General features: G+C 42.9%; 1 protein-coding gene across 4 annotated transcripts; it reads right to left on the reverse strand.

Annotated features, from left to right (window-relative positions):
* Window positions 1–22,958: 22,958 nt before the first annotated feature.
* On the reverse strand, window positions 22,959–91,871 carry LOC147638684 (uncharacterized). Of its 4 annotated transcripts, none has more exons than XM_086798648.1 (11): window positions 91,599–91,841; window positions 90,598–91,293; window positions 74,565–74,788; window positions 74,408–74,466; window positions 74,251–74,325; window positions 73,818–74,167; window positions 71,622–71,696; window positions 68,514–71,509; window positions 68,357–68,434; window positions 23,606–23,720; window positions 22,959–23,402 (listed from the first exon to the last, which is right to left on the reverse strand). In XM_086798648.1, exons 2-11 carry the CDS (start codon window positions 90,934–90,936, stop codon window positions 23,301–23,303), a joined length of 4,413 nt encoding a protein of 1,470 aa, XP_086654774.1. In that variant the 5' UTR covers window positions 90,937–91,293; window positions 91,599–91,841; the 3' UTR covers window positions 22,959–23,300. The 4 variants fall into 4 exon arrangements, with proteins under 4 accessions (XP_086654774.1, XP_086654772.1, XP_086654773.1 ...); XM_086798646.1 differs by having other exon boundaries at window positions 23,606–23,735; XM_086798647.1 differs by having other exon boundaries at window positions 90,598–91,871.
* Window positions 91,872–144,179: the final 52,308 nt, after the last annotated feature.

Genomic DNA, 144,179 nt, shown 5'->3' on the forward strand with positions numbered 1-144,179 from the left:
CCTCTTGAGTAGCAACACGAAGACTAGGAATGACAAATTCCCACGGCATGACTGCTTCTTGGCCATATACCATTTTGAATGGTGTGCAATTAATAGCCACTTGTACACAGTACGATAGGCCCATAAAGCTGTTGTAAGCTTTAGATCCCAATCCGTGCGATGAGCTTCAACTGTCTTTGTCAAAACAGAGATTAAGGTCTTGTTGGTACTCTTAGCTTAGCCATTCGCTTGCGGATAGTAAGGAGTAGATTTATGATGGAATATCATGAAATTTGTTGTGAGCTCCTTAATCACTTCATTTATAAAATGCGTCCCATTGTCGCTCACAAGTTCAAAAGGACAACCAAAGCATGTGATTATATTTTCAAAGAGGAACTTGACTGTTGTCCTTGCATCTGCCTTACGTGTCGCCTTCGCTTCAACCCATTTGGTCATATAGTCAGTGGCCACAATAATATAGCGAGATTGTGTGTTTCGGGCCGCTAGGCTAATTGGACCTATAAAGTCTAAACCCCACTTTTCAAATGGTTGGTTTACTTTGATCGGATGTAGGGGCATCTGATCTTTCCGCTGGGGTTTCTTGTATCGTTGGCATTCATCACAACCCTTCACAAAGAGTGATGCATCTTGGAACATAGTGGGCCACCAATACCCCGATTGTAAGATCTTTCGCGCAGTTAAGTCTCCTGAGAAGTGACCATCGGCTATGCCCATATGCGTCTCTTGCAAAATATATAGATACTCATCCTCTCGGGCACAACGCCTAAGAACGTCATCCTTTCCTCTTTTATAAAGAGTCTTGGCTATCAGGCAATAGGGTTCGCATTCTTTGATCAGCTTTCGAGCTAGATCTTTACGAAGCTCCTTGGGTGGAAAGCCATTAACCAAAACGTTAACAATCTTCTCACTCCATTCAGGCATTGTCTCCACCATGAACAGGGAAGTGTCAGGTAAGTCATCGTCAACCCCCGTAGGAGCCTCACCATTAGGTATGCGAGACAAATGATCAGCCATAACATGTTTTTTGCCAGGTCTCACAACAACAGTGAAATCAAACTCAAGAAGAATCAATAGCCATCGTGTGATTCTTCCTGTGGAGCATGGTTTGTTTACCAGATACAACAATGCTTGATGATCCACATAGAAAACAAACTTGGTGGCAAGGAGGTAATAACGAAATTTCCTTACTGCATATATCATTGCCAACCCTTCTCGCTCCGTAGTGGTGTAGTTCATCTCAGCATCATTCAACTGGCGACTGGCAAAGCTAATGGGGTAGTTTAGCTTGTGTTCTCCAGGTTGAGTTAACACACACCCAATAGCAAAGTTTGATGCATCAATATGCACATGGAAGATTAAATCCCAGTTAGGCATTCGCAAGATTGGAGCACTCGCCAAGGCCTTTTTTAATAGCTCATAGGCACGGTCACATTCTTCGGTCCAAATAAACTCGATGAGAAGCTTATACAATGGTCGAGCTATCTCGGCGAAGAATAGAATAAATCTTCGATAATAACCAACGTGGCCCATAAAGCGTTGGACTCCCTTATAGTTGGTGGGTGGGGGTAATTCCAGAATGACCTTGATTTTACTCTCGTCAGTGGAAATCCCATTTTTGGACACTATATGCCCTAAGATAACTTCGTGTTTAACCCAGAATTGGCATTTGAAAGGATTCAATGAGATGCGATATAATCTACACCTTTCAAATATTTTTCGTAAACACATCAAATGCTCGTCCCAAGAGGAATGAACACAAAGATCATCTAAGAAAGCTTCACAGAAGTCCCTTAGATATTCCTTAAAGGCTGTGTTTATCAATCGTTGGAATGTTGCAGGTGCATTGGTCAAGCCAAAGGCCATGACGCGAAAGGCAAACACTCCAAACTCCGTGATAAATGATGTTTTAGCTTGGTCCTCGACTGCAATTGTGATTTGATTGTAACCCGAGTACCCATCTAAAAAGCTATATGCTTCCTTGCCTGCCACTCTTTCAAGCACATGTTCAGAATATGGCAAGGGGTAATGATCCCTTCTGGTGGCTGCATTAACCTTTTTGAGATCAACGCACACTCTGAGTTTCCCATTCTTCTTTGGTACGATGACTATCGGAGAAACCCATTCTGAGTGCTCAATAGGGTATATGAATCCACATTTTACAAGCTTTTCAATTTCCTCTTGTACAATCTTTGCGTACTTAGGATTCATTGGGTAGGGACGTTGCTGGACTGGTTTAGCAGTGCTAATCATTGGAATCGTGTGTTGCACCACCGAGGGTGGAACACCCTTCATATCATGATATGTCCAAGCAAATATGTCCTTGAATTCTTTAAGAAGCTTCGTAAATGCAGCTTCTTCCACCTTGGTGAGGTCTTGAGCAATAAAAACTGGTTTAGACTCCTCACCCGGATCTGCTAAGTCTATCTCCTTAACTACCGCAGGGCCATCGTAGACACCGCTACTCCCTTTACGTTCCCCTGTGGTGAATGATTTGAAATGCTCGGGTGCGGGGTGTAAGTCTACTGGTTCTTGTTGTGCCAGGCTTTTTTCTTTCAATTCTGCTTCCTTTTGTTGCTGAGCCAACTCTTGGTTTTGCCGCCTCCTTGTAGTACGACTTAGTTTCGGCTTCTCTTCGATTTCTAATTGGGCGACGTCATGAAGTTGCGGAATACACCACATGACACTTTGGAGGTATTGTCCCCAATTATCTGCTAACTTCTGATGAGCGTCAATAGCTCCTACATAACTAAGCCATTCTGCGGTGGATCTCTCCTTGTTTATTGCAGTGCGTACATTGGCTTGATAGCATTGACGCTTATGTCTTGTTTTCTTCTTACCAAGTTTTTGATTTTTGTTTCTATCAGATTCGGACTCACTTGGTCGATCTTCACTTTCGGATGAGCTACAGGTCACTGTCCTAGGCCTTGAGCACCCTGCTTCCACATTTGGGGAAGAGCATCGGAATGTGGTAGCTCAGTAGGGCCCTCATTAAACGAAGTGGGTAGAATATCCACATGGACACTCTTTGGGAGGGTAGGGTCTACAGGAGATGTGAATGGCGAATCCACTACCCCACCTTCTTCATTTACTTCGCTTGTCGCATGTTCAGAGCGCGTAGCTCTACTAAAGGTCTCTATTAGACGACTAAACATGCTAGATCCGGGTTGTGGGGCCCACACTGGCATGTTTTGGCTTGTCTCCTCAGGGTTCTTGGTAGGGTGTCCTTCCATGGCTTCTGAGGTCAGAGGACGAGTCACTGTCCACTATTCGTGGATCTTGGGTTGCACTCCCTTGGGTTCTAGCCGAAGGCCAGGATGCTAACGTGGAGGGATGGTGTGAGCCTGCGTAGACTGAAACGCTTTCTAGTGGCTCAGGCTCTAGCACCCGACCAGAACGTAGATGCATGTGACGTGGGTACCCTAAGTGCGTTGGTAACTACCCTTGAAACTCACACAAGTGGTTTCTTAGGTGTTTCGCACCCCGTTTTTACTTGTTTTTAGATTGTTTTTAACTCATTTTTGACCCCCTTACTTACGGTCGAACTTGGACTAGGACGTGTGATAGCTTGAAACGAGCGTATCGTTTAAAGGGTCCTAGCGTTCTTTACAGCACCGTGTTTGCCTATCCAGAGCTCTTGTGGTCCTCAAAACAGTCCGTTTCCCTATGGGGGAAGGGGCAAAAGCCTATTTGCTTGTGGAGGAAAGGGTGAGGGCTTTATCCCACATGCTCACTTTACTCCTTGGGGAGTGGGCTACATATAGGGCACAACTTCCCATAAGCTCTCACTTGAAAGAAAGCTATGGAGGCTCACTCTCCTATATCTATATATATATCAAAAGACCGAGACCGACGCCGCCGGGGTCGGGGTCGTGGGTCAATTGGGGTTTTTTCTTTTCAAAAAATTTTTCTCCAATTAAAAAATCTTTCCTCTCCACACATTTGGTTTTTTCTTTAGAAATAAAATTTAATTTTTATTTTTTTTTATTTTTCGAAATTAAATTTTTTTTGAGATGAGTTTTCTGCGGTTTCTTTCTAGGGTTTAGCTTTGGCCGCGGCGCAGTTCGCACACAGCACAGGTCTGGGGATTCAGAAATCCCCCCACACGCAGAAAGCCAGATAACCGAACGCACGTCCACACGCGGAGCGGAAAAATAACAAAAGAAACAGAAATGTAGAAGACAAATTGCAGAATCAGATTGCAAAACACGGAAACACCTCAACAACAAACACACAGTCGCTTTCCTACAGTGTAAATTAAACTTCACGCAGCAGCTCGAGCTGCAAACTGGAGCCTTGTGCAGGGCAACTCCCCGGCAGCGGTGCCAAAAATGTGCGCTTTTGCCGCACAGGTCGTAGCTGGGGACTTGCCGGACACCGTATGCGAGCCACGAATGGCTACAAGCATACAACCAGGGAAGGAAGCTCAAACAGAATGCAAAGGGTGTGTCACTTATCGCTCAACCGCCGCCTTGAAGGATTCCCGCGTCGCAGAGTGAAGAAGGAGCCGCTGTCGCCGCTCTACCGCCTCTCCGCCGCCATGCCGCTACACAGTGCTCGATCGCTCTCTCACTCTCTCTCTCTCTCTCTCTCTCACACACGCAGGAGAAGGAAACCAAGGAGATAAGGCAAGAGCACTCTTGTAATCACAACACATGAGAATGAGGATTTTAGGGTTACATTTGACTCTTATAGATGACTTGGCCATTCACACTTGGGCGCCCATACATGGCCGGCCGACCCTAACCCTTATCCTACTGATATTCAAGGTGCGCCTCTCATCAGCGATCACCCAATCCCTTCATCCTTAACATATGGTGCCGACAAGCCCGGCCCATGACTCAGAATATTTAAATTAATGACGTAAAACATAGCACGTCTCAATGTCCGTCTCATAGGTTAACACGAGAGTAGTGAACAATTAATCTAATAGGATAATGTAGGCATGGATACTCAAAAACTAGCAATTTCTTATTAGGCCAATGCCTCGATTTATAGGTTTTACATCCACAAGATGCCAAGCATCTAATCCCACTGATTTCTCCTTGATTTGTGCCACCTCCCCTACAACTGGGGCACCTTTTCTTAGAATCTTTCCACACCCCTATATTCACTCATGCTCCCCTTGATTCTCTCATCAGTAGATTTCTCTCACCTTTTCACTGCTACCCACTTAATTATAGACTCCCCTTTACAGTCTCTTGCTAAGGGCTTGTTCCCGCACACACCCATTCACTTGCATATTTCAACAATGGGTCCCCTAACTACTGCTCTATGAAGCTCTCCTCTAAGGACGCCATGCCTTTGAAACAAGGTTGGATCAAAACGTACGTACGGATCCAATCCGTACCGTACATCCGTACCGTACGGGGATCCATACGTACGGATCGATCCGTTTTTTTTTTTTTTTTGCTTTGCTTTGCTTTGCTTGCCTACAATAAACGTTTCGCCTACGATAAACATTTTTTTTTGGGTTTCGCCTGCGATAGCGTCTGGACTCTGTACGGTGCACACCTTCCGGTAAGGGCCTCTACAGTTGCATTCTCCCCCACCCTGTTTTCCCCACCCACCCTTGCTCAGGCCCCCAAGGCAGCAACATAACTCTCTCTCTCTCTCTCAGAGCCTTAGCCCACCCTCTGTGGACCGTGCATAGAGCTCTCAGCCTCTCTCTCCTTCAAGTCTCTCTCTCTCTCTCTCTCTCTCTCTCTCTCTCTCTCTCTCTCTCAGCTGAGCTGCCCACTAAATATTATGCATTGCATGATTGCTGAATCCTGATTGAAATTGTATGGCATTGTGCATTGAATTTGTCAGGGCAATCATGCATTGACTTGTGATTCTAATTTCTCACTTTTGAATTAGTAGGTTTTTGACCTTGTTGTGTCTCTATTTCGAAAGTTTTATATGTCAATGTGGACATGGACTGAAATTTTATGTAGGTGGCTGAAATTTCTGAGATTTTATGTATTTTTACCAATGGTACGTATTTTTACGTACCTTAATTTTTTTTCCGTACCAAACAACGTACAGTACGTACGGATCCGTACAGTACATAACGTTTGGAACCACCTTGCTTTGAAAGCACTAAGACCCCCCCAAACCCTAAATGTTCCATGAGGCAATGCACATATCTAATCTTTGTGGGAAAGCAAAACTTTTAAAACTACTCTCCACTTGAAGAGTCTTAGGTGTGGGTTTCAACGGGGAGTAATCACATTTAGTCATTGGATGAAGATGCGCTATGTGGACACCAATCATGTTCTCTATGTGATGCCACTTTATCCGATCTCGAGAATAAGACTGGGCTCCACCCATTGCAATGCAAGTATCTGTATAGGAGGGGGGAAGGGGTAATGTTATTGAGATATGAAGGAACACAAAGAGAAGCACCTCCAAGCTAGAGGAAACCACCTCCCCATCTCGATCTCTATGGCATGAGCCTCCTAGCTCCATCTAAGCCAAGAGCCAAAGATGGGTGAGCATGTTGGTGATGCACAGATCGTGTAGATGATGAGAGATCTCAAAGACTGCTTGCCCCTAGATGGTAGGAAAATATTGACTCCGTGTTCCATTTCGTCCCCCGAGGCTGCACTCAAGGAAAGGAGAAGATAATTGCACCACTCTCTGGCGTGGAGGGCTTGGAGTGATGAAACACCACAAAAATCTAAATGGAAGCCTTCTCCTAAAAAATACCAGTTCCTTCAATAGGGAGACGTTGGAAGAAACTATAATCCATTGGCTACCCCAAAACCCTGGGGGCCCACCTACTAGAGCGACTCTAGCGGGAGAGCCCTCACCAGGGAGGTGACGATGGTCATCTCCAACCGGCTTCGAGAAACGATGAATCAAGTAGCAAACTGAACTCGTCGATTGTCTCCGCTCTGGGTCTAGTGCGGCCGGAGGGCAGCATAAATGATCAAGAGAGGTGGAGGAGGGGGGAGAGTGGGCTCCATAGGAGAGGGTTAGGGGGAGCTACTATGGGGAGAGCCAAAGATGAAGGTTGGAGAGGAGGGAAGGGAAGGAGGCGAGGGGATGGGGAAGCTGTGTGGATGGAGAAGGAAGAGGAAGGGAGGAATCCTCCTAAGAGCAAGTAAGGGTCCCTAGAGGCTTGATAGGGCGAGATGGCCTCACTAGAATTTGGGAGCCTGGAGAGGAATCTCGACAAGGTAATGACCTCCCAAAGGAGGGGCTAGAGGTGGGTTCCTTGAGGTAACTAGGGGCCCATTACAGTTAGGTGGCTACTAAGAGAAGTGCTCAAAATGATTCTTTGACAAAAATCGTATCCTCCTGTGCTTTGCTAGCCTAGTGTGCTCAGCTCTGGAAGTCGGCTGTTGGTAGCTTTATCTCAAGGCAATGGTTTGCCACTCTTCGGCATCAATGTCTATTAGTGCTCTTTTGCCTGAGGGCTAGCTTCCCTCCCACCCCCCAAAGAGGATCTGAGCTAGGGCCCGCGGGGACCACTAGGGCAATCTCTTGGACTGACAACAAGGACAAGCTCTACTGAGATTCCCCCTTTACATGCATATGAAGCATTGGCCTGGGAGGCCACAATACTCTACTCTCTGCAAAACTCTGGGGGGGGAAGCAAGGAAGAGATTGGCATTGTCTCTCGAGAGGCTATTCAGATACGTAGGGATGGAATCCACACTGCCCTCTGGTGAGGTTCCCTCTCTTGTGGTTTTGGCTTGTCATCCACCTTAAAAATTTACCTTGGAAAAAATTTCACACCAAACCATATCTCTCCATGGAAATAATTGTGGGTGTCTAGATTGAGGAACAAGGACTGGGGTTGGTCTTAAGGTTACCTTTGGGGCTAGCCTTTCCCACTACTAGCCTAAATGGTTGAGTACATTTTGTACCAACTCGTCCATGCTAATCTCCTTGAATAGGAATCTTGCTAGTGTTGGTTGGCACCCTTAGCTATTGAGGCTTTGGATGATGCATTCTCTATCTCTTGGTTTGGGTGGACTACTTCTACATCGCTATCTTGCATATTTTCTATGAGATCTATTTCCTCATGGTAACACACTCATCAAAGAGGTGTTTAGACCTATGGAGATGGTCATTAAAGATGTAGAGTTTGTAGAGTCTTTAGTTTCTAGACCTATAGAGATGGTCATCAAAGATGTAGTGTGTATACCTATAGAGATGGTCATGCAGCCTCTTCCTCTCTTGAGACCAATCATAAACAAATCAATGAGCAATAATTTATCTAGCCTTTTTATAGGGGATTACATCTCATATGGAGATACTTGCTTATTAGTAATGAATTCATGTCTATCATTCCTCTAGTTTAAGGTTATAAATTTGTGCAATGGGGCTCCATCTAGCTCCACTAGCATGCCTTGCATCATTTAAGGAAAAGTGTGAATGAACATATCTTAGTGGGATTGTCGATCCTTCCTAAGGCCTCGCAAACTTAATCAAACTTCTGTGGGTATTGAATGGAATTTCTAGTTCTATCAAATTTGGTTATCATGCTTGAGATGTGGATTGGCTATATTTTGCTTAATTTTGGGCCTCTAGGTGTTATGTTTGTGGCAAAGCCCCTTCACATTTCAAACTACATCCTTAGCATGTCTTTTGCATATTCACATGGTAGTTGAACGTAGGGGAATGCGTGTGCAAAACCTTTTATCTTAGGGTTTGGTGTATCTTGCCTCATGTTGGGTTGGCCTATATATGGGGTTTCCAATGGCACTTGTTCTATGCTGGCTTGGCTTGTAGGCTTGCAGCAAATGAGAACACATCATATGATTTCTCTTGTGGAACCCATGGGTTTGAGGTAGTTCCCTTCCCTGTGTTCCTTGTTCCTCATTTGAAAAGAGAGGAACTTGAACTTGGTTCTGTGTGGTGAAGAAGCTTCTATAATGGGATCCTATAGAAAGTCAGACTCTTGTGAGACTCTTGCTAGCATTGTGCATGCATGATGTTGGGTATTTTGTGGAATGTCCATCTCAAATGGTACAACAAAAGAGACATGTCTTGAATGGTACAATAAAAGAGACATGTCCCGATTATTGCCATAACTATGGTTGTTGGGTTACTTGGCCATGGTCATCTTGGGACATACTCAACTTAGGATCTACATCAATACGGTGCACTAACATGGTTTGTACACTTCTTGAGTCTTGAGGTCCTGGTCCTATTCTTGATCCTTCACAATGTGGTGAACCTTGAAACAATGTGGCATTCAAAATGGTTTATACACTTGAGGGAGAAAACCTTGAAGTTATTGGTATGCTCACTAAAGTTTTGCCCAAAATAGGACCATTTAATGCCCTTTTCACAAAGTTGATAAAGTTGTTTACATAGCCAATGTGTGTGATGTGCTCTCATGGTATGCTAAGTATGGTTTTATGTACGTGAGCAAGAGAGGGATTTTGATCTTTCTTACCTTAGCCTTGTCAGCTTTGTCACACTTGAATGCTCCTTTTCTAAGGGGGTGAAGGTAGGGATTCCTTTTCTTAGATGGAGGCAAGAAGGAGATATCCTTTGTGGTGGTTCTCTCTCACAAAAAGTGAGTGGAGAAGAAGCTAATGAGAGGGAGAAACCTACAAAAAAACCTATCTAGTTTCCATCCTTCAAGCATATAATATTTAATAGAGCTCAAGCAAGAGGGTTGTGAGGAAAAGGAGAGCTCACAAGTACTCTATTTTGTAAGGTAATGAGAGTGTATTACTCAATGTTAAAAATGACATTTAAATGACTGGCTTTCACACTAGGCCAAACAAAAATTAAAAATAGCTCCATTACACCACCAGTTCTAGTCAAAAGCATATATGTATATTAAGTTAGTGACTTCCCTATCTAGTACTAAGCTTATGGTAAGCCTTCTTTAAAAGTTCTAGCATCGTCTTATAAAAAAAAGATGCCGGTTTGAGCAGGTAAGATAGCAATGCAACTCTTAGAGTAGGTCGGGCAAGTGAAACCATGTTAACTTACAAAGTGGTGATAGATTTCTTGTGCATGATGCTTTTGTGGTCGATGCTTCTCCTATCCTTATCTATCATAAGAAAGTAGTTAACAGATAGCAAAGTGCCTCTTATAGTAGAAGGTTGGGCAGGTGAAACCATGTTAACTTACAAAGTGATTAATAAACATGCTTGTGTGGTACAATGATTCTCCTACCCTTATCTATCATGAAAGTGTGTGTGTGAGGTTAGCAATATTGTGTGATTTTTAGCATTCACATAGACTGCTTTCCAAGAATTTTTCCATACTCGATGGATTACCAACTATGATGGTATGACAACAGAGTGGATATATAAGCACCAGTAGCTTCCACTTAGATATTTCCCCTCATAACCCTTCATCAACAAGGCTAAGCACACACCCATCCTTGAAGACACACTCAAATATTACAAGAGGGCATTATGATATTGAAAACCATGGCAAGCAAAGTCTTATTAGCCAAGTTTTAGTGGGCAACCCTTTTTGGTAATATGCCCATGTTTGTGTACTCCCAATTTTGTGTAGTGGTGTGATGAGTGTGCAAAACAAAAAATTATCCACGGTCCCCTTGAATGTGCTTAAACACTTTCAAGGCAAGGCATGAGAAACAGTTAAGAAGAATGCAAAAGAACACACTTCGAAATGGGTAGAGGAACATGTTTTAAAACAGAATCCAAAAGAGCATGCAAAACCTCCTAAACCCAAGAAAAACAAGGGCCAATAAACTATAGAAACAAAGGTAGAAATAAAGGACAGGGAAAAGGAGCCTATGGAGGACCTAACCCCAAAAGAGCCAAAAGCTACACATGATGCTAATGCATCCACCTCAAAGGCTACCTCTTGAACCGCAGAACCCACATGTGCGACTCATGATACAAAAGCCCGAAAAAAAATTCATTTTCATCGAATGGGCAAATATAATTAAAGCATGACGATCCAAAGGAAGTTAGAAGATGAAACAAGTTCTAGTACGTCACTTAGTGAGGATGAAACAAGTTCTGACTCGTCACTTACTGCACCTCACAAACCAATCAAGAAACTAGAACCCGCCCAACCACCCCAAACTGAAAATCATGATCACATGACATGCGTAACGCAAAAAGCAAGCTCAGGAGAGCATGCTAAGCATTGTTGAGTTTCATACAGGATCACCAGTTGTGATTGAATCTCATAATGTCAAACCTGAAAAACGCAACCAAAATACAAACACCAGAGGAGTATCGCTTTCCCTTTCAAGAGGAAGACGTACTCTCTACATACATGAACTCATCAAACCAAAGAGAGCCATCCAAAGAAGATTGCACGACAGAATAGGTTGAAAAAGCATGTGAAAAATTCGATGCATCCCTTACAAAATTGAAGTAATCTCTCAAATCCTCATTTAAAGACTAGCATCGCTTCAGTCCTTGCACCTTTAAAGGCTAACCATGAGTTATACTAAGATATCTAGAGATACATAGAACATGATTGTAAGGATTCACAAGTTTCCAAACAGACCTCCATTAAAGTTGTCAAAGGACCTAGTGTGCCATTGTACACATTGGGCACCCTTGAAAAAGATGACAGCCAAGAAGAGGATGAAAGTGAATGAGAAAATGAAACCAAAATGGGAATTAAAATTGAATCGGATACGGAAACATCCATAGTTCCACTTGAAGATTCTATCATGGTATGGTTAGATTTCCCTAGGGCAATGATGCTAAGTGCAAACATGCATTGATTAGCCCTCAAGCTAGTCATAACATCATGACAATAGACACTTGGATGTCATTAGGACGACCTAGAATCATCCCTACAGACAATGGTATTGCAAGAGGTGCCAATGGATAAAATCATCCCTAAAGACAATGGTATTGCAAGAGGTGCAATGGATAAAACATTGAAGTTCTAGGTTGCTTTAGCTATGCTACTCAAACAATTAGTGGTGGAAATGTGGAATTTAGATTCCATGTTACCCCAAATCCCCTTAAGTATGATGTCATCTTGGGTAGAACTTGGGTACGTGACTCGTTGTATTCAATTGATGAATCCATGCAAGCAGTCACCATGAACACTCCTACAAACATTGTGAAATTGCTCTTACAGGAGGAAGAGACCTTGGAGAAGCTGGAACTTCCAACATATCTTACATAGAATATTCTGAGAGTTATGATTGGATTGGAACTTTCTAATAAAATCATCACAATCCAAGCATAGCTTTATTTGCAATGAGGGCACAATCTCATGACCCTCGAGTTATGGGATTTGTTAGGCCAACCAACACACTGCTCATCTTGAAAGAATTGTATTCACACAAGACTTAAACATGCCATATTTGGGGTACTTTGAACATACAATGTATATTGAAACTAACCCCCTTACTTGCAAGTTTTTTGTGATTGAGTATGTGTTGGAAGCAGATGTGATCTTGGGACATAAATGGACTATTACTGCCTAAGCACCACTATGCTTCGCTAGTGATAGCGTCATCTCATGATGGTCAACGAAACAAAGAGGAACCAACTCTAATGGATTTCTATGATGCTCAACGCAGAAAGCTACAAGCCTCTTCATTGGAAGCACCTCTACACAAAGACATACCATCTACATAAATGACTAACTCCGATAAAGCATCTTCTCCTCTGACTCCATCTTCACCAACAACCGAAAAAGAGCTTCTATGTCCAATGTCAAAATCTCTCCATCGACATCTATCCTTAAAGAAGTCCCCTAAGCGCAACCGTCTATCTCTAAAAAGAAACTCAAGGGAAAAGCCTCGGAGCCAATGTCTCTTCATTAACCAGCCTCACCAAAAGAGTGGCCTACATGCTCAAAAGCCTCAACATCAGTAGCCACCTCTCCACAAGAGACTCAAGCCTCATCCCACCAACAATGCCCATGAGTCTCAAAACCGCAATCTCAGAGCCAACCACTGTGAAGGGAGGTCCCCAAACCTTCCACTTCAACCAAAAGAAAACCCCACCACGACAACCAAGGTCATGATATTTTAATGGTATCAAAATGTGGTGGATTGTAGCTCAAGGGTACTACTACGAAGGTGCCAATATAATTTGGGTGCCTTGACAATCAAAGCCTCTTCCTCAACACAAAACTCAAAGGCTAAAGAGAATAAAAGTGCTCCACAATATCTTCCACAAAAGCCTATGCGAGTTCCACAAAGAACTCCAACAACTCAACAAGTGTGGGTTCCAAAAAGATTACTGCAAGCACAAGGGTACTACCAAGGTAATACCAATGCGCTTGGATTCCCAAGCGCATCGAGAAGTACCCCAAGCCTGCTCAAAGAAAGAAGCCTCAAAGGCATCAACCGTTAGCTCCTAATGTTCATCAAATATGGGTGCCTATAATCATCCTTTAACAAGGGTATTATCATGGTAATCCCATCATATGGTTGCCAAGATCGAACAACGGGAAGAATGCTTCACCAACACCTTCAACCCCAACATATTCACCTAAAGTTCAACAAGAATGGAGGCCCAACCAATACCAAGCACGCTACTCCATCGCTATTGTGTGGAGAAAACACATACACACAAGAGCTTGCGTGTTCGGTCACCACAAATGGCAACCACCCAAAAGTTGTACCTACCGCCTCAACAACACTTGAGCCAAACATTCAAGAATCAATCCCCACGTTTGCAATGGAGAATTATGAGCGCATCAAGGACAAAATCACAATGCTCTTTTCACCCTTTGGATGAAAAGCACAAGTGCAAAAGCTCTGCACGACAGCCATAAGAACCTATTCTCTCAAAAAGGAGAGTAGCCACAAGTAACTGTTGCTTGCAAGACGGTAACAAAAACAAAACAAATAAGAAAAAAGAGAAAAGATAAAAACAAAAGGCCTACCTAAAAATGGCAGAATTTCACAAGAAACTCCCAATGATCTTCAATAGCCAATACATTTTTGCTAAGCTTATAGCTTACTATTCTTTTTAGCTAAGACAAGAACATTACCTGGTCAATGGTACCACCCATCACCTGGAAATTTCCTTCAAATTGCAAACCTCTCATCAAAACAAAAGCTTAAATCTTCACAACAAATTGATATCTAATCCTTAGTGAAAATATCTATATCAGCCTCATAAGTCAACGTAATTCTTTCATGCCTCAACAACCAGTGGCTACTTCAACAAGCAACAGCTTAATAAGAGTCTATTTGACTCTTTAATGTACTTCATGATTATCTGCTTCATAGAGTACTTAAATATACATAAAAGCATAAAAAGCATATGGGAAGAAGCATGTAGAAACATGTCCTACTTAACAACATTTGACAAGAATCCTGCCACAAAAGGGACATCATCGAAAGCCAAATTCTTCAAGGGATGAATGTCGCTTCAATGAATCAAATGAAGAATAGAGATGATAATCTCGTTAGTGAGCAAAAATATAACCCACATAAAAACATGCTCACAAAAATATAAAAATGCAACCACTCACAAAACCCCCACCACTCCCACCCCATTAGGAATTCCCGCTAATCTGTAACCTTTTCATTTACTAACTAGCCTTTCTTATTCCTTCCAGAGGAACAAGGACCATTAAACGTCACTCAAAATCAAAAGCCATCAACAAAGCTTGTTAATTCTTCCCACACAAAAGTCTTCAACGCAATCACGAGGGCGTGATCGACATCAAGAAGGGGGGAATGTTAACCAATTCCTAGGGTTAACAAGAGCTAGCACCATTATCTTCAATCAAGGAGTCAAGTTAGATGCACCAAAAGGTTATATATTCAAAATATGAAGCAATAGTGTGCAAATCTACAACTTGGACGGGCGCCCATAATGGTCCGACGAAATACTTATGGCGATTTCTGCTTCAAGAGTGTGTAGTAGTAAGTTAGGATGAAGTCCCAAGTGATGTACGTCATGGATATATTATGAGAGTAGTCATTATAATAGCATTAGGCCTCTTATGATCCTAAAGTTCCCGACGAGACTGACCACAATTTAAGTGAGTATGAACACTTACGGCCATGTATATAAGTGAATATCTCTCATAATACAAAGGACTCTCCCATTGTGCAATAGAGTCTTGCTCTTGCTAATCCTCTTTCTAATCTCTCTCTAATTCATGTTACTGAGTGTGTGTGTGTGAGTAAAGTGAGGTGAGAGGAGGGATGAGTACACGTAGTGCAACGCGGCGGTGTGACAATACACAAGAGGCATGGTGGAATTTATTCTCAAGGAGTTGTAGAGCTTAGAGACCTCAAGGGTTGTGAGCTCGTCCATTGGAAAGATCCTCATGACAGTTGCGGTTCACTAGGTAATCTTCTTGTTGGATATGTTCCAAGGGAGGTTGGGGTGAGTGACAAGGTTATAATATCTATACTTCTATTAATCAAGGGAGTTACCAATGAGCACACATTTTTTAGCCTTTGGAAACATAATAGCTTTCACCTCAGGCATGCTTACATCCAAAGTAGACATTTTGTCTACTCTTTTTCCCACCCAAACAACTTTTATTGTTAAAGTCCTCAACATAGCATCCCTCAGGGTTAATGCACACCTACAAACCATGCTTAATTTTCTACCCAATAGAAACCAAATACTTTGTTATGTAGGCACATAAAGTACATCATCCAAGTACCTCATCTTGCCGTCCTACATATTCAATGGCACATTCCCAATGTGAGTAATAAGATGAGCCGTGTCATCCTCCCCCCCTCCGGCGGGTCTCTACATAACCTGGTTTTTCTAGATTTTTGACATCTCTAAACCACTCAACATGATGGTCATGTGATTAAAGGCTCACAAATCCACATACCATACATCATCACCATTTGAGGATACATAGCAGCAATCACTAAATTCAACATTTGCTGCATAATAAACAAATACTCACATCTATCTTTAGCTTACTTGCTTGAAGATACATAATTATTTTGCAGCAACTTGCTCCTTTTTATGTCACTCTGCTTCTTGCGACAATTTGCTACAAAGTGGCATGGTTTACCATAGTAAAGGCAATCCTTTAAATCTGATCCCGATTGTTGTCTTTGCTAATTGTCTCAGCCTCTCTAGCCACCCCTACCTTGAGATTGTCTCTTCTACCTTTGTGTGTTTGCTGCCTGTTGTTTTGCGAATCATTAGACTATTGTTGTCCATAATTCTGATTTCCAAATTGGCAACACCTTGGCCTCAATTGTAACCTCTACCTCTACCTCTATCTAAATTTTAGTAGAAAGCATGTTTTGAAGTGTTTTTGCTTTGGAGGGAAGAGTCTTCTCCCAAAGACTTCTCTTCTACAATTACATAGACACCAAATCCTACAAGTTGAAAACATTCTCTTTTACAACAACAATAATAAAGGTCTTAAATGGCTTGTATTCTTTGTGAAGCCCATTCAAGCAGACGCTCACCAAATCATCATCTTCTTCCACTGAGACATTAATAGATCCAAGGGATTCATTAATACCCTTGATCTTCAATGCGCATACTCATTGATGCACGTGTTCTTCTTCTCCACTATATATAGAGCTTCTGTTTTAGCTACTGCAACTTTCTTGCCTTTGTATTTGTTTGGAACGTCTTCACCAAGTTTTGCCATGCATTTGTTGGAGTGTTAGGTTCTTGTATATGCCTTATCATAGTGTTTGTCACACTGATTGGATGCCTTTGTCTCTGTTAGAGTAGCATTCTCTTTAGGCAATTCTGGAGGCTTCTTATTGTCTCCTTCAACATAGTCCCAAAATCTTCTTTCCATCAGGAAATTGGTCATTATGAACTTCCACATATGGAAGTTGTTCTTGTCAAGCTTCTCACTAAAAATTTGGTTGATGTTATCAGACATCTTTGCTTATAACAACTAGAAATCTACAAACAAATTCAAATGTCCAAAAACAAAGTAGCTTAATTTTTGTTGCTTGGTTTTAGGTCTCGCTCAAATTTTTTTGCTCGATTTAGGTCTCGCTCGATTTTGGTTGCTCGGTGTTCTGACTACCTCCAAGTGACACACCCTTGTCATATGGGATCTACACTTTTACATTTGCCATTTATAATCATCAATGCTCTTTAACCTTTGACCATCAATGCTCTTTAACCTTTGACCATCTAACCTTTGATTCAATTTCTCTTTAAGGTGCACACTCTCCTCCTTGCTCTAACATGACTACGTTCAGCCTAACTGTGAGCTAGAAAAAAAAAGATGCAAGCTAGAATGGTGTGTCGTGTTGATAGCATCACCTTGTAGTAGGCAGTGCAGTAGGCCTATATAGCAGAGTGCAACTTATGCTCGCTTCTCGATGCCTCTACCATCTTGATGGTGTACAATGACTTGTTTGTGCTCTCGGCTATTCTCTTGGTGTCAAATTTTTGTACACCACAAGGAATTCTTTGAGCAAGAACTCCACCACTTCGGTTATAAAATACACCAAGTAATCGTTCACTATTTCTAGTGGTCAAACAAAACGAGTAATCACATTTTCAAGAGGAACTTGGCAAAAGATCTTGTGATGCTATCTTTGGCCTCAACCCACTTGGTAAATTAGTTGATGCAACTTTGATGAAGCACGTGTGGGTTCCCTTAGACAACTCGGCTAATGGGACCCAATAATTCTAAGTCTTATCTTTCCAATGGTTGTTCCACAATTATAAGGTCAGGGGCATATGATCCTTCTCTTGGACCATGGCAAACCTTTGGTATTCATTGCAATGTTTTAACAAATCCAGTTGCATCTCTAAAGAGTATAGACCAACATAGTATCGTATGGAGAACCTTGCGAGCTATTGTGCCCTCTGTCTATGTCAGAATGGGATTTCCTTAATAATACTGATAAAGTCACCTTTATGAATGCATGTCCTCAATGATTTTGTCTTGAACCTTCTCGTAAAAAAGCATTCCCACTATCAATTGATAGGGGACCACCTTCCTTATATGGGGCATGTGGCACTCTCGTTCTTAATTGGACAGTGAATCTAGAATCCATTAGCCAAGAAGTGACTGATATCTTCACTCCATTCCGGTAAGTATCAATGTGGAACAATGGAGCATTGGGAAGATTATCTTCCACCTTCTCGAGGAGATTCTCAAGGAGGCATGTACATACATGGCTTCGTTTCTCATGGTGACAGTGAAATCAGATTTCAATAGAACCATCTAGTGATGCATCCATGCTATCGATGGTGCAAGGCTTATTGACCAAATAAAAGTAGTGCTTAATGATTGAGAAAAAACAAACTTGGTAGTTAGGAGATAATGTGACTGTGCTTTCTTACAAAGTACACCATGGCTAAACTCTCTCTCTCTCTCTCTCTCTCTCTCTCTCTCTCTCTCTCTCGCTCTCTCTCTCTCTCTCTCTCTCTCTCTCTCTCTCTCTCTGGTTGTATAATTACATTCAACATCATTAAGTTGATAGCTAGCAAAGATCACAGAGGGAAGTCCATGTTGTTCTCTCTCGGCTATGGACTAACATGCATCCCAATAGCAAATATTAAAGCATCAATATGCACATGAAAAATTAGATCCCAGATCCCAAGATGGGTGTGCTTGCTATTCACTTCTTTATATACAATTGGCATATAAAGAGATAGGTAGACCTTTGTATATAAAGGTCTAGCCTATACAAAGATCTAGCTACCTCTTTCCAAAAAGATACCTCTTTATATGCCAATAGGCATATAAAGAGGTGAACAAGGCAATAGCAAGCACACCCATCTTGAGACCTCCCACTCAAAGATAATCCGTAGCTTATACAAAGGTCTAGTATATACACCATAACAAGAAGATGGATTTTAATAATACCCTATGTGCCCCATTCAAGGATAAGCTACCTCTTTATATACCAATAGGCATATGAAGAGGTGAATAAGGCAATAACAAGCATACACCCATCTTCTTGGTATGATGTATATGCTAGACCTTTGTATAAGCTATCTCTTTATATGCCAGTGGGCATATAAAGAGGTGAAGGAGGAAATGACTTCATCTATCCATTCAAAGATAATAGGTAGTTTATACAAAGGGCTAATATATGGCATACCAAGAAGATGGATTTTAAATAATACCCTATGTGCTCCATGAATTTTTGCACCCCCTTGTAGTTGATGGCGATTCCGAGATTGTGCGGATCTTAGGAGGTGCCATTCTTGGAGATCATGTGTCCAAGGATAACATTGTGCTTAATCTAAAATTGGCATTTGAGTGGGTGCAATGACATACGATAGACTCAGTATCTCTCAAAAACATTCCTAAGATGAGCAAGATACTCCTTCCACTTCATGTGTATGCAAAAAGGTGTAAGATACTCCTTCCACTTTGACACAAAAAGATCATCAAAGAATATCAAAAGGATCTTCCAAAAGGACATCCTTTTGAAAAACAAGCCTAAGATGAGCAAGATAGTCCTTCCACTTCGAGTGCACGCAAAAAGGTCAAAAATGAATATCTCTAGGATCTTCTGAAGAAGAAGATTCTGGAGATCCTCGAAGGCTAAGCATTAGAAGGTGGTGGGGGCATGGGTTAAGCCAACAAATGAATGGCATGATGCCATAAGCATATGTCCCCCCCTCGTAGAAATGTTATCTTGTATTGATCAGTTGGATCGATCATCACTTGGTAGTTGGAGCTTGAGAAGCCATCCAGCAAGTTGTAAGCCTTTGATATCCATTGACTCTTTCCAACATGTGGTCCGCATAAGGCAGGGGATATTGATTTTAGGTAAATGCACACTTTAAGCTTTCCATTCTTTTTGGGAATGATCACCAAACACAAATCTTGGATAAGCTTGTCTACCTCTTCTTTGACCATTCATGTAGTAGGCTCTCTATTGTGATGGTTTTGCACCTTCATGGAGAGGGATGGTGTGTTTCACCACTTTCAAAGGAATTCCCTTCATATTAGTGTACTTTAAATCAAAAACATTTTAAAATTCTTTGAGCAAGGCTACAAATCTCCTTCTTGAGGTCCTTGCTGATAAATAATGGCTAAGGTTCTTCACTAGGGCCAACGAGATTTACTTTTTTGACCTCCACATATGAGACTATTATAATAGGCATGAGGTTCTTCATTTGTGCTTCTTTGAGGCTTCTCGCCCTATACCACTTTGTCCCCAATGTTGTAGGACTAGAAGTATTTCGACACTTGCCTTAGACCTTCCTCCTGAGGCTTGCCAAGCTCTTTGAGTTCGCCTTTGTTCTCTACCACAACCTTAATTTTGTTGAGTGTCGGGTGGCTTGGTAGAGCTTGTCTTGTTCGGAGCTCGTGGGCTCCTTGTTACCTTTATTGGTCACTATCTTGATGAAGGATGGTCTTCTTAGGTTAGCTTCTCACTCTAGTGTAGGTCTCATCATATGAATCCATGTTCTTAACATAGCAAAGCCAATGAAGATCTGTCTCCATGGAGAGAAGATAGTTCTTAGGCTTTCTATGTGGTTTTCTCCTTCTTGGCGCCCAGGTGACTGTGGGCAATGTGGAAGTTACTCCTTGCATGAAGGAGTCATCACTTGATGACTCTTGCTACCCTGGTTCAGAGTTACTGTAAGCTTTCAAAAGGGATGCTGCACTAAGCATGAACAAGGAGTTTATCTATGTCCCTTCCAACATTGCAAGTATTATTCCAAGTCTCTATGGAAGAGTATCCATGGTTACTAACACATGAATCTAGTGCTCAGAGTTATCATGCTACTTTGGTAGAGGCTCATAGTCTTGGTTCTCATCTTCACTATCCAACTTGTTGTAGCATTTATACAAGTTTATCGAAGTGGTTCAGACAATCCCATTAGTTAGAATGCCTCGAGCAATGGGATGATACTTTCCTGTTTTCAAATCTGTTTTCATGGACTCGTTACCCTTGTCTATGTTAATGTGATTGGTTTCCCAATCATGAGCTAGCCTTGCAACGCTCACATATAAGGTCTTCCGAGGATCATAGTGTATGATCCTCTTCTCTAGAAATCCATCACCATGAATTAGTGGTGAGTCGAAGAGACCGAAACCTCGCCTTGTACAAGGTAGAGTGTAAGCTATATTCTTTGAAGCTCATGAAGGAGAGAGGCATGTGACTCTTCTTCTCATTTGCAGTGCTATGATTGTCGGCTCATTGCAGGCGGCTATGCCATGGGTTCTTGGCCATGTCGGGCGCTATGATTGTCGGCTCATTGCAGGCGGCTATGCCATGGGTGCCACTTGAGTCTTTGCTTATTGGAGACTAGGCCATTGGTTCTCAAGCCTTGTGGTCGATCCCTTAGCTATTGCACTTGGAAGAAAATACAGCTTCTGTGATATGTCCACAAGACAAAGAACTTGATGTGACAAGCAAGTGGAGAAAAATATTTACTGTTGTAAACCAAAGTTATAAACTAAGGATGTCACCACCGATGCCCTCCAACAAGGAGCTTTGATGGTTGGCATGTGAGATTTTCACAAAGTCGATGTGGCGACGACTTGGCTCATTGATTTTTCTTGTAAAGAATTTGGGCTAGTAGATTGTGAAGAGGATTGTATACAAGCATGTTTTGGAGTTGTTTCGAAGGGTTTATTCTACAGATTTCTATGTTTTGGGGATTTCCTTTACATGATAAAGGAGGCTTGCATATGTGTATGTGTGCCTAATGGGTTAAGTGCAAGCATGGGTGCCTAAGTGGGTGTGTGCTACCTTCTTCCAGTGTCATTGCTCACTGTTTCAAGCGTCGTTAAGGTGCTAAGTATGTGTAAACGTTTGTACAAAGACCATCACACGCGCGGGCGTGTGTGTTTGCGCGCGTAAGGTATTACACGCCTTTATGGCATCCAAGGGTACCAAGAGCAAAACTTTGCCTGCTATTGTTAAGGCCCAAGAGGTCTCTGGACAATGGACACTCAAAGGATAGCTTGTAGAGCGTATTCTCATGCTACACATGATCATCTCTGAACAAGCTAACCAACAAGTGTAGTTTCATACTACCCTATGATCAAGAGTGACTCATAAACTCTGTAAGAAGTTGATTATCTAATGGCTTGAAAGGGATTATAATGTTTGAAGATATTTGCAACGATCGCCATGTGTGCACATATTGCTGCAAGCTATTTCTTGAGCATAAGATTAAGTTAACTTCAAAGGTGGCCCCCATAGTCTCCATCCAAGCACTCAACAACAAGAATTCATGGGTCCGACTAAGGGTTAATGTTGTCGTCATCAATAGGCTTCAGAATGGAATTTGCAATTGGAAGCTTGTGTCCAAATCTTGCACTCATTCCCCACTTGAATCCAAGTATACCTTAATGATTGCTTTTCTTGCCACATAAACGGAAGAACATTAGATCGTAATAAGAGGTGATGAGATTTCCCCACTTAACTGTTGATATTTTAACCAAGAACAAGAGCACAAGGCACTCCCATTCCCACCACCTACTCCCATCCAGACGCTAGTTAGAGGTGCAAATCAAACACTTCACAAAATACATACTATGTCCACATCATGTGGCAAAGTTCTCCAACAGCATTATGTGGTAAAGTAATCCACCACTGCTGAAACCATCCCTAATTTAGACATGTCATATTGATGGCCTCCATGATCTAGTGCTACTGTAGTGATGCCACCTGAGGTCCCTATGGATGGGGGCACTTGGCTCTCCCAAGATTCCGTGATTTGTCTATATGCTTAGCTCTTTGATGTGTTGGTAACATAATGCACATGACAGCGGGCAGAGAGAAAGATTTTATCAACATCTACTAAATACCCAATGTGTCTATGAAAGTTATATAGGTTTCATGTGTAAATTGAAGATCATAAACATGGAAACAAAGGTGTCAAAAGAAAGTAGGACCGCATATACTACGTGGGTCATAGATGTACAATTGAATAGGGAGGCTGGTGTAGAGAGAGAGAGAGAGAGAGAGAGAGAGAGATGGCGGTCCAAACAAACTCTGGTTGAGTAGCACACACAATCAATGTTATCATCTGAGAAAATGGCTTCAGTTTTGAGACAACATTGACATACACAAACCATCATCGCGAAACAAAATCTTCCGACGGCTTTGTATGTACAAATTTTGCTGAATGGGATTGCACAAAGAAAAGACCCCATGACGTCAAAATTGGCTCTTTACAATACAGGAAATGAGGTTACAACAGACTTTTTGAACTAAACACACTGTTACAAGTGCCTCATACTGCACCGGTCTTGTTTGCCTTGATTTTACCTGTAACCATATTTTGGGTGGAAAAGAATGTGGGACACTTTACACTCAAATGGCCAAATTAGTTAGGCATGTGGCACACTCCCCTCCCCGCTGCAAAGAGAAAACCAAGGAGAGAAGAAATTTCGACACTGCAGGCCACTTTGCGAGCCCACCACCTAATGACAAAATGCTGAATGCTGCTTCAAAGTGCAGAATATACAAGGGGTGTATACTGCTAAGTCCAATCTTATCCTTGTCCCACCACTTCTGCATATTCCTTGCATCTATTCTTGATAGTCTTCAGTTCCTCATGTAGAATTCGAAACGTATGGCCCATGCGCTTGCATCTCTGCATTTAGAGCTCAGAAAACATCCAGTCAGCAATAAGCTACAGGTGATTTTTCAACTCGTTTGTAAAGGGTCGCACCCAAATGAACTGTCAAATTCAAAACCACCAGAGACAGCTACACACTAATTTTGTGATTGCAAACTTAACACTTTTGAAGTGACACCTGGGTTTGTAGTGCAGAACTGTCATCATCGTTACCATACCTTGCGATGTAGGATGTATCGCTTCTTGACTTTCCCATATGTGTGTGCAAGCTTCTTTTCATCATCCTTGCACTTGGCCTGTTGTATGTCCTTCCCAAGGAACTCAAAATCCTTCCTGCAAAGTGATCGCCTTTTAAATGAGCAATTTTCAGCATTAGCACCAGTTTCACAACATTGACACAATATATGACACTAAAAAGGAAAGTAATCACATCATCATCTTAACGTTTTATTTTCTATTCATTCAGTGTTTTTAATTGCTATATTAAAAATAATAAATTAGAAAGCTAGAAATAAAAAGAAGAACATTTCACACTGGGTTACAAGAAGCAGGAGCTGCCGAAGTGCTGTGCACAGCCCCCCTTCCCTTCTATGCAGCTGTGGGCCTCTCCCCACCCTCTGCACGCCTCCAGTTTTTCCCGTTCTCCTCCACTGCCCATTTCCCCTCTTCTGCCCCCTTTTCCACCTGTTTTCCCCCGTTTTCCCTTTCTGCCCCAGTTTCTACCCGTGCCTGTTCTGCCTCCTTTCTCTTTGCACCCCCGTTCTCCCCTTCCGCACCCATTTCCCTCCCTTTTTTGTCCCCGTTTCCCCTTCTGTCCCCGTTTCTGTCATCTGCCTGATCCAGTGTTTTCAATGCCCCCCCCCCCCCCCCCCCCCCCCCCCCCCCCCCCCTCTACCCTTCCCCATGGACCCCTCCCTCTTGCCGCTGCCTTGGTTCGCATGCACGTTTTAAGTGGTAGCTGGTGTATTTCTGGTTTTTCCCCTCGAAGACTACATGGCAGTCACTTCCTCTTCCCCGATCAAGGCTGCCCTCAACTGCCAAATTTCTAAAGTGGACCTTCAACTCCTTTCCTCTTCGGTGGCCTCCTTGAAGGCTACAACCTTGGTTTATTAGTTCTTCATTAGCAGCAGACCCGTCCCTGGCCAGATCGCTGCAAGCTACTCTCATTGCAACTAGGGATGTACCATGGACATCCAATTCCTCAGCAACAAATACATCTGGAGCAAGCTTGACTCGGTCTGCCTCGTCAAGAAGACCACCATGGCGGTGTACTTCCGTAGGTGGAGATGGCTTCTCTCCGAACTTCCACCCATTGGCAACTTCCTGGTCACAGTCTGCTTCCTGTGTCACAAATGTTACTCTGTTCCAGCTTAGTGCAGATGACCTTTCTCTCTCCGCCTTCCATGTGTTTTCCTCCTTCCTGTCCGTTGCACACCAGGGCTGCCAGAAGTCCATGCTGCAGAGATGTCAGAGAAGAGAGATGCCTTTCTGCCTGCCTCGCCCTGGTTTATATACGCGCCGTACAGGGCGGGTCGGCTGGTTGCCAGAATGTACGACTTCATACATGTTTCACATTCTTTTCTTTTAGTAAAACTGCTACCCAACCTCAGTTTCATAGCCACCGGAGGGGGTTTTGCTCATCAGGAGTTGCAGAGAGCCATGGCCAGAGGCTAAGTGGATATTCTTTTCCTTTCAGCAGGACGGACCCATATATGCAGGAAATTCCTACCTGGATGGAGTCCCACTGCACCTTTTGGTCGCCCGCTTTTGGTCCAAAGGGGAACCAGGGGGGGCTTGCATATCAGTCAGTAAGCAATTACTCCCCTCCATTTTGGGATTCAGGCTCCATTGTCCAGGCAGAGCCCAGTGGGTTGTCATCAGGATTGGGAAAGTCCGTGCAGGTTTCCTCAACATTTATGCCCCCAACAGGGTCCCCGCTGGGGGGGGGGGGGGGGTGGGGGGGGGGGGGTGGGGGGGGTGGAGAGGAGAAGTTTTGATACAAGTGCAGCAGGCGCTCCCTCAGGCAGATTTCAGGTGATTGGGAGGGGACTTCAACATGTGAGAGGACCCAGATGATAGGCAAGGAGGGAAAGGGCCAAGTACTCCACCTGGGAGAAGTTGGTTTTCAACCACAAGAGGGCAGGATTCCTGGCACCTCCAGAAGTTCGATCGCACCCAGGGGAGCCTCCGTTTCTCTACATCCAACAGGACGACGCACGGACTGAACCTCTCCCGCATTTACATATTCTAAGTGGATGAGTGGGCTTGCAATCACGGAGGCATGATTGGCATTATTGCAAGCACCACTCTCAGACCATGCCCCAGTTCCCCTTCACCTAGAGGACCATTGGCATCCAGAGAGGCAGCATAGTGTCCGCATTCCCGAGAATATAGTTCAGGATCCCAAGATTGTTTGATGGATTGATAGATTGTTTGATGGATTGATAGATCTGGGGAGATCTATTTCAAGCCGGGCTCAGCTGCAGTGGATCTCGATTTTGGTCTTGGGGACATCAACTCTTTCCTACAGAGGGTAGCTCAGGACCGGCTCATCTCATTCCGGGAGCAGGAGCGGAGCCTTCACAAGTGCCTTGCCTCCCTTCAGCGCCTCTAGGAGCAGTCCCCAGATAACAGTGTCCCAGAGGTGTGCTTGTTGGGCATGCACGTGACATCCTGCATACCTTTAGCTTCGCCTGATGATCGCGAACACAAACCGGAGTAGTGACCATTCCTACTCCTAAAGTGCTCTTTGCCTTTCTCAAGGAACTCCCCCGGCAGATTGCGATCCCTCGGCTGGATGGCTCCCATTTCTTGCATCAGATCCAATTTTGCACTTTACCAAGGGCACTATTATCTGCTGACAAATGGGCCGCATTGCACGCTAATGAGCCCGCCGTTGCTCCAACACGCGGCAGTCGGCATGCGACCCCCAAGCGTCATCCCCAAAGTTCTGGCACTGCACCAATCAGCCCCTATCACCACCTTGATCCCCCGTAGGCTTCCCCCAACAAATGTAGGAGCAGCACCACACACCCCCGAGCACAATTGGCCATCTCACAAACGCAGCCCACAACGGAAACGGGCTAGACAAAGGTAGCACAACTTACTGACCCCCACCATGAACCGACAATTGCCGGCACGTGATCCCCAAGCGTCATCCCCAGAGTTCTGGCACCTCACCAATCGGCCCCTATCACCACCTCAACCCCCCACAGGCTGGAAGCATCTTCCCCCAACAAATGCAGGAGCGGCACCACACACCCCCAAGCACAAGTGGCCAACCAGCCCGCAACGGAAAGGGGCTAGAGAGGTAGCACAACTTACTGGTCCCCACCATGAACTGATGATCGCAGAGGATGTAGTGGGCCAAGTGGCTGCTCCTACTACCTCCGAGGGGTCCCATACGAAGGCCCACTGCACGTCCCCCGTCCCACATGAGGAGGGTCACCAAACCGAGGGGTCTCCTCAATTAACTGTTGAGGGCCATGTGGGTGACCATGCCTGACATGTCTTGGACTTGGGCTCACAATGAGGTCACAACATACGACAAATATTTCTAAAAAGGTTAATCCTAATGTATGAATGTTGCACTAACGTAGAGCTAGTGTGTCACATAGCACTCCAGTGTAGGTGCATGTGACATGTGGGTTGCAACCATCTGGGCCTCAATCCACGGGCTATCTAGGGTACTCTCCTAAAGCCACTGCAGGGAGACAAGGCTCCACTAGATGCTCCTCTCCTGCTCTGTGAAGCCAGCCAGTCTGCTTTGTTTGGCCTCCAACAAACTGATGATCTCTCCATGGTCTACGTGCAAAGCCCTGCGAATGAGCCAGTGTGGAAATCCAGACGCTCCTGAATCTCCTCAACCTTGCTACAAATCTCGAAAATCCTGAATGAGGCAGTCTCGAATTTAGGTGCTCAAATGTCTATCTTACACCCATGGGTCCTCCAGTGAGAGAATGACGGGTGTCTGATCAAAGAAAGTAGCGCCTGCCAGAATACCAACCATGCCACCTCGTCCATAGGCCCACTCATCCACATAAAACCAATCAAATCTGGAAAGGTTGGTGTACCCCTCCTGCTGGATCTCGAGAAGCACAAACTCCCAGGGCTGCATTCGAACTCTGATAAATGCCAAGGGTTGTGTCCCCTCAAAGCAAGAATCAACTCCTCCTTGGCCGAGTACTCTGTTCCTGAAATTGTGACCGTGCCACCTCCATTGTCTCAAACATGTTGAAATCACCACCCATGCACCAAAAATTGGCTTGCAAGAGAGACTAACGGAATATGCTCCAAAAAACGACTCTGCTTGCCTCGGTGTTTGGTGCATAGAGGTTCAAGAAGCTCAATCTGTCCTCGCCAATCCTAATGATCACCTACTGAGCTCTTCGAGTGACAATGGTGCCTGAATCGATCACTGCGCTCGCTGACAAAAATGCATACCCTACCTTGGATCCCGGAGGGGCGAAAAGCATGGGACCAAAAGGTGTGACTCCTGCCCTAAAGAATCTTCCTGACATGTACGACCCTCGGATAGATGATGCTCCTAGAGGAAGAGAATGTCAATGGGTCCGCCAACTACAGCTCTCCGTGAAGCTCCTCTCTGAGGATTCCGTGCCTTTGCTAACATTGGGGTCCTCCTGAACTCTGAATGTTCCATGACACAATCTGCATAACTAAGAGCGGTGGGAGGAAGAATTGTCAAAATTTCCCTCCACTCAAAGAGTCATCGGTGGGTTTGCATCGAGAGTAATCATTTGTCTTGGGGAAAAGCCTCACCAGGTGAGCACGAATCATGCCCTCCATGTGAAGCCACTCTTGTTGGCCAGGAGGGGAGCTGCAGGAACTGGATTAGCATTTGGCACAACAGCGCGCACACGCACACACAGAGAAGCAAGTACACACAAGATGATGAGACATGCAAAGAATAGATTGCATTGGAATGTGTGGAGCTAGAAGGTCAGCTCCATAATATGATAATACAACTAAAGTAGAAGGTGTCCTTTCACACTAGATCTCCAAGGGGAAAAACCCAAAGGGAAAAAGCGCCCTTGGTTAGCCCATGTTCACATGTGGCACTACACATATCATATATGCCAATCATAGTCACCAGAAATGAGAAACGGGAAACAGAAACGTTTGAGGAATGGAAACGGGGAAACGAGTTTTTAGGGGTGGTAACGGTCGTTTCCTGTGACAATATCACTTGGGAAACGAGAAACTGCCATGGAAACGGATTGAGTCCTGAAACGGAGAAATGTGTTTCTAGGGACTGAAACGGCTGTTTCCTGTGACAATAAATCCCCCCCCCCCCCCTAGTGGTAATGTGAACCTATACGAGGTGAGTAGCAGATCATTCACTGTAGGAGAGTAAGCCCAAAACTTTATGGAAAGTTTCAAACTTCTCACGAGGCAATGCCTTCGTGAACAGATCTTCAACATTGTCCTGTGTAGAGCAGTAAGATAATGCAATCTCCCCTGCATGTATCCTCTTTCTCACATAATAATAATGAATCTCAATGTGCTTAGTAAGTGCATGAAACACTGGGTTTCATGCCACGGCTATAGCACTCTGACTATCAGTGAGTATGGTAGTGGGTGTTTGTTGACACTCACGAAGATTAGCCATCAATCTCCTCAGCCATACACAATCTATTGTGGCTGTAAAGGTTGCCTTGTACTCAGCCTCACAAGTAGTTGTGGCAACAGTGGGTTGCTTTCTGCTCAACCATGATATGCATGAATGCTCCAAAAAGAAACAGTTCCCGCTGGTGGATTGCCATGTATCATAGTCACCAGCCTAATCTGAATCACTATAAGCATGTAACTGTAAGCTACCTCCCCCCTTACCACCCACCACCTCCCCCCCTCCCCCCGATATACCAAAGCAAGATCCAGGGAGCCATGAAGATAGCAAAAGATCCGCTTCACTGCTTGCCAATGCTTTATCCCTGGGCTATGCATAAATTTTCTACACTGGGAAACCCCAAACTGAATATCCCCACATGTATTACATAAGTATATGAGGCAGCCCGCTACTTGGCTGTAAACAAAAGGCTTTCCAACATCATACATGCTCAATTTGAGCCCTAGCTTCTTCAGATTAGAGATGGGCTTACAATCTTGAAACCCAAATTTGTGCAACAACTTTTGATTGTACTTTAATTGCTGTACATAAATCCCAACATCGGTCTACACAAGTTGTATCACCAAATAATAATGCAACAATCCCAAATCTGTCATCTCAAATGTGGTTTGCAATTCAGCTTTGAACGCTAAAATTTTATCCTTATCATTCCAAGTTAGCAACATGTCATCCATGTAAAGAATGAGCATAATCAAAGTGCCATGATCCTCTTTCACATAGAGGATTCTCTCTATTGGACTATGCTAAAACCTTGGCTGGTCAAATAAGTATGTATCTTCTCATACCAAGCTCGGGGAGCTTGCTTGAGACCATAAAGTGCTTTTCGAAGGTTGCATACTTTGCTTTCATCACCATGCATCACAAAACCAATGGGCTGATTTACATAAACTTCTTCTTGCAAATCCACTGAAACCGGCCTCTGGTAGAAACCAAAGTGCGGTAGACTAGCAGTCACCCAAACCAATTATAGTCCAGCAAATAAAACAAATATATGGGAGCTAGAGTGCTCCAATACGAAAAGAAAAACGACACATGTTGGGCCCAAAGCTTGGTGCCTCTTTCGGTATTTCTTTATTTAAATTCAATGGAAAAGTTTAAATGAGTACGACATGGCCATTCATGGCTTGTATGTCTGCATGTCCAATCTGCCAATCCTCTGTACCTCTTAGCATAGAGGTTACACACAGCTTTGTGTCCCAAAAACACCACAATGTTATCTCCTCTAATCTTCTAAGACAGTGCATCCATGAGGCCTTGAATATGCATCTAACTGGCCCATGCACATAGCCACAAACTCAGCCATGAAACAGTCCATAAACTCTTCCGAATCAGTCCACAAACTTGCCCTCTTTCCACCCTCTGAACTGCCAAACACTTCCTCTCACAAAGGGCCAGAGAAACGACTCCGAAACAATCACGAGCCAGTGAAAAGAGAGACTCAGTGTGACACCTCCTGCAGTCCCACCTGGCACCTGCTCACAAGTAGAGCATGGGTTGAGAATTGATGTCTTCATTCTCAGTCATCATTTGTATTGACTCATGTGTGTGCTATGCGTGTTTGATTCCGTTGCTATCTTCTCTATCTCTACTCTCAATCCTAGCACATAGACATGCATGTTCTACAGTTGGTAACAAAGCCTAGGGAATTGCCAATGTTTTTTTCTTTTCATCACCCATGTGCGTTGGCTGCTTGGTTAGGGTAGAGCTCTAGTTTTTGGGAGTGCATAAGTTAGGGTTGGGAAAAGTCACTATCTCATTAGCCAGTTAGGGAGGCATCCAGTTTCAGCCCTCTTCTGGGAGTCCATCACCAGAAGAGTCCATCACGCATCTCCAATGAGTGTATAGTGCTGATTTACAGCCCGCAGATAGTCCTCCACATTCAGCAATATATGGAAATACATCTTCACGGTGGGGGACCTTTAGAGGGTACTAAACTGTAACATGCGGAAGCTTCGGGGTAGATCGGTAACTTCAATGCTTAGAAAAACAATAATCATTCATGACGAGAATAATGCACAAAATTGAAAATAGATGTGCAGAAAATAGAGAGAGAGAGAGAGAGAGAGAGAGAGAGAGAGAGATAAGAGGACACAGTATTGAGTGATGAATACCCTCTGTAGGCCCCCACCACGAATGGTGTATTTGCTTCTATTAGAATGATGCAAATCAGAAAAATAAAAGACTAAACCTGGACCTTCTTGACTCAGGTAAACCTCTGTCCTTGACCTTCAGCCTTCACCCTTGCGTTAGCTTCTCCTTGGAGAGAGAGAAACTTACAGTCTGTGTCGCTTTTCACAAGAGAAAGGAGGCGTGAGAAAAAGCCTTGTTCTGTCCTACCCTCTTGTTTTGCAGCCGCCTGCAGTCCAGTGCAAGATCGAACGCGTGAGAGAGAGAGAGAGAGAGAGAGAGAGAGAGAGACCACTTGTGGATGAACCTGCTGTCCAACCCTGCACTCCCTCCCAAAAGTCCACGCCTGTGTCCAGTTCTGCCTGTATGTACAGCAGCACAGCCAGCCAGTCTCTGGCCAAAAGCACAAGAGAAAAGGATATTTAGTAGGCGCCTGTATACACTGTAGCGCAGCAGCCAGCCAGCCCTCCAAAAGCCAAGAAGAGAGAGATTTAACAAGCACCTGTGTATACTGTTCTGTAGTACAGCAGCCAACTAGCCTCTCTCTCCAAAAAGCAAACCAGAGCGTGGTATTCAGCAGTGCCTGTATGTTCTCTACTGTAGTATTGCAACCAGCCAGCCTTCTCTCTCCAAAAGCAGGCGTATGAATGATATTCAGCTGCGCCTCTGCATAATCCAGAGCAGCCCGCCAGCCGCCTTCCAAAAAGTAAGAGAGAGAGGAAGAGAGGAAGCGTGCTAGTCCAACTCTCCAAAAAAGGTGTAGGCCCCCAAATTACCCTAGGGGCCACGATGCATTAAAAAAGGTTATAAACCTTTAAACTCTTGTTCCTTTTTGTCCCCTCCACACTTGGGGTTGTCCACAAGGTTATAAACCTTAAACATATATCTTGCTCTCCGACCACCATGCTCACACTTCGAGGAACAAATTCACAGGGTCGTGACATAACCCCCCTCTTGAAAAATGGCAAGCGTCCCGATTGCATTTTGGTGATACAACAAGATATCCAAAGCAGAATCACACTAATAACGAAGGCTGCCCAATACAGTAAGATATCAACCATGTGATCCAACTAAAAGAGAAAAGTGCAATATGGCAAGATCAGCGTCCCAATCTCTCTAAGCCATGCATATGTAACAACATTCACTGCAAACCAATGGTGTAGTAATAGTCCAAGTTGTATACCACTGTGAACCATACACAACCACAACATCCAATGTGACTAGTACACATATATCATAGAAGTCCTATAAGCAGATGTACTGTCAGCTATCAGTACCTTCGGGTGAGACAAAAGCTGCACCAAGCGACCTCTAGATGACATCTGAGCCTATCTGTATCAAGGGAGCGGAGGTGCTACCCCCCTCTTGAGCATCAGGCAATGCTCTAGACCTATGCTCTGCTGAACCTAAATGAGCCGTAGCAAGAGTCGGCTCCAATTCAAAGGCATCAAGATAAAGCTGCAATACTTGAGGTGAATCTGCTAAGTCACCCCCCTCCATCCACTTCGCATCCATCGGTGAAAATTTCTTGAACTTCACAAGATAGCAACGGGAAACTTTACCTCGTACCTTTCTTTCCTTATGTGCCAGTATCTGCTCAGGAATAAGAACCTCATCAAGTTCCTCCACTTCCAGCTGAGCATCATCTGATACATCCTCAAGCACATCCCCACGGAAAGGCCTAAGTAGACTCACGTGAAATGCATTGTGAATCCTCCGATGATCTGGTAGCTTCAAATGAAAGACCACCTCACCGATCTTTTCAAATACCTGAAAAGGTCCATAATAGCGCATGCTCAACTTAGGGAATAAGCGCTCTTTACCCTTCATCTTTTTGAGCCTAGCTTTCTCAAATCGCAAAAGAACCCAGTCACCCAATGCAAACTCTAATGCACGCCTGTGACACTCTGCTGCCTTCTTTTGCTTTTGCTGAGTTTTTTGGAGTGCCAACTTAACTCTCCTATAAGCTTTATCCATGTTCTCCACATACTGGTCAGCCTGAAGGATCTTATCCTTTGTGTGCAAAATGGATGGTACCTTCTTCCCTCCTTCCACAATCTCAAAAGGCGCCTTGCCCGTCGAGGTATGGATGGTGTTGTTATAAGCGAACTCCACCAAATGAAAATACTTTTCCCATTAATGCTTGTGCTTTGACACATAGCACTTGAGAAGATCCAACACTATGGAATTAGCCTCTTCCGACTGCCCATCTGTCTGTGGATGAAACGATGATGAAAACTTGAGAGTTGTACCCATGTTGTCAAACAACCCGTCATCCGTGGATCACGGTCACTAATGATGGACAAAGGCATGCCATGATACTTGAAGATGTTCGCCATGAACAACTTCACCATGTGATCAACTTTGATCTTCTTACGCACGGGAATGAAATGAGCCTGCTTACTGAACCTGCATATGATAGTCCAAATGCCATCGTTCCCGTTTGTGTCCTTAGAAGATCAAATATAAAATCCATGGCAATACTCTCCCATGGTCTATCTGGAATAGGTAAAGGCTGAAGTAACCCTGGTGCCTTCTGATCGTCAAACTTCACCTTCTGATATACGATGCATTGCCTAACAAAAGCATCAACATCACTTCTCAAGGTCGGCCAATAAAAGAAAGCCTCAACTGCCTTTACCGTGGCGTCAATGCCTCTATGACTTGCATACGGTGGAGCATGACTTTCAATCATAACCTTGAGTCGTAATGTCACAAACCCCTATATTCTAGGGACATGCGGATGCGTGTCAGGCCTAGAAACATGCAGATGCATGTATGTATTATACCTAGGCATGTGTATGGATCATATGAGTGGATGCATATGAGTCCAAGGACATGGCAGGACATTTGTGGACTTTCGGGCGGTGCCCGTGTGGATTCCGGCCATGCACACATGGTGTGTTATGATGGCAGGCGGAATATTTTCAAGTACAAGAATGATGATAGGAGACTGATTTGTCTCGCCCATTTATCTTGGGACATGATTATGATATCTGGACTTATGGGACTGATTTGCCTCGCCCATTTATCTTGGGACATGATTATGATATCTGGACTTATGGGACTGTTTTTGCTCGCCCATTTATCTTGGGACATGATTTTGATATTGGTATTATGGAGACTTATTTGGTCTCGCCCATTTCTTTGGGACATGGATTCTTTAGTTATATTGGATTTTGAGACTGTCTCATCTCGCCCAATCGATGGGACATGATTATATCTTGAATATATGGCTTGAAGCTTAAAGTTGCAGACAACTTTTAAGAAGTTGGGGAGGATGTCACCAGCCTGGACATTTCCCAGTCTGAAAGGGGTCTGGTGGACTCCAGGATGTTTAAATGTTTTAATATGCATTGATGGTATCAACAAGTGTGTCAAAGGCCCTAGTTCCCCGGGCACTCCCGCCGCGAGTTACATTGGTATCAGAGCATAGGCTTTCTTGGAAGCAAAGGCTTCTTTCTATCAATAAGGAAGAGAAAAGATCTCAAGTGGGGACCACACTTACCATCATTGCTATTAAGCATGGCCAGCCACTTCAGAGCCTATGAAGCAAGAGCATGAGCAATAGACAGCTTGGTCTAAGGATTTATGAATGCACAAAATTTATCTTAGAAGTATGGAGTTGGCTTTGTGTGCACACATTTAGCACTCTTTCCATATGGATATTGTGAATTATATTATCAAGCTTACAGCCAAGCTATATGGAGATATATCTCAAGATATGTTAAGGATATGGTGACGAGATATTTTTTTTGGCTTCATGACCAACCTGGCAAAGAAAAGCTAAGTATACTTTGAGTTTGCAAAGTTGGTGCTTTTGTTATTTACTATGAAGTGTTTTTGATGTACACTAACCCTTGTATAGCTATGCAAGGAGAAAGGTGTTGTTGATTGCCTTGAGATGGTTTCAGGGAAACATTGTTTATGGCTCCCTTTAATGGGATGAATTCTTTTCATGGCTCCCTTTATTGGGATGGATTATATCTATGGAGATTTCTTTCTTGGACGAGATTTATATAGAATTGGGGCCTACTTCGAGGATTACCCAGATCTTTTGAAGACCTATCTGGAGGCTTTTCACTTGCGGTCAACTCTGATTAGAAGCCAGGGGGAATGTCACAAACCCCTATATTGTAGGGACATGCGGATGCATGTCAGGCCTAGAAACATGCGGATGCATGTATGTATTATACATGGGCATGTGTATGGATCATATGAGTGGATGCATATGAGTCCAAGGACATGGTAGGACATTTGTGGACTTTCGGGCGGTGCCCGTGTGGATTCCGGCCATGCACCCATGGTGTGTTATGATAGCAGGCGGAATATTTTCAAGTACAAGAATGATGATAGGAGACTGATTTGTCTCGCCCATTTATCTTGGGACATGATTATGATATCTGGACCTATGGGACTGATTTGTCTCGCCCATTTATCTTGGGACATGATTATGATATCTGGACTTATGGGACTGTTTTTGCTCGCCCATTTATCTTGAGACATGATTTTGATATTGGTATTATGGAGACTTATTTGGTCTCGCCCATTTCTTTGGGACATGGATTCTTCAGTTATATTGGATTTTGAGACTGTCTCATCTCGCCCAATCGATGGGACATGATTATATCTTGAATATATGGCTTGAAGCTTAAAGTTGCGGACAACTTTTAAGAAGTTGGGGAGGATGTCACCAGCCTGGACATTTCCCAGTCTGAAAGGGGTCTGGTGGACTCCAGGATGTTTAAATGTTTTAATATGCATTGATGGTATCAACAAGTGTGTCAAAGGCCCTAGTCCCCCGGGCACTCCCGCCACGAGTTACACGTAACTGCCTGCTAACACACAGTCTACCATGAGTCAACAAGAAGCCATCCCTGAGAGTATAATGATCATGCTGCTGACCCTCATACATTTGATCATAGACCCTGTCAAAATCCTCATCCTGGGCATACTGCTCTTTCATCTCATCAAGCTCATGATAATAAACAAGTGAAACTATTGAGACCTGTGGCTTGCATGACAAAGCATCCACAACATTCTTTTTGCCTTCCACATGTACAATCTGAAAGTGGAACATAGACAAAAAGTTGGCCCATCTCATATGCTTCTTAGAAAGTTTAGTTTGCGTGAGGAAATAATGCAAGGTCTGATGATCTCTCTACACATTGAAATCAACCCCAAGCAAATAGTGTTTCCATGTAGAAAGAGCATGAATTACAACCAACATCTCTTTCTCATAGACCTGCAAATGCTTCTCGGCATTCTGTAATATACGACTCTCATAGGCTATCACATGTCCTTCTTGAATAAGAACTGCCCCAATGTTGTTCCCACATGCATCACACTGGACAACAAAAGCTTTTCGGAGATCCGGTAGTACCAATACAAGATCCGAAGTAAGCTTTTCTTTAAGCTTTTTAAAGGCTGCAATTTCCAATCAATCCATCGAAACGGAGTTCCCTTCTTTGTTAAGGCATGAAGGGGCAAAGCAATCTCAGCAAAATACCGTATGTACCGCCTATAATAGGAACACAATCCCAAAAAGCTGCGTACATCATGCACGGTCCTCAAATCTGATCAATTGAGAATTGCTTCCACTTTCGAAGGATCCATACAGACTCCATCTTTAGACACGATATGCCCCAAGAAGTGTATTTCTTCCAAGAAGAACTCACTCTTCTTGCCATTTATGACCAACCTATGCTTCCGGAGTTCTTCAAACACAGTGGCCAAATGCTTCCTATGCTCCTCTTCTAAGCATGAATGCACAATCATGTCATCAAAGAATGTGCCCACAAACGCTCTATGAGAATGAAAAATCCCATCCATCATCCTGTTAAAGGTGGCAGGAGCATTTGTCAAGCCAAAGAGCATGACCAAAAACTCATATAGCCCAAAGGTGGTCCGAAATGCTGTCATATGCACATCCTCAAGTCTAATGCGTATCTGATGATACCCGCTTTTCAAGTCTATCCGACTAAAGACTGTGGAACCTTGCAAGCGGTCCAATATGTCATCGATCCTTGGAATAGGGAATCGATTCTTGATAGTGTTCTTGTTTAGCGTCCTGTAATCTACTTGGGCTTGCCTGCATCATTTTTAGCCTTTTGTGAAGGCTGTCCCAAATCAACCTTTGGCTGACAATTACTTTTGGCTTTTCCTTTGCCCTTGCCTTGGGCAACAAAAGCCCTATCACTGCCATGCATGACAGAAGATTTGTTCTTCCGATTCTGCTCCTCCTGTAGCAACAAACCAACTAGCTCTTCAAACAAGATTGATTCAAAGTTTCTCCGCATAGATAGAGTCAGCAGTGTGTGGAAGTTCAAGTAAGTTTCTGGAGTGTCCTTGAAACCAGCTCCTTTTCAGAAATGACCTCATCAATATTGAGCAACTGCTCTCGAAGATATTGGATCTTCGTAAGATGATCAGCCATACTGTCACCATCATTCATGTCCAAGTTCTCAAGTTCCTTCTTGAGATATGCAACCCTAGCCTCATTCTTTGCCTGATACATGGTTTCAAGTATATCCCAATGTTGCTGTGAGGTCTTGCAAGACCTCATATGTGGTATGATTGATCACTTTACTGACAAAGCAATCAAAGCCATCGCTTGCGCATCACGAGTATCCCATCTCTTCTGCTCTTGTGAGGGAGAAGTAGGTACTGCAGCTTGTTGAGCACCACGGCCAGCTATGTCTGTAGGACGTACATCTTCACCCGATAAATAATCCCATAAACCTTTGGCAACAAGAAGGTTTCGGACCACGAAACTCCAGAGGGAGTGGTTACTACCATCCAATTTGTCCTCTTGAAACAAAACCCCAAATATATCGGTTGTATTCCCAGCCATAATGCTGAAATCTCTTTGCCAAGAGATATGCAAACACTTGCAACCAAGTATGCTGTAAAAAGCACCTACAAGCAAAAACCCAATGCACCGGAGTGCTATGCTAGGGAATCACTGATTCCTGAGCAAACTTTTCGCCTCAATACAAGGCTGCAGCAAATGTTTGGAGTGTCCTGACAACACAAGCAATGCAAATATCTACACAATTAGTGCATAAACATCCAATCAAGGCCTATAGAATGTAAAGGCCCAAATTCTTGTGCACCAGAGAGCTGAATGATGTGCCAATTCCACACAGATGCCAAAAGCCCCAAATCTCTATGTACCCTGTAGTTGCAATTGTGCAATTAAGCACGAATTTTTTAAAACCCCCAAATTTTTGCAAAGCCTACAGCTTTAATTTCTGCAATTAAGCAAAAAAATTACAGTTGTGTGCATGAAATTGTCATGCCTTAAATTATGCAATTACGCATGCAATTTTCACTAAACTCTGCACTTGAAATCTTGCACTATACTACTACCTGCACCTAGAATTTTGCAATAAAGCAAGTACTTCACAAAAGCCCCAAAACAGAAATCCAAAGTACCTGCTGGAACGGGGGCAAACAGCTGACTATCACAACCAGCTAACAAAGGGCATAGACCAGTCGTGGAGTAAAATGACGAGCTGGCGAAGACGATGGATGACGAGCAGGGGAGCACCCAAGTGACGAACGACAAGTAGGCAGGTACCTGAGGAAGGCGATGGACAGCGTCAACAGGCAGGTGTCCGGAACGGCGTCGAGCAAGTAGGCGGCCCGAATGGCGACCATGAGGTGGAACAGCGTTGGACGGCGTCGGCGTCGGCGGCGGCTAAAACTACTTGGGCGAAATTGCCACCCACGATGGATGGCGACGGCGATGGAAAGACTACAGACATTGAAATTGCTAGACGGATGGCACTCAAAATATTGCAAAATTCTGTCAAGTGCCACATCAGCCATAAAGTGGGCTGAGCTTCGCCGAGCTGCACCCACTGTGGTGCAAGCGTCGTTGCTAGGCAGGGAGGAGGTGGTGAGCCCGCACTAGTGCCGCTGGGTGGGGAGGGTAGAATGGGTGGTCGCGGGCAGAAGGCGGTAGGCTCGACAGTGGAAGGAAGGCACAGAGAAACGCCAAAACCGCGGACAGATGCGACTACGCCGGACAGAAACTGCAGGTAGGAACGCACTGGACAGAATCTACTAGTAGTCGGAGGCAGGTTGTCGCCAGTGCAAGGGGAAGAAAGTCTAATACCACTGTTGGCCCAGGAGGGGAGCTGCAAGAATTGAATTACCGTTTGGCACAACAGCGCGCACACACACACACACATAGAAGCAAGTACACACAAGATGATGAGAGATGCAAAGAATAGATTGCATTGGAATGTGTGGAGCCACAAGGTCAACTCCATAATATCATAATACAACTAAAGTAGAAGGTGTCCTTTCACACCAAATCTCCAAGGAGATCAGGGGAAGAAAGGATCAGTGATCCACTAAGTCAGCCCTAAATTTAGCCCCAAGTGATTCAACAACCCATAATCGCCCAGGCAACAAGTGGTGAGGCTAGTATGTCCATTACTTTTGGGAAAAACCCCTAAAAGAAACAACAATTAGTTGCTTTTCCTGGTGTGTCTAGGTGCTACAGACCACTAAAAGAAAGAACAATTGGTTGCTTTTCCTGGTGTCTCTAGGTGCTACAGACCCCTAGGGATCAGATGAATAAGACCAAATCTGGCCTAGCCTTTATATAGGCCCCAAAAAGCACTATGAACTGGCCGACTGCTGTTGGCCAACAGCAAAGACCAATCCATAAATAAAATGCTAGCGGACACCACTTCAGAGGCTGTTGTAAATTTGGCCGACCTGGTCCTTACCCAAATGGATGTCTTCTTAGCCTTGCTAGTGCCCTAATCTACTATTTATATGCTGCCTGATCAAGGATTAGCCTTGGAAAACCAGCCATGTCCATGTGTCTTCCTGGCAATCTTTTCACTGAAAACCTTGCCGTGTCTCTTACTCCACTCCACACCTGGTGTTAAGATCTGTGTATCCATTCCACTTTGTCCCCTTGCCTTCATGCCATGTCCCTGAACACTACAGTGGTCTTCTTCTAGAGGTTGATCATGGCATCCTTGCTCCAGCCCCTTGGAACCGTTTTCCCGAGAGCCTTCCTTGGTATGCCCCAAATGGCATACCAAACCTAAAGGCTGCTATTCCCTTGGGTTTTGCTGACACCGACCAGCCGCATGGGATTTCTACCCTGGCTGTGTTACTCTCCTTGGACATATGCACCTTCCTGGGATGCGTCGTAGTGACACTCAAGATCATTATATTTGACCAATGATGGCCAACAATATAGATAAAGATTTCTAATGAGGTATGTGAATGGGAGAATTAGGGTTAGGGTTTCATGTGGGAGACATACACAGAGAGAGAAGAAGAGAGAGAGAGAGAGAGACATATGTGGGGATAAGTCAACTCATTGGAATGAGTGTGTGACTCCCCTATCACACATGTATATTTTGCACTAGTACACATAGTGCACTTAGTACATTAAAAGTACTAAGTGTACTATGTACTATAACTTATGGGCTTGTACACACTACAAGGGTGGGCATAATGCCTTTACCCCAACAACCTCCCACTTAAAGGCAAAGTGCCCTTAAATGAAGGAAAAGAAAAATCAGCATGTACATGATAATATACAAGGCCATATCAAGGCTGAAACTGGCCACATCCAATGCCCATCAAGTGTCTGCAATGAGCAAACCGCTCCGGAGGCAAACTCTTTGTCAACAGATCAGCCGGGTTGTCATCCGTATGAATCTTAACAAGCTGAATTTGTTTGTTCTCTATCACCTCTCTAATGAAGTGATACTTCACATCCACATGCTTCGTCTTTGCATGAAAGACAGGGTTCTTTGCCAACTGGATGGCACTCTGACTGTCACAATGCAACAATGGAATATCCCCTGTATAACCCAAATCAACCACTAACCGAGATAGCCATAATGCCCTCTTGCAAGCCTCTGTGGCTGCAATATACTCGGCCTCTGTAGTAGATAAGGCAGTGCACTTCTGCATCCTGGATATCCATGACACAGCACCTCCTGTGAATGTAAACACATAACCGGTAGTAGACTTCCGGTTATCTGGATGACCGGCATAATCCGAATCCGTGTAACCATGCACTAATGCATCCTGTTTGCCAAAACAAATGCACATATCCTGTGTGCCCTTCAGGTATCTCATGACACCTTGAAGGGCATCTCATGATACCTTTCACTGCTTCCCAATGCTTCTTGCCAAGTTTGGCCATGTATCTAGAAACCACTCCCACTGCAAATGCAATGTCCGGCCTAGTAGCAACCATGGCATACATGAGACTGCCACAAGCTGAAGCATATAGAATCTTGGCCATATCAGCCCTGTCACTATCCGACTGTGGGCTGTCCATAGCACTGAGTTTCACATATGGAGGCAAAGGAGTACTAGTCTTCTTCCCCCCATCCATATTGAAAAACTTTGCCAATGTATTCCTTCTGAGACAAATACAACACATGCTGATTTCTGTCCCGAAGTATCCGCATACCCAAAATGTGATTTGCATCACCCAAATCCTTCATATCAAAGGTTTGATGCAGCCTCTTCTTCAAGGCATCCATCTCTTTACGAGATTTCCCGACAATCAACATATCATCAACATACAGGATGAGGATCAATAGACTGCCATCCAAAGCTGGTGTATAAGCAGTGATCTATGTCACTTCTCCTGAAATCCTGGGATTTCATGAATGTATCAAATTTATGATACCATTCCCTTGGTACCTGTTTGAGCCCATAAAGACTCTTTTTTAGCTTGCATACAAGCTTCTCCTTTCCATTCACTGCATAACCCTCTAGCTGTTGCATATATATCTCCTCATGGAGATCACCGTGAAGAAAAGCAGTCTTCACATCCATCTGAATCAAATCCAGATCATCATGAGCAACGAAAGCTAATACAGCTCTAAGAGTGGTCATTTTGACCACTGGAGAGAAGATCTCATCAAAGTCCACACCATATTCCTGCTTGAAGCCCTTAGCAACTAACCTGGCTTTGTATCTTGGCTTTGCATCAGGTGCAACTTTGAGCCTGTAAACCCACTTGCATGGCAAAACCTTCTTGCCTGTAGGCAAATGCACCAACTTCCATGTTCCATTTTTGTGCAGAGAATCCATCTCTAACTTCATGGCACGCTCCCAAAGAGCCTTGTCTGCCCTCTGTAAAGCCTCCTTATAACATGAGGGCTCCCCACAGTCAGTAAGCATCAAGTAGTCAACCCCTGGAACAAACCTGTCAGGGGCTCTGGAGGGTCTTGTGGACCTCCGTACCCAATGACCATCATTTGCAGGTTGCTGTCCAGCCTGCATATCACCTATTGGTGGCTCCTGTTCCATGCCATAAGGTTGAAAGATCATGCCCGGTATCTCCTCTATCTGTGGGATATCCATAGGGATATTTTCTGCCATCTCTGGCTGTCCATTTGGACCATTTTCAGCACCATTTAAGGGCTGGTTTTGCTGCTGTAATGGCTGATTTACAGCCCTTGGTTGTTGTCCATGATGTCCATCATCATCAAAGATGACTCTTCCAGGCTCCTTATACATGCATGTTTCATCAAAAATGACATCATTGCTGCGTATAATCTTTTTATTCACGGGATCCCAAAGTCTATACCCCATTTCACCTCTGTCACCATATCCTAGGAATATGCATTTGTGAGACTTAGGATCAAGTTTGGTGCGCATTTCCCTGCGTATGTGCACGTACGCAACGCAACCAAACACTCTCAAGTGCTTGTAGGACGGAGGCTTCCCTGTCCATACTTCCTCTGGCACTTTCCCACCAAGCCTCGTGTTAGGTGACCTGTTTATTAGATGAACGACTGTCATAACAGCTTCAGCCCAAAAACCATGAGGTAACGCAGCATGTGACAACATAGAACGGACCTTCTCCTGAATGGTCCTGTTCATCCTCTCTGCTGTCCCATTTTGTGGAGGATCATAAGGAGTAGAGAGCTCCCTCTTGATGCCTTTAGCATCACAAAAGTCCTGAAACTGTTTGGACATATACTCTCCACCATTGTCGGAACGCAAAGCCTTCAGTGTTTTGCCAGTTTGATTCTCAACATGAGCAACAAACTTCTGAAACACTGAGAATGTATCACTCTTCAAACGAAGAGGATAAACCCACACCTTGCATGTGGCATCGTCAATAAAAGACACAAAATATTTTGCCCCTCCCAAAGAAAGCTGAGGCATCTCACATACATCTGTATGCACAAGCTCTAACTGAGCATCTTTCTGTCCAAGAGCTTTCTTGTGGGGGCACTGCAGTTGCCTGCCATATATACAATGCTCATAAAACTGAAAACTTGAAAACTTTAGAGAAGGCAAGTAACCAAAACGAGACAATTGCTCCATTCCTTTGACACTCATGTGTCCCAACCGGCTATGCCACATAGAGATTTCCGGCAGCTCGGTTGCATTTACATTAGCATGGTGACAAACACCTGCATGCATGAAGTAAAGAGTGTCCACCTTAGAGCCTCTGGCAACAACCAGTGAGCCCTTACTAATCTTCCACTTTCCACAACCAAATGTGGTAACATAATCAGCATCATCAAGCTGTCCAGTAGAAAGCAGGTTCTTCTTGATCTCAGGCACATGCCTGACATCATGGAGCATAAGCTGTGAGCCATCTGAAAACATAAGCCTCACATCACCTCTGCCAAGAATCTTGCATGCATGGTTGTCACCCAAATAAACTACTCCTTCATTGCCAGCAGTATACCTGACAAACAAGTCTCTGCAACCTGTGACATGAAAGGAGGCACCTGAATCAATGATCCATGAGTGCATACCATGACCATCTCCTGCAAGAAGTGAATGGGCATCAAGTGAAGACGTGAATAGGACTTGCATGTGACACATTGATTTCTTCAATCTTGACTCCACTTTTGCCCTTTGGCTTTGCATCTTTGGCTTCATCTTTGTCTTTGTCCTTTCCTTTGCCCTTTTCCTTTTGATCATTCTTCCATTTGTAGCATTGCTTTTTGAAGTGTCCCTTCTTGCCACAATAATGGCATTCCAAGTCCTTTTTGGAGCGAGACTTGCTCCTTCCCCGTTCTTGGCTTTTACCCCTTTGTTGGGATCTCCCACGTGCATTCATTGCATTGGACTTTCCAACAGAATTGTTCTTCCTGTTCATCTCTTCTTGAAGAAGAGCACCCTCAACATCTGCATATGACAGCATAGCATTCGAATTGCTAGTGGCTGTCCTGAATGTGTCCCAACTCTCTGGCAAAGTGCATAAGAGAAAAGTGGCTTTGAACTCATCGTCCATTGCCAACTTTTGATTGATTACCTGGCTGACAACACCATTAAACTCATTTAGATGGGCTGTCATAGACGCCCCTTCCTTCATTTGAAGACCTATGAGTTTCTTCAACCAATACACTTTGCTTGAGGCACTTTGCTGGGCATACAAGTCCTGCAATCTTTGCCACATTCCCCAAGCTGTCTTCTCTTCACGAATGCTGAAAAGTAAAGTGTCTGACACAGACAACATGATAGTAGATCTTGCCAGCTCATCCATATCTTCCCACTCTTTAGCAGTAAGAGAAGCGGGCATTACACCCCTTTCTTTGATAGGCTTGTGCTGCTTCTTCTGGAGCAACACATTATAGCAATGGGTTTGCCAAATATCATAGTTATGTGAGCCTTCAAGCTTCTTGATGTGAAGCAATGAAGAGCTCTCACCTGTGGTTGCCATAGCAATATGCAACCTGTCAATGCCTGACTCCCTGCAAAATGTGCAAACATTGCACCAAAAGCACACAAAGTGCTCACAGTTGTTCTCCCAAAGTTTATCTCCCACTGCGGAAGCACAAATTCAACTCTACTCCCACTGTATGTGATAAAATCACCAAAATCTGGTTGCTGCAGATTTAGGACAGCACCTTAAATGTGCTCTGTTGCCCTTCCAAAGTACTGTACAGCAGTACTAAGTGCTCACCAATGATGTACCAAACCTGTACCGGCAAGTACAGCAGCTGAAAATGAACCTTTTCTTCACTCAAATCAATGTACAGCCATGCCATAACTTGCACAAATTTGTACCAAATCTGTACCAACAAGTACAGCAGCAATAAATGCTCTCCTGGCTGTCCAAATGAGTGAAAATAAGACTTTTACAGTCCAGACCACTGCATACAACAGTCCCGAACAGAAATTGAGCAAAAGCCCCTTGACTGCAAGCTGATTTCTGAAGATTCAAGGCATAAAAGTCTTGCCTGCTGCTTTGCCAAGCTCAACAAGCATAAAATCTTGAAAAGCCCCTTGATTTAAGATCAATTTCTGATCATACATGGTACATTAACGCACATGAAGGCATCCAGAGTCTTCACAGTGCTTCCCCCTGGCCACATATACATCCAATACATAAAAGCCCCTTGATTTACAGGCACATTGAATGCTTGACAGGCATCAACACATTGCCCAAAGCATCAAATGCGAGTGCCTACATGCAAATCAACCCAATCGGCACAAAAGCCCTTTGATCTGCACTCCAATTTCTTGCAATTTTGCCCCGAATGTGAGATTGCTCACATCATACAGCATGTATGAATGCCCAATGGCACAATTACATCAAAAGCCCCAAATTTTGACATCCAATTTCCTGCAAATTGATCCTGAATGTGACCAATGTCACCCAATTTTGCCAATTTTGCTCAGAATTTGAGCAATTTGGCACCTGTACCTGCTCAATTGCAAATCCCAAAAAAATTAAAGCAAATACCTTTGCAATTTCTGATTTTTTGTTGCAGGAAAAGGGGGTGATGATGCTGCTGCTGTTCTGTGTAGGTCTTGCAGGTTGCAGGTTAAGGCTTCTCCTAGCTGCTTTGCTAAAGTGCTGACTAGTTGTTGATGCTGCTGATGAAAAATTGTGCAGATGAACTGCAGCTGGTTGGAGCTTCTATACACAGAAGCGTAAGTTGATTCGCCTAACTACATATGGTGCTAGAGGGGACAACGACGGGATGTTTTGCTGAAGGCGACCAGTTCTGCACACAGGTTCGCTGCAACCGCCTTTGCGCGCAAAAGAAGACGACATCGAGTTTATGCCGGCGATGGGCAAGCGAACTAGTCGACGTGAGCGTGGCGAATACACGGCAGGTGACTTTTTCGAAGCTTTGTAGGGGACTGAGTGTGCTATCGAGTCGGCGACGCACTTCGCCCGACTCCTCAGCTGCGCACGAAACTGCAGCACGGCACCCGACTCCTCCAACTGTGCGCGCTGGTGAAGCGCCGCTACTCTTCCTCCTCGCTCGCCTGCCTCACCACGTTGCTGCTGCGCTGCTGTAGATAAAGCGATGCAGCTCTGCCCGTCAACACCTAGTCGACCTGCTAACCTCGCCTTTGACTAGCTGCATCGATCTCTTTTACCGCTATGCTGCGCCCTCCTTTGCATCTCATCTCAGCAGCGTTCATCAGCCATAGCCATCACTCTCTACCACAGGGATCTCCTGTAGCCGAAGCTCTGATACCAGTTGAATGGGAGAATTAGGGTTAGGGTTTCATGTGGGAGACATACACAGAGAGAGAAGAAGAGAGAGAGAGAGAGACATATGTGTTATTCAGCATTGCATCAGGTTTTATGAAGATTTGCTTGCCCCTCGAGAGGATGTCTCACCGGCTGTCCTGGCTGCAAGGGAGTCATTGTTTGCTGAAGTACGATATCAAGTTGACCCTGATGTGGCGGTTCAGCTTGATGCTCCTGTTTCTCAAGGGGAAGTGGAAGCTGTTCTCTCCAAACTTCCCATGGGAAAGAGCCCTGGTTGAGATGGTTTGACAAATGAGTTTTTCCGAAAATATGCTGATCAGCTTGCAGAGCCTTTGACGCTTATTTGTCAAAGGGTTTGGGATGAGGGATATATGCCTGCCGATTGGAAGTTGGGCATACTTCGTTTGTTGCCCAAAGTCCCTTCGCCTACTTCTTTGGCTCAATGGCGCCCGATCTCACTTATGGGTATTATGTATAAAATCTTTACAAAGATTTTTGCCAATCGCTTGCAGAAGGTGCTTCCTACTCTTGTTCATCCATATCAATATGGATTTGTGCATGGCAGGAATATTTTGCATAATATTCTTAATGTTCAAATTGGAGTGGATTATGCCAAGGCAAAGAAGCAAGAGATTGTGATGGTGCAGCTGGATCTTGAAAAAGCTTTTGATCATGTCAGCTGGTCTTTCCTTTCTCAGTTAATGACAGCCATGGGCTTTGGTCCCAAAATGGCTAATTTGGTGCATTTACTTGGCTCTGGTTCTATCACGCGGATTATGCTCAATGGAGGACTTTCGGATGGTATTTCTCTCACCCGTTCTCTCCGGCAGGGCTGTCCTCTTAGCCCTCTTTTCTTTGCCATTGCCACTCACCCTATGTTATCTCGCCTAGATGCTATGGCATCACATGGTGAAGTGGTTGGTTTGCATCTCCCTCATGGCAAGCAATTGGTTGCTCAAGCCCTTGCGGATGACACTTTTATGTTTCTCAGGGCCGAAAAAGGCAATATAGATCGAGCAATGGAAGCTTGGAATAATTTTGCATTGGCTTCTGGGCTGAAAATAAATTCATCAAAATCAGCCCTCATTGTATGCACGGAATTTGATCTTGAGGCATTAGGGTGGCAAGGCCGTGTGGTGCATACAGGAGACATTGTTCGTCATCTTGGGTATCCGGTGGGTGTGGATGTGGACCCCCAAGCGCTTCTTGCTTGGATTTCTGCTCGGATCTTAGATAAATTTGTGTATTGGAAAGCTCAAGGGTGGCCTATGCACGTGAGGGTCAAGGTAGCTCAGGTTATTATGCTTAGCATGATTTCCTATTTTTTGCCTTTGCTACCTTGGACGCACAAATCTCTTCTCCGTTTGGTTGCTCCCATTCGGTTTATGCTTTGGAAGAGGCAAGGAAATATTATGGGTCAAACATGGATAGCTTGGAATCACATTACGACGCCCAAAAGAATGGGTGGGGTTGCTTTACTGGATGTCCGCTTGCATATGGTGGCGCGTAGGTGGGCGCTTTTTCAGGATATGTGTTTGCAGGAGCAGCCTTGAGTATTCATGGCTCATGACTTGATTGAGTTGGAGGGATTGTCACATGGACGGACACATGTGCAGGCTTCATGGTGGGACATTGTGAATGGGGCTCATCCTGTCCGTATTCGCTCATCTCACATTTTATCGCATATTCTCCTTTCTTGGCATGAAGTTCTACTATTGGCTCGGTGGGATCCTAGTCATGAAAGACTACTTTTGAACTCTTTGCAGTTCGAAACATTTGTGGAGTCGCGTGTCATTGTTTGGCCAGACAGAGATTCTTCACGCATACGACTCAACCGCATGGTCAGGTTAGGCTTGGTTAGAATCCGAGATGCTATGATACTTGGTCGTGACAGGCCATATTCGTTTCGTCGTATTCGGCAGCACTTTAGGGTTCCTCGGACATTTCAGCCACTATGGGTTGACATCATGCATGCAGTTGAGCCTTTTACTCCATTGCCTCGGCCATCTGCAGATCAGCCTTGGCTTGATTGGGCACTATGTAAATCTGGTGACTTGATATCACTCTCAGCTAACCAGGTCTATCATAAGCTTGTATCAGAGAAAGATTGGGTTTCAGCCAAGGCCAATAAGGTGTAGGGATTGCACAAGTCTAAATCATGGTGGCAGAAAACTCTTATGCGTGGTTGGCAGTCTAAGCTCCCTTACCAAGGTAAGGTTTTCATTTGGAGGATGTTGGTGGGAGGGTTACCTACACGGGATCAGCTGAGCCGTCGTAAAATTACACTGGCCTCTTGCTTCTTCTGCACAACATGCACTGAAACAGTTATGCATCTGTTCATGAGTTGTCCAGTGGTCCGTCAGATTTGGTCTTTTGTCTCTCGCGTTTGGGAGGCAGTAGAGAGGTCTACTGTTTCGGCTCATCAGTGGATATTTGGGATTTGTCCTCAAGTCATTACTTCAGACAGCCACCTTGTGATATTCCATTTCCTTAGATGGACAAGACTTTGGCATATTTGGACTACACGGAATGGGTTCATTTTTGATTCCTTGTCTGGAATACATGGGCACATTCTACGTATCCGCGGTTTGCTGCTTTGGCAGTTTTCTTCTCTTCTCTCAGCTCAGCTACTGGATGCAGATGTTATTTCGTTATGGTCTACGGCGGCTCGGCTGGCTCATCTTTGATCCTTTTATCTGGGATGCTTATTTGGTTAGGAGGCTTTCTTATTAGTGTACAGGTTTGCATGGTCATGATCCTTTAGAGGATCTTTTGTGGGGGTTTTGTTTGGGGCCATAGGTTCTGTGTGAGCCATGTGGCTGATGTACATTTTACATATAATATAAAACACCATTTCACGAAAAAAAAAAAAAAAAAAAAAGAGAGACATGTGGGGATAAGTCAACTCATTGGAATGAGTGTGTGACTCCCCTATCACACATGTATATTGAGAGAGAGAAAGAAAGAAAGAAAGAAAGATTTTATTAACGTCTTCCAAAAGACCGAACTCGGCCTATGAGACAAATCCGAGTACATGTATGGGGTATCCTCTGTCATCCCAACAAAATGAAAAAGTACTGAATAAAAAAAGCTGAATCTAGGTGTGCAGGGGATGGAGCTCTATTACTAGGAGAATGCAAAGCTATATGCATGGAGTATACAATCATGATATGCAACCTAGCTAGCTCCATCCTGTACCATACTGGGGGTATAAAATGATTGGGTTTCAGCCAAGGCCAATAAGGTGTGGGGATTGCACAAGTCTAAATCATGGTGGCACAAAACTCTTATGCGTGGTTGGCAGTCTAAACTCCCTTACCAAGGTAAGGTTTTCATTTGGAGGATGTTGGTGGGAGGGTTACCTACACGGGATCAGCTGAGCCGTCGTAAAATTACACTGGCCTCTTGCTTCTTCTGCACGACATGCACTGAAACAGTTATGCATCTGTTCATGAGTTGTCCAGTGGCCCGTCAGATTTGGTCTTTTGTCTCTGGGAGGCAGTAGAGAGGTCTACTGTTTCGGCTCATCAGTGGATATTTGGGATTTGTCCTCAATTCATTACTTCGGACAGTCACCTTGTGATATTCCATTTCCTTAGATGGACAGGACTTTGGCATATTTGGACTACACGGAATGGGTTCATCTTTGATTCCTTGTTTGGAATACATGGGCACATTCTACGTATCCGTGGTTTGCTGCTTTGGCACTTTTCTCTTCTCTCAGCTCAGCTACTGGATGCAGATGTTATTTCGTTATGGTCTACGACGGCTCGGCTGGCTCATCTTTGATGCTTTTATCTGGGATGCTTATTTGGCTAGGAGGCTTTCTTATTAGTGTGCAGGTTTGCATGGTCATGATCCTTTAGAGGATCTTTTGTGGGGGTTTTTTTGGGGCCATAGGTTCTGTGTGAGCCATGTGGCTGATGTACAAATATAAAACACCATTTCACGAAAAAAAAAAAAAAAAAAAAAAGAGAAGACAAATTCACAGTAATGGCTCCCAAATACCCTCCTCTTAAGGGCCCCCACCATGTATGGTGTAATTGCTTAATTGAATGAGTAGATGACAGTATTCTGGCTGTAAATAGCCTGGACTGAACTGAGGTGACTTGGACAGCTCCCTTGGCTGAGATACCTTTCAGCCTGAAGTCTATCCCTTGATCTACACTTTTCCACATTGCTTTGGCCCTTCTCTTGGCTTGTCTACAGCCCTGGACTTTCAGCACTTGTAGAGAACGAGATGATTTATGCCCTATGCTGCCTATTGCTTATATATGACCAGTATCTGCTGGTCGGTTTGCAGCAAAGGCTGTCGGCCTGTTTCCAATCACCCACAACCTGAATATTCACCAATAAAGAGGCGTCTTTTCACACGCGTGGTTATGGGGCTGGCCGACACAGCCTGATGCTGGCCAACATGGATTGTGTGCCCTAGGGGCTGGCCAACAAGGCTCTTGTAGGATTTTATGGGCCATAGCATGGCCCATGGGCTTCCCCAACCCAAGCCCAAGTGCAAGGCAGCAAAGATAACTCTTTTGCCCATGCACTTCATGCAAATACCTGCATATTCCGGTGCCTTTGCACCTGGCTAAGAGCCTAACAATGCGTGGTAAACCTCTAAATCGTTCCAAAAGGTGAAACTTGAGTGCGGGACATGCACTGCCTTGATGTGCGGGACATGCACACCTGACCATGACCATGTACGGGACTTGTACACCTAACCCTGGACTCTAAAGTGGATTCATCCCGGGTTGGGGCTCACAAGGGGCCAGATGCCACTCTAGGTCTTGCACCTCCTGTACATTTTTGGCCACGTGGCATCCAAGTGCAGAATGCATGTGACATACACAACTGTCCGTGTAGGCTGAGTGCCGTACTCATAGCATAGGATAGAGCCAAATGTCCACATGGTCTGGGTATAGGTAAGACAGTCTGCACAGTGCCAATGCAAACAGATGTGCAAGAGACCGTACAGGGCTAGCACAATTGGTGGCCTAGCATTTGCCACTAAGTTTGGCTGAGAAATGCATGGGCGAAGAGGTTATTCATGGTGCCGAATTTGTTGTAAAAAGTTGCTTTTTTAACTTAGGCTATGCATACTTCATAGGGCTGAGCAAGAAGCTTCTTGGCTCCGGAATCAAGAAGCATAAAGCAATTATGAGGGTGTGCACAATCAGCCACCTAAAAGCAAAGAGGCATGCTCGCACCCTTATAGATTTTGGGCCAATTCATACTTTTTATCCACATGCTAATTCTTGCAGACATTGTTCCTTTACCCTCCATTCCACCATCACCTAAACTTTCATTTTCTTTGCAACTCTGCATTGCAATTTACTTGCTACGCAGTTGTTTGTGGTGCTCAAAGCTTGTTTTCGAGTTGATTTCAGGACTGGCCGCCAAAATCCCGAGGAAAAACGCCGATTTTGGCCACAAGAGCTCATGATTTCTTTGAAACGTCAACAGCCAAGAAAAAATGGGAACAAGGCAACTAGTAATCAACTTGCTTTGTAGCCCGAAAACAACTTGTCGTCTTCATGGAATCACGCATCAGCAATGATTTAGGCTAGTGAAGCCACCTAGATGGCATGGACTCTATCCACCATATGCTTCTTTGCGGAAGGAAAACTAGAAAAGCATTGCCCACAACCCCAAGGGGTTGGACTTGGGTAAACCCAAAGTTGTCCAAAATCCTAGAAGGTTGAACATGGGTGACCCGGAAGTTGCGGAGCTTATTTTTAGTTGGTTCTAATAGATGATTTGGAAGATGTTTCTTCAAGGAAAATCTCTAAGAACCACAAAGCCCTCACTTTTGGAATTTATTGAACTAGTGCATGGATCCAAGAGTGGCTTGTGTCACAGGCAGAAGAGAAATATACAGAGATTTCCACTTCATCACCACTTGATTGAACCATAATTATATGCATAACTGAAATCATAACATAGGCACAGCATAATTTATCATAGGCATCTGGCATCATGCTTGCATCACGTACACGCACCACATTGGGGATCAAAAGATGAGCTTCCCCCCCCCAAAAAAAAAAAAAGTTATTTCTAATATTACCACAAGGGGGAAAGATTCAAGTACAATAATGGGTAGCCAAAGGCCTTGGCCACTGTTCCCAATGCAAAATGAATACAACTTCAAACAAAGTTCATGACCTGCACCCTATGGCCCTTCATCATCGTGAGAACACCATGAGCTCCCATCCCGAGATGATCACGCATGAACCAGTCAAGCCAAGGGCTCAACAGATCCAAAACTCACCACCCAAAACTTGAGGGACAAGGATTCAAATGAGCACACAAAATCTTGTAGATCAAATGATCCAACCTTCAACATGGAAAGGTAACTTGTAGAAGAGGGAAAGGTTGACAAATTTTAGTAAAGGCTTATCAAATTTCTGTAGATGAATTTACCAGCAGAGAAGAGGCTCTTTCTTCACACATTCAGGCCACAACACGTGGGCAGGAGTAGTGCAGAAATTCTTCATAAAGCTGTAGTAGACTGAGATATGAGCAATCAGCCAAATAGAGACTCGATTTGTGCAAGAGTGCCCCTTCCTCAAAATGAAGGGAGACGGCTTCAATTTATAGGTTTGAGGTTACAAGGTCTAGAAATGGAAAGAGTGGGCTGAAATGACACATGCATGGGCTGAAATGACAAGTGTAGAACTAGCAGAAAGCCCCCTAGAAAGGGGTAAAAATATCTCATTAAGGCTCAAAATTTCAGCCAAAAGCTATGTGGTAGCCTCAACTTAACTATTTCTTTTTCCTTGTTTTCCTTGTTTCTAAACGCATCTATGCACCACATGTCTCAATCTTATCACTTGATCTTGTACTACCTTCAACTCTAAAAAGATCTTAATTGGTAGACTTTTTGGTGAAGGTGCTTTGAGGCATACCCCCATTTTTTCTGCTTATGAAGGCAATGATGCAAAAGGAATTTTCATTTAGATTCTTGCCAAAAATAGCAACTCCCCTAGATTTTAGGAGCTGACTCCCTTGCCTCATTGAGATGTGGTGTGCACGATGGGACCATCAACTCATTAGATACTTACCATCTACAAACCCATAAAACACTTGTTAGTCCCGAACACGGATGCATCACACTAGTCTATCGTGGCATCTTTGTCATTTTGGACATCACATGCCATTAAATCCAAGCAATGTCTAGACATCCAAAGCAATTTCAGACAACTAAAATAAAGTCACACACACATAAAATCATTTGGGCCCAAGGGAAGAAGTCCCATCTACTAATTGTATTTGAATACATATCCTGCCATGTCGTCAATCTCCTGAGGATCCATCCGGACACATGTCAATAGGACACGTGTCTTGTCATAAACACATGTCAAGTGACATTTCACCCATGGCCATGATCATACATAGGATTTTAATCAATCACTTCAAGGGTTTAGGGGTTTGTGGCCGCTTGATAAAGCTACTTACATGCATAAAACGGAATAGGACTAGATGTAAAATATTTCAACCATCTCAAGTGTCATGTTGCTAATACTTGATAATGTTGGTTGAGAACAATTTTGGCAATCAAGGAATCTTTTTTTTTATCCTCCTCTTTAATGAATTTATTCCATGAGGTCATAAAATTGCCAACTGTGTGTGTGTACGTGTGTGTGTGTGTGTGTGCGTGCGTGTGTGTGTGTGTGTGTGTGTGTGTGTGTGAGAGAGAGAGAGAGAGAGAGAGAGAGAGATAGGAGAGCAACACGATATTGAATGTATTAGTATAATAAGGCTACGCATTCAACCACAAGTACAAGGTCCATATGGTGTCCTTTTACACCATGTGGTCAAGGGAAAAAACCCTTCAATATAGAAGGTAAGAAGTGACCCTTATAAGCCTATGTTTCCACCTAGCACTACCACTATGAATTTTCCTACAAATCCCCCCTCTAGTGATAGTGTGAATATGTACACGATAGAAGATCACTCTCCAAATGGGAGTAAGCTCAAAGCTTTGCAGAAAGCTTCAAACTTCTCTCTACGCAATGCCTAAGTAGACATTTTGTAGGACATCTATTCAAAACATGTGTAGCACACATGATTGACATTTTGTAGGGAATCTATTCAAAACATGTGTAGCACACATGATTGCCTCCATCCAAAACTTGTGAGGCAAACCATTGCCCTTGACCATACATTGGCCATCTCTATTGAGGACATGTTCTTCCTTTCAGCAACACCATTATGTTGTGTATATGGCATGGTACACTAGTGCTTAATGCCTTTTTCAGCGAAGTCTACTTTAAAAGCATCAGGCATATACTCCCCTCCTCAATATGTACCAAGGGTTTGCACTTTGCAATTTGTCTCATTTTTAGCCCTTGCAACATCGTGCTAAAAGCACATAAAAACCTCCTATTTTGCTTTCAGAGGTTTGACCCAAGAAAATATGGAGTAATCATTTATGAATATTACAAAATACAAATGTTTTCCGAGTCACAGTGTCCTCATAGGACCACATACATCACTATGCATGGCCTGTAATTTAAGATCAGCTCTCACTGAGCCATCCTTTGGGAAAGCATTACGATGCATTTTTCCAAGAATGCATCCTTCACATATATGTCTGGGAGGTATCTCAACATGTGGCATGTCCTGTACCATTTTATGCCTTTGCAAAAGCATCATACTGCAATATTTACATGCCCAAACCTGGCATACCATAACTCTACTGCCTCTTGCATGGCAAGGATAGTAATAATCACACAAGCATCATGTGTTCAAATCTATCCAAATGATAGAGGCCATGCACAGTGTCCCAGAAGTGACTATCACATAGTCCTTCTCATGGTCCCTCATTGTGCATCTGTCATCCTCAAAATTGACAAGAAACCCTGCAAAAGAATACACTGAAAACATATTCTTCTTAATCCCTAGCACATAAAGTACATCTGGCAAGCATAAATCCGTACCATCAATTGCTACTAGGAGTATGATCTCACCAATGCCTTTCACAGGGTAAGAGAAGTTATTTGCACATGAGACTTTCTTGCCTTCTGGGGTAGCCCCTAGTTTAGTGAACAAATCCTCCTAGAGGTGATATGTCTAGAAGCTATAACATGTTTCTCATCAACACTAAGAGACATGTGCTCCTACGTAGCATCATAACTGCATACAAGAAAAGCCCAATCATCTTGTACAAAGTTTGTTAATACATCATCTTTGCCTGCAAGAGCAATGGAAGAGTCACAACAACAACACTAAGGTGTCCAATGGGCCCCAATGTTATGTCCTTAATGCTAATCCTTGGGACTAGTTACCTAATCCGGCAAGGTTAGGGGGTTTCGTAGTCACATGCACGTGAGCTAGCATGCACCCCTTCTTTTTTGGTACTAATCTTGTTGCTTGTGTTTAGGGAGATCTTTGAGGGATCTTACACTTGGTATTAAAGCAACTCTAATCACAGAAGCAAAAAAAAAAAACAAAAAAACAAAAAAAAAGCAAGGTTTGCGTGTTTTTTTAAAGTCTTGCGCGTGTGTCGAATCCCAAGGCTCCCCTAACCATGTTGGATTAGGCCACTAATCCAACAGTAATCCCAAGGATTAGAGTTAGGTACGTAACACCCAATGTATCACCTACACCACTTAAGTAGCCACCTTACTTTAGGACTTTAACCTTTCACATTCACACAAAATAACTTCTCACATTACTACGTGCCATCAATTGCTACTAGGAGTATGATCTCACCAATGCCTTTCACAGGGTAAGAGAAGTTATTTGCACATGAGACTTTCTTGCCTTCTGGGGTAGCCCCTAGTTTAGTGAACAAATCCTCCTAGAGGTGACTACGCTAATGTCACTACTACATACACTAAGCATCCAAGACATGGATGGTTTTGATAACATTTTTTAATAACCTTGTTGCCCCAAAACCTAAAAACCACGTGACTCACCATTTAGAAAAGCCATCTTGACATTCATTTAATAACTTTCCATCCATGATGAACTGTAATACATACAAATGTATGAATGGTTGTCATTTGAATCAAGGAGCACTCATAATCAATCCCTTCTTCTGGTGCATAACCTTTTCCAACGAGACGGGCTTTATGCTTAGCAATTGTACCATCCACATGATACTTGGTCTTAAAACTCCACTTGGTTCCCACAATGTGCTTTCCTTCAAGTGTATCTACCAAGTCCCAAGGATAATTTTTCATGATAGAATCATACTCTTTTTGCATGGCATCTTCCCATTGGGCATTCCCCTTTGCTTATCATATGTGTAAGGCTCAACACCATGCATAATATTATTCATCAACACAAAATTAACTTCACCAATGATTTGTTTGTTAGCTAGCCGTGTTCTACCATGAATGGATTGATCCAATATGCTATGCTCAAGTGTTTTGACCAGCCACTTGGGCTAATTTTTGATAGGTGTGGCTGCACCTTACGAAGTTGAAGCATTACACATGGTTGGAGATGAAGATGTGGACTGATTTGTTGGGCTAAAATGAGTAAGGGACTGATTATCCTTCATAGATGCATCAAAACCCTCAAAATTATTCACTATGGGAACATACGTAGGCTGCATAGTATCCTCTTTCTAAATATTACATCTCCGCTCGTGATGATCTTTCTAGTATTGAAATTAAAGAGCCTAAAGTCCTTACTCTCATGAAAATAACCCACAAAAAAAACATTTTACTCATTGTTATCAAGCTAGTCCTCTTCCACAAAGGTACAAAGACATATACAACTCAACCAATGACCCGAAAATAGTCCCATCTTGGTTTCTTACCATACTATGCTTGATGTGATGTTTTGTCCTTCAATACTATGTACACCAGACTTATGAGGAGTATATAATACAATAATTACTTCCCCAAAAAAAGGCATTTTATCCTTCAAGCCTTTGTTGAGCACGTGTTAAGAAAATGACCTGCAGTAAGTATTGCTCCAGTCCAAAACATGTTTTGCAAATCTATCTCCTTAGGTATGCAACGAGCCATCTCCATGTAATATCTAATCTTTATCCTAGATGGGCCCTTGCCCGGCATACAAGGTTGATTGACTGTTTTTATTCAATTCTCCCATATCCCATCACTTATTGTACCCTATACCTAGCATAGTAGGATCTAGATTTTTCATCTTGTATAATTTCAGAGTCTGAGATCTTAGCTTTCAGTTTTCAGTTTTAGTTTACTGTTGCTTTTTCTTATTTCAACCATGCTGAGATTTCATGGACACGATGTACACATCATTTTGGTCTCATAGACCCTTTGGGTCTTTTGAAGACGTTGTGAGGAGCATAATGAGCCCATCCTACACATGGAAAGTAGATAGATGCAAAGCTACATGGTGATATGCAATGGATCCCAAGGGCCAAAGGACACAAGGAGTTCTAGTGGATAAAGAGCAGATGCGCGAAATCGACAAAGCAAGTACATGGACGATCAAAGGAAGCGGGCGGCATAAGGTTCTGGAGAGAAGGCAAGGCGGAGACAGCTAGAAGAAGATGAATGGAGCCAGTTTTTGAAGTGTGGCTCGTCGAGGTGAGGCTAGAGTGCCCTCCATAGAGAAGAGTGCACCACTGCAGTTGAGTGGGCTCCTGCAGATCAGATCGCAGATTGGAGATCCTGCTGTTTTTCCAAGTTTGCTGAGAAACCAGTGCAGTGTCAGAGAGTGGTTTGGAAGAGAGCAGAGGGAGGCAACATATCAGAGAATTGGCTAGGATGTGAGTTTCCTAGATTCTCTGTGCAGAACCTCTGCTAGAGACTTGATCTACATCAGTTTCTTCAACTGTAGCTGTTTCTTGTCAGCCGAGTGATGTGTGTTTGTTTGTGTGGCCTGTCGTGCACGATAGTGGGTTCATGGAGTTTGAAGCTGCGATGTTGTGGTCTACCTGAGAGGGATCCTTGTGTTTCTTTCGTGTTTTCTTCATATGTTGGTGCCCAGATCTCAGGGCTATTGAGACAATAAAGTGTTCTTGTATATCTGAAGCAGACAATGAGTTTGGATACATAGTCGTTGCTTTGATGTTTGTCTGTGGAGTGAGAGTTATTTTCATTGAGTTTGAGGAGATGAAGCATCTGTGTGTGCCAGTATGAAGATTGTGTAACTCATTCTGTGTCAGAATCAGACGAAATAGTGTACAAAGTCTGTTCTGTGTCAGCTAAGCTTCAGTATAGTCAGCTGCTGGTGTAGAGACCTTGTTATAGTCTATTTGAGTTGGTGTGAAGTGTTTGTGAGCCTAGTCTGACAGTCTGGGGGCTGTCAGCAGTCAAGAGTCAGAAGGGTTATGGGCTGAGAGTGTTTCTTGGGCAGCTGTGAGTCAACAGTTGTCAACTGAGTGTCCATTGTGATGGATTTACTCCCTCTCACTCTCCCATGCTCCCTCTCTCTTTCTCCTCATCTTACTTTCAAGAAGGAACTCCACACAAATCTGTGCCAAGAAAAAAAACTGCTCGCTAAAGCTTCCCCCCCCCCCCCCCCCCGCTCGAGCTGCCTGCGCCATTCCCCACCTGCTCGCACCCCCCTCCCCGCCCTCGTGACTTCGCCTCTCCCCGCCTGCTCACACCCCCCCTCCACGCCCCTGTGCTTCTCGCGCCCCCCGCCCTCCCTTTCGCGCCCATCGGCCCCTGCCCGCCTGCCCCCGTCTCCTTCGCGCCCCCCGCTCCCCCCCTTCCTCCGCATCCCGCCCCCCTGCCTGCCCCCACCCTCCCCCCCCCCTCTTTTCGCGCTTTCCCCGCCCCTGCCTTCCACCCCCCCCCATCCGTTTTTTCCGCCCCCCTCTGTCTTCCGCCCCTCCCCCTCTATTTTTTCGCCTCTGCCTTCCGCCCCTCCCCCTCTGTTTTTTCCGCCCCCCACTGTCTTCCGCCCCTCCCCCTGTGTCTTCCACCCCTCCCCCTCTGTCTTCCGCCCTTCCCCCTCTTCCCCTCCCCGCTCCGCTTTTTCGTGCAGCTTGGTTCTTGCAGGGCTCTCTGTTTTTCGCTTCGCCCTCCTCGACTCAGCTTCAGACTCTGATGGAGGTTCCTCCTGCCCCACCTCAGAGGAACTCTTCCGCAGCCCCCTCGCCCGCCCCTGAGGATACCCCCATCAGGCTTTCTCTTTCGCCAGAAGAGGAAGCGAGCCTCGCCGCAGAGGTGGAATGCCTCCAGGCACATTCCACCATCTGCCGTATAGTTGGCACTCGCCCCAGCAGAGGGGAGATCGGGATCTTCTCCAGGCCCGCCTTCTTGCAGATGTGGGCAAGATCTTGGACGTTCAGTTACTGGGCCGCGAACATTACCAGATTGAGTTCGAGACAGCCTAGAGCGTGGCCCAGGTCCTAGCCATGAGTCCCCTTGACATCAGGGGCGCTCGGGCCTTCTTCAGACCTTGGCAGCATGGTTTCGACCCAGCAGCGGCGGCCGAGCAAGGAGAGCGCCTATTCCATGTCACAGTTTGCTTTCCTAGACTTTGCCGCGAGTACCTTCCACTCCTTTCTAGGATAGGATCATTGGTGGGCTCGATGCTTGAGACTGGCCCCACAGCAGCTTCAGTGGTGGCTAGAGCAGCTGGCCTGCCTTCGGTCAGAGTTTTGGTTCTTGACATCTCCTCCCTTCCGAAGGTCATTCAGTTACCTAGGATAGGGGGGGGAATGGATCGATCAGAGAGTGGAGTTTTCGGGGCTCCCAAACCAGTGTTTTATATGCATGCAGGTCGGCCACCTGGGCAAGGCCTGCCCTCGCATGAGACCCCGACCTTCACCGCAGCAGCAGACCCCCAATGGCCCGCCCACAGATGCGGCTCGACAGGCAGCCTCCGGGACACCTGCTCAGCCCACAGAGACCTCGGATTGGTAGCCTGGACAGGGGCGCCGTAGAGGGAGACAGCCACAGCAGCATGCCCAGAGACCAACGCAACAGCAGTCACAGCCTCAGCATCACTGGGTTCCAGTGAGGAACGGCTTTGCTCCCCTCCAGGAGGAGACCCCAGCGCAGATTGAGGATCAGGAGATGCCAGCACCCCCCCCTTCACCCCCACCCCCACCCCCCCTCCCCCGTTCCCCCCTCCCGCCTCGCTTCCACCTTCGCCTCCTCCCGTTCCCGCTCCCGCTTTTTCAGCGGCTCCTTCCCCACCCCCTTCTCCCCCCCCTCCTCCCCCTCCGCTTGCCTCAGCTCCCCGGGAGGCACTGGCAATACCCTGGCGCTCACCTGCAGTCCGGCCGGCACTCAGCACCGACCTTGCTCGAGCACCGTAGAGGAGACCTACCATGCCGATTCGTGCTTCACGGATATCCTCTATCCGCAGTCGGCTGAGTAGTCTCGACACTAGACAACGCTCAAAGGCTTTCGACTACTCCTTTACACACCTTTTTGGAGCGGAGGGCCCCCATGAGCCAGCACCCATCAGAGTTCATGTGGTGATACCTCCGGCCCGAGGGGAGGAGGCACTTGATTCAGCGGTGGCCTTCTCCTTCCCTCTCTGCGGCACTAGCGACCGGGAGTGGACTCTGGATCTCGCTCTTAGTATTTTGAAGACTCAGGCAGTTGAGTTTTCTCACCATGTGAGCGATTTGGAGATGACAGACGTGATAGGCCGACTCGGGGAGTTGGCACATTTCTTTGATACCGGGAGTGCGGATGCCTCCGGGAATCGACATTTGGTGGTTCGCATAGTGGCAGACCTAGCACGAGACCCTGGCTATGTATGCATACATGAGGTTTCTCTCTCCGAGCGGAAGGCAGTCGCTATGGGACACAGCCACTGGCACCTAGGCAGATTCGTAGCCGCTCGGATGGGGATTACTCTCCTTCCAAGCCGCTTGCGAAGGCCCACCGTATGGCTGAGACAGCCTCCACCTCAGCAGGTCATCCATGAGGATCATCTCATGGAATGTACAGGGCCTTGGCGGCGCACACTATGTACAATATCGTGGTTGCTTGAGGCAGGAGCTTCAGAGATGCCTGGTTGGGGGCAGTATTGACATTCTGATGATGCAGGAGCACCATTTGAGTGAGAGCAGGATTCGGAGATATAATTCGGTGATGCTTGGCAGATGGGACACATTTTGGTTTGCAGGTTTTGACCCCTTGGGTGGGCAAGGAGGAGTATGTATGGTCATTGCGGATGTACGGCGGCAGGCCATTGTGGATCGCGGGGTCATTGTGCCTAGTAGAGCGCAGTATGTTATTCTGAGGATGCACAATGAGCACTTTGGTGTGCTGCCTATGCGCCCAACCATGCTAGTGCCAGAGCAGAGTTCTGGACCCTTGTTACAGATGCATTGCCCGAGGCCGCACATTGGTGTGTCGGGGGAGACTTCAACATGCTTGTGGACCCGGCCGATAGGGTGGGAGGTAGTCATGTTACAGTGCACGGCACGGAGCTTGCAGCTTGGGAGCGATTTTGTATGACACTGCGGATCACTGATGCATGGCAGCATGAGGCTCTCTCCCGTTCTCAGGACAGTTTTAGTTTTTCTCGGTCGGATCGCCGGCAAGGAGGGACTAATCTATCACGGATTGATCGCTTCTATGTGGGCGACAGGTTCGGGGAGCGTGGTGGCTCCGTTGGCATTCTCGTTGGCACCTCTTTTTCAAACCATGCGCCAGTTATTTTGACAATTGAGGAGAGGACACGGGAGACCAGCTTGTAGTTGAGGATCCCAGAGAGGATACTTACAGATCCCAGTCTTTTTGAGGACATTGAGAGGATATGGCACGATAGCCAGAGCTCTCACCTGGATGCAGCACGCCAGTGTGCCCAGGGACTCATCGAGCTCAGCTCTTTTTTGCACGCTACAGCCTTGACACGGCTAGGAGACACGAGAGCGGGAGCGTCACTTGAGACGTAGCCTTGCTTCGCTCCAGAGTCTTCAGGAGCAGCTGCCTGTTTTATCCGCATCTCTCACACATTGGTATTGTTGCCGCAGTCCTTCTTTTACCACCTTTGCGGTCACCACAACGGGTGGAACAGCTGCAGCTTGCTCTACTTCAAACCTTGTAAGCCATTTTCTAGCATCTCCTTTCACACAAATTTGCAACAGACATAGAACCTACACCGGATCTATGATATGGTTGCTTATACAAGAAACCTCCATTTGCTCCAAGAAGTTCATCACATTATCACCTGTGTTTCCATGGAATTCTGGATATGCAAAAGCCATAGCTCTTGCTAACAACTAGGACGAATCCTCAGTGGGGGCACCAAAAAGCTGTGGGGAATTCTAAACGCACAACAACCTGCCTCTATAATTGTCTTTCCACAGCTCTGGAATCACCGAACAATCACCAAACAACACTAGCACGACCGCTGGAACACCAACACGAGCACCACGCTTGAAAATGAACACCCAACACCGCACAACCCAAGATAACAAAAAGTGACAGGAGACTCCTCAACAATCCTTTGATTAGCTTGGTTGATTCTCGGGGGGTGCACCATTAGAAAATCCTAGGTATCACGTGCGATCAAGAGGTATTAAAAAACCCCCTTAATTAAAATATCTCCCCTAATAAAACAACCCCTCTTTACTTATGCACTAAGTGATTTTTTTCGAAAATTGAATTAAAAACCCCCTCTTGTTAATTTAATCCTGTTAAATTTTCTCAAAAAATCTAATTAAAAACCCCCTCCTATTGATCTCACGTGGTACACTAAATTTTTTTATGGTGCACCCCCCGAGGGTTGATTACAGGAGAGAGAAACCCTATAGTAGGGGAGAATCAAGCAGGTACACCTGGCACATAGGCACAGGACTCACACACACTTACTTTCTCTCACTCTCCTCACGATGGCTGCATCGTCTTCAAGTGGAACAAGCTCTAATCTTCATCCACTCTTCAATCCGTTGTCTTCACCATGCACAAATACAAGCTCCGTCGGTGCCAAAACGTTCAAGCATCAAACGGGATCTCCAATTGTTTCAAAACCCTGTGAGAAACACTTCAATCATAGGCACAAGCTTTAGATCTTCACTTTTCTTTGCACCATTTCAACGCACACATATATGGGGCCTTGGCAATAACACGGGCTCAGGCTGAAAAAGGAAAAGAGAAAAGGCCGTTCCAAGAAGGACACCTAAATGACAACGACAAAAACATGTGGTGCGAACAACATCAAGTAAGAATGCAAGCACTAAAAGAAATTGAGAAATTACAAAAAGATACAAGTGCCGGACAAAAAGAGAGAAAAATGAAAATGAAATTTGTCGAGGAAGTAGGCACGAGCTCAGGACCAGAAAAGTCCGGAGAAAAGCAATGGCATCCAAAGGAGCCATTAGCTGATATAGGGCCTGAGATGCCCAGAGAAATGCAATGGCATCCAAAGGAGCCATTAGCTCATACAGGGCCTGAGATGCCTAGAGAAATGCAATGGCATCCAAAGGAGCCATTAGCGAATATAGGGCCTGAGATGCCCAAAGATGGGTTGTGGAACCTAAAAAGGTCACAATCGACCGAGCCTGATCAGCTCGAAGGTGTCCAATGGAACCCAAAGAGGCCATTGAACACAAGGGGGTTAGAATCACCCAAGGAACATACAGGATCGGAGTTGTCCGGAGACGATCAATGGAACCCAAAGCGGCCATTGAAGAAGCAGGAAGCAATAGAGACCTGCGGAAAAACAGAAAAAGAGATGAACAAAACATTGGATGATGATGATTTCAGTGAAAAAATGATGAATGTGATCCTGGACGCAAGAGTACTAATAAAAAACATATTGGATCTCTGCCCAAGGTTCAAACAAGAAATAATGAAGAAATGGATTGGCCGAGAAGGCCCGAAGGGGAAATCATCTTGGGAAGAGGCCCCTTGCCACATGGCACAGCCAATGGAGATTCCCACAACAAGGGACGACAATGTAGCCAAAATAAATGTCCAGCTGCATCGGAGCATTGGCCGCTACAGGGACCCTCACAGGAGTTCCTGGAGGATTTTTGGACCAAGCTCTGGGCTAGCCGACAGGCACGCAGGATCTCGGCTTTCCAATGGTGGATGGTTGCCCACAGAGGCTCTGCAGTTGGCACCTGGCTTGTCTACAGTGGCCTTCCGCCGGCCTGCGTCCAATGCGGCCACCCATTGGAGACACAGAGACATTGCCTATGGGACTGTCCACAGGCGCAACAGATTTGGCTGAGGATGCTGCGCATTTTGGCCCCCCTCTCTCCAGAGGACATGTATACGTGGGGAGCCGCTACTTAGTCGACTTCGTCAGGGCCAACTCTGGGATACGAGACGGAGAGGACAGCCAGGCCATCAGATTCATTAGGGGCCAGCCTCGCCTTGTTCCTTCACCGGGTTTCTCGTCCGCTAGCTGGACATAGGAGAGGGATTTACGATGGGAGCTCCTTAGCAACCTCACCATATGGTTCACCTGGAGAGCCCATGTGAGTGGGTGGCGTCCCAGCTGAGCCAGGCATGCCAGGAGGTTAGAGAGGCAGAGGAGCAAAGACACGAGTTCTACTATCATTGCCAAGCCTCTCAGTGGACGCAGCTTGGTGATAGAGTGACTAGGAAGTTTTTTGAGATCACCGGACCCAGCCATGCTCGAGCAGGAGTACGCCAGCTCAGGAGGCAGGACGGATCGTTAGCCACTGAGCCCGGGGAGATTAGAGCTATTGCCACTGAGTTCTATAGAGACCTGCTTTCAGCGGAGCCAACCACGGAGGCACGTGATGCTTGCAGACAGACTGTGTGGGCCCATGTGCAGAGAAGGGTCACAGATCGTATGCACACAGTTTTGGGTGAGCCCCCTTTCAGAGGATGAGCTTGTTGAGGCTTTGAGGGTCCTTCCGCGTCATAGTTGCCCTGGGGAGGACGGATTGACGCCTCCCTTTTTTATGCGCTATTGGGACCTTTTGGGACCAGGCCTCCGCAGGGGCTTTCAGTATGTTTTGGACACTGGGGTGATGCCACAGAGTTTTTCAGAGGGCTTGATCTTTCTTATCCCCAAGAGGGAGGGAGTGTCAGATGATATTCGGCATCGGAGGCCTATTACGATCCTCAATACTGTCTACAAGGTCCTAGCAAAGCCCTTGAGTTTGAGGATCCAGTCTTGCCTTGGGGAGTTGATTCATGCTACCCAGACAGGATTCGTCAAGGAGCGCAGTATCCTTGACAACATTTTCACCTTCTTGGAGGCGACGACCCGAGCTGGATTTCTCGGTGAGGACTTGGTCGTGATGCTTCTCGATTTTGAGAAGGCATACGATAGAGTCGATTGGGGTTTTTTAGAGGGCACTATGCTTCGCCTGGGTTTTGAGCCAGACTGGATTCGAGGAATGGCGGCTCTATATTCCACAGCTCGTAGCCAGGTGTTGATGGCAGGAGGACGGGGGCCGAGTTTTGAGTTGACCAGATCAGTCCGTCAGGGATGCCCGCTCGCCCCGTTCCTTTTTTCTTTTCTTTGCAAAGGCTATGAGCATGTATCTGATAGCAGAGGAGGTTGGTTTGAGAGGACTTGGCTATCCTTGGCTGGGAGGGTGGTGGTGACAAATCAGGTGCTTTTAGCGACTATGTGGTACATCACGTCTTGCTAGATCTTCTCGAGCTCTTGCATCAGCCAGGTACAGAGGCTGATCAGGAACTTTCTTTGGTCTGAGCGGGATGGTCAGCCGGCCCGAGCTAAGGTTGCTTGGGCAGTTATTACTCTTCCGCTGGCCCAGGGGGGCTTGGGCATTATAGATCCAACTGATCAGAGTAGAGCCTTGTTGGGGAAGCTTATTGTTCGGGGGCTGCTTCCAGGCGCTGAGCCTTGGAAGGAGCTTCTTTTTCAGCGGCTGCACGCTAGAGCTCCCCCAGCAGGGGGCACTTGGGCACCAGAGATACGGTGGATCTTCATAGAGATGAGGAGGACAGGCCTCAGTAGAGGATGGGAGGACACATTTGCCTTGAGCATCCTACGAGCTTGGGAGTTGCTGAGACCGGGGCTTTCTTAGAGACCTCCCACTTGTGATGAGGAGCGGGCCAGACAGCCGCTTATCTGGAGCCCCGCAGTACGCACAGAGCAGGGTCATATGCTAGGTTCTCGGCCTCGTCTAGCCTGGGGACCATTGGCGGCGGCAGGCCCAGCACGCAGTTTTGGAGATTGGCAGGCCTTTTGCAGTCTCCAGGAGGAGATCCAGGCGGAGAGGCTGAGTCACTTCAAAGGGGGGCTGATTATGAGGGATGACATTCAGGAGGCTCTCACTGAGGAGTGGTTCACGCCTTTCGAGCCAGCGGCCCCACGGTGGATGGGAGCCTTTACACAGTTGGAGATCCTGATTACTGTCAGAGCCTGCACTGAGGATGGTAGATGCCTCTATTATGAGATACAGGATGAGGACAGACTTCAGAGAGTGGAGGCAGAGTCGCCTTTGGTTGCAGAGTGCATCTTTCAGAGGATACGGGTAGTGGCCGCCGCTTCTCGGAAGTGGCATATTGATCCAGATCTTGCAGATGTGGACTCTGATTGGTGCATATGGGCATATGCTGCGTGCCCCTTGGCCCGGCTCCAGTGGGACCCTGGCGAGTACGAGTGGCATGATCCTTATGCGTCCCCCGAGGCCACAGAGATCACCTTTTTCCAGTACACTGTTTCAAGGCCTTTACGGGGAGACTGGAGCCACCAGCAGAGACTGTTCGGGCTATCTGGCAGGAGTTGATTCACACCTTGCGAGGACAGTATGACCGCATCCGAGGCGACTCGGATCGAGCAATCTTGCGGCGCCACGCCTTCTACACCACTTGGCGCAGCGGCCCTTTCTATACTCTGCACGTGGGTACCCCCCGCTGGCACTACATGCCACCTGTTTGGATTTTCCCCCCTCCTATTGTATGATATAGCCTCTCAATTATTTGTACCTTTTTTGCACCTAGGGAGAGTCTCCCTAGCTGCCTTGATTGAATCTCTGCTCTGCCTTCTTATGAGCAGGAGAGGGCCTCGTAGCCCAGTGGGCGTTTTTTTTATAACTAATGAAAGGATTTTTTCTCGGAAAAAAAAAAGAAGGAACTCCACACAAACACCAATGGGAGAAGTAATAGACACAACAATCATTGGACCCACCCAAGTTCTAACAGAGATGCAACTCTTAGAGATCCTAGGGCACCAACCTCCTACAAGATCCTCTGTCACCCCCTACATTCCCTGCTCTGACTAGACCCAAGCTCCTCAAACAAATCCCGTGTTGCCTTCTTCCCAAAACCATTTTCGTAAAGCTTTGGACTTACTGTCTTTTCAGGATTGATCGGCCATACCCTGTACATGTTCACATCATCACTCCAGGGGGGATTTTTGGCATTATATGGTGGTGATGTGTGTGGGACCACCGGGGCACTTTTTCCCTCACTAGGAGTTTTTTTCCCCGTGCGTATGTACACCCTCTTATCTACTCATTTTGGAGTGTGTACTTATCTTTTGTATCTGGCACACATTTATTCATTCTAATCTAGTGAGTTTGTGTGCACTTAAGCTTCTCTATCTTGTGTGTATGCATTGTTGCAACCCTAACCCTAATTCCAACAATATTGACTGTGAAGATTGCATCATATGGCGAACATTCTATTAAGGCAGCTCGCACACACAATGCACACACACACACACACACACACACAAGCACACCAAATCCTGGCCACCAAAGCATGAAGGACTATTCATGTCACAGCCATAACATTGCTCATCTAGGCACTCTGTTTGTCCATTAAACTGGCTTGACTCTTTTTTCAAAAAGTGTTTCTTTTTTTTTTTTAATAACCAAATTAACCTTGCAAGTGTTTGACATACTTGTGATTTTCTATAGCTTCATTGAGTTGAATATATACTGGGTACTTCTCATGATACTCTTTGCAATACTCCTTGTACCTGAAAGAGAACAGCCATGAGCCAGTCATGGTTACCTACAAGAAGCTTAAGCTCATAAAACTTATATCTAAACACTTACTCTTCAAAGCTCTGAATTGATCCCCGAAAATCTGGCTTCTTTTTCTCATATGGTGCAAAAAACTCATCCCCTTGGACCTCCAAAGACTGAGGAGTCTGCCTTCTTGCAGTATACTCGGCTCTATAATTGTCTCTACGCATCCCACTTGATGAAGCAGGTGCCTGGCTTACCTTCTGCTTGCTGTGAGCAAGTCCCCTGTTATCCCCCAGCTCTTCATCAGACCTGTTATCATTCTCTAGAACTGCAATTTTGTTGGAACCTGGAGCGTATTCTTGCAAATCAGAGGCACTAAACCTCTCTTTTTCCATGTGGTTCTCCTTGGCAGAACCTGCTGGAAACCATTCCTGCTTGCTGTAAGGTAGCTGCCTGATTTGAGCTACTCCCACTCTCTTTTTAGAATGTCTCTCAGTCTCAGCACTTTCATTATCTTCCGACATCCTCTTTGCACTCCTCAAATCATGCACGTCTTGCCTGGGATCATCTACAGCCTTGACAGGAGAATGCTTTGATGAATCTGGTAGCCTTCTACCTATGGCTTGCGGGTCATCCAGATCTGGACTCAAGCTCCCTCTTTTGCGCACAACCCTACTTGTAGCCTCAGAAGTGGCCTTGGTCCTAGCATCCTCCATACGAGAAAGTGGCTTCCTTGCCTCAAAAGGTCCATTTTCAAATGATGGTTCCCTAAGCTCCTGCAGTTCAAAATCCTGTGAAGGTATCCTGCCACTTTCGTGTATATGATTTCTGCTATGACTGTAAAATGAGCGCCCAGTATCTCCATGGGCCATTTCCATATAAGCCACTTCCTTGGACAAAAGGTTAGCAGGTTCTCCACAAGGGAGTCTTCCGGCTGATTCTGCTTCTTTGAGAGTAAGGTTTCCATTCAAATCGTTGTCTCTCTTTGCAGAGTCTACATCTTTTAATGGCCTTTCCGCCTGCTCAACATTCGATCTAGCTGATTCTGCTTCTTTGAGGACAACCTTTCCATTGCCTCTCTTTGCAGAGTCTAAATCTTTGAATGGCCTTTCCGCTTGCTCAACATTCAACCTAGCCCTTTCAGATGATTCAACTGTTGGTCTGCTAGGCCTGAGTACTTTTGGGAGTTCCTTGTTTGACCTAGCAACATGCGGTGAGTCTCTATCATGTCCACCACCTGACTGGTCTAAATCTTTGGAGACACGGTATGCATTGACTCTGCTGGCCCCTCCATGAGCCACAGCATCCTTTTGCTGCCTACGCTGTGCTTCCAGTTCTTTGCTTTGTCTTCCTAAAGTTTCTCCCGATTTGGTGGCTTCTGACATCCTTTCCTCCCGGACCCTTTCTTTATTTGGAATACTCTCTGAAAAGTCAGATTGTTCTGCAGCTCCTTTAAAGACTTGGTCAGAAATTCTGTCAGTAGACATCCCTCTCTCCTCATCTAGCCTGGTAGTATCTGCAGCAGCTTTTGCAGATCCATAAGACACCTTTGCCACATCTCCTAGACTCTTACCTTTCACTGTGATTCCAGAGGCCACCTTTGCCCTTCCATGCTTTTCATTACTTTCTCTCATACTCTTTGGCCTTCTAGCTTCCCCACTTGATTGTTGCTTTAGTGAAAGCTTCTGAACACCACTTTCTTCAAAAGGAGTTCTGACTATCTTCTGCAAGTTATCTCTAGCTCCAATAGGTGACCCTTCAAGTTGCATTTTGCTTGCCCCTACTCTCAATGAAAGGTTTTTTGATGACAACTTGTCATCGCTCATAGTGCAATTACTGTATTCTCTCTTATTATCTGATTCCACACAGCTAGTAAAGTCAGTTTCCAACCTCATCAATCGCTTGTCAATATCTTTGCTGGTAACAAGCCCAACAGACTTCAGTGGTAGATTACGATGCTCTTCCTCAGCCACATGGAAACCTACTTTATTACCCATCATACTACCATTCGCCACATACTTTGATTCAGAAACTTTTTCCACCAAAACATCTAGTTCTTCCACTATCCCTGAAGCCCCACCATCTCTTGTCTCACTTTTGTGGCTCTGGTCAAAACCGTTTCTTTCCCTTTGTTCTTTACTATTTTGAGCCCTTAGTAAAGAAACTTTTGTTTCTCCATGGTTGATACTTGCCATTTTGTCTTGACTCAATACCAAACTTCCACCCCTAGCATGCTTTCTGAAGGTTGAGGAACTGTTCTTGGGCTCAGATGACTGCCTTAACCCAGATGGAATGCTCTCTTCGTCACGTCCAAACACACTTTCAATAAGGTTATCAGGCAGTCCAGCCATTGAATCTGGTACGCAATTGTTTGCATGATCCAAAGTTGGTGCTGGTTCTACCAAATCTGCAGAAAAGTTCTCAGAGATTGACTTACCCCAGGTCTCTTCTCTAGAGAGAACATTTTCCTGGACCTTACCATCCTCCTTTACAGCTGACTTGGCCTCTTTCATTTTCGGCTTCTGTTTTGTGTCTGATTTGTTCTCCATGTCATTATCACTCATAATATCAACATCTTCATCCATGCTTGCACCACTGCTACTACTGCTAGCATCAGTATCGCTGCCACTCCCACTTCCGCTATCACTGCCACTTCCACTATCACTGCTATCACTCTCACTGTCACTTGCGCTCCCACTTCCACTAGAGCTGCTTGAATCACTGCCTTCAGTACTTGGATCCTTTGATGCAGAAGCTGCATTCTGCTTTGGTAGGCTTTCTTGATTTTTCTTCAGATCATATAACTGAGTGCCTATCAGCTCTGGGGAAGCCTCCTTGGCAGAATAATACTGAGAATGCTGGGATACAACATTTGGCGGCTCCCTGTTAAGCAAAGATGAGGACTCCTTTTTCTCCTTGCTAGCTTCTCTATGTGGGATGATGACAGAAGGTTCATCTTCTTGCGTAGGCCCAGAAGTTTCCTGAGGTCTATAAGAACTAGCAGGTGTCACCGTATCAAAGAAGCTCCCTTTCTCTACTCCAGAATTCAGCAGATACTTCCCAGGTGCATGATAAGATGCTATCTGTACATAAAATTCAGAATTAGAAAAGTCAACTACCCATGTCATGGGTTTTAAAGAAAAGAAAAACTGTGGAAAACTTTGAGGGAACTTTAAATTTTAAAAACCTACTTACCGACTTAATCACTTTCTCAATAAGTTTCTTTTCTGGGTCTCCTGGCAACCCTTCTGCCACTGCCTTTTCTACCGCCTGCATAACAGGTAAATGGTGTGAAACTTGAATAAAAGGTATGGAGGAGGGAGCACAAGTATAGTACTAGTAAATGACATATCTTTGGAATTAATCATTTAATTAAGGCTGATTCCACCTGGAAAAATAAATTGAATTGACTCGTAAGTCAATCTAATCTCTAACAAGTTGAGAATTAACTTCTCCTGTGATTAAAAGCCAAGGTATGCCAGAATAGCAAATAATGTCATTGTTAGATTCATTGAGTTATTTAACACAAAAAGCTAGTCCATCTAGGCCTATATAAAGCACATGGCTCTAAGAGTCTCCTCCACATTGATCAAGAGTCAGGACTGCTCTTTCCCACTCTTCCATGTGAAAAAGGCCTTTCCCACTCTTCCATGTGAAGGGAGGTCAGTAGTGGAGTATGGAACGCACTCAATTTCTTGTGTCACGGGTTGATTGTAGATGATGTTATTCCTCTATAGCTCATGAGCCATCTTGTTAAGCGGTTCCCACTCTGACTCCACAGCTCGTGATTAGGTTGCCTGCCCTCTGCTGCACCCATGTCCTCCAAAATCCACCTACCAAGAGACACAACCCAATCCAAAGGTGAAGAAACAGCCCCTGATAAACCCAATCCAAGACCAAAAGGGAAGCAACAGGCCATCAATAAATTGTCTATGTCCAGCTCTCCAGCCAACTTGAAACCTTGAAAAACTAAGGCTTGAGAAAGCCTTAATTAACACTCAATGAGTTGCTCAAAGTACTTCCTGACATTCACGTAATGCCAAAATTTTGTGAATCCTTCAAGTACCACAGAATACAGTTCTGAACTCGGCCGGTTGGAGATCTGACTATAGAGAACAAAGACCACATAGATGATAACTGGCCTGGCCATGGGAATGTGCTAAAGGTCTCCATTCTTAACAATAAGATAACCCTAATCTCCAAGCAAGTTTAGCCACCTCTAGAAGATCCAATCCTGCCATAGAACTCCACCATGAGTCCACCTATACAGGTGTTCTCCTCCTCATGAAAAAACTCCCCAATGGGTGTCTCAGGCATGAGATCTTTGTTAAGAAAGATAATGTATACCTTGGAAAAAAAACACCCCAATGGATGTCTCAGGATTGAGATCTTTGTATACCTTGGAATGGATTTCAATGATGATGCTGTTAAGGAGATCATTTAGAGCTTCTTGTTGTGAAGCATAGGAGCTCTTCTTTAGAGAAACTGAAGAGCCTCAGAAGTGGTTGGAAACATAACCACTTGGGCCATGAACAGATACACCCTTAGTAAAAGACATGTATGGCTCCTTGAGTGTATGATTTTTACAAAGTTTTCTTATCAAAATTGTCATAAAAGACCTAAGCTTGAACAAGGTTCATATTACAAGCACAGTTATGGAAAACAAGGAAATAGACACAGCACTTTTGAGAAGGCTGAAATGGGGAAACTCCATGTCAGCGAGGAAGATACACGCAAAGGGGATGGGAAAAGAAGAAAAGAGAGGGGGAAAGGAATGCAGAGGAAAGACAGTTCCAAGGGACAGGAATGTGGCTGAAAAAAAGAGCCAGAGGAAAGGAAAGAGGGGAAAGGAAAAGCAATGGAGGGAAAATAGAAGCCTGAACTGAACTTTAAATCTAGGATGTGAAGGGGAAGGGGCAGGTGATGTTGGGGAAATGACTGAGACAGCAGAGGAGATATTGCCCAATCAGTGGAACCACGCCATTTCAAAAATGAAACAGGAACAGATGAAACGAGTTTCCCTCGTAAGAAATCCTATCTCGCTTCCCAAAACAAGTGTTTCAGCCTAGAGATCCCCCATTCGGGGTGTTTTCCATAACTATGATTGCAAGCCAAGGTAGTTAAGCCTTCTCCTCCTCGGTCTGCATCAACTCACATCATCCCCGATCATTTTAGAAGTAATCAAGATTCATTCATCCTAAAAACTACATTCTTGTGTGTGTGACCTTTCCTTTCTTATTTTCACTCTCTTAATCGTGGAGACTGGAGCAGCCACCTGAGAGAACAACACTACCATATTGTTCTGTGCCTGAAACACAGTCTCTGGCCTGAAAACCTGAATACCTACCCTTATCATGTCATACTTCAACCAGGTCAAAACCACATACTTACTTTGATTGTCACCCCTTTTGGATTCTCTTGCAGAAGAGCAATCAAGAAATTGCGAAGATCTGTCATGTTGGCTGCTGACCCAGTTTTTCCACTGTCAGCTCCAGTAGTTGCAGCAGGAGTTCGATTCTTATCCTTCTGTATCGGAGGCCCCTTGTTGGCAAATGAACCAACTGTCCTCTCTGACACAGCACGTCCCTTGGGAGGATGCATGACACCCACCTGAGTCACATGAGTTCCCCTCAAGCCAGCAGTGGGTGCCTCAAAAGATGGAGAAGTAGGAGACGCAATCCTATGACTTCCAATCACAGGTGTGGAATTGGAGTGAAGCCTTTGTTTTGGAGCCGACGGAACTGCATCAAGAAAGGCAAGTTACTTAAAGGCGAGCACTAGTCGCTGCAATGAAAGCTGTGAAGCATCGCAGTTTATCTCTTACTTGGACTCATTGTAACCTTCCGTTTTTTGGGTGGAGGTTCCTTTGTCATCTTGGATAAAGGCTTTCTGCCATTGGCTGTCAACAAGAAACATCAGTTGGATGAGGACTATAAATGTGCATGCATTTTACAGGAGGTCACAACAACATGGATACTGACCCTCTGGTGCAGCAGCCTGGGGTATGATCATCTGAGTGCTTGTGTCCACTAAAATAGACCTGCATAACAGTTCACCACTTGTTTGTCAGAAAACAAGTTCACAAGACTTTACAATGCTTTTGGAATGGGTAGCACCAAAGAGAAAATGGGTATGTACTTGCGCAGTCTCTGTTTCTTTTCTGCCTCAGCTGTCCGTTTCTTCACACGATCCTTCTCAGTGGCACTTAGAATGCGCTGCACAGAAAGCTTCCGCCATGCTGACCCAGCCTCGATGAGCAAAGTTTCTCCGTTTTCTCCTTTTTTTTGCTCATAAATGTCACAAAGTTCCCCTGGTTCAGAAGCTGATGAAAATTTGAAGGTTTCAACACCTATTTTTATCACCTGCACATTAAGACAAAAAGGCAAACAGCTAACAGCAATGAATTCGTGTTTTCACTCACAACAAGAGCTTTACCCAATATTCACACCAACATTCCCGTCCCTTTGGACTTAACACTTACAAAAGCAATGCGTTAGCGTCTTCAGTGAGACACGCTTGAAGTGGCACACGTCTAACTTTTGGAGATATGAATACAACTACCCTCCATCTTCTGTCACCATGACCTAAACAGTGCTACCACTCAAAGAGAGCAAAAATGGGAGTCCCAGAATTCTGACTTCTCCGAAAATCCAAGAATTCCGCTCATCCGAAGTCCGAGTCGGAGATTTTCAAGTTCCAAATCCGAGCTGACAGAAACCCGAGCCTGAATCAGAGGCGGAGTTTTTCTCAGATTACAGTTATTTCATGCCGCCTTTTAGTTCAGTAGTAATTTAATGGAATCCATCTAAATGAGAAGTTTTTATGGAAGGATATACCAGTTCATTTTTTCAAATCCGATGTTGAGCCATGTGAGCAGCCAGGTTTTGTGCATTGCCTCGTTTAAAGCCGGATCCCAATCGAGAACCAAGCCTTAGGAGAAGAAGGATAGGAATGGAGATAAACCTCCACTCTTTCAATCCCACAAGCAACTTGAAGAATATGTCAAGGAAGGGAAGTGTTTCCAATGTGGAAAGAAGGGGCACATGGCTGTAAAATGTCCCGACAAGCCAAAGCAAGAAGCCAAGCTGCCTCAAACCAACGCATTACCAAAGGAACTTCAACATCAGGATGAAACACCACCAGAGAGAAGGAAACTTTTTAAGGCTTGGGGCAAAGTGGCTAACCAACTAGTGCTTGTAGCCTTATTCATTTTGATAGTGGTACTACCCATCACTATATTCATCCCCGAGTGGTGAAAGCTTTGAACGTCCCTCCAAATAGGTTTGGAGCTCCTATTTCTGCAGGTGTCACGTTCGAGGGAATGTCAGCGGAAGTGACCCCTATCTTGGGAAAGCTTTGTTTATAGAATGGGAATTATGTGGATCCTGACAACTTCGTTATTGGTAAACGTGGACATTGTGATGTAATTTTGAGTATGCCTTGGCATAAGAAGATTGATCCAGTGATTGATTGGATTGGAAACAAGATTAGATTTCCTTTTAGAGGCTAAAATGTAACTTTTGATGTAGGAGGTGAGGGGAATTCCATTCCACTCATCAGTCATGTACAAGTTCCTAAAGCAATAAAGCAATCTATTTCCTCGTACTTGGTTTATGTCAAGGATCCTAAGGAATCATAGAGTGATGGATCACTCCCCAACTCTTACTCATGAAAGGAAAGATTTTCTAAAGAAATATGAAGATTGTTTTGCAATTACTCTACCAGGAGAGTTACCTCCGGAGAGACCGGAAGATCATCAGATTGACATCATGCCACGAATTTCACCTCCTAACCGACCTCCCTATCATGTGAGTCAAGCACAACAGGAGGAGATTATGAAGCAAGTGAATGAGTTATTGGAGAAGGGTTTGATTAGACCTAGTTCACCACCCTTTTGTTCTCGAGTTTAATTGGTTCAAAAAAAGGATGGTTCTTGGCATATGTGCATTGATTACAGGGCTCTTAACAAGATCACTATGAAGAACAGGTTTCCTATTCCTAAGATTGATGACATCCTAGACAAATTGGATGGAGCGACCATCTTTAGCATGATTGACTTGAAGAGTAGTTACCATCAAGTCATGATTGTTCTAGAGGACATTCACAAGACCGCATTTAGGACGACATTTGCACTTTATGAGTATTTGGTGATGCCTTTTGGTCTTACCAATGCCCTGGCTACCTTCAACCGAATGATGGAAAGAATCTTTCGACCACATAAGAAGTTTGCTGCTACTTTCTTTGATGATATTATTGTGCATTCTAAAAATAAGGAAAAGCATCGAAAACACTTCACAAACTGTGGAAGCACAAGTTGTATGTGAATGGCAAGAAGAGAGTTCTTTTTGTCAGAAATTCACTACCTAGGCCATATAGTGTCCAAGGAAGGGGTCAAGATGGATCCAGACAAGGTCAAGTGTAACTAAAAGGAGACCTAGAACGATAGACGAACACTTCAAATACCAGACAGAGTATGAAGACACAGCGAAAGAGCCATAAACAATATAGTAACACCGCACTGAGCTGGAACGGCCGGCACCCCGTAGGAACTTTATTCAGAGAGAAGCTTTTACAATAAACCAGGGTGCGGGTGCATATAGCACCGGATTTTCCACAAAGCATGAGCAAATCTCTTGCCCAGATATCTATCAAGTGCCAAGATAAAACACAGCACCAAAAGCCGAAAACTATCTCAAAACAGTCCCATGAATCAGCTCATAAACAGTCCATAAAACAGCCCAGTACAGAGCCAAAAACAACCCCGAACTCCGTGCCAAAACTGAGCCTCAAATCAGCCCCAGTAGAGCTCTCAAAGTTTTTCTAGATTCCTCCAAAACTGCCCATAACAAGGCCACGACTGTGGGAGTGAAAAACACCATATGTCAACCACACGTGTGGCTGCTGTGTACGGCCAACGTACAGAGGAGAGAGAGAACTGTATGGCCAGCTCCTCTGTAGCACCCAATCGAACAAGAGAGCATACTCACTGCTGTTAGCCAACCTTTAGGTTATCAATGAAAGCAGTAGCAAAACGCAGCACTGTAGGTGGCTAGCCTCAAAACAAAAGAAGAGAGAAAGAGCTGTTCAATTAACGCTGAGAGAAGAAATGAAATGAAATGAAATGATATATTAACGCCTTCAAAAGGCCAAAATGACCTATGAGACCAAAAAGGTTACAACAATTGGTGGATCTGATACAATGTCTGTGTAAGAAAAGCTAAAAACAACTAAACAACTAACTGAAACTGAAACAACTATGAGGAAAAGTACGGTACTAGGAGCTCCTAATGGATAACAGCTGGGAGGAAAACTCCAGCAACAAAGGTAAGCATCATACACATCACTATCCAAAGATGTCTCTCATCGGTCGATGGCGGATATCCTCAATGTCCTCCATGGTGAGCACTGAGTACTTTGACTGAACGTCTCCCATGCCGTGCTAGTATGGTCCTGATCCTCTGTTGTAGTCTCCGCCAGTGTCGAGATGGGCCTCTCATCTTTGGGCGCCTCGACCGCCCCAGCTCTATAGCCCGATCAATCAGTGTACCTCTGGTGCAGCTATACTCTGGGACTAGCTGCAATGCCTGCTGGCCTGACTGCTCAATCTCTGGTCGAAAGAAGTCTGTAATCTGCCTCTGTAGGTGTCTCTCCCTCTCTGATCCTCTCCCTCTCAAGAGACCCTCTCTATGTCTACGAAGCTCCAGCAAGTATAATCCGAGGCATCTCTGATCCTGGTATCTCATGACTCTAGAAAGTGGTCCGAAACCCTCTCTAAACAGGCAATGAAAACGGCCTCGTATCTCATAATATACTGGACAGTGACATATGTAATGTAACTTTGTCTCTGGCTCCATCTGGCACAGCTGACAAATCCTGGCCTCAGCTGGTACTCCTTTGAATCTGCCAGTCTCAATCTCTAGCTGGTGTGAGGATGTGCGCATCTGACCAATAGCACACCGTACCCCATGAGAAAGATGAGTATCCATGTAACTGGGTCTAATCACAAACCCATCCTGCGTGAGCTGGAGAAGATGATCTCTATAGAAAGCCATCTTCGTACCAAGCTCGTGTGGCGGCTGTATCCATGTCCTTCTAGTGTCCAGCTGAATCAAGTCCTGCCTGATAAGTCTGGTAATCTTTGCCCATGTGAGAGAGAGGGAGGGTGCATCCAGGGAGTACTGAAATGGAGGTAGCCTGTCCATACTAAAGCCATGCAGCTGGAACCAAGCTGTCATCTATCTGTGCATACCAACATGATCCGTCTCCCTGTGATGCCAACTATCGTGAAGAGAGAGAGAGAAAGCTGCAGTCGGCCAGTAGAGGCATCCGCTTGATGATCCCAAAAGAGAAGCCCCCAGTCAGCTTTAATAGAGTCGACCTGCTCTATATTTGGATGTGCTTTTCCTTTTTGGCCAAAAGTGTCTTGGCTGTCCAAAAATAGCTACTTTTATGCTTTTCCCAAACTTGCTTCCCAAGTTTCATGTAGACGCCTCCTTTTGTCCACCAAATACATGCTTTTATAGGCATAAAGCCTTATCTTTTGACTCAATCAAACTTAGACTAGTTCTTCCCAAGGAAGCATCCTACACACTTGCACCCTTGCATAATATCTAATCCTAAGAGATTTTTCTCACACAAGTCTTTGTTAGCAAGAGTAGCCTAAAAAGCCCAATCTGAGTCAACAATAAGATTAGCCTCTTCTGGTGAGGCCTCCACCTCATCATCTTCTTCTTGATTATTGCGGACAATTGCTTCATAAACGGAGGGGATGTCAGCATTTGGTCCCTTCACAAGTCTTAACCAAAATTTCACACACTAAGCGAAACCAAGGTGTGAATGGGGATTTTCCACAGAAGAAAGCTGGAGCATTAACTAGCAAAGTTTGGCATGAAAGATGACTTCTGAGCAAAAGCAGCATGGGATTTTTATCATTTAAAGTGACTTATAAGGTTTATAAGTCAGTGTGTTCACACATCATTATGAAGGGCTAGACATATTATTATTTTGGGCATGAACAGGTGGACAAAAGGAGGCACCTACATGAAACTTGGAAAGCAAGTTTGGAAAAAGCATAAAAGTAGCTATTTTTGGACAACCAAGCCACGTTTGGCCAAAAAGGAAAAGCACATCCAAATATAGAGCAGGTCGACTCTATTAAAGCTGATTGGGGGCTTCTTTTTTGGGATCATCAAGCGCATGCCTCTACTGGCCGACTGCAACTTTCTCTCTCTCTTCTCTCACACATGGGCATTCGAGGCCTACACACACGGGGGCTTGGAGAGTGGGCAAGAAAGACAAGAATGGAGGAGAGAGCTCGAAGGGAGAGCTCTCATTTTACGCTTTCCCACCTTGGAGGCCAAGAAGGATTTCTTGGCCAAGCGCTCTGCCCTTAAGAAAACGGGCATCTTTTTAGGAGATGACCTCACCTTGGCACAGCTAGCACATATGAGGGAGTGCATGCCGGAGATTAGGGCAGCCAGAGAAAAAGGGAAGCTAGCATTTTACAGAGGAGGCACAGTGGTGATACTAGAGAGACGCACCACTTGACGGTGCGAGACCTATGGGACCAGTCTGAGACTTGCAGTATGGAACTGCAATGGAGCATTGAGACTAGATGTGGGGGCCTTTGAGGACAACTTCAGAGATAGGGACATCATCTTTACTCGGAGACACATCAGGCCCCAGGCAACACATTACCGAGAGTGGCAGGATACAAATGGGAGACGACTTGTAGACAAGAGGCCCGTTCAAAGCATGGTGGTCGCGGATCTAGAGGAGTTGCAGTTCTTTTTAGAGAGAAGCTTCAGCCACTCATCCATGTTATGCGCCGTGATGAGAGCGCGAGGTACATGTGGGTCAGAGTGAGGGCAAATGAGGGTAGACCCCTATACATTGCTATACGTTACTTTCCACCCAGCACATCTCCATATATGATTCTAGATGAGGACATATGGGAGTTCTCCAGGGAGGGAGATGTTATCATACTTGGGGACTTTAATGCTCGAACGGCTCAGTACCAGACCTCCTTCTTTGACACTTCGGAGGAGATGTTGAGAGAGAGAGATGTGGAGGAGATGTGTTTGACTCGGAGATCACAGGATGAGGTGGAGTGTACCGAGTATGGGAGATACCTCTTGGAGATGGGGACTGCACATGGGCTGCTGGCCATTTTAAATGGCCTAGAGAGGTATCCACTTGCCAGTGGCTTTACTTGCTTTCCACACAGACATGGGGCTAGCACAGTGGATTATGTTCTAGCCTCGCCAACCTTCATCCCGAGTATCTTGGATTTTGCGATTGGCCCCAGGCCAATCAGAGTTACAGTGGATCATGCACTTCTCTCCTTTACGGTGGATTTCCACTACAGTACCCGCCAGGTTGGGCAGTCCTCCTATCACCCGAGATATACCTTCTGTAGAGAGCTGCCGCTCTCCTCTCCTATCTGTAATTCAAGGCTCTAGCTTTGACTATATTGTGGGCAGACGAGGAAGCTTTCAAACAAAAGGAGCTCAAGCAGCGCACCAAGATGTTGATGGTGGCTGACTCCAAGGAGGTTCTGGACAGTCAGTTGAACCGCAACACAGACGTCATCTCAACCAGCTCCGAAGTGCAAACCACTTGCAGCACAGCAAAGGAAAGGGCACTACAGGGAGCGGCAGCGTCGGCTGGTGGTGGTTTTGTCCACCCCTTCTGGCATGACAAAGGCCAAGCCAGCCAGGCCGGCGGCGGCCAGCCAGCCAGCCCAGCCAACGGCGGCGGCGGCCAAGGGCCACAACGGCCAGCAAACGCCAGCCAACCCACCAACGGCCAGAGACCCCAAAAAAAAAAGATGAAAAAAAAACATTTATTTTTTTTTAAATTAATTTTCATTATTCATTTCTTGGAAATTAAAAATCAGAAAATTCAAGGAAACCCTCTCTCTCGGCTGGGGAGGAGAATAATCCCCGCAAGAAATAATCCCGGCAAGACACCTCTCGATCATTTAAATTTTTGTTATGAGTTGCAGGCATTTTTCTTGTGGATCGGAGCATCCCGAAAGCATCCTTGTAGAGGCGCGCAACGCACAACAATTCGACAGGCGACCGTAAAGGGGGGTGACTATTATTCTCTCTCCACCACTGCTCATTTTTATTAGCATTTTTTTTTAGTAATTTCCGAGTTCTCGCATTATTTTTTGCAAGAATTAAAAATGTCTGCTAGGCGTAGTGTGTCCCCACCACCTTCTACTTCTCTAGGTTTTTCCAGTCTCTTGTCCTCGGTCGCGGGTTTGACCCCGACCGAATTGTCAGGCCGTACACGCCCGACTGTTGTTCGGTCCGGAGCGCGCTTATCGATCACTCGTGATCCACCAGCGCCCTCCTCGTCTATTGATCCCGTCTTAGGACCCAGCGAGCCCGCAGCGGCCGTATTGGCTAATGACCCCTTTTTGGCCGATGAGCCAGAGGACATGAATACTGACATCGCCGAGGGGACCGAGGAGGACCTCTTGGATTATGACGACGACAACTATGACCTATTGGACCCTGCTGATGTCCTGACAGAGACGGAGCTCTCTAGTGGACTGTTTAAATATCTTAATGCCAAATTGAACACTATGGGTAAAGTCCAGGCTGATTTAGTCACGATGCTACAGAGCATCTCCACACGGTTAGATGCACTGACAGCCGCCTCGGCAAGTACTCCGACTCCTCGTGGTAGCCGAGCTCCTACAGCACGGGTGAGCATAGCCTCGCCAGTGGTTGCAGGAGTACAGGCCGATGCGCCTGCGGGGCCGTCCGTAGCGACAGCTTCGTCGTTGTTAAAAGACTTAAAGCCGCCTAGTTTTGGTGGCGAGGAAAAGGAGAGAAACAAAGACTTAGTCAATATGTTTCTAGCGAAGTGGTCAAATTTGCACGCGCTGCGTCAGCAGCCTAGCCGTATACAGCCCGTAGAGGCTAGCCTCTCATTAACCGGCAAAGCGTACAAGTGGTGGATGAGTTTGACAACTCGCCCTGCCACTTGGACGGAATTTGAAACAATGTTTCAAAAAGAATTTTTGCCTGTTAATGAGGCAGAGAGAAGCTGGGAGTTATGGGACAAGTGCTCGATGGAGAACAAATCCCTAACTCAGTACATCTCAAACTACAGGGAGATAGTACTCAAGCTAAAAGGAATCGATGCATTCCAGACATTGTGAGGCTTTAAGAGAGGCCTCAAAGATGATTACCTTGAGTACGTAGAACCCCTACAGCCTAAAGACTTAGCAGAGGCAATTCAATATGCACAGATATTCGATGACATCAAGCGCCGTAGTGCACGTGGTGGTTCTAGCAGGGCCGAGGGTAGTGAAAAGAGGAGGTCACGCCTCAAAAGAAAAGGGTTCCGCAGTGAGAAACAAGGGGATAGGACGGACCAGGAAGGACAGGGTGGTCATTGGTCTAAAAAACCGCGACCATCCAAAAAAAAAAGAGACACCGAAATCCAAAAGAAAGAGCAGTATATTAAAGTGCGTAAGAAAAATCGCTGCTTTAATTGCAATGAAGTAGGGCACACGAAGGCTGAGTGTCCAAAGCCTAAAGCCAGCACGAGTGGCAACGAGGCCAAAAAAGATGGTAAATCTTCTAGGCAGTTGCATACAGTGCAGAGACTTCCTCTCAGTTCCGCAGAGTTCAGAGAGGTGACAGTGTGTCATTGTGATGAGCATCACGCTTGTTCAGTGACACCAGCGATGTGGCAGCCTACTGTAGGTCCGCATGACATGGTGCGCATGTATGGCACCATAGGTGGCCGTAGAGTCTCAGTTTTTATTGATGATGGAGCTAGCCACAACTTTTTGAACTACTCGTTAGTCAAGAAGTTGGGATTGACTGAGACCCGGAGTGATCATGAGTATACTGTTGGCCTAGCCAACGGATATGACAAAACGGTATGGAATACCGTAGTATTGGGGGTCCCATTATCTATGCAGGACTACGAGGCTCCGCTTGACTTTCAGGTCATGCACTTAGCCAGAGCAGACGTGTATCTAGGCAGGGAGTGGCTGTACGGCTTGGGCCCTAGTCTAGCTCGGAATTACTTACATAATACGCTATGTTTTGAGCACGGAGGTAGAGTCATCACCCTGCAGGGCGACCGTACTGTCCCTGCCACACCACTTATTTCCTCCATGGAGCTGTGTACAGCGGTCCGCAGAGACTAGATAGCAGAGGTATATGCTTGTTACTCTCTTTTGAATTCTGTTTCCGTAGATGAAACGATAAATGATGTTTGCGTAGACAAACAAGAAAAACAAAATAACCTTGGACGAGACCCACTGTTTGAAAACCCTGTTTGGCATGCATGTGATTCAAACAAGAAAAAATCCAAGGTGAATGAGACATTAAAGAAAAAGTACGTAGATACTTTAACGAATTTATTAGAGGAATTTCAAGATGTTTTTCCTGATGATTTACCAGATGGTTTACCACCATCTAGAGAAGTAGACCATGGCATCGAAGTTATGCCAGGATCAAAACCTATAAGCAAACCTGCTTATAGATTAAGCCACTCCGAGGCACAGGAGGTGGAAAAACAATTAACGGAATATTTGAACAAAGGCTTTATTCGGCCTAGTTCAAGTCCGTGGGCATCGCCTATTCTGCTGGTAAAGAAGAAAGACGGATCTATGCGGATGTGCATAGACTATAGGGCTCTTAATCAGATAACGATTAAGAACAAGTATCCGATGCCACGCATGGATGAGTTGTTTGATCAACTCTATGAATCGAGATACTTCACAAAAATAGACCTGAGATCTGGGTATCATCAGGTTAGAATTAAACAAGAAGATGTTGCGAAAACAGCATTTAGGACCCGTTTCGAGCATTTTGAGTTTTTGGTTATGCCATTTGGGCTAACCAATGCTCCAGCGACGTTTATGACGCTAATGGACAGTATTTTACGTCCATATTTGGGAAAATTCGTAGTAGTTTTCCTAGATGATATTCTTGTGTACTGTAAAACACAGAAAGAACACATAGAGCATTTGCATCTAGTGTTCGAGTTGTTGCGAGAGCACAAACTATTTGCGAAGAAAAGCAAATGTGAATTTTTTGAAACAGAAATTCACTACCTTGGCCATATTATATCCGCCGATGGTATGCGGATGGAGCCAGAAAAAGTAGAGGCTATTCTTAAATGGCCAGCGCCGAAGAATCTCGAGGAACTGCAGATTTTTCTTGGCATGTCAGGGTTCTACCGACAGTATGTGAAGGACTACGCGAAGATCGCAGTCCCGTTGACTGACCAGTTATGGTCAAAAACAAAAAACATTAGTTGGGGGGACGCCCAACAGAAGAGCTTTGACAAGCTCAAGGTGACCGTAGCAGCTGCACCTGTTTTGACAATTGTCGATCCAAATGAGCCGTTTGTTTTGGAAACAGACGCTAGTAATGAGGCCATTGGGACCGTACTAATGCAAAGGGGACGCCCAATTGCATTTAAAAGTAAAAAGTTAGATCGTGCGCAGCGTAACTACTCGGCTTACGAGCGAGAGTTACTAGCGATAGTTCATGCACTGAAAAAGTGGAGACACTATTTATATGGTGCCACTTTTGAGGTCCGGACGGACCATGAAAGTCTGAAATGGCTTTCAAGTCAAAATGAACTGAAGGGTAGAAAAGCTCGGTAGGCGGAGATTCTACAGGAGTTTGACCTTCAGATACGTTACCAGAAAGGTAAGTATAACGTGGTGGCAGATGCACTTAGTCGCATGCCACAGATAAATGAACTTAGTTTCACAGTCTTCAAGAATGATTTCTTGGAGTCACTACGTGGTTTATGTGAGCATGATCCATCTTTTACAGAGGTCTGGCGCGCTGTACGCGTACGCACTTCTTCACAGACGCGACCACCTCCCTCGTTGGCACGTATTGCTAGTCCGGAGAGACTGGCCGAAGGTGCAACGAGAAGGGAAGCGAGAGTTAGTCCGGAGAGACTAGCCGTGTCTTCTGGGTATAGTTTGGAACCGGAGAGTTCTGACGTAGGCCCTTCATCACCTTTGACTGCCACGGCTTCAAAGGGGAGTGAAAAACTTCGTCGGGGGGAGAAATATGCTAATTACTCCATTGACGACGGGTACTTACTCTACAAGGGTAGAATATGTGTACCAACTATTGGTGACTTTCGGGCCCAAATTCTTAAAGAAAGTCATGATAGTCCAAGTGCGGGTCATCCTGGGATTCAGAAGACCTATGCACTAGTAAAAAGACAGTTTTATTGGCCTAGTTTGTTTAAGGACGTCCAGACTTATGTGCTGAAATGCAATAAGTGCTAGGTCAATAAACATGAACGTCTTAAGGTTGGAGGACTACTCCATCCGCTGGAGATTCCTCAAGGGAAATGGAAAAGCATTTCCATGGATTTCATTACCGGTTTACCCAAGACGAGTCGAGGGAATGACTCGGTGTGGGTGGTAGTGGACAGGTTAACTAAAATGGCAAAGTTTATCGCCACGAAGAAAACTGTAAAAACACCAGAGTTGGCAAAACTCTTTATTGAACATCTCTACAAGCTATATGGCCTGCCCGCAGATATAGTGTCGGATAGAGATAGAAAGTTCAACAGTCATTTTTGGAGGGAAGTCTTCAAAAAGCTGGATACTACTCTGAGTATGAGTACGGTAGATCATCCGGAGTCTGATGGTCAAACTGAAAGAGTTGACCAAATTCTAGAGGATATGTTGCGTTCTTATGTTAGTAAGAAGCAATCTAATTGGGAAGAGTACTTGCCCTTACTGGAGTTTGCATATAACAGCTCCAAACACTCAGCGACTGGATTTACACCATTCATGTTAATGTATGGATTCCAGCCGAGATCTCCGATGGCTGTAGGCCTAGAAAAGGAGAAGATTCAATCTGTCAAGGATTTCCTTGAAGATATGAATAATATGCTCAGAGCCGCACGTGAGAGCATTCGTAGCGCCCAGGATCGCGCTAAAACTTATGCGGATAAAGGACGAAGAAAGGTGACCTTTGCAGAAGGTGACTTTGTATTCCTCAAGGTTCCTGCGCAGTCAAAAACCATGAAAACGGGAAAGTGTAATAAACTTTCTCCGAGATATTGTGGTCCTTTTAAAATCCTTAAGAAGATTGGGGACGTAGCATATAAACTTGAGTTACCGGAGAGTTCTCAAGTCCATCCTGTCTTCCATGTCAGTAAACTGAAGAAATCAGTTCACGGGTTAGAGAACGCAGTTTCTCCAGAGATTTTGGTGGACTTGATAGAGCCACCAAAGATACCACATGAACCTGAAAGGATTCTACAGTATCGTGATATACAGACCCGACATAAAGTGTACCAGGAGGTACTTGTTAAATGGACAGATAGGGATGAGGAGGTAGCTACCTGGGAACGCCGTAGTGCAATTTCCAAAAGGTTTCCCCAGTTTGTTTTCGAGGACGAAAACTCTTCTTAAGGGGGGGGTAATGTCACGTAGGTTGTAATGCCTGTGACCGACGGCAGACCGGATGGCCATATCCGGGGTTCAGTGGGAGAGGACGCCCATGCGGAGTCATGGGCGGCCAGGCTAGTGTGGACGGCAGGCCACACACTATATAGCCTGGGGGATGAGGGGCAATCCTCATTCTTCCTCTATGGCTGGGTGGTGAGCCAGAGGCCGTCCCCTCTCGTGGTAACGCCCATAGTGGCGTTACGGATATCTAACACACAGGCTGCCCAGCAGCCCATGACAGATGTGCATGCTGGCCAGCCAGCCAGATATGAATGCGCATGATATTTCTAGCATTTAATGCTAATTTAGCAGTCGTGATGCTATTTTCAGTCAGCTGACTGGGTAAAAACCAGCCGACTAGCATCAGTGAGGGGTATAAATACCCGAGGCATAAATCGGTTCATTCATCTCATATTTCATCAAGGTGCTGAAGCTAACTCAAGGGCCAGGACAGCCAAGGAGACACTAATGCAAAGGGGTGAAGGATTGAAGGTCAAGGGCAGAGGATTCTCCTCAGCCAAGAAGGTTCAGGTTCAGTCTTTTATTTTCAGTTTTGCATCATTCTAATAAAAGCAAATACAGGTGGGGGCCTTACAGAGGGTACAATACTGTGTCATCTTCTCCCTCTCTCTCCCTCCCTCTCTATTTTTATGCACATCTACATTCAGTTTTGTGCGTTAATTTCGTCTCGCGAGACAAGTGTGCTGATTTCTGATTATTGAAGTTACCGATCTCCTCCGAAGCTTCCGCATGTTACATGTTCAACATATATTTCCTCCTGAAGGTCCCCATTGAGAAAGGCGGACTTGACATCCATTTGAAAGATGGGCCAAGAGAAGTAAGCAGCAATGGCAAGAACAATGCGAATGGTGGGATACCTGGCGGTGGGAGCAAAAGTCTCCGAGAAGTCCTCGCCTTCCTTCCAAGCATAGCCCTTAGCCACCAAGCGGGCTTTATATTTGTCGAGTGAACCATCGGTAAGAAAATTCACTTTATAAGTCCATTTGACGCCAATAACCTTCCTATGAGAAGGGCAGGGAACAAGTTCCCATTGTGATTTCGGTTAATGGCATCCATTTCCACCTCCATCACAAGCCGCCACTCGCGAATTTGTAAGGCTCCTCTGGTGTAGAAGGCTCTACATGATGCATCAAGGAAGTCATCAATGCAAAATTAACTGTAATCATGCAAGCACTTTGGGGTTGTAATCTGGCAGATCTCCTCAATCCGGATGGTGTAGAAGGCTCTACATGATGCATCAAGGAAGTCATCAAGGCAAAATTAACTGTAATCATGCAAGCACTTTGGGGTTGTAATCTGGCAGATCTCCTCAATCCGGATGGTGCAATCCCAGACTGATGAATGGTCAGAGAAGGGTGTTGAGAATCCCGGAATGTAGAGTGAAGCCACCATGGAGGGAGAGAGGTACTCGGCGGAGGCAAAGGAGAGGTTAGAACCAATGGTGAGGGTGGAACCAAGGAAGGAGTTGATGAAGCTGCTGGTGATTCCGAGGATCTGGACGTCTCCGGGGTTTCATCAAAGTGCACATCCCGGGATAATATAACCTTCTCTTTGTTGGGATCTCAAAGCCAAAAGGCTTTGGACTGTTCAATGTAGCCGATGAAGATCATTTTGGTGGATTTCGGGCCAAACTTCGTCCGATGAGAATCCAGAACATGAGCATGAGCATCACATCCAAAGACATGGAAATGAGAAATTGGTGGCTTTCTCCCAAAATATGCCTCCTCTGGAGTCTTCCCATCAACCGCCTTTGTGGAGGAACAGTTGATGATGTACACAGCAATGTTAACTGCTTCAGCCCAAAACTTTTGAGAGGAAGCTGAGAATGAGAAAGAAGAGATCAAGCCATCTCAACCATGGTCCTGATCTTCCGTTCTACTACCCTGATCTTCCGTTCTACTACCCCGTTTTGCTAAGGAGTGTGGGGAGTAGAAAACTGTCTTTGTACATGTTATCAGGATGGGGTCCTCTTCGGCAACATCAGATTGCTGAGGAGATCTAGGGTAGCAACACCTAGATTGGTCATGGGTCACTCCCAAAGGACAGGTCATTGTCCTTGGAGGATTGGAGCTATTCATCATGATCTAAGGCAGTAGGTTAGATGCAGATAGCTCATCCGGGAGATGTAGTGCAATGAGGCATGAACTTCAGAGAAGAGAGAGAATTTTTTTCCACTTCGACGACATCTTGGTCATGGAGCTGAGAGGGAGTGTTGGATGTAGGATTTACGATGCATCTCCACTTGTGAGCCTTCATCGGAGTGCATACGTAAGTGTTATATTTATGGGCATGTGAACAGTCTCTTAATTAAGTGTAAGGTTAGTGTGAATACACTTTAGTGGATTAATCTCGTGCTTGTCCTATGTTTGGGTGATCTACAAAGGATTCCGTCACGAGAATCCCAAAGTCTATCACATGAATTCCTAACAGCAAGAGTTATTGGAGAAAAACATGGGAAAGAAGGATTTAAAAATTTGCCAAAAGTTGTCCAAATGTTGTAAGGGAGAGAAAAGGGGGTGTGCTAGGGGAAGTTGTTATGCTTGCAACGAAAAGGTTGTTGCTGTTGGCCAAATGAAATGATGAGTATTTGATTCTGATCACAGCCCTATAGTCGTGCTGCATCATGCACTAAATGGGGACTGATGATAGATGCCTAAAGGCAATTGCCACCAGTTGATGATCAATCAGTGTGGCTAATAAGCTATGTTGATTGATGAGATCAATGTTACTTTTTTCAATGATATTACTACATGCTTGGCATTTTTCACATCGTCCACTCCATCTCTGATTATTTGGTGATTTAATGTCTTAAATGCTTGGCTATGCTGTTGCAGCTGGCATGCTTTACACGTGTCTACACGAAGATGCCACCAAGGCCTCAGTTGGGCAAGCTTTACACATAAGCGTCTCCAAGATGCTGACGAGCATGCCGTAAGCACTCATAATATTAAAGAATTAACTGGCAATGGTTAGCCGGCCTAACAATCAAAGAACTGCTTGGAATCAGACCATCAGGCAGTTGCCATTGACTGCTTTTCTGTATCATTAAGTCTACTGTTTTTGGCTTGCACTTCATCTTCACCTGCATAGCCTCTTCATCATACTACATGCCTGGCATTTTTCACATCGTCTGCTCCATCTCTGCCCGTCATCCACAGCTGCTCTTCTGTGTCATGAAGTCCATAGTTTTAGGCCACTCCTGTTGTAGTTAAATGCCTTACAATTCATCACTTCCCCACTCAATAATACCCAGAAACTGCCTCGTGTTTCATCATTCGCGTGCATGACCTCTGTAAGACCCCGAAAGCCCCTTACATTTCATCACTCATCACTCACTTGCATGCCCTCTCCGTAATACCCAAGAAGTGGCAAACAGAATGCCTCACTGGTTCACCTTTCATTTAAGTTGTGGTGCCTTTTGTACAAGATTATTGAAAGTGATTCTAAAAGAGATGGTGGGAATCCTCAAAAATTCTAAAATATTATAGCAGTATTCAAGTCCCCATCCTTGGGCTAAAAAAAGCATGTTTTTTTCAAAAAAAGTGTGGAGGTTAACCCAACCTTTGTATCCATGCAACTATAAACACAACGGTGATTTGCCAACAGCTTTCAAGTTAACCAACTGCAATACCAACAAACTCCCAATGAAGAAACAAAGGTCAAGAGAGATTGCCGACTCACATGGCCGCCAGAATTTGCTCCAAATTTCATCATTGATGCATTACCCTCCACTTCTGCTTGCTTCAGCTCCTCCAGGATCTCAGGTTGAAGCTTTATCATCATAGCAAAGGGGCATCCTGTGGTGCCTGGATGAGCAAGAAGCTGATATGATTCCTCTTGAGAGCTATTTGCATTTCCTCCATTGCCTGCACTGACAGATCCAGCTGCATCCTTTCCATGCCCCAAAGGAGTCCTCTTACTTGAAGCTGGGCCATGACGCAACGGCACAAGCCCTCGATTCTGAGGAGGGCGAAACTGTCCTCGGCCTGTTGCCCGAGCAAATTTATTGCTGGAAGACATGGTGAGAGTGTACAGCTCTAGATTGACATATTCATTCTGCTTGAGGATACTGTAAACCCATTATGTAGCACGCTATATAAATTCTCTACATCAAGGTAATCATTGCATGGGCTCACCAGCCACAAATCTGAAATGCAATGCTAGGAAGCTCTACATCAAGGTAATCATTGTGTTGGATAATCATCATCCACCAGTTTCCCAATCTGAAGTGCATTTGAAAGAAATTTAAGCTCTGCAAGCTTCCCAGAAGCAAATAATAGAAAGCTCCAGCTAACCTTGACAAAAAGGACAACAGATGCAGCCACTAACCTCCATGACGGGCATCTGTGAGCACCAAGTTGTGGCCTTTAAAGGACTCTGCAGAAATCCCTAGGTGATATTACAAAGCAGAAAAACCGTGAATCACAAGATGCAAAACCCTACAAACCCTAAATCACAGAAAAGATCCTGTTCTGGAAATCCATATTCTCTCAATGCCAGCATGCTTATTGGCAAGTGGACTTTCCTTGTTTTTCTTAGTTACAATACTTTGCAAACTCTTGCAGAGCTGTATGCAAGGCGATCCACAGGGTTTGTGTTGACGATGGTGGCTATCTTTCTTATTGCGGAAAGAAACCCAAAAAGAGCAAAGCAGGCTATGGTGATCGGACACTTTTCTGCACCTGGGAGCTAGCTACGGAGCGAAACAGTCGGCTGGGCTATGGCGCCTCTGCCAGCTTCTGGTGGAGCTGTGTGCGAGTTTCTGCTGCGAAAGCCCTCGAAGGACGCTCTTCAGCTCTCTACTTCCATCGCCACAGCCATCCTGGTGGATTTGAGCATAGCCTTCGCTTAATCTCTCCTGTTTCTCGCATTGGTTTTAACTGAACAAGAAAACGCCCACAATCCTCTCTCCCTTTCCCTCTCCCTCTCCCTTCCCTCTCCCAGAGCCTTAACCTGAGCCCGAGTTACGTTGACTCCACACCTTAACCCCGGTTGGCCTTTTCCCCACGTGGCACTTCATTTACACCAACATCAGCTAAGGGCAAATTCCCCACCCAACCAATAAGGCACAGAGGTCCTAAGAGGTGTGTCGAGTAGGCCAATTTTTGCATGGGGGATGCATAAGGAGTTGGAAAGGAAGTAGAGATAAGAGTCGTGGAAGATGGTGATTGGAGAGTAACTTCACAATTTCACAAACCTACGCCAATCTTTTCTCTAAGGGCCTTTACACACTTATCATGGAACAAGACAACACTTTCGCAGCTTGATGACCATGCCCAGTAGTCTTGCTCAATTGTCAGCCACCACGGGTGGTGGTTACACATTGCACATGCTTACCAAAACTATCAATTAAATCTTCAAACAAAAAATGGACTCGGAACTTGGCCACAACGTCTTTACACACATTGTGCAAGGCTATGAGCATTTTTACCACCTTAGGACCCAATTCATGGCCATGGGTGAGGCTTTCATTGCCGGCAACCCAAGGCCATAAATTCAAAGGCCAAAGACAAGGTAGCCAATCAAGAGCATTGTGTTAACAACAACAATATTTTATGTGAGGCTATGTGTAATCACTCTCAATGAGGTCACACAAGAACTTCGCAACTCATGATCTTTTTGTCAATTAAAGGACATTGTATTTCCACTTTGTAACCTAAGCTATAGTCCATCCCTTCCAGCTACATTAAGGTAGGTTGACGTTGGTCTCTATACAACTTATCCATGGTCTACTTTTCCCACAACGCTCTTAAGTGGCCATGGGAATCAAGTAAAGAGAGTACCCGAGTTGCCCTCCCCATCAAATCCATGGAATGCAACCCTTATTAAAAAGGTAAAATATTGTGTGATTTAACTCGTAGTATTAAACAAGTCTTGGGCTATAACTTGTCTTTCAAACCACCTCACAATCTGTATTAAGAACCAAACTTGTATGTAACCCTTGGGAAAGCCTACTACCACAAATTGCTTGATCTTTCTTTCAAATTCATGGAATGCGACCCTTATTAAAAAGGTAAAATATTGTGAGATGTAACTCGTAGCATCATACAAGTCTTGGGCTATAACTTCTCTTTCAAACCACCTCACAATGTATTAAGAACCAAACTAGTATGCAGCCCTTGGGAAAGCCTACTACCATAAATAGCTTGATCTTTCTTTTGCTTCACCTAAAATATCATATTTTACGACACATTTTCATAACATGTTAGCTTAAGACCCATGTGAGACAACCTCCTATCCCCATTCAAAAACTCAACTTAAGTTGTCTCTCTACGATGAAAGGTGTAATTTTTTAGAGGCAACTCATGCTTAGGTAATGAATAGGGGAGGCTAAGTGGGAGTAGGATACTACCAATGTGTGGTGGAAACGAAAACTCTAGATTACATAATCCAAGCATGAGTGGAAGCATTATTTTGAATGGTAGTGTTACATGATTCAAGACCTTTGTCTTCATATGTTGGCCACTTCAACTTGTTGGGGACTACATGTCAACATATTCTACCAATCTTAAATAATGTATTTGATCATATTAAGTGCTCTCTCTCTCTCTCTCTCTCTCTCTCTCTCTCTCTCTCTCTCTCTCTCTCTCTCTCTCTCTCTCTCTCTCTCTCTCTCTCTCTCTCTCTCTCTATGTGCACACGCATCCATGCATGCATGTATGTATATATGTATGTATGTATGTATATGAATGAATGTGTGTGCATGCATGCGTGCGTGTGCGTGCATGCGTGTGTGTGTGTGTGTGTGTGTGTGCACGTGCACGTGCACGTGCATGTGTGCATGTGAATTGGGCCCACAACATTCATCTTTGCTTTCATGTGTGTTCTCAAGTGTGCCTTGCAACATGTCACTATGTGTTTTGATTTACATGTGTTTGTATGTGTGTGTTCTTTGGCACAAAAGAGGCCGTGAAAATGTTTCTTTATGTTTATAACTATACTAAAGAAAGAGTTGGCCATCTTGCTCATTACACAAGCATGATCCTACTATGTTATTATAGAGTTTTCCTTTGAGAATGGTTTTCATATTTAAAAGAATTAGAGTGCTACTAATCAAAATACAATGTGTGGCTAGTTTTTTTTTAAGTGTGACGTGTGTGGATTAGATTGCCTATGCGTGTTATACCATCAGAGTGAACACCAAACTAAAATGTGATTAAGATATAAAAATTAGGTGGCTTATGATCAAAATAATGTGACCAATGATGAGTTAATTATTTGTAAAATCTTTATAGGGAGTCTTTGGTATTATTGCATGCCTTCTTTTTAGGGTCTCTTTTTCTACTCTACTAGCATGCATCTTTACTTACCTTGAAAAGGATATGGCAATCTACATACACTAACTACCTCCAAAGCATTCAAGCCTTTTGTAAAAATGCAATGCTCAATTTAAACCGTTACCCACATGCAAACGATTATAGCTTTTGAATTAAAACACACTCTCGAGGGTGTACTTTTAGGAAGACCTACATACAACGTGAATTTTAAAGTGTATTAAAAAATATCATTTTCTGTAAATTTTGACTTAATAAAAAGACCTCTTTTTCTTTATAAACTTACGGGTTTTTTTTTCAAAATGCTATTTAAAACCACCTTATGTAAGATATTTGTAAACTTTTCTCAAAATCTTGGTTCAAAAAACCCCTCCTAATGATCGCACGTAGTAGACATAAATATTTTTAAGTGAACCCCCTAAGAAACACATATTCTTTCAATAAACACTTTTTACTTGTAGAGTCATTAATAGAGCTAGACATTTTCATTTATTCGCTATATGCAACATTGTCATACTTAATGAACACAAAACCATAAGAAAATGACCCATCAAATTATGATTCTTAAAAACTCATCAAAAAGCATTGAAAGTTTGGATTTTTTTATTTTAGCACAATCATTTTGCATCTACACACAATAATTAAAAGATAATGAGATGTAGCATTTGTAGTTATAGGTGAGGCTAAATAAATAAGTTTAAATAACTTTGCATGTTCAGAAGTTTTTGCATCAAACCTAACTATCCATGGCCCTCTAGAGTGTTTGATAACAATCAAATGATAGCCTTAAGAAATTACCGCATGCTCAAATAGTTTGAGTTTTTTAAAAAGTGTTTAGGATTTTTCAACACTAAAATTTTAAAGACCCTAGAGGCGAAAGAAATAATCAGGCATGTAACTATACCTTGCTTCATGAAATGCCAAGTATTGGGGTTTTCTAACACTTGTATTTGAGTACAGTTTATGGGAATGACACATGGTGGCTCCTTGTTGTTGGCCTATAATAAGCGCATGGATTTTATAGTAAACATTCCCTTTGTGCAATAAATAATGGGAAATGTTCCTATACTTGAGAATTTTATCTTTTAAGATGTGTAACCATCATTCTTTAATTGCTCCATCAATGATTCAATTATTTGAATAAATGATGTACTATTATTTTCATTCAAGTGTGAAGTACAATTAGACCACTTTCCTCAAATTTAATGCATAAAGTGCCTCTTTAATGGATGTTACAAAGCGTTGTGGTTTTAGGGGTTTACTAGAATTCTTATTTATTGTAAATTTTTCATACATATTATATAAAAAATTATGTATTACTCTTGGAGAGGAATTAATGGGATAATGTAGCCATCCCAAAATTAGAGAAAGTAGAGTTTTAAAAGCTTGAATCCACCCATTTGTCCAAGTTGACAAGTTTTTAAGAAGTTAACCCATAGGAACTCATTATAGTTAAGACCACTTGGTTGTAGCTTGTTTGAGAAATCAAGTTTTAACATTTCTCAAATGAGCTACTTCAGCAATGTGCCGATTCTTTCGCTCTGCAACTCCGTTTCTTTGAGGCGTATATCTAGGAGTTACTTCTTGCCTTGTGCCATTCTACTTTAAATACTTTTCAAATTGCCAAGATGTGTACTCTCCTCCTCCATCACATCTGAGTTTCTTTATGCGTCTGTTGCATTGATTTTTTGCTTTTGCCTTGAACTCCACAAACTTATCCATCATCTCTGATTTATAAGAGATAAATCCACACTTTTCTACTACAATCATCAACGAATGTCACTTAGTATCTAGCACCTCCAATGCTTTGAATTTTGGCTGGTCCCCAAATGTCAAAATGAACAAGATCAAGCAGGTTCTCATGTACATAACTTTCACCCTTAAAAGGCTTCCTGGCAAGTTTAGCCTTCTCACATGAGTCACAAATCTTGCCAATCTCTTGATTTTTGAACAAGGGCAATCCCTTCACAATTTGCTTGTGTGTAATATCTCTGAGTCTTGGAATATTTACATGTCCAAGCCTTTTATGCCATAACTCTAACTTTGTCATCTTGCCTCCATAGGCACATGTAATGCTCTTTGGGATTGCATCTAGCACAAACAACCTTCCAACTTTCTTTCATGTGCCTATCACTCTATCTGGATTAGAGAAATCCTGTACCACACATCCATTTGGACTCAAAGTTACCTGCATATTTTGCTCAAATATTTGTCCCAAAGATACTAGGTTCTTGGTTATGCCTAGCACACATAACACGTCATGCATTTTCTTTACCTTTCCATCTGGCAACTCAATAGACACCTTCCCAATATGTGAAGTAGTATGAGATGAACCGTCTCCAGTGGCTACATAAACTGGTGCATGTTGCTTCTCTTTGATTTCAAACCACTGATCATAAGGCGTCATGTGATTAGAGCATCCTGAGTCCAAAATCCATTCAGTATCCATCTTGCCTCCCTTAGGCTTATGATCCATAGAGAACAATTTTTCATTGTCATAGTCTCTAGATGACTCGGTGTAGTGAGTCTCTCTTTGCATTCCACCTGTGTTTCTTTGCTTTGCATAACAGTCCTTTTTTATGTGACTTGGTTTTCCACAATAGTTACATGGTGCTCTAGCATAAGAATTACCATGTCCTCCTCTACGTCCATTTCTACCTTTGTTTCCCCTATGTGCTGCAAAACCACCTCTAGGGGTATATGCATGACTCCTGTCGTCATGACTATTGTGTGCATAAGTACGGTGTTGTCCATGTGGACCTGATCTTCCTCTTGGTGTCCATCCAGCAGTTCCTCTTCCTCGTGGACTATGTCCTCTTCCTTGCTGGAAGTATGAACGGCCTGAGCCACGGCCTCTAGAGTAAGACCTCCATCGCGTTGTTGTGGTCGTTTCTTGTTTTCGTGTATTTGGTTCTATTTATGAAAACTACCACAATAACGCAAGGGAGGGCATTCTACCGGCAAGTATGTGTCACATCGCATTGTTTTGGTTGTTTTCGTTAGCAAAGAGAAATGTAAGACAGGAAGTCCTATCCATCCCTCCCCAGAACTATCACCATAACGAGATGCTAGGTCATCCTTCCCACAAGTATACCCCATATCGTATAAGTTGTGGTCGTTTTGGGTGTGAAGGTATGTTTTGTTTGAATGAAGATGTTTGAATGCAAAATCTTTAGACAACAAAATTTCAGTTTTGGTGGGAAAATACTTTAATCAAATGTCCAATTCTCTTAGATATTTGCCTTAGACTCTCTCTCTCTCTCTCTCTCTCTCTCTCTCTCTCTCTCTCTCTCGGTGGGAAAATACTTTAATAAAATGTCCATTTCTATTTGCTACGAAAACTACACAATAACACAAGGGGAGGGCATTCTACCGGCAAGTATGTGTCATATCGCGTTGTTGTGGTCTTTTTTGAAGCAAAGAGAAATGCAAGACGGGAAGTCCTTTCCATCCCTCAAAAATACCACCACAACGTGATGCTAGGTCATCCTACCAGCAAATATGCCCCATATCGCGTTGTTGTGGTCGTTTTGGTTGTGAAGGTATGTTTCGTTTGAATGAAGATGTTTGAATGCAAAATCTTATGTTTCGGTAAATGAAGATGTTTGAATATAAGATCTTATGTTTCAAGACAAGATTACCCTTTGTCACGTTGTTGTGGTCTTTTGTAATAGATAAGGACAAAATGATGATCAACTTCCTTAGTTGTAAAAGAGAATGCAAATATGAGGTACTAAACATGATTTTTTTGTATCATTATTTGCTAAACACGATTTTTGTGAGCGACCACAACAACGCGATATGGGTTCGCTTTCAACACAGGAATACCCCCTATCGCCGCGTTGTATGGTCTTTTGTAATAAACATGTCGTGTTAATAAAATTGTGTTATAGACAAGGAAAAAGATGATGATAAACTTCCTTGGTATTATCTCCATCCAGATACAAAAAGGCTTGTACATACTTCCTCTTGCTATTTTAACATACAAATTTTTTTCAAAAGAGCAGCTTCATTCTGTGCTTTCTACCCAGCGTTGATTTTCTACGATCGCCACTCTGAGTGTTTTGGTGCAGCATTTGACCCTCTGTATGCTTGTTGCCTTTTTTCTTTTTGTGCTACTCGATGTTCTCTGTAAGGCCTCATGTGCTCCAATTCGCCTCTTATTCATAGTTTCTGTAGAATCCTCCGGTAGAACCATTAGAATACTTCATGTAGACTGTTTGCTCTCACTTTTCCTCTTGCATGTCTAGTGTGGCAAAAGTATGCGTTTCTTTCTTGATAGTGAGACTTCTCCATTCCTTGTGTTGACCATATTGATGAAGTTCCATAATCTTTCACAAACCATGGTAGATGGTTATATATTATGTGCTGCAGAAAGACAATAATGAATGAAATGAGCTCTGACCTTACAATGCATGATGAATGAAACGAGTCCTTGCTGAATTAATGAAATGAATTCAACCATATAATGCGTGATGTTTAATTCGCTCCACGTATCTTTTATCAATTTTTAAAATTTCTCGATGGTGGCTTCGAAGATGTTAAGTTCATTTTCGTCCCAACATTTCTTCTTGCAGAAATGGAAGATCTTGTCTATGGATTCCCAGAGATCTGCCTTCTTCGTTCTTGCACTGCCATCATCCTCATGATCCTTTACTACATTATGCAATGTCTTCCATTTCTCATATGACACTGTAGTGCTCCTCCTCCTTGTTTCTACATTATGTCTATTGTTGGAAAGAAATCGCCTTGCTTTCACTCCACCAATTGATGGCTTTGATGGTACTTGGATGCCCTTTGTTAACCTCTTTTCGTCGACTGTTATCTTGACGTTGCCCCCATGCAAGCCAATGTTAGATAGAACTTTTTCCAAGGCTCTGATAGCCCTTTTTCTCCTGCATATAAGCAAGAGCTTCCAAGCAAATCCAATGTATAGGAATACAAGTTTCTCAATTATCCTGCACAGTGCGTGCAATGTGCAGATATGTACTCTTGCAAGAGGAATATCTAGCACAGGTCAGAAGTTTGGATATTTCTCATGTTGAGTTGTAAAAGAATAGACATTGCTCTTGAATCTTGAAATTGGATCAAGAGGTTGTTGAAATATACAAGTGAATAGGGTGTGTGTGGGAACAAGCCCTTAGCAAGAGAAAAGAGAATCTGTAAATGTGAGAGAACCTGTGAAAAGGTGAGAAGTATCTACTGGGAGAGAATAAAGGGTAGCATGAGATTTAGGAGGTGTGGAGATATTCTGGGAGAGGTGGAGAGAATCAAGCAAAAGAGGTGGAGTGAATCCAGGAGAAATCAGTGGGATTGGAGGCTTGGATGTAAACCCTATAAATTGAGGCATTGGCCTAATGAGAATTTGCTAGTTTTCCATGCCTACATTAAGCTATCAGTTAATTGCTCACTAATCACATCTTAATTATCATCTAATCTCTTTGTTAATGATGTTTTTTCTAGCATTTGATCCACCATAGCTCATCACATTGCTGCAAATTTAACAGAGGTAAGACCCCATTCACATCATCATGAGCATGGCACAAGAGATAGCCAAATTTAATGGGAAGCAGTTTTATACATGGCAAACAAGAGATAGCCAAATTTAATGGGAAGCAGTTTTATACATGGCAAACAAAAACCATGTATTTGCTCATGAGGAAAAATATGTGGGGGCTAGTTGAGGGAAGAGATGAATGAGTGGGAAAAATGAGTGGAAGAGCATGAATGAGAAAGCATTAGGACTTATCACACTCAGTTTAAATGATGAAATCATTCATCACATCACAGGGATACAATGGGCAAAAGATGTATGGGATGAACTTAATAAATTATTTGGCACTCAAGCAAACAAAGATAAATCTGTTAATACAATTCTACAAACTGGATATGAAGGAAAGTGAACCTTTAATCACACACTTGAACAAATATAAAAGCATTAAGCAACAACTGGCAGCCATTGGCAAGAAGGTAGAAGATAATGAGGCACTAGCAGTGCTTTTGAAGAGTGTGGACAAAGGTGAATATGAAAACATATTGTAGCAACATTAAAGAATATACCTGAATTGAAGCTGCACGAGATAGAAGGAGCTCTACTAGAGCAAGAGACCAGGGTCAAAGAGAAGAAATGGCTCAACTCAACAGCAAGAGAAGAAAAAGCATTCCTCATGCGAGGAGGATTCTCTCGAGGATGAGGACGAGGAAGAGGCAGAGTAGGAGGAAGGACCTTCACTTGCCACAACTGTGGAAAGCTTGGACACATGGCAAGAGACTGCTATAGCAAACCCAGTGGAGAAGGAACGACATTGGCAAACTTCATGGAGGCTTCTAAGGAAGTGGAGTCAGATCATCTTTTCTGAGAGAGAAACCCCACAACCCAATGTAACCTACCCCAACAAAGTAAAACCACCTCTGAGCCACCGATGATGTAGGCCATGTGGTAGATGTATGTGTGAGCACTTTAGTCAAGGTCACAGGCACTTGTAGTAGCCTTGGACACATAGAGAGAGAGAAAGAGTGTCAAGGACTATGAGTTTAAGGACTTGAGGCACTGCTCTTGGACTCTGAAGTAAGAGGGAAACTTGGTATAGCGTCCAGGTGTGCTAGGAGTATTCACTTAAGGGGAGGTGTTGAAATATACAAGTGAATAGGGTGTGTGCGGGAACAAGCCCTTAGCAAGAGGCTATAAAAGAGAATCTATAAATGAGTGGGAACCTGTAAAAAGGTGAGAAGTATCTACTGGGAGAGAATAAAGGGTAGCATGAGAAGCCTAGCCTTAGCTTCTTCTCGCACTTGGCTGAATTTTTTCTTTTGCAAGATGTTTTTGTTGTTTTAAGAGATGTTCTTGCAAGAGCATCTCTTGGGTCAACAATCCAAAATATTTTTTTAGTTTACGCCCATTGACATAACCCTCCATTTGGATACTGTCAATTGTTCTCTATTCGGACAGACCCAATACTCAAATGGTCCCAGGCCTGGCTATTTAAGTTTCTTTTTCCTGGCGTTTCCCACACCATACATGAGGACAAGGTCCTCCATTTTTAGTTCTTTTTGCTTAAGGTTTTTATCAAACCAATGTTTCTTGCGTAACTTTTCGACCATGAGCCCATGTGATGCTATCAACATGGTCTCATCTAGTTTTTTCAAGTCAATTAGCCTTTCAGCTAATGCATTCTCAGTTAGATGCTCCTGTACAGCAATCCTTAAGCTTGGGACTAGGTATTCCATGGGCATAACCACTTCAACACCATAAGCTCGACGAAAACGAGTATATCCCGTCGCTACCTTATATGATGTGAGGTAGGCCCAGAGAGCTGTTGTTGTCAGCTTGCTTCCAACATTTTTGTCAAGATAGTACACAAAATCTTGTCGGCACTTTCTGCTTGACCACTAGCTTGTGGATAGTAAGGTGATGATTTTCGATGGATCACTAAGAGTCCTGCAAGTAAATGATTAATCACCTCATTAATAAAATGTGAGCCACGATCACTCACTAATTCTAATGGGCAGCCGAACCTTGATATGATTTGCTCATATACAAATTTTGCAGTTGTTCACGCATCAGCTTTCCTTGAAGCTCTGGCTTCCGCCCACTTCGTGAAATAGTTCGTGGCCACGATTATGTACCGGGCTTGGGATGGATGTGCCGCTGGACTAATCGGTCCCACAAAATCTATCCCCCCCATTTCTCAAATGATTGCCTTACGATGATGGGGGTTAGCGGCATCTTGTCCTTGTGTTGTGGAATAGCGAAACGTTGACATTCCTCGCATCTTTTGACGACGAACTCCATGGCATCCCCGAATAATGTAGGCCACCATAGTCCTACTTGAAGCACTTTTCGAGTTGTAATTTCTCCAGCAAAATGCCTGCCTACTATCCCTGAATGAGACTCTTCCAATATGGTTACGAATTCATCCTCTCTTACGCACCGTCTCTGAGCACATTGTCTTTTCCTAGCCTATATAGTTCTCCTGCAACAATCAATTGATAAGGTGCCGCAAGCTTGATAAGCCATTGCATCTTATCTTTGTTCATAGGTATGTCCTGCGGAAAACCATAAGCTAAATACTCTGAGATTTCTTCGCTCCACTCAGGTACCATGTCTAACTTGAATAAACAAGCATCAAGAAGGTCATCATTGACACCAGTTGTGCTAGTTCCCCATTTGGAATTCTGGACAAGTGGTTGGCCAACACATGCTATGTTCCCTTCCTTACTGTGACTGTAAAGTCGAATTCCAACAAACAATAGTAGCCATCGGGTGATTCTTCCCGTGGTGCAAGGTTTATTTACAAGGTATAGTAAGGCTTGATGGTCTACAAAAATTATGAATTTGACGATATTTCTTGACGGCATAGACCATGGCTAATCCTTCTCTCTTTGTAGTGGTGTAGTTCACCTCTGCATCATTCAACTGACAACTAGCGAAGCAAACTGGTTGGATAGTCCAATTTGAACTCACTAGGCTGGGCTAGCACCAATAGCAAAATTTGATAAATCGATGTGCATGTGAAATATGAGATCCCAATTGGGGGGTCGTAGAATAGGCGCGCTTGCCAATGCTTGCTTCAAATCATCATATGCTTCTTGACACTCCTCAGTCCACTCAAAGACAATGACAAGTTTGTACAAGGGTCTAGCTATATTAGCATAAAAAATTGTGAAGCGTCGATAATAACCCTCTGTGGCCCATAAACCTTTACACTCCTTTGTAGTTGGTAGGTGGTGATAGCTCCAAGATCAGTTTGACCTTGCTATCAGCAATGGATATACCATTCCTTGAGACAATGTGCCCTAATATCACACCATGGTTGACCCATAGTAGCTGGCACTTCAAGGGGTTTAGTGATATACGATATAATTGACAACGCTCGAACACTTTCCTCAAGCAGGCCAAATGATCTTCCTATCAAGAATGTGCACATAGATCGATGAATACTTCCAACCACTTTTGCAAGTAGTCCTTGAAAGCTGTGCACATCAACTGCCGCCATTGAAAGGTTGCAGGGGCATTTGTGAGACCGAATGGCATAACCTTGTAAGCAAATGTCCCCCACATTGTGTGTTGAAGGTTGTCTTATGTTGTTCTTTTGGCGCTATGGACACCTGATTGTAACCGGAGAAACCATCCAAGCCTCCCAGCCACTCTTTCAAAAACATGTTCGGTATAAGGTAATGGGTAATGGTCCTTTTCGAGTGGCTACATTTACTTTTTTAAGATCGACACATACTCTCAGTTTCCCATTCTTTTTAGGCACTATCACAATTGGTAACAACCAATCTGTATGTTCGATCTCATAGATAAAGTCCAACAATGAGCTTATCAATTTCCTTCTTTACAATTGCTGCATACTTAGGATTCATCTGGTATGGTTTTTGCCTGGCTGGTCTCAAACCTTCCATGATTGGAATCGTATGTTGTACCACCTCAGGCGGTACCCCCTTCATTTCCTTGTAATTCTAGGCGAAACAATCCTTATATTCCTTGAGGAGAACAATGAGCCCCTTTTCTCTACAGAAGTCAAATCTTTAGCAATGTATACAGGCCGTGCTTCTTCCCCTATTCCAGCAATATCAACCTCCTTGACTTCTGTCGGGCCATCATATGATGCAGATAGGCCCTCTCCTTTCACCCTAGTAGTTGTCAACCGGACAACTCTCCGTTCATCAACCGTATAGTTCTTAAAATGGTCAGGTACTAAAAAGCAATTCTAGCTTGTCTTCATTGTTACTTTTGGCTTTTGCCATGATCTTTTTGGCCTCACGCTCCGCCTCTGCTAGGGCTTTGTTGCATTTTTGGCGCCCAACTTTTGTAAGCTTGGGTGCATCGGGTTCTTGAAGGACGATTTTCTCTCTATGCCTTCCTTCCAAACAACGATATTTTACTCAACTCCTTGTCCTAGTCCTTTGAGAACTCATCGTGTACCTTAGTGGCCTTGAGGTATCTCAGCCCCACTGGGCATCCGTGGGTTTTTTTTGTAATAGGGCATTTCGTTGGGCTATATATCGTTTCTGTTTCTGCTATCGTCTAAGGCACTGAGCACTAGTATGGCTTTGTGCTACTGTACCTTATGTACTCAATGTCTCCCCTCCTGAGTCCTCATCCATGATCTGCCAATTAACCATGCAGATAGAGGTTGTAGGGATGGTTCCGAATTCTAAATATTAGGTTCCCTTTGGCTACATTACATCAATGGTAGCCAACACATGCATCTAGTTTTCACTGAAGTCTGGAGGGGGTAGTGATGTGTACATTTTCATTTCCTCTTCATCCTTGGTATCTTCCTCCGCGAGTTGGCATATCTGTATAGAAGTTGTTCGTTCTATTGTGGCTGATTCGTTACCAAACAACCGCCCCTCCATGGGGTGGGGCTTTCCATGTTCTTAGATCAATATTTAAGATTTGCGAATCCCTACATACATACACGTGATCCAAGGCCAATCATGCACCAATTTGGACTCCCTCATGAATGGTCTTCCCAATATTATGTCGTATGTATCCGGTTGATGTATGTATCCGGTTGACGTAGGAAGTCCATGACCACGAATGTATGATGATAACGGAATGCAAAAATTCTAAGTTTAACATTTTCCAGAAGCCCCATGGGTCTTGCAGATGTTTCGTCAGCCATTTTAACGACTAGATCTGCTCTTTTTAGATTAGGTTTCCCCCAGTTTTCCCAGCAATGTTTTGTAATGATACTAACCCCTGCCCCTCCATCTAGGATAGCCAATGCTTGGTATCCATTATGATGAATCAGAATGGTAGCGTTTGTGTCGTCACTCTTGTAATAGCATCCCAGTTGGTTAACTGGTATCTTAACGACTCAGGTTGTCTTTGTATGCTTCAAGGTTGTTTCTGCCAGGGGTAGCAGAGTTTCATTTATAGTCTCAGTTGGTCGTAGACCGCCCTCTACCCATTGTTTTATGTCCAAGTTTCATTTATAGTCTCAGTTGGTCGTAGACCGCCCTCTACCCATTGTTTTATGTCCGTCCATAGAGTTGGTGAATTGCATAGCAGTTGCCCTAATGGAATTTGGACAGGCGTGGATAGCACTACCGTGAGGCTTCCTATATCCCTGGGTTCTTTGGAAATAGAGGGTTCTTCCCATGTAGGTGTCTTGTATTCTTCCATAGGGAAGGAATGGATGGACCCCCCCAACTCATTTTTCTCAAACATTCAAGACATTGTGTTTGTTTGGGAGTCCTCTTCTGTTCCTTTTGGAATCAGGGATGGCATGTTCAATACCCTATTCCGGGTTGGCTCGTCTCGTGGATAGATGGTATCCCTTACCCGGCTGGTCCTTAGCTTAACTTCATGAAGTCATTGGTACTCTTCAACTAAGGCCTTAGCATCTTCAAGCTTTATTATTTCTTCGTCATGGCATTGGGATATTCACCAACCCCCTTAGGAGTTTCTGGTTGTTCTTGCTTTCCTTGGTGTAATCCTCCAAGATTTATCCTTTGATCCCTCTCTTCCTTTGATTGGAAGGATCCGATATCAATTGTATCTTCTTCGGATCCATCTTGGATTGTAACCCGTGTGTTCCCCTTACCTACTTTCTTCACTCTTCTCCTGCAGAAACAGCGGCCAAATATGGAAATAGTTGCATCCGCCCGGTTTCTTCCCTTTTCTCCTAGTTGAGCTTGAGCTCTTGTTAGGACATTGAGTGGTGTGATCTTCCCAGATTGTACACTAATGGTCCGGATGGTGGCCTGATTAGCAGTAGAAGCAGAGCCACTTGCTTGTTAGGGACAATCCTTGATCAAGTGATCAACTCTACATTTAATGTAGACGAGCACTGGGGCAAGTCATTGGGGGCGAGGCTACCACTTGTTGTGGGTTGATGTATATGATTCATATTCTTGTTTGGGCACTCGGCTACTCGATGTGACCCTCCATAGTAGGCAAACCATTGTAAAGGTCCTCTTCTCAAATTTAAGTTTATGTCCTTGCCCTTCAATAATACCATGGTTTGAAACATAGGTACTCGCGTGTTATTCTATAGGACGTAGTATTCTGGCATAACCTCAGTCGTGTCCTCATAGTATTCCCCGCTAAGTTCTATTTCACGCACCATGTCAACATCGTCTGATGGCTCCTCAATCACTACTTGATTGATCTTTGCCTATGGTGGTTGTGGCAGTAGAACTGGTGGTGGCAAGGGAGAAGCATCTCTTGTACTCGGAACATCCCCCTAGGTAAGTAAGAAGAGTTGGGTTGTCCAGCAATGGTGGTGATTTGCATAGGTGGTGTCGGCAAAGCTAATGGGGCTCTAATTGTGAGTAGCTATGCCACATTTTGAAACCTTGGATATCTACACATTGAAGTGTCATGATTTCCCAATTTTACACAATGAGCACAATAGAGTAATGGCCTTGCTCTTAACTGTGGACATTCAATGGTGGTATGATTTAATCTGCACATAGAGCACTACACCAATTCCCTATACGGGGGTAAAGGTGGTTATTCCCATGCCCAGATGTTTCTCTTCCCTCCCTGACTTTTAATTTTTCTAATATGGCATTACTGAGCTCATCCAAAGTCATGTTTTCGACTTGCTTACTTCGAGCTCCGATTTCTTGGTGACTCGAGACACATGGAGTCGTGGTTGCTTTGTAGATGTTTTAACATCTTCGGGTTGTGGCAATTCTAACATATTATTTTCATATTCGATTGCCAATTTGCAGCATGCATCAAGAGTAGCTGGTTGGGCTAGTACCAGGTAATCATGCATTTTATGGTCTCTAACCCCCCTCCGAAAACAAGGCAACAATTGATCATCTATCAACCTTTCCCGAAGTTTGCACCTCGAATTTAAGTGCTTCAGATGAGAGACATAGTCTCTCATCGACTCATCTTCCTTTTGTTTGATGTTATGTAACTGTGCCACAGGGTTCCATCTGTCACCACTGCGGGCAAAACTGGGCACAAAAATATTATTTAGCCTTGTGAAGTTAACCTTATCCTCAGGCTTAAGGGTTTGGAACCACTGATGAGCTTTTCCCTCTAAGGTCAGCGAGAAGGCATGTATCATTGTCACATCACTGTGACCGGTCCGTAGGTTTCAGATGTGGATTCAAAAATCTCTACATAGATAGGATCCCCGTCCCCAGAGAACTTTTGGACAAGTTTTGAAATGATATGGGGTTTCATCTAGGAAGATTGGGGTTCTAGAGTGTAGAGCCTAGTTCCATGACCATCCCCCGACCCATCTCTGCTGCCATATTTAACAAGTCTATCCTTGTGGCCACATTAAGGTCCGTGGTTGGATCGTTCCTAGGCCTTTGTTTGGGGAATTTCTCCCCCCCTTCCTAGACCTCGTCCCCTGCCTCTATTGGCTCTTCGAGGTATCTCGGGTTCATGGAATGGTCCAAATGTGCGGTACCCTGGTGGGATTCCCCATTAGTCGCCTCTATGCATCTTTGTATAATTAAGAGCTCCAGGTCTTGTAGGAATGTAGGATTATTGATCATTAGTTCAATATCCTTTTTGGTATAGAGTCGGTCCTCTACTTCTACTGCCATGTTAGCTAGGTTACCCTCTTCTTCTTTGGTTGTAAACCCTTCCTCCATTCTGGATTCCTCGTTGATGGGTTCCAAGTTCGGAATTTCTCCCTCACTTCTACTTGTAACTATTTCAGGTTCCTTTCCTCGTGGTTGCAGTGGGTTAACACTTCCTGTTTCCTTTCTCTCAGCTCTTGTCCTATGAGTTTCCTTAAGCTCAATTCTCGAAGTTGTTGCTCTACCTCACTTTGTTGGAGGTCTAATTCCACTTCCTCGATGGTGGGAAAGAATATTTGACCCGTCCTAGCTGCACTTTCCACATCTCGTCTAATTCGAGGGATGCCAGTATTCGACAGCTTAGAATTCAATGTTTGGAATGGCACTTCTTGACTTGGACCAAGTCCAGCGCTAGTTACAGACCCATGCCCGCAGATTGCCCTTCTTTATCATGATTGGTTTGGAGACTGAAAAATCCTCGGGCAATATCAATGATCCCATTGGACTTGGTTGGGGAGTGTGGTTTATCCTCTTCCCCAAACCCAGCGTACCTCAACCCTTCTTCCATGGATTCTTCGCTACTAGTTTCAGTGAGGATGGCAGCGATCAGGTTTCTCAAAACACTCAGGTGTGTGCTTGGGGAATGTCCCCACACTTCTTTGGTAGGAGGTTCCTAGGTGATTCGATGCACTATCATCAGGCGTAAGATCACCTCCGATGAGTTTTCTAGATCTTAAGTGCATGTATATACAATTTGATAAGTTATTAATTAACCCAAATTGATTTAACTTTTGATTCTATTGCTCTGTTCAAGAGCCGTGAAATAGCAGAGAATGTTTCACGTCGTGAAACTGCAGGAAATACTTCACGGTGTGAATGGTTTTCCTGCACTTTCACGTGCTCAAAAATTTTCCACCTTAGGGTTAAATTCCTTCTTTTAGTTGAAGTCACTTTCCTTAGTCGACCCTTGCAACCTTGGTATTGTCTATCCATTGGTTTGGCCTACACATGAATCTGCAAGAAATATTTCACATCGTGAAACAGTAAGGGTTTCACGCTGTGAACCGCTTCAAAAATGGTTCACGCCAATGGTTTACTGAACTTTCACATGCTCAAAATTTCAGCGGATTGCACCATGTCAGAGGTGTCAGGATAGGGTTTTCTATTTTTGGAAGGTAATTCCATGATTTTCGATGATAATCATAGCACTGATTACGTGAACGATTCACGGCATGAAACTGTAGAAATTGGTTCATGGCGTGAATGACTTTGCTGCACTTTCACGTGGAACTTCCCGCGTGTTGGCAGTATGTGATTTTGGGTGCATAATACTTATCCAAATGATGACAATTTGATTGTGCCACTCCTAAGGAGTGAAATGCAAGTTCCTGGCTCAATCAATGGTCCTTTATGTTTTTGATTTTTATGAATTTTTTGAAAAAGGAAGAAAACCATACCCAACCTGCTCCTTCACGTTGGTGTTTTCAATGATGCAAAAATCAAAATTATCAAGAATAACCAGTGAATTCTTTCCTAAACTGCTCCACCACAACATACACAGCATCAGACAGCATCATAACCCATATCTTTTTTTCTACCACACATACCTTATCCCTTCATTTTCCACACAATACACTACCAGAATGCAAAGGCAATAATGAATCCTATGCAATGGGAGCTGAAACTCAAAGAGGATGGAAGAAACAAAGGTGTTTCCCTGGCAGCGGCGGCGCCAAAAATGTTATGGGCTACCATACTCCAAGAGGGAACTCTACACATTCACCTAATGGACGAGCAATAGATTATAGCCATGTAGGGTACTTACCAATGCTTCGATCTCGAGTCCCTTGAGGCCTCCAAGCTCGCTTGTCAAGCTCCAAACTCCAAGCTCCACCTCCACACTGTCACCGTGGAGTCACCCACACCATCACATAGGCCAATCACTCTCTCTCTCTCACTCTCTCACACAAGCATAAGTACATAAGCATGAAAAAGGCACAATGCTGGAATGCTCTCACTCCTTCAATCTCTCTCAAGTCACAAGGGGAGAGCTCTCAATAGCATAAAGGGGATTGTGTCTTTATATTATGAGAAAATGCCTTATTTACATTTGGCCCTTATTCACACTTGGGTGCCCAAAACGTACTTACTAGGCCTTGGGTGGCCAATATCTCATAATGTACAACCTATATAGTGCCTTTTCATGACACTTATTAATGTCCTCAATTAAGGATCATGTTGTTAATCCAAAATGGGATTAACAGAAAAGCAGTGGAAGAAGGAAGCAAACCATAGAAAAGAAAAGGAAGAAGTAGGAGGCAACAAACTAGGAGGAGAGAAAAGAAAACAAGAAAAGGAGGTGGCCCAAGAGAAGAAAACATTGAATTATCTTTTTCTTTAAAAACAAGAAAGTTAATAGCTACTCTACAAGTTTCTTAAAGAGCTCATGGCATATGATCTACATGCTCAACATGCTTTACAAGCAAGTGGAAAGGTTGTAATAGGTCGAATGTCACCTGGAAATCTTGTACGAAAGGCTTAGAGAGCTATGCATGTGAGCATTAGGCCTCTCTCTCTCACATAGAGCATTGTCACACTCTCGACATGGTTATCATCTCTCATTATAGGTTGACTAATCCATTTTTCTTTTTTTTTATAGCAATGGTTTCTTGATTATAACTAGAAGGTGACAGAGTACCCCTCCCCTTCTCCTCCGCTCTCTCTCTCCCCATTATAGGGTGTCATTTTAATTTCTTTATCATTGGCTGTTAATGTCTTAATTTCTCTCTCTCTCTCTCTCTCTCTCTCTCTCTCTCTCTCTCTCTCTCTCTCTCTCTCTCTCTCTCTCTCTCTCTCTCTCTCTCTCTTTTCTTTAAAAAAAATCTAGCTTTATATTACAAACTTGAGGTTATAAGAACAAAGTATGTGGCAATAAAAGGCAACGCATTCGAGTTTGACTGAAGTCTGCCAATCATAGGGAGTTTTTGGTGGAGCGATGAAATAAATAGAGAGAGAAAATAACATCAAAGGTGAAGGCACCCTACTAGGCTGACACCAAGTCTAAGAGATGAAAGCTAGGGGAGCTCACCGATTTACACTTGGGCTATGTCATCTCAAACCATAAATGCTCGTGCCCACACATATCCCACACACACACACCAATTATGTAAGCCATCAAACTTATCATACCCCCAACACCTCCACCTTAATCTTTGTTGCACTTATACAGTTAGCCCCTAGTGCCTTTCAATCATCACTATTCTTTAGCATACAACACTTGCATTACCTTAGTGCCTTTAAAAATTATCATCTCACTAGCTTCCAACATACATGCATTGCCTCACCAATTATCACCACATTGTGTGCCTATGCAAAATCTAGCTAGCTCGGGAGGATCATAGCAAACTAGTGGATTTAATGGATTCATGGTTGATTAAGAAAAGTAATGAATATTAATAATGAATAATGATTAAAGCATAATAATTGATCAAATCCAAATTTCTATCACATTATAAATCTCTCTAATACAATGATCATTACAATGATCACAAGATCCATGCACCCAAGTGCAATATTTGTTGTATCCCACCCCAATCTAGGCTAGAATGGGCAATTGTTAGTTACTTGTTACCTGCACCCAGCTGTGCTCTAAATGCAACGTTTGTCGTTTGGTCACTCCTCTCCTTAACATGCTTGGCCATGTTGATTATGATGTTAGGATAGCTTAGGGTGGATAGAAGTGATGCTTAGATATCATGTTTAGGCATGGTAAGCATTCTAGATATTATGAGCTACTTTAATGAGAAATGATTAACACTAATGACTCAAAGATTTATATAATGATGGTAATGGCACACATTTAATCTTCATTGATTAAGGCTTGAAAATAGGCATGAGTACATGTGTTTAGCTCAAGGCGTTACTAGCTAATGGTGGATTGATCATTCCTAATCTTCATCCCATGGTTCTAGGCACCTCTCGTATGATTTGGGATCTCTTCTTAGTGATTGGAAGCTTCCTAACCGACTTGTTCTAGGTAGATTACAAGTTCTTTTCACTTCTTACATTACTCAGTATCCACATTTACTATAGTCTATAGACTTTACATCATTAGGCTTACATGGCTCCCGAATGGATAATGCTTGAATTGATATTTCCAACAAACTCCCCCTAACCTATTTTGTTACATAAATTTTCACCACTTAACTTTGGGTGATGTTTTACAAAAATAAGGGAAAGGGGAGGCCACATGGCCCTTGATGCTTTAGAAATCCCATGAATAATGTTAGCCTCTTCTGTAGAACAATCAGAGGCTTTCTCATCTTTCTCTTCTGAATTTGCAAAGTTAGCTTTGAGTTTGTGCTTTCTTTTTTAAGTAGTAATCCTTCTCCAAGTGACTGGTCCTTCCACAATTGTTGCGCTTGATTTTGCCCTTTACTTTTGATGATGGGCCCTTGTAAGCTTCCTTGTTGACAAAGGCTTGATCTACTACATGTCTTACATTTTCCTTGATTCTCCTTTCTTCTTCCATGAGGGAGTAACAACTCCTTTAAAGGTTGGCAAGTCCTCATAGGTGGAAACCACAATCCCATATGGCTCATTGGGTAGAATTTAAGTAGGATGGTAATGTCAATGGGTGCTCTAATTGATGTAGGTTGTCACATTAAACTTTTCATGTAATTTAGTTTTTGTTGTAGTTAGGTGAGTAGAGAAATCTTGATCATGTCTTGTATCTAGACCAAATAATTTGATTTCAATACAATTTTAAAGTTTTTATCCTTAGCTCCAAATAATTATTGTAACTCATCCCATGCATCCTTTGATGTGTAATTTCCTGTTATACGGTGTGATGTATTGTCCAAGGTCAAATGCAATGATACTAAGTGCTTTTTCATCCCTTTCATTCCACACTTTATCTCCCTTGCCGACAACGATCTCTCATAGTGACAATTCCCTACCCTTGCTTTTTCATCCCTTTTATTCCACACTTTATCTCCCCTACTGGACAATGATCTCTCATAGTGACAATTTCCTACCCTTTCTCTAATAAATACTTTCTCTAAGTCATCCCATGCATCCTTTTATGTTTCCTTGCCTACTATCTAGTGTATTGTATTGTCACCAAGGCCAAATGTAACGACACTAAGTGTTTTTTCATTCCTATCATTCCACAGTTTATCTCCCCTACCAGACAAGGTCTCTCCTAGTGACAATTCCCCATAGGAGCTCTCTCATGAGCATTTATTTCACCTTCATTTGCCATATGTGAAAGCCCTCCACCATGAACTTCTCTATTAGGTATGATGCTATGATAATGCTATAGGATGGTCTTACCACTCAAGAATCTTGTTTACACATTCCATACATTTGAAATCCTCGCCTCTAGCCCAATATCATTTCATATGTGTATGGCCATGTACCCCAATGAGGTAGCAAAAGCCAGCCACAATAAACCTTATATATATAAGTAGAGATAAGTAATGAGAACACACTTATGTTGGGCGACGAGGGAAAGCCCTTGTGTATATATATAACTTATCAATCATTTATCACGTGCAAAGCTTTCTTCTTATTTTGTGCTCTCACATCTTACTTGCTTATGGGGGGTGCATTCTTGAGATAAGTAATGACAACACACTTAAGTTGGGCAACTAAGGAAAGCCCTTGTGTATATATATAACTTTTGATAATGTGAATGGGGAGAATCAATCATTTCTCAAGTGCAAAGCTTTCTTCTTATTTTGTGCTTTTACCTCTTGCTTGCTTGTGGGGTACATGCTTATGTGATTGCTTTGAGTGTGATTGAGTGTGCATGACTTGTAGCTTGAGTAAGGAAGTGATTGAGCTAGAGTGGAGAGGAGAGTGGTTCATGCTTTCTAGCTTAACCATTACCTTTTGGAAGAGTTACCTTAGAGGATTGAGAATAGAGGAAGGGATCAAACAAGAGGGATTGACACACCTCTTGGCCTCTTTCCCTTTCCCATTTTGGGACTTCCAGGATCCAAGATAAGTGGTTTGGCCACTATCACTATGATTCCATCCAAGAGGGTAAGAAGGTTCTTGACATGAATAAAGGGCACCATTGCCAAGGGGATCGAACTAGTCTTGGATGAGGGAAGAGAGTGGAGCTATCATCTACTCAAAAATATTATTATTTTCTCATTTTATCTTGCCCTTGGATCCAAATCCTTGGTTAAATGTTAGAGACATGTGTTCTAGAGTAGGATTTTGAGTTGATTTGAGTAATTATATACATGATTTATGCATTTGTGTGATTAGAGTAGGCTTTCTTTCTAACCACATAACCTTTTGTGTTTTTTGTTGAGTACATTGATCTATTATTTGTCTCACAGAAGTGATGCAATGAAGAGCAAGCTCTCCTGGGTGTGATTGAGGTAGATTGTCTCTCCACTTGGTTGCTTTCATCATTACCACAAGCATTAGCCCTAGATTAATTAGAAGTGTACATTATCTTAGGCATTAATCTCGATAGTTGTTTTTTTAAATGAGTACAAAATCATGGCATTAGAATTGCTAAGAATCACTATCATGTCAAAATACTCAAAACACATCAAGAAAAAACCTTGAAAAATCCAAAATCCTCAAAAAATTGTGTATTTTGCTCACGAGAATTTTTGGATTGTCGAATCTACATGGTGTCAAGGGCCACACAGATCTAGTACTGGCATGCATGCATAGTCACCAAGCTCCACCATGCCCTTGGAGAGCCACTTCCTTGTAATAACACTAATCGTGCCACGAGCCTACCCGTATATATTCAACTGAGATGGGTCAAGGTCGTAGATGTTTTCCTTCGTGTGTGATGCACTCCACGAATAACATCCACATGGAAATCCATGAACCTATGTGGTTCTTGCACATGCTTCCACAAATAAATCACACATATGCATCACATGAATGAAGTGTCCAAATAGTAAAATAGCATTTCAACAATATACACCATATTCATATCCAAAGCAGTGTAAACTATCCCAAGCTCGATGAGACATCACATCTCTCCAATCGATACTTCGAGAAAGTCAAATTTCTCCACTTACATATATCTTGGTGAGGTCTTCTCACAAGATATTCCTTTCTAACTTCTTAGGGTCACACCCAAATTTCCTTATTAGATTAATGATATTGTCATTCTTTACAACTTATTATTTTTAAATACAATGGGATCTTTCTAAAGTTTATCTACACTTTCTCTCATCTAAAATTCATCACATTAAGGTTTAGGGTCTCTAAGAGTCCTATGGCCTTAATTTGATACACGACTACGTGCATTGAGCTAAGAGACTTCTGTATCTAAAAATTTAATGGATAGTATATTTTATCATTTAGTCTTTAACCTTTCAAAAATGATTTAGGATTTCCAACTTAACCTTATAACTCATGCACAAGTAGCACTAGTCTTTGATTACACCTTAATATTGGTTAATGTCTTCCAATATCTAGTCAAGTAACTAATTATAACTTTAGGTGTATTTAATTTGTGCATATTGTTGGATTTCATGGTGGATCATAGATGGTGATTATAGGTGGTGGATCATAGACGGTGATTATATGTAAGATTCCTCCACAGCCTCTCAAGATGTCCAGTATCTTCCCGTGTAATCAAATCCCTCTTTAGAAATATAAAAGATCTTGTTTCTAACTGTTTTAGCCTAGAGAGAGAAAATATTCTAGAGAGAGAATATTCAAATTTTGAATATTTTTGGATAGAAAAATATCTCATCTTATTAAAATAAGTTCCCCTGAAACAAAAATTCAAAAAGAACTTCCAATGTTGTGCAATTGGAATTAATTAGAATTGGATATAAAGGACCTTAGTCTAAGGATCTAGATTTTCAAAAATTTATGGACTATGGTCCAATTAAGGTTTCTGTGGGCCAATAGGATCAATCCATGTGTGGGGAGGAGATAAATCCAATTTTGTAAAAGAAGATACCCAAAAATGAGTAAATGCTCACATAAGATGAAGAGTTGACTATGTACAAGGTTTATTAGTAAGAAACTATGAGTAATATTAAAAATATGAGATATTTTGGGTATAATGATTCCATTTTGACACATAACTCAATAGTGTTTATGCAATGTTACTCTACTCCACCCAAGCCAAGAACTGTGAATTCATTAATAATTCACTAGTTTTTGACATTTCCCTCTTCCAAAGATTGGTGGCCACTCTTATCCAAATAAGAGTTGAACCCTCAAACCATCAAGCCAAAGGAAAGCTATCAAGTCATTAGTAAGTTGGTGATTCTTCTTTCTTTCAATTTATTTATGGACTTTTATGGTTTTAAATGGATTTTTATACTTTATGTCTTCTCTATAATGTTAGGCCTCATTACAAAAGGCATTCCCCTCTCTTCTCTAGCAAAACCAACCTTTCTCTATCCTAGGTGAATGGTTAATTGATTAATGTCAAATTTTTATAATGTTGTTTCAAGTAAATAGATAAATATTTACTTTAGGATAATTTCAATACTTTGGTGTACTTTTAATTAGTTCTAAAGACTTAGGAACTTGAAAAATGGTCAACCATACAAAGGAGGTTATGGCAAATTTTTTTAAAAAATTAGTGAAATATAATTCATCCTTTATTTATTCTAAAAGAGTAATCCTTATGGTTTTTATATTCTAAAAATCATTTTGATTTTAATGCATAGAAGTATGCATAAAGGATAAATTTTTTTTTATATCAAAAGTGTTACTTTTATCATTTTTTAATTGCATAGAAGTATGCATAAAGGATAAATTTTCTTATATCAAAAGTGTTGCTTTTATCAATTTTTATTGCATAGAAGTATGCATAAAGGATAAATTTTTTTTATATCAAAAGTGCTACTTTTATCAATTTTTATTGCATAGAAGTATGCATAAAGGAAAAAAAATTTATATCAAAAGTGTTACTTTTATCATTTTTTTTATTGCATAGAAGTATGCATAAAGGATAAATTTTCTTATATCAAAAGTGTTGCTTTTATCATTTTTTATTGCATAGAAGTATGCATAAAGGATAAATTTTCTTATATCAAAAGTGTTACTTTTATCAATTTTTATTGCATAGAAGTATGCATAAAGGATAATTTTTCTTATATCAAAAGTGTTGCTTTTATCAATTTTTATTGCATAGAAGTATGCATAAAGGATAAATTTTCTTATATCAAAAGTGTTGCTTTTATCATTTTTTATTGCATAGAAGTATGCATAAAGGATAAATTTTCTTACATCAAAAGTGTTACTTTTATCATTTTTTATTGCATAGAAGTATGCATAAAGGATAAATTTTTTTTATATCAAAAGTGTTACTTTTATCAATTTTTATTGCATAGAAGTATGCATAAAGGATAAATTTTTTATATCAAAAGTGTTACTTTTGTCATTTTTTATTGCATAGAAGTATGCATAAAGGATAAATTTTTTTATATCAAAAGTGTTACTTTTATCAATTTTTATTGCATAGAAGTATGCATAAAGGATAAATTTTTTTATATATCAAAAGTGTTACTTTTATCAATTTTTATTGCATAGAAGTATGCATAAAGGATAAATTTTTTTATATCAAAAGTGTTACTTTTATCATTTTTTATTGCATAGAAGTATGCATAAAAGATAAATTTTTATTATAAAAGTGTTACTTTTATCATATTTGATTTTAATGCATAGAAGTATGCATAAAGATAAAGTTTAATCGGAGATCGACGTAAATGAATATTCCTCAAGAAATCCATGTTTTTGAAATCTGTAAACAAATATTTGTTGAAAGAAATTTTAGAAAAAGAGAAATTGAGATAGTACCTTCGAGAAAGATAATTTTAGGAAGAACCTTTCCAGACCTAAACTCTGACTCAGACTATTGACCAAGACCTAATTCCTTCGTCAGTTTCAATCAATGACGATGTACCAGTTGAGGGAAAATGTACCCAAATCACCCACCGAATCTGAAACTAAGTTAAGACTTGTGATTTTGATCTGAGGATCAAGTTAACAGAATTCGAGGAATTCTGTTTAGAATTGAGAACTGGATCTAGAAGTAATGAGATACGGATTTAAGATATACTCATGGTATTCAAACAAAATCAAAACTGTAAACTTGCATAGAAACCCTGCCTTCTTAAAAGACTGTCTTACGCCAGAATGCTGGAGGGAGCATTTGGCATATATGTTTATCTAAGGGAAGTTCGGTTGCAACAGCTGGCGGGGAGTGTTCGAGGGAAGTTCGGTTGCAACAACTGGCGAGGAGTGTTCAAGGGACAGCTCACGCGGCAAGGCTTGCCGAGGTCTTGACTAGCCTTGGTGTGGTTAAAATGGTGCGCTTTCGGTACGATGGACGAGGGCCGATGAAGCGGTCCCTGAGTGAAGTGCCAGGACACCTAAGGAGGATCCTGGAGGGTTATGACCAGGCAATGCACGGGCTCGCGGTGCCGAGGATGTCCATGCGTATGTCGAGGAAGATATTATATGATGGACCTATGTTTTTGTAATCTATCACTAGATCTCATTGTTGACTCGCTGGTCTCAACGGAGAGTCTAGAGAGTGATACTGTTTTATTGAGAAACAAAGACTCAATGGAAATTTTGAAGTATGACATGTATAAACCGTAAATTGTTTATCAAGGATTGTTTTTATTAAAGTTTTAATAAAGAGGAGTGTGTGCGTATCTGTTTTCTAAAGCTAAAGTTAAGAAAGGCAATTCATTTATGGGTGGGTGAGTACTTGTTGGTTCCACCGATTCCAATGGCTAACCCATGGGCCGGATGGGGTTAGGCTGGAATTAGTGGAGTTTTAATAATCAAACTGAAAAATCTTAGGATTACGCTAAGATTCGAGTAGTTAGACAATTCCCTGATAATTTTTTCAAATAAGTGGATCAACGGCTGTGCCTGATCTTAATCAGGCACCAGTGATAGTTTCCCTTCTATCTGGTTTTATCAGATGAAGGTTAGTTTAGATTTTGATCTCGTTAGAAAACTCGTTAAGAAAAAAAAAATTCAAAAAGGTGGAATCGTCCCCGCTTTCCGGTCATGGGAATTTTTTTTCCGGTTTCGGTTTTCGGAGTGACCACCATGCCTAGTCTCGTGCCCGGACATTCGAGGGCGAGGCCCCGAGTGAGAAACCCTGCCTCGCGCGGAGGGGGGAGAGGGATCTCACATTATAGATGGTGGATCATAGATGGTGAGTATAGTCATGGTGAAGGCATCATAAGTACTAAGAAAGAAGGTTAAGGCTAATCACATAAGATTAAGGTAATAGCAAGCATAATGATATAAGGATGATGAGAATGTGAGAGTGTTATATTCCATTAGATGAGAGCCTCTTATATAGAAATGAGCACAAGTGATTAGCAATGAGATTAACCCATAATGTCTCATAAAACCTCTCAACCATCTAGATTTGAGCACCTAAAAGCGAGCTAAAACTGAGCACCAAAAGTGTCCAGTTTTGAGGGCATTTCCCACTTAATCTCCATGAGTTTATGTGATGAGGTAGAAGCCAACCAACATGACCACTTTCACTACTTGGTAAATGTTGCTTTTGACCATTGAATCATATGTCCATATCCCCAATATCATATGCATGATAATTTGGTGTATTCTTTCAACACCCTCAATCAACAAAATATACATGGCTACTATGATGTCAATGCTAGCTTTAGTCACTATTTACAATGCTAGTTATAACGACCATTCAAGTGCATGTAGGTCTTACTCATGGTGGTTTACAATGCCAACTATGATGACCCAGACCATTCAAGTGCATGTAGGTCTTACTCATGGTGGTTTACGGTGCCAACTATGATGACCCAAACCTCTAGTTATTGTTGAGATGTCAAGCTCAACATGAGCTGACACTTACAAGGTGCCTGCATGACCGTTCAAGATTTATATCACTGGCGGGTTTGCTGGCACCAACATATCTTCGCTAGAGATTTTACAGATGGATTACACCAACTAGTCCACATCTACCCACTTCTCTTAGCGTGTTCACATTATGGACCAGTTGTATATACTCTATTATGTGTGTTAGTCACTTTATCTTCTTTGTAGACCTCTTTTGTTGTGTGAAGGTTTATATGGATCAGCTGCCAGGTTTTGAGGATACAAGTCACCCAGAGTATGTGTGTAAGATTCGTAAAGCCTTGTATGGGCTGAAGCAAGCTCCACGAGCATGGTATGACAAGATTGCTAAGTATCTTGTCACTATTGGTTTTCATATGGCAGATGCAGATCACTCTATATGTGCACAAGAGTGATAAGGGTATTGTGATCATCACCATTTATGTAGATGATCTTATTGTTGGGGGTGACAACTTGGAAGAGATTGAGCATGTGAAAAGTCTTCTTAAAGGAAGTTTGAGATGAAGGATTTGGGAGAACTACGCTAATTTTTGGGAATTGAGGTCATTCGTACACATGAGGGTATTTGGCCGTCAGAGACAATATGCATTGAACATGTTGTCCAAGTATGGGATGGCTGATTGTAAGCCAATCTCGGTGCCATTAGATCAAAATGGCAAGCTTAGTGCGGATGCGGGTTATGTGTTGGAGAATCCCACTATGTACAAGAAGATTGTGGGGAGTTCGATCTATGTCACGATCACCAAGCTAGGTTTGAGCTACACTATTGGCTCAAAGAGCCAGTTTATGCAGGTTCCGCGCAAACCCATCTTGATAGTGTGCGACACACACTTCGGTATTTGAGGTCCATTGTTGATTATGCATTATTTTATGCAGCAGGTGTACCATTGGAGCTATATGGGTACACAGATGCAGATTCGGCAAGTAGCATCTCAAATAGGATTTATGTTTTCATTGGGGATTGCTGCTATGACATGGAGAAGCAAGAAGCAGCCCACAGTTGCCTTGTCGAGTACAAAGGCAGAGTATAGAGGAGCTGCGGCGGTGGTAGCATGTGAGGTAGCTTGGTTACGGAAGCTACTTGTTGATTTGGGGTTGCATGTGGAGAGAAATGTTGTCATATATTGTGACAATCTTAGCAGTATACAGTTGGCCAAGAATCCAGTTTTTCATGTACGGACAAAACACATTGAGTGCATTACCACTTCATCAAGGGGAGAGAGTCTAGGCGACATCGACTTGGCCTATGTCAGCACACAGGATCAGGTTGCTAACGTCTTCACGAAGGCCTTAGGAGGGGCTGAGTAGCTCCGCAGATTTTGAGATATGCTTGGCGTTCATGAGCTTGAGGGGGAGTGTTGAGATGTCAAGCTCAACGTGAGCTGACACTCATGAGGCGCCTACATGACAATTTGACATTTATATCACTGGTGGGTTTGGTAGCTAGCACACTGACATATCTTTGCCAGAGATTCTATAGCTAGACTACATCAACTATTCCACATCTACCCACTCCTCTTAGCGTGTTCACATTATGGACCGCTTGTATTATGTGCATTAGTCACTTTATCTTCTTTGTAGACCTCTTTTGTTGTGTGAAGAAGAAGAATAATTTTCATCCTCTCACCTTGTGTGCTCTCTTCTTTAGGGTTTGTGTGAGTGTGTGTGTGCTTGTAAGAGCTCAAGCTCTCTTCCCCCTGGATCTTTTCAGTTTTATGATTATAATTCACTTAGGATAGAGGGGTGACCACATAGGTGGGTAGGTTCTAGTTGGTCTATAAAGCCCAACTGTCTTTAATGCAGTTGGCCCTTACTAAGGCCTCTTCTTCTTTAGATTCTCCTTCCTTGCTTAAAGATGCTTTCTCGTTCTTCATGTCAATGTAGCTCTTGATCTTCTTTGTCTTTGAGTTCATTGTGTCTTGAAATCCATGTATGCTTTTGAAGTAAAATCATTTTTTTCAATGTGTTCATGAATCCTTATACAATGATGATGTCCATTCTTGTCAAATGATAAGGTAATAAATATGCATAAGGGAGTCTTAGCCTTATCAATGGCTAGTGTCTTGTCCTCATACAATTGATTGATGAGCATGATTAATGAGTTACATGATTTATACAAGATCAAAAATCCCATTGTTCCAAGCTATGGTTGTGCAAAATTATACCTTGTCTTGGATTAACAAATTTACCAATCAAATCAAAGGATAAATTTACCTTGATGCTTTATAGAGGTTTAGAAAAACTTGAATTGAATGTCAGAAATGAACCACTAATGGCTTAAAAATGTGAGATGATTAGCACTAATTAAGGTATTAGTGAATGCAATTTTATGTAACTATACAAAAAATACCTTGATTTGTAAAGCACAAATGGAGGGGAAAATAAAGGTGCTCTTTTAATTTGAAGCAATGCCAATGTATAAAAATAACCCTTAGTGGTCCAAAATCATTGGGATAAATATAAAAATCTCACTGTTTGGGGGCAAAAAATTGAGCCCACTTGGAGGACACAATTGAAGGCCATCCTCAAATATTCTTCCCACGTGATTTAATATACAATACTATAGTAGTGTATCTAGATGAGTTTGAAGGCCTTAATCATACCTTTAAGTAAAATAATCAAGCTTTAATCACTGTTTTGCTAGAGTACCTTATGTGGAGAGTGTCCAGTGTGATCAAACCTGTTTGTCGATATCTAATTTAAAAATTAAATGCACTATCGTGTTTGCCATCATCTAAAACCCTCAATGGCTATGAGGAATTAGGTTATTGTGCTTTGATGAAGCTACCATTGTCTTTTCCCCCAAAAAACATAACTTTTATAAAAATAACCACTTCTGGTGGACCTTTCAGGATCTATGAAATGATCATAGGAGGATAAATCCACTTAAAAACATTGCACATCCAAATGGAAGGATTCCTCAATATAGAAGTAAACTTAGAAAGCTCTATATTAACCTTTCTCCTTTAAGCAAATTGAATCCATCCACCACCTAATTGAGGAAACAAGAATGAAGGAAATCCAAAAGATGAAACAAGCTCAATGAGAAGCCAAGGCTTATGAGGAAAAAGCTAGATAGAGGAGAAGCATCTTGCCTATCCACATGGCTACAATAGACAATAATGAAGGAGAAGAAGAAGTAAAGCCCGCAAGGCTTTGCTTTAACTTCAAAACAAATGAAACGATTATAGCCAGGCTAGCTCTGTTAGATTTAGGAGCAGGTAAGAACTTAATATCCTATGAGACTGGATCAGGAGGCACAATTGCTGCTAATCGTGGAGGTTGCAATGCATTTGCCAAATCTAGTGTTGCAGAACCATAGCCTTGCATAGTATCTCCATTTGGCTCTTCGAGCAGTGTCAGTAGTGTTTATATATGCCTTGAGCTAGCCCTTGAACCTTTATATATTCACCGAGCTCTGCAGAAAGTGGTAACCTCCTATTTTGTGCATTATTTGGCACATTTATGGGCTTTTCATCGCACATTTCTAGCACTTAGGCTTTCATTGTAAAATCATATGTAAAAATGGCACATATAGCGAGTCCACATAGTTTATTAGGCCAGAGTCAATATGTGTGTGTCTCAAAATTTTTGTTCCATTTCAATAAGGCCTCTTTTCCAACAAAGGTCTCCAACATTGTAATAACTTTTTGAAATCAATGAAACAAGGAGTGGAGAGCCATGTGACTTGGGGTGAAAAGATGGTTGAGATGGTTGTTGCAACTCTGCCTTCCTTCATCTACCCCCTCTCACATGTTTCTCTCTCTCTCTCTCTCTCTCTCTCTCTCTCTCTCTCTCTCTTGGGTTCTTGCAACAATCTCTCTCTCTCTTGTGCTTCTCTTGTCTATCAAACTTGGAAAAGGGAGAGAGTGAGAATGATGATGATGATGATAATCTCATTTGTTGCTGATTGTATGTGGGTGTGTGTTCTTGGGGGTGAGAGCAAATTTCTTTACAAGTTTTTGTGACCATGGTAAGTGTACTTGCCAACCTTCTTACATGAATTTGGCAACAAATTTGTATCATGGGGAGGGATATTTCAGTTTCAAGATCTACAAGAACAGGAAAAGATGGAGAGTTTTGAGGCCTCAAATGGAAAACCAAGAGAAAAAGGAGAGAAAGTGCATATCCTTTTGTCCATGAAGAAGAAGACGAAGTAGGAGACCACCAACACATGACATGTGCAAGGTGAAGCAAGTACTCTAGAGAAATCCTGTGGTGAGTACTCTTGTGTGTGGAGGAGTGGAAGGCAAATAGAGAGAATAAGACTAAGGCATCCTCATCAATTTGCAATAACACATAAGCTACATAAGGCATTCAAAGATAGATGACGAGGAGTTGCGGAGTTGCTAGTCTAGAAGCTTGAGGAGGTCTCGAAGGACTAGGTAAACTTTGCCTTTTATGGACAGTTTATAAGGTTCATCTGATCCTTGCAAACCGCCAATCAATTAATAGTCCACACACATCCACCAATAAATAAGTGCCCAAAATGTATACTCAGCTACTAATAACTACTATCCATGTGGAGGTTCTAGAGAGAATAATTAATTACTTGCCAAATAATATTCCTCTTGACTTAGTTCTTTCCTTTTTTTAATAAGGCTTAGAAATCCTCATTTGAAGGGGTTTTTTTTTTGGGGGGGGGGGTAGATAAGTATCGTGTCCTATGCATGCATGGCTGGACAATCTCTCTCTCTCTCTCTCTCTCTCTCTCTCTCTCTCTCTCTCCCTCCATTAGGTGTTGTGCTATAGAGGGTACCACTTGCGTGCTCTAACAACTTTCTAAGGAGGAAGTCATGCAATGCACAATAGTCCTTTGAATTTCTTGGCCCTTGTTAGTGGGCCATTTAATTAATAACACGTATAAAACGTTGATGTGAATATATAATATTCCACTTACAAAAATACACTTATAAGCCTTCGTTTCTTTTACTATATTTTGTTGATCTTGGGCCCTGATGGTTCAAACTTCATATGAATACTTCTTTCTAGATATCAACCACCTTAAACAAGCGCGATTTCCCATTTGCTGCTCCATGAAAACTCTTTCTAGATACATACATTCACAAAAACTCCTTATGTAGGTGCATATATATTAACAACTAGAGTTGGCTACAGAGGCAGTTACATTTACAACCATCTTAAGCAAGGGAAATTCTCCTTTGCTTCTTCATGAAAGCTATTTGTACATAGTTGCATGTATATTCACAACTAGCATGGACATGCATGTACTTTGAATCAGAGTAATCTGACATCTTCACTTGTTGTGATTTGAGACGCAAGTAGTGGTAGAGATGGGTCTTTAAAAAATATGAGATGGATTAGGTTAAGAGTTTAAGTGTTAGAAAACTTAGGTGTGATCACGAAAAATGGTGCAATAAGTGAGTAGCTAAGTTGTTGGAGTTCGGTAGATAAGCAAAATCTCAAAGGTTGAAATTTGATTTTTGCTAACCTAACCTTTACAAGCTATTTAAGCCTTAATATCTTATTAAGCAAACATAAAATCTAAATAAAATTTTTATGGAGAATCAAGACAAGCTTATAATAAGGTGCAAACATTCACATCTACATCCATACATCCACATCCACATCTACATCCATACATCCATTTTCACATCCACATCCACATTCATACATCCACATCCACATCTACATTCATACATCCACATCCATATCTACATCCACATCCACATCTACATCCATACATCCATTTTCACATCTACATCCATACATCCATACATCCATTTTCACATCTACATCCATACATCCACATCCATATCTACATCCACATCCACATCCACATCTACATCCATACATCCATTTCCACATCTACATCCACATCTACATCTACATCCATACATCCACATTCACATCTACATTCATACATCCACATCCACATCTACATCCATTCATCCATTTTCACATCCACATTCATACATCCATATCCACATCCACATCCACATTCACATTGATACATCCACATCCACATTCATACATCCACATCCACATCTACATTCATACATCCACATCCATATCTACATCCATACATCCACATCCATATCCACATTCATACATCCACATCCACATCCACATCCACATTCATACATCCACATCCACATCCACATCTACATCTACATCCATACATCCATATCCACATCCACATTCATACATCCACATCCACATCCACATTCATACATCCACATCCACATCCACATCTACATTCATACATCCACATCCATATCTACATCCATACATCCATATCCACATCCACATTCATACATCCATATCCACATCCACATTCATACATCCACATCCACATCCACATCCTTACATCCACATCCACATCCACATCTACATCCATACATCCATATCCACATCCACATCCATACATCCACATCCACATCCACATTCATACATCCACATCCACATCCATACATCCACATTCACACACATCTACATCCATACATCCACATCCACATCTACATCCATACATCCATTTTCACATCCACATCCACATTCATACATCCACATCCACATCTACATTCATACATCCACATCCACATCCACATCCACATCCACATCTAAATCCATACATCCATTTTCACATCTACATCCATACATCCACATCCACATCTAGAATGTAAGAGAATTCTAATTTTTTGATATAAAGATTCTTTACGCATCTAATTAGGCATAAAGACAACTTTAGTAGGAATAACACTTTTATAAAAATTCTTTTATGCTTCTATTTATGCATAAATTCAATTTGAAGGAAAATAACACTTTCGAATTAAAAATAAACCTTTTATGCATTTTACTATGCATAAATTCTATTTTAATGAGAATAACACTTTCAAAATAAAAATAAACCTTTTATGCATCTATCTATGCATAAATTCAATTTCAATGAAAATAATTCTTTCGAAATAAAAATAAATCTTTTATGCATCTTTCTATGCATAAAATCAAAATTGAGAAGAATAACTCTTTTGGATTAAAAGTATAATTCTTTATGCATCTATTTATGCATAAAATCAAAATTGATAAGAATAACTCTTTTGGAATAAAAATAAAATTCTTTATGCATCTATTTATGCATAAAATCAAAATTGATGAAAATAACTCTTTTGAATTAAAAATAAAATTCTTTATGCATCTTTCTATGCATAAAGTCAAAATTGATGAAAATAACTCTTTTGAATTAAAAATAAAATTCTTTATGCATCTTTCTATGCATAAAATCAAAATTGATGAAAATAACTCTTTTGAATTAAAAATAAAATACTTTATGCATCTATTTATGCATAAAATCAAAATTGATGAAAATAACTCTTTTGAATTAAAAATAAAATTCTTTATGCATCTATTTATGCATAAAATCAAAATTGATGAGAATAACACTTTTGGATTAAAATAAGTTCTTTATGCATCTTTCCATGCATAAATCAAATTTAGTAGGAATTACACTTTTTGAATAAAAGAATTTCTCTTATGCATCTAATTTATGCATAAACTCCATTTATGATGAAAATCACGCTTTTTATATATAAAAAAATCTTTTATGCATACAAATCATTTATGATGAAAATCACTCTTTTAATATAAAAGAATTTCTTTTATGCATCTAATTTATGCATAAATTCCATTTATGATGAAAATCACGCTTTTAATATAAAAAAAATCTTTTATGCATATGTTTATGCATACAAATCATTTATAATGAAAATCACTCTTTTAATATAAAAGAATTTCTTTTATGCATCTAATTTATGCATAAATTCCATTTATGATGAAAATCACGCTTTTAATATAAAAAAAAATCTTTTATGTATATGTTCATGCATACAAATCATTTATGATGAAAATCACTCTTTTAATATAAAAGAATTTCTTTTATGCATCTAATTTATGCATAAATTTCATTTGTGATAAAAATCACACTTTTAATATTAAAAAAAATCTTTTATGCATATGTTTATGCATACAAATCATTTATGATTAAAATAACACTTTTATAATCAAAATAACAATTTTAATATGCTTCCTTCTATGCATAGAATTTAATTCTAAAGAAAGTAACACTTTTTTAATAAAATATTTTTAGTATGCATTTTTCTATACCTAGGATGAAAAATAACACTTTAAGAATACATATATGATGGGAATTACTCTTTTTGAATAAAAAAGTAAAACTTATTTTACACAATTTTAAAAAAAATTTGCCATAACCTCCTTTGTATGGTGACCATTTTTTAAATTTTAACTCTCTAAAATTAATTAGAATTTCACCAAGAGTATTTAAATCATTCTAATGTAAACATTTTCTACTTATTTAAGAGAAACATTATGAAAAACTTGATTTTGTCCATTAATCATTCATCTAGGATAAAGAATGGTTGGATTTACTAAAGAAGAGAGGGGAATGCCTTTTTTAATGAGGCATAACATCATATTCATTTTAGAGAAGACAAAAATCATAAAAACCATAAAAATTAAGCATACATGGGAATTTATGTATTTCCTTACTTCCATTCATCAATTAACTTCAATAGCATTAAAAAGTCCAATTAAGCTTCTCAAGCTTGAGAGGGATTGAGAAGAGAGAAACATTGAGAAATTATGGAGAAAGATCAAAATTCACACTTTACCTTACAAATTGCTTGATTCTTTGATCACGGTAGAGGCCCCCAACCAATCAATTGGTTTGGTATGCTGATGGAGCCACCAATGGAGATTGAAGAAGGAGGTAAGCTCCAATTTCTTCAATTTGGAGAGAATTTTAGAGAATAGTAAAAATTATCATTATTTCAGCATAATTCTGGCATAGTATTATTTCAGCATAATTCTGGCATAGTATAATTCTCCTATTTTTTTACAAAGGGCTCAGGTTCTATTTATAGGAGAGTGAGGCTCTAACCAAGATCAACTGATTTCTAGAATTTTCTAGATTCAGTTTGGTTGGATTTGGACTAGATTTGGACCTAGTTTGGTTCCTTTTTGATTCGGTTTGATTCCTTTTGGATTCGGTTTGATCCAAGAGAGAGGAGAGATAAAAATATCACATTATTTTTTAGTTTAAAACTCATTCAAGCATGTGAAGTACGCGCCTCCTTGAAGGGACTCCCCTTCCTTACACACGTGTCAAAATGGAATCATTATATCCAAAATATCTCTTTTTTTTAGTAATACTCATAGTTTTTTTACTAATAGCCCTTGTACATAGTCAACTCTTCATCTTATGTGAGTATTTACTCATTTTTGGGGGGATTTTCTTTATTTCTTCCATTTATCTCCTCCACACATTTGGATGAATCTGATTGGTCCCTCAAAACCTTAATTTAAAATTTTTAGAAAATCTGGACCCCCAGGATAAGGCCTTTTGAACAGATTATAATTTCTTTCGAATGCACCTTCTGAAAATCTTTTTGAACTTCTGTTTCGGGGAAACTTATTTAAATACAAAGAGATATTTTTCCATCCAAAATTTGAATAATCTTTCTCTAGAACATTTTCTCTCTCTAGGCCAAAACAGGTAGAAACAAGATCTTTGATATTTCTAAAGAGGGATTTGACTACAGGGGAAGATACTGGACCTCCTGAGAGGCTGGGGAGGAATCTTACATTCTACGCCACTTAAAAAACGCAAGATGTCCTCATCTCACAAAACTAGAGGAGAATTCTTTTTCTTAAGATCCAACTGATTATGGGTTCCTTATATTTTGGTGAACCCAAACAAAATCCTGGGATAAAGATCCCTTATATGAAACTCATTATTAAATAACAATTCACTCAGATCATAACATTTAATTCCTTATCACAATAATGGTCCACTAGACCGAATTTTCTATCTGAACAGTCCTTCATGAAAATTTTTCATTTATGCAGATTTTTAATTTGACCTTGCTTTAACTTGATCCACTGGGCCAAGTGTTAACAGCAGCAATCTGCCAGCACAATCCACTAATCTCATAGTGATTTGCTGGAGTCATTAACGTCATTCTAACTACAAACATTATCACAGGGACTCGTCCCATTCATCCTCATTGAGGTTTTGCTTAGTCATTACAATTCAGCCACCAAAATTCAAAAATCTTCATTTTTCAATCAGAATCCAAATCAACTCATCATTCCTTAATCAAAATTTAAAATCATATCAACCACATTCGATTTTATCATCTTGATAGTATTAATGCTTATAATTTCAAGTCTTAGATTTACTCATATATACTGCCAGTAAAGAGTTGTAGTTATACCCTCGGTATATACGGATAGTCACGGTCCTTGGAATTATAAGGTAAATACTATCATGTCTAGGTCTCAAGCAAGTCAGAGGTTCTATACAATTGCGGTACTTCCATCTGAAGACCCAATTACCAAATTACGAATTTCAGTTTGAACATCAAATCGTATGAATTTTATCACACAATTACAACCTTTTACTGCTTCTTGATAAATTTTTGACATATTTGGCTTCTCGGTTGATCCTCATTACCCAAATAGCTCTGATACTAACTGTAAGATCCATGTCCCCACCGCGTAATAGTTTCAGGGGTGCTAGTAGCGGAAGTAGCACTTCTTGCACGCGGCAGGGTCCCACACTCAGGGCCTCGCCCCGGATATCTGGACAAGAGAGTAGTCCATCGGTTTTTCAAAAACTAATCCCAGAAAAAACTTCCTTTGCCCAAAAAGCACGGGCGATTCCACCAGGATAACTTTTCCCCAACGTAGTCAAAAGCCTCAACTAACTGAGCTCATCTGACTAAACCCGTAAGTCTCATAGTTAGATCAGGAAAAAAGACTGTACTTGGATCATAGAGACCAACACATTTTTCCTCATTGAGAGGCACAGCCGTTGATTCTTTTCCATAGAACAATTTTTGTCTGGAATTTACTTCATCTATCGAACTAAACAGAAACTGAGTCTCGATTTACAGATCCATCAGTCCAGCCAGTCCCATGGGTTAGCCAACCGCCCAACCACTGTAGTGATGGGATCCAATTAGGAATTTGGTTAGGTTTTGTCCCGGGTACTAGGAAAAAGAGTTCCCAGGCCCCCTAGCCGGATTTTCAAGCAAATTTAACTCCAGTCACACCACTTACACACCCAATATGAAATTGCCTTTTTCCTAGATTCAAATGTATTTAATTCAGTCATTTAATGAAAACATAGTGTTACTAATCATAAACTTCCAAGTATCCGATTGAATCTTAATTTCCAATCATTCCTTCATCGGAGTATCTATGACATCATTGGCAACCAGAACGCTCACCACCTGTTCACTCAGGGGCCTTTTCGATAGTTCCTAGCTCATAGTACCCGACAGATAATCACTTATAAAAATCAAGATGGAATCCTCGTTGAAGATCAGCAAGATCAACCAACAGATCCATATAAGAGAGCTATGGACTCATCAGTTGAGGACCAGCAAGGTCAATCAACTAGATCCATACTCGGTTTCAGAAAACAACTCTTACTCCTTGTTTCAATATCTTCCACGACGCACGTGTGGGTATCTTCGGTGACCCAGAGCTCGAGCACCGTATGATCAGCACCCTCTAGGATCCTTCGCAGCGCTTCACTCATAGGCCGCTTCCTTGGTCCCTCATCCACTGTACCGGAAGCTCACCATTTAAATCAAACTGAGGCTGGTCAAGACCTCGGCCGACCTTGCTACGCGAGACGTCCTCCATTGACTCTCCGTCTCATCATCAGCAGTTGCAACTTTATCAGTTAGGTCTCCACGACCTTAATCACAAGACGGTCAAAATGCTTCCCCAGCATTCTTGACATAAAACAGTCATTTACAAATAGGTCACGAATACAGTTTCTATATTGAACTCTCGTCTTTCCACAATATCCCTCATCAGTCCATATTACTTATTCCACATTCCATTCATATATGTACTCATTCTCTTTGTATAAGGGAGTTGCAATATTTTTGGAGTACTACAACTTTGTTTCCTTGAGTCGTCCGTGATTCTGTTGTTTAGACACTGAAAAAGTAGCCCGAATATGTCTTGTCATTGTTTTCGCGCTAATTTTTATGATTTTTCGTGGTTTTTGGGCTGTTTTTTGCCTCGATTTTCGGTTAAAATTTGAAGTTGCTGGTTGGAGGCCAAAATGGTCAATTTTGACGTCCGAAGATCGAGTCCAAAGTCCAAGAGCTCGATGTCAGCTTTCCGATGAGTCCTAGAGCACCTTCATCGGATACACAGTTTAGGAGATATAGGCCTCCAAACAGGGGTGGTTTCCAGAGTTTTTTTAGTTTTTTTTTTAGGCCAATTTTTTTGGCCAAAACTTTTCACCAAAATTGCTTTCACGGTCGAAAATTTTCCCTGGATTTGCCTTTCCACGGTCAAAATTTTTCGTCGGAATCGTCTTTCTCACACGGTCGGAATTTTTTGCCGGATTTGCCTTTCACGATCGGAATTTTTTGCCGAAATTATCTTCCACGGCTAGAATTTTTCGCTGATTTGCCTTTCACGGTCGAAAATTTTTGCCGGATTTGCCTTTCACGGCCAAAATTTTTCGTCAGATTTGACTCACGCCCAAAAATTCTCACTTGAATTGTCTTTCACGGTCGAAATTTTTCGCTTGAATTGTCTTTCATGAATTGTCTTTCACGGTCGAAATTTTTCGCTAGAATTGTCTTTCTTCACGAGCGAAATTTTTCGCTAGAATTGTCTTTCTTCACGAGCGAAATTTTTCGTCAAAATTGTCTTTCACGGTTGAAAATTTTCACCAGATATGACTTTCACAGTTGAAAATTTTCACCAGATTTGTCTTTCACAGCCAGAATTTTTCGGTGGAATTGTCTTTCACGGTCGGATTTTTTTTATTTAATTTTTTTAAGAAATTTTTTTTTGAAGTCTAGTGGGAAATAGGAATTTTCCTTTTTTGGGAGGAAATGTTTTTTGAATTTAAAATGAAGGATATGGGCATTTTCCCAAAAGTTAAGTGGGAATCAAAAAAGTCAACCTTCTAATAACACCCCTTACACCTTTCAAATGACCCCCAAAATGGAAAAATTGACAGCTCATGAGCATCTACTCAATGAATGCTCATTAACCTTAATGAGTTATGTAAAAAAAGTGATTAAATATTAATGCTAGATTAATCTTTTCACTAATCTTTTCCTCTTTTACACTAATCAAAGACTCTAATTAACCACATTAATCCCTAGTTTATTCACACAATTGAGCACATCATTGGATAGAGCAAGGGAATGCTAATCTTTGTGCATCAACAATTGTGTAAATTAATCTAAATTAGGAGATTAATTAAACTCTTAATTATAGTCTCCTTTTTTTAAGATAAATTTAAGTAAAGAGAGTCAAATTTCTCCAATTGATCAAAAAATTGACATGATTAGGTGTTTTGATGCATCTAGATGCTCTCAAAATTGACGTGATTAGGTGTTTTGATGCATCTAGATGCTCTCAAAACACTCAAAAATCCCAATTTCGACTAGTCATATGATCCATTTAGATCCCAATTAACACATTTTCTAAATTTTTAGCCTCTTGAACAAGATTAATCACCCTTAATGACAAAAACCAGTCCATTAAGAGAAATTTGTCAAATCAAGGATTTTTTTATGGTTTTAAGAAATTTTTGAAAGATTAAGCTACTCCTAATGCTTGCTAACACTTTAATCCAAATGATTTCAACAAAAAACACAATTAAACTCAAATTAATGATCTTAGATCTATGCTTAAACTAAAGAGAGCTAACATTCACTAAGAATTGCATTCTCTTGCATTGTTTGATGCAATGGATGCAAAATACGCCTAATACAAGTATGTGCAAGCCCTAAGAACATGAAAAACCACAAAAACAACAAATTAATAAAAATTAAGCAAAAAGCATTCTTTTTAAAAACCAAAAAGAGAGATATTCTACACCAAATCTCACACAAATCCACATCTTTTTCATGGGAAACCACTAATCAACATAATGGGCAATGGGTTACGCGTAGATTAGAGACAAAACAAGGGAAAAAGCCAAGGGATGGCTCCCCGACAGCGGCGCCAAAAGTGTTATGGCTCACCCCCTAATCCTCCTTGAAACACATCCAAAGAGAGATTACCTAGTGAACCGCAACTGTCAAGGATCTTTCCAATGGCCGAGCTCGTAACCCTTGAGATCTCCAACCTCTACAACTCCTTGAGAAGCAATTCCACCGAGTCTCCCGTGCGAGCGTTATCACACCGCCACGTTGCACTACGAGTCCTCGTCCCTCCTCTCACCTCACTTCACTCACACACACTCACTAGCATGCATTAGGGAGAGAGATTAGCAAGAGGATTAGCAAGAGCAAGACTCAATTTCACAATGGGAGAGTATGTTGTATTATGAGAGAAATTCACTTATATACATGGCCATAAGTGTTCACACCACTCACTTAAACTATGGTCGGCCATGCACTTTAGGTTCATAAGAGGCCTAATGTTATTACAATGACTACTCTCACATTATATCCATGAAGCACTTCGCTTTTTAGGACTTCATCCTAACTTGCTACCACATGCTCTTGAAGCAAGAATCGCCCATAAATACTTTGTCATACCATTACGAGCGTCCGTCCAAGTTGTAGCTTTGGACACTATTGCTTTATATCTTGAATGTATGACCCGTTAGTGTATCTACCATGACTCCTTGATGTAAGATAATGGCGGTAGCTCTTGTTAATCCTAGAATTGGATTAACAAGTCCCGGATGGTTTCACCATCCTTTTGTTTGACATTTTGTAGCTACTCTACGGGACTCCATTTGGTTCCTTGACGCGAGTATCCAACCTTGAAGGCCTCTTTCAAGGCTTCGAAGGTGGCCTTATCTTCTGTCTTCAAGGACCTAAATCATTGGGTGGCTTTGCCCCATCTAAGGTGAGGCCAAAGGCACTCACCTTGACTTGGTTATCCACATGGCCGAAGGCTTTGCAAATCACCAAGTTCGATGGGACTAGAGACCCCATACTGCACTTAGAGATGTTAGTGGGTTTGTTCCGCTCTTGTCTAGGCCCTTGTGTAGGTGAGGTTGGTGTTGGGGGTGTGATACCGGCAGCTACCTCCCTCCCTATTTCCATGGCTATTCTTAACATTTTAGGGGTTAGCCCTACCATGGCTGGTGCGGGTGCTGGTTGGGGAACAATAGGTGGAAGAGCTGGGCCAAGTGGATAATAGACCATTGGGGTTCTTGTCTCATGGGAGGATTGGACTATGCTTCATATGGCCCTATATATATGGTACCTTGGGTATGCTCCCAAGGTGGGTATTGTTGGCCCCAGGCTAATATGGTAGGGCTGGGTAGGCCCTTTCTCTTTGATAGGACATCTTGGGCCCTTCGAGAGCTGGTTTTTATCCTGGGTTTAGCATTGGTCTCTAGGCTTAGTATGAATTAGCCATTCCTGTGAGGAGGTGGGCGTGGCCCTCCACATCAATGGATGAGTCTAGGTTTGGTTGCTTTCACTTTGCCCTATCTCCACTCTAGGATCTAGAGGCGACATGGGCTCTCTTTCAAGTTGGTTTTCCATACCTCTCTCCTTAGGATGTGGCTTGTCTAAGTGTGCATTTCCCAGGATAAAGCTTCAGACCCTCGAAGCAAGGCTTCTTTGTGGGGATGTTGGGTCTTGCTCCAGGACAGGTGGTGTGTCCATGCACTGAGCCTCCAGTCCTCCTACTTCTAAGTCAGAAGTAACTCGTCCTATGCTGTGATGATCTTCACTCTCACTGGTGCTGTCAAAGACTAACATCGTTTGGCTCCAAGCTGTGTTGACCGATGGGTCTGATCTTATGAGTGAGGGAGCGTCGAGAGAGTTTATATCATCGAATAGAGGGTGGTTTCGTACCAATTTCCCGGGCATAAGTGCATGAATGTGTGGAATAATAGTGTTGGACCTCCCTATGGAGACAGTCTATTTTTTGTGTTTTTTTTTGGGGAATGGTATGGTCGTACGCTTTCCAGGTGGTACAAGCGTATGCTTTGATGAGAGGACACGGGCGTACGCTCTAGATGGAACGGGTGTGGAAAAGATGACACAGGTGTACGCTTCCAAGAAGAAACGGGCGTGGCTCTATAGGAAGGAACAAACATGCGCTTATGAAAAATGAAGGAACGAGCGTACGCTCTAGATGGTACAGGTGTACACTTTCAAAAATGGGAGGCACAGGCGTGGAAAATCAAAAGGAATGGGCGTACACTCAGCTGTGGCAAGGAAGAAGGGACAAGTGTGGCAAAGAAAATTGCAAGTTTTATGTGTGTTCATCTGATAGTTTTTAACCCCTAAGTCTCAGGGATGTTGAGACTGTTTTTTGTTTGTTTTAATGAAGATAGAGTGTGTTGGGTTGGAGTTTTGTGTGGCTTGAAGAGTTCTTGTGCTATAAAGTTTTGTTTGAGTTATTTTGAGTGAGAATATGAAAGAAGAATCCTTGAGTGCAAGTTTGTAGTCAGTAGTGTCAAATCTGTCTGTCAAAATTAGTTATGGAGGTATAGGGTCAAATCTGAGTTAGCAAAGCTTCAATATAGTCAGCTGAGAGTAGAGGGACCTTTCCCTGACCTGTTTTAGTTTGGGGGAAGCATTTTTGGGTTACAACTAACAGTTATGACATCAGTCAAATGGGGTTGAAGTCCAAATGATGATTCTGTGGCACAACTACAGATAGGTTGAAGTCAGCTAAGTGTCCACATGGTTAGATCCTGGCTTGATTTAAGTGTCAAAAGAGTCTAGAATGGCCAGGTGACTCAGAGAAGAGAATTTGTTTCAGCTTAGTTAGGTTAGTCATCCTTGAGAAGACATTCTATTCGAAGGCAGCTATGCAGCTGTCAGGTGAGAGCCTGTAAAGTGATAACCTTCAAGCTTCGAGGTGCTTGAGGTCTTATGGATGTCAGATAACACTTGAGGAAAGTTTATATTTTAGTGAAGGTCTCTGAGTTAGAATTTTGCGTCATATTTATGAGGCAAAACTCAGTTTACTTCAGTCATCAACTAAGGGGTCAGAAGGTGGTCTGTTGTTTTGGACTGGGGTTCGACATCAAACTTTTGGAGGCTAAATCTGACAGAGCTGAGGGCAGTTACTTGATTTGGAGATGCTCTAAGGGTCAGAGCTTGAGATTAAATGAAGAGTGGGGAAGGTTGAAGGATCTGGAGGATGTTTGTCTGACTAGAATCAGAGATCATAATTTGGAGTCATATTTCAAACAACTGGAGTGTATATAGGTCAGAAGGTCATTAGGGTGTTAGCAAGGAAGAGCTAACAGGTTCAGAGGAGATCTGAAGCAAGGTTTTGAGGTGGGATGATAGTGGAGAACACGTGGGTCAAGCACACGGTTTTCTGTATGAGGACTAGAGAAGCCATTCGAAGGCAGAATGCAGTAGTTCTACGTCAACTGGAGAAAATTTTGGTTAGCTAGGGGTCATTTGAAGTTAGGAGAGGCCAAAAGTAATATGTTTAGAAGTGTTGGAGATGAGAGCTAACCAAGGAGAACAACTAAAGGTGGTAGCTAGAGTAGTTTGGGAGGTTGGAAGGGTGATTTAGGAGTGTAGAGGTGTCTAGAGTGATCAACTGGAGACAGGAGTTAAGTTGATTGGTGCCTTGGAGCTGGGATTTGAATGCCCCCTAGTTTTGTTCCTCTTACATTCTCTTCATGTGTGTCTGTTTGCTGGTGTATAAAGGCCATCACCTAGCCACCACACAACGCTTTAAATGGTACGACTGTACGCTTCCAGTTCAAAGAGATTTTTACTAGTGAAGGTGCTGATAGCCACCCACTAAAATTCCCTGATAGTACAATTGTATCCCTTGTTTAATGCTCTGTATGCTTAATTAATGTAGTTTATTCCTTTTTAAATGCCCTTTGCACAATTTAATGCTTGAGATACTAGAAGATATGCTCTAGAGAAGGAATAGGCATGGCAAAGTTCCCACGGCCATGGCACTAAGAAGGGTACAATCGTAAAGTTATCAGAAAACATTCCAAAGTGAAAATTTTACCTCTTCGCCTCCTCAGATTTCTGATGATTCTGATACTTCCCATATGTTTTTTTGAGTTTTTGTTTTTGTAAAAGGCTAGAGCTAGTGCTTAGCTACCTAATGATGCCTATAATTCCTAAGAAAACTTAATTAATTGAGATTAACTAGAAGATTAAACTAACTGTGCAAAACTTAACAAATGTTGAACAAAACCAAAAAATTGCATGAATCTCAAGAACAAAGATCAAGCACCTACTTATGTCTCCCGCATCCGATGAAGACTTTGTTGGAATTAGGGTTGCAGGAATGCACACACAACTTCAAGAAGATGAGGAAGCTTGAGTACAACACAGTAGTATTATGAGTGCCAAAAATGAAAGATAACAAGCCCTAGAAGATAATGGGCGTATATACAATGCACGGGGGAAAAAACCTCCTAGTGAGGGAAAAAGTGCCCCGGCGGTCCTAAGTGTGTTCACACACATCACTACTATAATATGGTAACAAATCCCCCCTGGAGTGATGCGGTGAACAAGAGCTAGCACTCATGTATAGGGAAGTGTCTAGCTATGTGGACGAATCCACAAAAGGGAGTAAGCCCAAAGCTTTGCGAAAAGCTTCGAACTTCTCACGAGGCAGAGCCTTTGTGAAAAGGTCTGCAAGGTTATCCTGTGTTGGCACATAAGCCAAACTGATCTCTCCTGCAGAGAGTCTCTCCTTGACATAATGGTAGTGCACCTCAATGTGCTTCGTACGAGCATGGAACACTGGGTTCCGCGCAACTGCCAATGCGCTCTGACTGTCAGTGAAGATGGTGGTGGCAGATGGCTGCCCAACACCCAAATCAGCCATAAGGCGTCTGAGCCACACACACTCAACCGTAGCTGTGAAAGCTGCCCTGTACTCAGCTTCACAACTAGAAGTGGCCACAGTAGGCTGCTTCTTGCTCAACCATGATATGCATGAGCTTCCAAGCATGAAGCAAAAACCACTCGTGGACACGCGTGTGTCATAACAACCAGCCCAGTCAGAATCTGAAAAAACATGTAAATCTGGCGGCAATGATCCCCCCTTGGGATAAAACAACCCAAGATGCCGAGTACCACTCAAATAGCGAAAGATACGCTTCACTGCCTGCCAATGCTTAATGCCTGGGCTATGCATAAATCTGCTCACCTGTGAGACTGCAAACTGAATGTCTGGCCTCGTAATGCATACATAAATGAGGCAACCAACAGCTGTTTGATAGAGTGTGACATCAAAGTGATCTCCAGCATCATGAAGACTCAACTTCAAACCTGTCTCCATTGGAGTAGCAATAGGCTTGCAGTCTTCAAGGCCAAATCTCCGCAACAATGTTTCAATATACTTTGTCTGACACAAAGCAATACCTCCATCACACTGCTTAAATTGTATCCCCAAATAATGATGCAAATGCCCCAAATCTGACATCTCAAAAGAGGCATTCAAATCAGCCTTAAAATCAGCAATATGACTCTCATTTGGTCCTGTGAGCAGCATGTCATCGACATAGAGAGCAATGATTAGATGTCATCCACATGTTTAACATACAAAGTGCTTTCTGTTGGACTATTCTGAAACCCATGTGCAGTCAAATATGCATGTATTTTTTCATACCAAGCTCGTGGAGCTTGCTTTAAACCATATAAAGCCTTTTTTAACCTGCACACTTTGTTTTCCTGCCCTCTTTGAACAAAACCACGAGGCTGCGATACATACACCTCCTCATGCAAATCTCCATTTAAGAACGCAGTCTTTATGTCCAGCTAATGTACATTCCAACCATTATGAGCTGCTAATGCACAGATGCTACGAACAGTGGTCATACGACATGTGGGAGCAAAAGTCTCATCAAAATCAATGCCCTTCTCTTGAGCATAACCTTTTGCAACAAGCCTAGCCTTATGGCGATCCACTGTGCCATCAGGCTTACGCTTCAATTTGTATACCCACTTAGTGTCAATGGCCTTCTTGCCAGGGGGCAAGTCACATAAAGACCATGTACCATTCTTCATAATAGCATCGTATTCTGCTTGCATAGCAGCCATCCAATTTTCTGAACTTTGTGCCTCATCAAATGAAACAGGCTCACTTTCATCGCACATACTAGAAATAGCCAATGCATAACAATCTGACGCATAAGAGGCACCATGAGAGCCAGAACGAGTGCGTCTAGACAAAGGGGCATCCAACTTGCTGTCACGCAAAGTCTGCACCAGCCATCTAGGCATATTCCTAGAGCCCTCAATCTCTTGTCTCTCATCCTCAAGTGCATCATGCACATCTGCATCAGATATAGGCTGATCTGTGCCATCATTTAAAACCTGCATAGGCTGAAAAACTGCCTCATGAGGTATTGCACTTGACTGTGCACCACTGAAAAGAGGCAACAATGTATCATAGACATCACGTGAGCTGATATCTGTCTCCTTAGTACATGAAACCAAGGGCTGAACTGCATCTTCCACAAATACAACATCACGGCTAACCAAAATGCGCTTTGTCTGTGGATGATACAAACGATAGCCTTTGCTCTCAGCACTATATCCAACAAAAATACATTTGACAGCTTTGTCATCCAATTTTCTGCGATGTTGCACATGCACTAATGCATATGCCAGGCAACCAAAAACACGTAAATGGCCAACAGATGGCTTGCGGCTATGCCAAGCCTCATATGGAGTGACAACCTGTAATGCTTTGGTGGGACACCTGTTTAGTACATAAGTGGCACACATGACAGCCTCAAGCCAAAAACCATGTGGTAGACTTTGACTCTTAACCATACATCTTGCCATTTCCATGAGAGACCTGTTTTTTCTCTCAGCCACACCATTTTGCTGTGGTGTATACGGCACTGTACATTGGTGTTTTATCCCACGCTCAGCCAGAAATGCATTAAATTCTGAAGACATATACTCCCCCCCTCGATCTGAACGGAGGGTGCCCATCTTACTTTCTGACACATTTTCAACCATAACCAAAAACTGTTTGAAGCACAAAAACACTTCGGACTTTGCCTTCAAAGGATATACCCATGCATGCCTGGTAAAATCATCAATGAAAGTCACGAAGTAAAGGTAGTTTCCAAATGATGGAGTTTGCATGGGACCACAAACATCACTGTGAACAAGCTGCAATCTGCGTTCAGCTCTCACTGATCCATCTTTGGGAAAGGAAGCACGCTGCATTTTACCCAATATGCAGCCCTCACAAACATGCTTGACAGGTGCCTCAAGCTTAGGCAAAGAAGACACCATTTCAGATTTCTGCAGGCGCAGCAAACTTGCAAAATTCAGATGACCAAAACGTGCATGCCACAGTTTTGCATCTAAAATAGCCTGCGTATCCATAATAGCACATGCTGAATCCTCTACACATTTGCCATCCATATTGAGCTTATACAGCCCTCGACATAGTGAACCAGATGCTACAATGATGTCACCACAAGAGAGATCATGAACAGTACATCTGTCATCCACAAATTTTACAACCAAACCTGTTTTGGCAAATGCGGAGACTGACAGCAGATTCTTTTTGATCCCTGGCACATACAATGCATCAAAAAGTGTAAAGGTGTTGCCATTTGCAACATTCAGCACAATCTGTCCAACTCCTTCAACGGGATAAGAGGAGTTATTGGCACAAGTGACAGTATTCCCTGTGGGAGCAGACTCAAGGAAAGTGAATAAACTGCGCTGCGAGGTGATATGCTTAGTGGCACCACTGTCAAAGTACCATACATCTGAATCTACTGCAGACATACATGTGTCATGCAAAGATGGGTCATAACTGCACTGCGCATTGAATGCCCATTCTGTATCTAGCACAACATTAGCAGATTCATTGTTAGAAGGAGAGGCATCTGCAACAGCCATACCAGCCTCTTTCTTCTTAGCCTCTTTCGCAGCCAGCTTAGGACACGCTTTGATGACATGATCATTTCCCTTACAGTACTTACAAAATGTCTTCTGTTTGTCACCCTTCTTCTCATCTTTGTCTTCCTTCTTTGGTTGCGCAACATTTGCAGATTTCTGCTTACTAGAAGAAAAGCCAGCTTTACCTTTCCCGCTTCTCTGACTAGCAACGAAAGCTTGATCTGCGACACGCATAATATTCCTGTTTTGCCTTGACTGGTCTTCTTGCAGCAAAACAGAAACTAACTCCTCAAATGATAAGGCATTGGGATTGCCTTTCATCATCAAGCGAAGAGTGGAAGCAAAACCCTGATAAGAATCTGGTAGACCATTCAAAACAGTCTGCACAAGTGAACTGTCTGACAGGATTTCATCTGCAGAAATGAGTTGCTCTTTGAAATCCTTGATCTTTGTCAAAAAGCTATCCATAGAATCACCTTCGTTCATATGCTCACTCTCCAACTGTTTTCGGAGATAAGCAACACGAGCCTCATTTCTTGCCTGATACAATGTGGCAAGTACATCCCAAGCATCCTTAGAAGTCCTGCAGGAGCGAATATGTGGGATAATGGTACGTTTGACAGACAGCGCAATCAAGGCATGAGCCTGCGCATCTCTACCATCCCAACGAATCTGCTCTGCTGAAAGTGGTGGTTCTCGAACAGCTGCTACAGCACTTGTGCCTGCACCATCATCAACAGTACCTGTTTCTGATGTGTTTGCAGCATTCCCAGCCACAATAGGACGTGCATCAATACCCTGCACAATGTTCCATAACCCCTTTGCTACCAATACATGTCGCATCATATATGCCCACAATGGATAGTTGGTGCCATCCAACTTATCCTCAGCAGCCAACATGCGGAATACATCATTGTTGTCAGCCATGGCCAATGACTGTACTACTAGATGTAAATGCTGTCTGTAAGAGGTAAACCTGTATAAAATCGACCTGTGCTATATAGCACAGCCCAAAACAGACGAATGGGCACCTGTCCTGCAGATTTTAATCTTGACAGAAAATCTGCACAGTAGGACGATTTTGCCTGCGCAGTACTTGGAATGCAAAAACGGAGGGCGAAATGACTTCAGATCAAAATTCTGAAACGAACAAGCCCTACGGGCTATCCCACGGCATATACTAACCTGCAGACGCTCGTGAAACCTCGTCGCAATCGGAGGAGATGAAGCGGCAGGTGCCGGTGATGCTGCCCGGGAGGAGGAAGCCTGCTCTGATACCAATTGTTGGAATTAGGGTTGCAGGAATGCACACACAACTTCAAGAAGATGAGGAAGCTTGAGCACAACACAGTAGTGTATTATGAGTGCCAAAAATGAAAGATAACAAGCCCTAGAAGATAATGGGCGTATATACAATGCACGGGGGAAAAAACCTCCTAGTGAGGGAAAAAGTGCCCCGGCGGTCCTAAGTGTGTTCACACACATCACTACTATAATATGGTAACAGACTTCAACACTCCTCATGCTCTTTTGATCTCCATTGCTCCATGGTAAGACTAAACAAAATCAACAAATAAGCAAACAAACACATACAACATGCAATCGGTGGATTTGCACTCCAACCAGGCAATGTGATGGCTCTAGCAAGTGAAATGTATGGAGGACCCTAATCTAAATGCTTATCCCCGACAACGGCACCAATGATGTTAACCAAAACATACTACCTTGCACAAGAGAGAGAGAGAAGAAGATAATGATGCCATGCAAGGGTTAATTCAGAGACTTACATTTAGCCAACCCTAATGAGGGTTAACTCCTCTATGTGATGCCACTAGGGGCTCACTCCACCACCACTTTTGTCACCCAAGTGGATATCCACAACCTTGGTAATATGAGCAAAGAAGAAGGGAGATATGCAGAGCTCTACCTCCACTCAATGCCGATGTGTATGCAAGAGGGATCTTTAGAGGAAGACAAGAGAAGGCAGAGGAGAAGAGAAGCTAGACTAACACCATCCACTCCATGCATACACAATAATCAAGCAAGCAAGCATTCACAAACACAAGCATGCAACCATAAGCACGAGAGAGAGAGAGAGAGAGAGAGAGAGAGAGAGAGACTCAATTGTGACAAATGGGATTGTCCCCTTTCATATTCCATAAAATTGTTTATATACATGAGCTCACTTTTTACAATGGCTGGCCACCCATTTACAATTGGGGGCCCAAAATTGGCTTCCTAGCTCTATGTACACATGCCATAAGCTTGGTCATCCCATATATCTTTTATAAATAAGCACTTAGCACAGTTACAAAATGGTAGATTACAAGAAGCGTAACCATGCTTGAAAAATGATGTTAAGTAGAGTGCTTAACATAAGACCACTAGTTCCATGCATTCTTGGAGTAGTTTCCCATTGGTGTGGCTATCTTAGTGGTGGACTTTGTTAAGAACTCAATGTTCTCACCTTAATAAGTACTACTTTTTAGAGGAGGTATAAAACTTCAATTATAATGTGATGTAATAGATAGCTTTTGATCAATGTATAAAAAAATTTTGAGATAGAATCTAAGTACTAATTTTCATTAGCAGCTATAAATCTACAATTATAATGTGATGTAATAGATAGCTTTTAATCAATGTATTTAAGATAAATATTTATATACTTTTAGGTTGCTATTTTGGTGCATATTAGCTATCGTCATGCAAAAGATATACTTGGATGGAGTTTCCAGCACCTAGAGGC

The sequence above is a fragment of the Cibotium barometz genome, chromosome 5 (assembly GCF_041138505.1).
Source record: "Cibotium barometz isolate CiBa-2024 chromosome 5, ASM4113850v1, whole genome shotgun sequence".
Lineage (NCBI taxonomy): Eukaryota > Viridiplantae > Streptophyta > Polypodiopsida > Cyatheales > Cibotiaceae > Cibotium > Cibotium barometz.

Excerpts from the sequence above, each read along its gene's own strand:
- LOC147638684 (XM_086798645.1), bottom strand. The coding sequence starts at position 90,936 with ATGTCTTCCAGCAATAAATTTGCTCGGGCAACAGGCCGAGGACAGTTT. Across the intron at positions 74,467-74,564 it reads AAGAAACAGAGACTGCGCAA|GTCTATTTTAGTGGACACAA; the intron begins GTACATACCCAT and ends ACTGTTATGCAG. Across the intron at positions 74,168-74,250 it reads GAAGGTTACAATGAGTCCAA|TTCCGTCGGCTCCAAAACAA; the intron begins GTAAGAGATAAA and ends TTCTTGATGCAG.